Genomic DNA, 144,179 nt, shown 5'->3' on the forward strand with positions numbered 1-144,179 from the left:
CCAATAAGCCATATGGATGGTGTCGTGGCATTTTTGCTCGGCAATAAGCATCACAGGTCTGAACGTAGTCGTCGAAAAAACGGCGCATGTGGGGCCACCAAAAAGATCGCTGCACTAGCTCCAACATCTTAGTACTACCGAAATGTCCCGCCGTATGGGTGTCGTGACAATGTTGGACGATTTGAAGGCAACAGGAGCAATCGGGGACATATACGCGCTTTTTAAAGAATAACAAACCATCATGATATTCGAATTGTCGGTAGTCAATACCTGGTTGTTGAGACTGAGAACAGGATGCCCGAGAAGTATCAATGTGCGCCAGGATGTCTTGAGCAAAACTATCCGTCTTCAAGGTTGCACGTATGTCATCAGTAATCCGTGAATCCATTGGGGTGGGAAAAATCCGCGACGTGTGCAATCGTGTTGGTCCCAAGCTTACTTGCTTTTGATTATCAAATGTTGCGTCACCAGGACAAGGTGCAAGATATGAACGCCCTGATAGTGCATCTGCTTTTCCTTGCTGCTTCCCCGGTCGATATGTGATTTTGAAGTCGAAACGCGTGAGGAATTGCGCCCATCGAGCTTGCCGTCGATTTAGTACGCGAGCGTTCTGAAAATAAGCAAGATTTTTATGATCGCTAAAGACAATGACCTGATGTGGAGAGCCCTCTAAGAAATGCCGCCATTGTACAAATGAATCCACGATGGCTAATAACTCCTTGTCATGTATTTCGTAGTTGATTTCTGCGACATCGAATTTGCGCGAATGGAAAGCCACCGGATGCAACTCTTCTTTATCGCCTTGTTGAGAAAGGATGCTACCGAGGGCGAAATCTGATGCGTCGGCCTCCATGATGAATGGTTTGCTTGTATCCACATGAGCTAGAATCGATGCTGATGTAAAGGCTTTCTTAAGATGCCGAAAAGCCATATCTGCTTCTATGGACCAAAGAAATGCGTGGCCCTTCTTTGTAAGTTGTGTGAGAGGTAAAATAATCTTCGAGTAATCCTATATAAACTTACGGTAGAAGTTAGCAAAACCTAGAAAACATTGTACATCTCGTACCGACCGTGGAATTTGCCACTCTAGTATAGTTTGGATTTTAGCTGGATCCATGGCGACGCCCTTTGAGGAGATGACGTAGCCTAGAAATTCCACTTGCTTGCAGTCAAAGCTACATTTTTCTAGCTTGGCATAAAGACCATTCTCGCGGAGTCGCTTTAGTTCTAATAGTACATGAGAATTGTGCTCTTCCTGGGTCTTCGAATAAATCAATAGATCATCCAGATAAATGATCAAACAGATATCCAAGAGGTCTCTGAATATATCATTTGCCATGTGTTGGAAGACTACGGGTGCATTGGTTAGGCCAAACGGCATAACAGTATACTCGAAATGCCCATACCGCGTGCGAAAGGCGGTCTTCCACTCATCTCCCGGTCGGATCCGCACGAGGTTATATGCTCCTCGTAGGTCGATTTTAGTAAAAAACTTGGCACCATTAACTCGCTCTAAAAGACTTGATATAAGAGGAAGTGCATACCTATTCCGAATGGTGACTTTATTCAATCCGCGGTAATCAACGACAAGATAAAGTGAGCCATCTTTCTTCTTGACAAAGAAGATGGGTGCACCGGCCGGAGATTTCGAATGGCGGATGAACCCGCTTGCCAAGTTCTCCTCTATGTAGGCTCGAAGGACTTCTAACTCGGTGGGTGACAAGTTGTAAATTGGTCCCCATGGTGGCTCGGTTCCTGGTTGTAAATCGATGGGACAGTCATAGGGACGGTGATGAGGAAGGGTACCAGCTTTTACCTTGTCAAATACATCGGCATAAGGATGATATTTTGGTGGAAGTTGTACTGAGGAGTCCTTCTTAATAGTGTTGGAAGGATGTACTTATATTGCAAATAGGAACATTGCCTCCTTGGGTCCTTCTTCGCGTAGTTGATGGAGTGAAATGGTCGAAACTTGGTGAGTTGATTCTTGGGGTGGTCGATATCAGACTTCTCTTGTTCTCCAATCTATGGCTGGATTATGTAATTCAAACCAAGGTAATCCTAGACAATGGGATGCTCTGGACTACTAATTATATTAAATGATATTACACACACAAAACTACCTAGGACAACTTGAATGGGTTCTGATTCTTCTACAATATTCCCGGAAGCAATGGGACGACCATCAATGACTACTACAGATGCGGGACAAGGAAGTTTTCTTAAGGATATCCGAAAAGCTTGGGCAAAATTTCGATCCAGTAAACCGGAATTAGCTCTGGAATCTAAAAGTGCTAGGACGGGTACTGGGGGAGTACTTTTAGTACTAACAATGACTTGGGCTAGGAACACATTGCTAACTTGCTTTGAAGGAATGGAACCACTAATGGGCTGTACAGATCTAGGGCTGCTGTCCAACCAAACGGCTCCTATTTTGGCTAGACTCAATCGTTTAACTCTTCATCTAATTGACTAAGGATTTCAAATTTATTTGAGATACTTGGGCTATTAGTACTATGAATACTATCAAACACTCTATTAGTACTATTAATACTATCAGACACTCCTAAGGGAAGAATTGACTCGGGTTTAGTACAGGCTACAATTTGATTTACCTGTCTTCTTGGCCTATGGGGACAATTGATTGCAATATGCCCTGGTCCACCGCAATAAAGACATAATCGATTTGCACGTCGTCGTTGCTTTTCTTCTTCCGATAACGGGCCGCGTCGACACATGGTATCAATCTCCATCGGTGTCGAAGTATTTGCTTGAGGTATGTCTCGTGCAAACGGTCTAGCCGTGACTGCGGCGTAAGTGGGCTCCGGCCTAGTGTGTGGTATCTGTAATTGACGTTCCGAACGCCGTTCGAAGAGGCGGTTGTCACATCGGACCGCTCGACTGATTGCCTCCGTAAGAGACTTTGGTTCTTCGGGGAAGGTTAGAAGTAGATCTTTGACATCATTTCATAGGCCATAGCGAAACTGCTCCATTAGTGCTTGATCATCCCAAGGTATGTCGGAAGCGAGTAGGCGGAAATCCGCCGCGTAGGCAGAGGCTGGACGATCGCCTTGACGCAATCGCCGGATCTTGTTGATCGCCGTCCTGATGCTGTCGGTGTCTCCAAAGCAGGCTTTGAACTCACTAATAAAATCTTCAAAGTTATTAAGCAAGGGCGATTGTTTTTCTAGAAGCGGAGCGAACCATGCTAAGGTTGAGCCGCTAAGCAACGTGCCTATTAAGCCGACTCAGGATGCATCAGTGGGGTATCGGGAAGGATGCATTTGGAGTACTAATCGTACTTGATTAAGAAATCCCCTGAATTGCGATCGCGTTCCATCAAATTTCACAAGAAGTTCAATCTTCGGCTCTTTATGAAATCCTTGGGGACTTGATCCTTGTTGTTGCAATGCCGCTTCGAGTTGTTGCACCCGTAACGCTAACTCCCCATGTTGTTGCTGCATTTGTTGCTTTTCTAGAGCGATTTGTTGCAGATCCCCTATCAGCCGTTGGTTTTCTTGTTCTAGGGCAACAAACTTTTCTTTTAGGCACTGTAACTCGGAGAAAACGGATTGATATTCTTGGGCGCTAACAGTAGCCATAGTAGAGGGAAAAGGGTAGGAGGATGAGGGAGAACGACAAGTAGGCTAGAGGAAAGAGGGGGAAAATTGGTTCAAACTGTCAGGAATAATACTAAAGCAGAGATGGAATTAGTACTAAGAAGAGTAGTACTATTAGTACTAAGAGGACGTGACTGCGTAAGATTCCCGAGAGAGAGTAAGTGAGAAGAGGAGAGAGAGAGATAGGATGATGACAACAGCTCTTATATTATATGAAAGATAAGTACAAATCGGCTAAGAGGCTTAAGACTGGTGTTGAACCAATTTGGTTCAAAACAATGCCTTGTGCCTCCTTTTATAGTGTTTTTGGGAATAATCCTGAAGCTTCTAGAATGTTCCAGAGAGATCTGGAATATACATCAATTTTCTATGATAAAGCATAAATGAAAATAATATCTTACAAATTACAATTCATAGTCTAATGGTAAGAGCTCGACCCATGTAGCATAAGGTCATGGGTTCGCGTCTTGCCATATCATGACATACATCACCTTATACCCACTTATATATGATCAGTTTACACTGTCGGGGAGGGTCAACCAGGTCCCATGTGTCATTGGTATCAAGTGCCCACATTTCTTCCTCCATAGCAACACACCAATTTGCGTCTTTTGCTGCTTCTGCGTACAACTCTCCGGCTCACGCACTTCAACCACCTTAGTCATGTATGCATATTGATGCACCATGTACTCATTATACCTTTACCTCTTGACAGGGTTCTTTTGGCGGGTTGACCGGTTTGGAGAGCACGGTAGAGTCTCCATTACTCGCCGGTTCTTCATCTGATTGGTCATCCCGACTCAGCCGCTCATTCAGCCCACTTCGCCGGAATGAGATCGGACTCTCATCTAGAGTACCGAATTCTTCATCTTTTGCCTAGAACTCTTCGGGCTCACTAGCCTCATCTTTAGGAATCGGGTCGGAGTCGGAAGTTGGAGTCGGTAGAGAGTACCATTATGCCGGTTCATCAAACTTGACATCTGGGCTTACTCAGACCTGTTTAGTTTGGGGGTTATAACACTTATACCCCTTCTTCTCATGCGAGTAACCGACTAGGATGCACTTCTCTGACTTCGGATCCAGCTTCCTCTGCTTCTCATCCGGTACATGCACATATGCTATGCTACTGAAGATCCGAAGGTGCCTCAAATTCGGCTTCTGCCTGAAATACAACTCTGTGCTGACACCTTGTCACCGATCCGATTTTGGATGTAGATGGTCGTCCGGACCCCTCAGCCTAGTAGAATTTGGGCATGCTCTTCTCCTCTAGCATTTCCCGTGTCGCGTCGACAATCGACCAGTTCTTTCTCTCGGCCACACTGTTTTGTTCCGGTGTGTATCAGTAGCTGAATTCTCTCCGAATTCCGTTCTGCTGCAGATAACTGTTGAATTGGCCGGAAAAGTATTCTTTTCCGCCATCCAACTATAGGCACTTTATCTTCCTCTCTGTTTCCCTTTCGACTAAGCTTTGAAGGTTCCAGAAATAGTCGAAGACTTCGCTTTTCTTCTCGATGAAGTAGATCCATGTGTGTCATCTATAGCCGTCAATGAAGGAGACGAAATATCGACTCCCACCAAGACTAGCATTTTGTGTCGATCCTCATACATCCGAATGGATTAGGTCGAGATTGTTATGGCTCCGGTTTTGTTCAGTGGGGAATGGAAGCCGGTGTTGCTTCCCAAGTTGGCAGGCTTCACATATTTGGGCCTTGGGGCCACTAAACTTCAGCAATCCAAACACAACCTGTTTTGATTGTAGATCTTGAAGCCACCAGTAGTTGACGTGGCCGATCCGCTTATGCGAGAGATCGATGTTCGATTCAATCTTCTGTCCTTTGGCAAACACGGCAGTGTCGACGTCATTAGTGTTGAGGAAGAACATCCTTCCTTCTCTGCGCCTTTGCGCAATTATCCGGCCTTCTTCCTTCATTAAGCACATGAGGTGTGTAAACCACACTTGCATTCCCTAGTCGACTATTTGTCCGACTGATACTAGGTTCTTTGTGATAGTCGGAACGTGTAATACGTTCATTAGCTTTCCCTTTTCTCTGACATGGCTTAAAGGGACTTCTCTGACATGCACAATTGGGTGAGGGATGTCGTCTCCGGTTTCGACAATCCCCGGCTGTTCTAGTTTCTCAAAAAATGAGAACCATTCTTCATGGCCCGTCATATGGTTAGATGCTCTGGAATCAACATTGATTGTAAGTTGAAGAAGGACTGTGGCTTCTCCCGGGTCCAAATTGCCGTCCGGATTGGCGTGTACCATTGTGATAGACCACCGAGAGAGATCTGGACAATCTCGTCTTCTTCCACTATTACGTTGATGGATCCGAGTGCATTGCAGATCTCCTTAATCTTGGTGGTGTAGTCCGTAACCGACATATCTCTCTGTCGGATGTTGTTTAGCTCTTGCCAGAGCTACAACTTGCGGGCTGTGGTACTTGTGGCGAAAATCTTTTGTAGATTTTCGCAAGCCTCCTTTGGCGTTTTTGCATCCTTGATGTAGCCAAGCATCTGATCATGCACACAAGACGTGAGGCAGTACAATACTCGGCTCGCTCCTTGCTCCCATGCCGAGAAGTCTTTGTGTGCCGGCTCCGGTGCTAGCTCGTTAGTTTCTTCCACATAGCTCCAATATCCATGCCCCAACAGGTACTGGTGCATCTTGTATGACCAATATGCATAGTTGCTCTAGTTGAGCTTTTCTATGGGAAATGAACTTGCCATACCTCTGTACATCTTTGGTTCTCTTTTGTTCTTCACCAGGTATTAGGGTTTGTCTTCGGAAGCGTCTATCGACTGCAGAGGTTCTCAACCCTCGCGCTCTAATACCATGTAAAAGTTAGCGTGCAGAAGCTTTGACAAACCGGTTTAACCGGATAGAGACAGAGAATAAAAAATATGTTCAATGGAAGCTAGAGATTACTTAGCATACACGGGAGAGACAAAGAGAGCATAAACTCAATTTAAAAATAACACTTTGTAACTCTGTACGTACAACGTGCTAAACAACACTATTTATACAAGTCCTCAAAAGGACTAATAGAAGTACTATGTACTTCAATGGTCATACGAGCGGTGTTAACCAATTCTGGGGGAAAACACCTTCGATGAGCCCACAGGCTATCAGTATCAAGGGGTCGTGTTACGTGGAAGCCTCTTCTACACCGAGAAGATGTTATGGGAACGAGGAGCGTACACAGGCTACAACCCGTTAGACATAGACGTAGCTCGGTTTACGAGTACGGGGAGAATACACATATGAAGGAACAGTAAGAGCAAGACTTATATTAAATGAGAAAGCTCACAATGATTACAGTACTCGGCTCTCAGGCGGAAACAGTTTGTGCAGAGCTCAGTGCTACGATATTAATCTTGCTAAATAATCTAGATATCCCCCCTCGAGGTATGCAGATCTCGGTTTATATAGTTTTCTTCTTTAGACAGAGCTGAGCCATCGGCTGATTGTGAGGGCTAAAAACTCGACTACTCTAGTTCTACCTATTTCCGCACCTACTTTTCTACCTACCGGCGAGTTTTCATATTCTGTATTTATATTTTTGGCCTATGGACAACACCTAGCACGCCCGTGGGATAGGACTTTGTCCGTTGGACCCACGATTCACAATGTGGAGGGATAACCACGGATTTTGAAAAAACAAAAAAGTTTACAAAAGTTGCTCATTTATACAAGGGCTTATGGGTTTGTTTTAATCCTCTTCTAATATGCCGAGGATATCCTGGGGGAGTGGGGTTGGTTTGGCTGCTCGGAAGGTGGGGTTGGTGATGGGGGTTTTGCTGTCGAGTCGGGGATGGTTGTGTCTTCGTGTGCGCCGCCCTCTGTTGGTTCCAATTCAAGCAAGGTCGTGGTCATAGTTTGTGGCTCAGTTGTGATGTGGGGATTTGTAGGGGCGGGTTCCTCCTGTCTGGCTTCCATGGTGGTTGGCTCGGGTTCGTGCTCATCGGTCGTGGGAGCTCTGTTAGTCACGGTAGCTAGGCGTTCCTCCTCATAAGCTTCGGCTTCTAAACGGAACATCATTTTCTTGTCGCTGAATTCCTCTAGAAGTTGTTCGATGGTCGCGGTGTGGTATGCTGCTAAGGTATGATATTCCTCAGTCAAGTCGTCACGGAGGGTCTGGATGCTGGTGTCGTCCAACTTGTAAAACCCTCGGCCCTCCTTCCTTCGGTTCTCGGCGTCCGCACGTAATATGTGTAGTTTAGTGGCTTGGGTTGACCATTCCTGCCATACACGGTCGAGCGTTTCCTCGTTCTTCTTGGTGAATTGCTGGCGATACTTGTTGATCAGGATCTTTATTTTAGTATCATCCATGCCGATGCTATCTCGGTGAACTTGCACTTCTCCCTTGCGGCCTTGGCATCTTCTTGGCATTTGCGGACGAGGAGCACCAGAGTAGCTTGGTTATCTTTTGCTTTTGCGGTTACGAGCGCGATTGTCTGCTCGTAATGTTTGTTGTGCTGAGCTACAGTTTCGTCCATTTCTTGTCACCAAGCATCCCGTTGTCATTCCCTGGCGGCGATGTCCTCTGTTTGCAACTGGTGATAAGCATTGGAAATTTTCGCCCTTTTCTCTTCAGAGATCCTCCACTTTTGCATGTGTTCGTTTGCCAATTCTTGTAATGCCCTTTGTTGACGGCGTAATTCCTAGTTGTCTGCGAATAGCTTGCGTTCCCATTGGCTATTCCTCTCTGCTTCTTTGATGACTCGTTCTTTGGCCTCGGTGATAGAGACCTGAAGGTTCATCAGGTCCTCTCTTTCTTGTCCTTTGAGTGCGGCCGAGCTTTCAACAAGCAATTGCTTAAGGTTAGCTTCCCGGCCCGTGGCTTGTTACCGTAGTTGGCCAATAATGTTGTTGTGGTTTTGTTCTGCCAACTTGGCCAGAGCGATCTGGGCCTTAAGCTCCTCTCAGTAGTCATGGAGGGGAGGCCCTGTCTGGGTTGTAGCTTGCTGGTTCCGGGGAGTGGGTTCCCTATCCGTTTGTGTAGATCTTTCCATGACGACAGGTGGTGGTGGCGTTTGCATGGAAGCATGGCTGGTTTGGGGGTGCGGGCTTTTATCTGCCAGTGACGATGTCTCGTTTGTCTGTACTGAATCCGTCATTGTGCTTGCATCGACCGTGGCTACCCTAGGGTGAGCTGTGGCGTCGTCGTGTGCTTCGGTAACAGTAGCACTCAGGCTCGGGTTCGGCAGAGGGGCTGGTGGGACATCGTTACTCAGGACAGGGAGGCTTAAGGGCGGTTGTTCTTGATATTGTGTAGGTAGATCCTTCCTGCACAAAGAAATGTTGATCTACCTCTATATCACCAATAGTAACCTTTACATTTGGGCATGCACCAAATAAATCTTCCGTGATTGATGTGGCAGCTTTTACTCGCCAACCATGTTGAGTATCAATTGGCCATCTACCTTTCTTGTAAAAATCAGCACTCATTATATTTATTTCAGAACCATGATCAATAAGTGCCATCACGGGGTCTGGAACATTTCCAATCTTCACATGATGCTCAGTAGTGGCTCTTGCCCAACATTTGCGAGAGTAATGGCTTCTTACATCTGTTGAATTTATCATTGAGGTTGATGCATATTGAGAGTCAACAACGATATTGTTTGACTCGTTGCTCACCACTTCATATGCCACCTTCGGATTTGTCTCTTTAACTTGCTCATTTACTTGCTTCTTTCTTCGCACAATATCAATTTTTTCATCATGAAATTCCCTTTTTGCAATACCTAACACTTCTCTTAGTGTAAATTCTACTCGATTGTCTAGTATTCTTGTTTCTAAAACTTTCTTTAAATCTGTATCTTTTTCAATATCAAACATTAATTTTGAATGAAGGAACAGATTTACCTTTTTTGACCTTTGCGTCCATCTCTTTTCTTTTGCTTTCTCTTGTCTCATGCTTTTTTGTTGAGCCAATCTTATCATCTGGCCTTTTCCTTTTTTCTTCCACTATCACCTCATGCTCTTGGTGTTCTGCCATCTGAGCATAGACCGTCATAGCATCTACTGGAACATCCCATCCAGTGGTTTTCCTTACAGAATCTCCGGCAACATGAAGCTCTTCCATCTTCATCTTTTGCTTTTGTGCGGTACTTACAACCTTCTCCCAGAATGATGATCGGGATGGCATGTCATCGAGGTGCATTCCTGCCGTTGCCAAGTAGTACATTGTGGAAGCCTTCTTTGCTTCATCTTCTTCAAATTTAACCTTAACACCACCATCACTTACCATTTTTCCAATACACCAAGTCTCGATTTTCCATGTCTTTATATTCCGTACAATCATGTAATCGATGTTCGAGACTATCACACCACATGCATCGAGGTTGAAATGGTTCCCTTTTCCTCGAAGTCTGACCATTCTCAACCTTTGCCACTTTAATTGTTAGATCTTTCATACTTCGAACTAAATCATCAAGCAAAGACTCACTCTTAGTTTCGATCATTTCTCGTGGTTGATGGACCATTTCGTGTGATGGTTCTCGACCAAGTCTTTGAACTTCGATGTTTTGCTCAAGCCGATTTGTGATTCCCAAATGTGGTATTTGTAGCATTGCACCATTCCTTTGCATTCTTTTCATAAATTTATTACAAGCATTTGTCACCTCATTCCAATCTGCAGTTATACCATCCTCGGTATTTGGCACTTCAAGCATAAATTCCAATTCTTTTCTATATCTCTTGTCAACTGCCTGCAAAAATAAAGCAACCTTTTGCCAAGACAAAGAATTTATTTCTTCTGGCTTTAAGTATCCATACATCCTATCAAACTCTTTTTTTGTGTCAGCCACAGATAACCCTTTATCTTCTTTTAAGATCCATTCATGAAATGAACGCATAGTAACTCGAGAGAAATCTTCACGAGAATATTCAGACACAAGCGCTTCTTTGAATGCATTCCAATCCAAACTATGCAATGCTTGTATTTCATGAATTCTATTTCTTAATTCCATTTCCACTAATTTATAAAAGTTTGCTATCATATTGATATCATTCACACCAAACATTTCCATTTCATCATAATATATATTGACATACTTTGAGATATTTGTGCCATCAAACACACCAATCTTCTCTCGGACTTCTCGTAAGGCATGAAATAATCGATCTTGATTCAACTTTTCAATAAACAACATTACCGGATCCATTGTACTCGTACTTGCCATGTTGATGTTGATCTTTACTTTAGATGTCTCTTCTACTTCCTTGTTTCGCATCGGGTACACCAAATTGTGTCGTGGCGTGGCTTGCCTAGAAGCGTAGCGTTGCGTAAACAAAAGATATCATGAAAGTGAGGAAGGAATCACTGGGATTATGGACGGAAGAGACGAAAGAGTAGAGATAGAGTAAATAGAGATCAACAAGATATGACAAGATAGGATATTGAATGATATTTGAAGGAATAAAAGAGATTTAATTATTTGATGAAAGAGTTACAAAAGTGGTTGTAAGCGTCGTTGATCCTTCAAACTTGGTCTCACAAGATAATTGCACTTCTCTTTCTTGATAGTAGGCCACAACAATCTTCACTTCAATATTTTGATGAAGATAAGGCTCGAACCGCCTCCCTCTTGTTGAGAGTTGACCACAACGATCGCCAAGCTAGAGCTCCACCTTTATGTTGAACTTCTTCCTTTCTTTCTCTATTTTATGGTATTTCTTATGTAATATATATTTGATTGATATCTCATACTTCTCCTCCTCTGATCTTCTCTTTCACCATTTAAATAGGTGCCCCCATGCATATGATGCATTGGAGGGTACAAGTCATGCATGTAGTGCATGAAATGCATGTGATGCATGATAGGCATCTCGCTTATTTGAGCTTTCATGTATGAAAAAATATGTGGCATAAGAATAAACATGAAAATATGGTTTTAAAAACAAAGGACCTAGTCTAATGGTAGGTGTGTTGACTTTGGCATATGAGGTTTTGGGTTTGGGTCTCTCAAGTATTATTGAATACAACATGTAACGTCTTTATATCATGAAGCAAATCCTTTATCTTATATATATTATTAGTATAGAGTAAATGGTAAGATTTGAAAGTCATAGGGTGGGGTTATTTTTAAGTCCTCTCTTGTTCGTGTAATATAATATATTTATCTATATATATATATATATATATATATATATATTATTTTTCTTTACATATATATAATATTATCATATGTGTTCTTAATATTATCTTTATATATAAAACATTATCAAATTTTATTTTAGTTACGTATTTATCTTATTGTAGACTTTTAATGTGAAGCTTTCGTACTTCACGACACCGTGTTCAGATCTGGTAGCTCCATGAGGAGAGAAGCATTCTATGCTTGCTTCTTCCGCCCTATCTTCTGTAAGGCTCGATCCTCATTAGGTTCGATTTCTCCCATTAGAGCACCATCGGGGGTTCGAATCACCTCGATCCCAAGGAAATAGTGAAGGTTCCCTAGGTCCTTCATCTCAAATGCGTCTGAGAGCTGAGACTTTACTCGGCTAATTTCATCGAGTCTGGGTCCGGTGATGACTAGATAATCAACATACAACAAAATGCAAACCGGACCATCCGGATCTTGCTGGATGAACAACGAAGAGTCAGATTTGGAGGCTGCAAACCCCATCTTACGCAATCGGTGCGTGATCTTCACATTCCAAGCTCGGGGGGCTTGCTTCAGGCCATAAAGTGACTTCTTCAGCCGGCATACCACCGACTTGTTCATCTCCGTCTGGAAATCGGGAGGTTGGGTCATAAAGACCTCTTAGGTCTCCTTGAAAAAATGCATTCTTCACGTACATCTTGTGAAGATGCCACTCCCTTGCCGCAACAACCGCCAACACCACATGAACCTTCATCATCTTCCCTACTGGAGCGAAGGTCTCGTCATAGTCGATTCCGTGGGTCTGCGTGTATCCCTTCGCCACTAACCGGGCCTTGTACCGGTTAACCGAACCGTCGGCATTGTACTTTACCTTGTATACCCACTTCCATCCGATCAGTTTACAATGTCGGGGAGGATCAAATAGGTCCCATGTGTCGTTGGCATCAAGTGCCCGCATTTCTTCCTCCATAGCGGCATGCCAATTTGCGTCCCTTGCCGCTTCTACGTAGCTCTCCGGCTCACACACTTCTGCCACCTTGGTCATGTACGCATAGTGATGCGCCATGTACTCATTGTACCCGTACCGCGTAACTGGGTTCTTTAGGCGGGAAGACCGGCGTAACTTGTTATTACCCGGTTTGGGGTCCTTCTTGGCCAGGTCGGACTTCGTTCCCGAAGATCCGCCTTCATCCTTAACGGAGTCGGATTTGCTCCGATCCGACTCATCGTTGCCGGTTTCGTATTCGGACATCTTCTTCTTCCCCTTTTCTTTGCACATGAACCGTCTCCTCGATTCCTTTCGCGGGGAGTGCACGACAAAGTCTCCATTACTCGCCGGTTCGTCATCCAACTGGTCACCCTGACTCAGCCACTCATTTGGTCCACTTAACCAAAATGAGATCGGACTCTCTTCTAGAGTGCCGAGGTCTTCATCTGCCTAGACCGATTCAGGCTCACTAGCCTCATCCTCCAGTATCGGGTCAGGGTCGGAAGTCGGATCCGGTAAGGAATACCATGATGTCGTCTCATCAAACTCAACATCTCGGCTAACTCATACCTGCACCATCCGGGGGTTATAGCATTTATACCCCTTTTGCTCATGCGAGTAACGGACCAGGATGCATTTCTCCGACTTTGCATCCAACTTCCTCCGCTTCTCATCCGGCACATGCACATATGCAATGCTACCGAATATCTGAAGGTGTCGCAAATTCGGCTTGCGCCCGAAATATAGCTCATGCGCGGACACCTTGTCGCCGATCCGGTTTTGGATATAGACGGTCGTCCGGACCGCCTCCGCCTAGTAGAAATGGGGCATGCTCTTTTCCTCCAGCATCACCCTTGCTGCGTCGACAATTGACCAGTTCTTCCTTTCAGTTACACCGTTTTGCTCCGGTCTGTATCTGCAGCTGAACTCTCTCCGAATTCCTTTTTGCTGCAGATAACTATAGAATTGGCCAGAAAAATATTCTTTTCCGCCATCCGACCGCAGGCCCTTGATCTTCCTCTCCGTTTCCCGTTCAACCAGGCTCTGCAGGTTCCGGAAACACTCGAAGACTTCGCTCTTCCGCTCGATGAGGTAGATCCATGTGTGCCGGCTGTAATCGTCGATGAAGGAGACGAAATATCAACTCCCCCCAAGACTCACATTCTGTGCCGGTCCCCATACATCTGAATGGATTAGATTGAGCTTGTTACAGCTCCAGTTTCGTTCGGTGAGGAATGGAAGCCGGTGTTGCTTCCCGAGTTGGCAGGCTTCACATATTTTGGCCTTCTGGCCACTAAACTTCGACAAACCGAAAACAACTTGTTTCGTTTGCAAGTCTTGAAGCCTCTGGTAATTGACGAGGCCGATCCGCTTGTGCCAGAGATCAATATCCGACTCAATCTTCTATCCTTTGGCAAACGAAGCGGTGCCGACGTCATTGGTGTCGAGGATAAACATCCTCCTGTCTCTGCGCCCTTGCGCAATGATTTGTCCCTCTTCCTCGATGAAGCACCCTAGGTGCGTAAACTGCACTTGGATCCCCTGGTCAACAATCTGTCCAACCAACACCAAGTTCTTCGTGATGGTCGGAATGTGTAATACATTCATCAGCTTCCCCCTCTGTCTGATGTGGCTCAAAGGGACTTCTCCGACATGCACGATTGGGTGTGGAGTCTCGTCTCTGGTTTCGACAACTCCTGGTTATTCCAATTTCTCCACAAAAGAGAACCACTCTTTGTGGCTCGTCATGTGATTCGACGTGCCGGAATCAACGTACCACACATCCTCCAATTTGGAAGTTGTCTTCTTCATCGAGTTAGCCTTGTGTTTCATCACTAAGGCCGGCCCTTTACCGACTTTTCCAGTTTTGGATCCTCCTAATCCTTCTGCGTAGTGCGAGCATTGCCAGTTCTCTCTGCCAGCCTTCCCAGATCCGGATCTGTCTGAATCGGCGCGCTTCCTCCAGCACTCGCTTTCTCTATGGCCCTTTTTACCACAGTACCAGCATTCCGTGTCGGCCTTTGCTTGCCGACCTCCGGCGCCGCCTTGACTCCCCCTGCTTGTGGAGGGTCCAGAACTGTTGTTGGCACACTCTCTGTGCCTTCGGTCCTGCTCTTGCCGGCTGCTACCATTGCGAGCTGACCCGCCTCGTCCACCATGCCCACGGGGCAGATCCGCCTCTGTGTACAGCATCTGGCTATTGGTGGGTGCATTTGTTGACGCACTTGCGTGGTTCTCTACAAGAAGCATCGACTGTAAGTCGAAAAATGACGGTGTATTCTCCCTCGTACAGACCGCCATTCGGAAAGCTCCGAACTTAGACACTAACCCGCCAAGACAAACCTGCACCATCTCGTACTCCTTGACGTTCACGTTGACAGAGGCGAGTGAGTCGCAGATTTCTTTAATCTTGGTGGTGTAGTCAGCTACCGACATATCTTGTTGTCATACATTGCTCAACTCTTGCCTGAGTTGAAGCTTCCTGGCTGTAGTGCTTGCAGTGAAGACCTTTTTCAGATTTCCCCAAGCTTCTTTGGGCACCTTGGCCTCTCGGATATGGCTCAGTAGCTGGTCTCCGACACTGGATGCAAAGGAGTACATCACTCTGCTTGCCGCTTGTTCCCACACAGGGAAGTCCTTGTGTGGCGCATCAGGTGCTGTGTCGTTAGCTCCGTCGACATAGCTCCAGTAACCATGCCCAAGCAGGTACTGGTGCATCTTGTAAGACCAAGATGCGTAGTTGGTTCTGTCGAGCTTCTCCACCAGGAGCGAGCTAGCCATTCCTCTGTCCATTTTGTTTTTACCTGTTCTTGTTTGTTGGTTTCCTTTTCAAGCTATGTCGGTTGCAGAGGTTCTCCACCCACACGCTCTGATACCATGTGAAAGAATAGTGTGCGGAAGCAATAGAAAACCGAAAACCATAGAAACGCAGCTTTAATGGAGAGCTTGAATATACACAGTACGCGGGAGAGACAGAGAGAGAGTTGAACGTTAATAATCTATTACAAAACAATAATAGTTCTCTGTACATTAAACGTGCTCAACAGCACTATTTATACAAGTCCTAAGAGGAGTGACAGAAGTACTGTGAGACTAACTACCTAGTGGTCTAGGCTACTACTTGGCTTTCGGTTACTGTTTGATCCAGCTAACTGGCTCCCCAGCTCACTGGCTCACCGATCCAGCTTCATCCTTCTAGATGCTGATCCGGCTCAGGCTTATTCGGCCGATCCAGATCCGGTTGAGCTTGCCGCTCAACACATGTATGTTCGGTAACTATCTGACGAGTCTAGGATTTATCTGAACCTATATGTCGAGAACATGTTGATTGCAGGACACAATCAAGCAGAGATCGGAAAGCTGAAGCGGAACCTTCATAACAAGTTCGCGATGAAGGAACTCGGACAAGCCCGTCACATACTAGGCATGAGGATTGAGCGAAATCGGATGACCAAGACTCTCTAACTCTCCTAGTCTGACTATATCCGAAAGGTGTTGAAGCTCTTCAACATGGAGAATGTGAAACCAACTCTAACACCACTTCCGACATCGATCCGACTATTGGACAGAGACTCTCCTTCAATGGACAAGGAAAGAAAGCTTAATGGAAAGATGCCCTACGCATCGGTCGTAGGAAGTATCATGTACGCAATGCTGGTGACCCAACCCGACGTAGTCTATGTCGTAGGGGTGGTCAGATGGTACATGTTAAATCTAGGACGGAAGCATTGGGAGGCCATCAAGCACATCTTCAGGTACCTGAGAGGGACCAGACATACACAACTGACTTTCGGTTTGACAACCTCAGCCGAAGTCGAAGGCTACACTGACTTCGACTATGCCAGAAATACAGACAATCTGAAGTTAGCATCAGGCTATATTTTCACCTATGGTAGTGGTGCGATATCATGGAGGTCGAAGCTTCAATATTGCACGGCCTTGTCGACCACAAAGGCCGAGTACATAGCAACATCGGACGTAGCAAAGGAAGCAATCTGGCTGCACCGACTGTCTGCTGACTTCTCATCTACAAGCCAAATTGACCGACTAGTGCCGACCATCTATTGCGAGTCACAGAGCGCAATTCCCCTCATTAACAATCCCATGTATCACACAAAGAAGAAGCATATTGAGGTGTAGTATCATCACATTCGGAAGTTCATAACCAAGAAGAAGCTCGAAGTCCGGAAGATTAACACCGAGGTGAACATCGCCGATTGCCTGACGAAGTCACTCCCAGATCAATGCTTCGGAGCACTAAGGACAAAGATGGGACTACGACAAGCTACCGAGCAGAAGAAAGACGAACGAGGAGTAGAAGGTAAGAGTCAATCATGATAACGAGCCATGCTAGGCTCGACAAGGACCTCACCTTTACCGACTCAGCTATATGCCGACCGACTTGTAACATAAATTTAGATTAGTGTCGTAATCTAGGTTTACAGGGAGACAACCCCAAACACATGTACATTGAGGAAAGAAGTATTCCTTTTACGGGGGAGTTTGTTGGCATAAAAGGCCAACTCCTTCCACTTTGTATCCTAGTGTGAACTCGGCCATATAGTTAGGGCGTAGTATATAAGCGATAACCTAACGTTGTAAAACTGGGCTCAACCTTCTTGTACAACTGAGTCTCTGGAGTCTCTGAGAGAGAGAGAGAGAGAGAGAGAGAGAATAGAAATTAAGAGAGCTTCTATTAAAGCTTCATCTGTGTGTCTATCATTTGTCTATATCTTCCTGCCTTCCTTCTGTATTGTTTGTTGAGCATAACCGATAGGTCCTCACATACATTTCCACACATATCTGTCTCTCACTAAATCCGACGCTACTACATTTGCTCCTTCCACGTAGCTTAGTATTTTTGAAAATGTTGTACTTTAGCTAAATTGTATGTAACTTGGCCAAACGAATGGTGGGAAACTACCGTTTATTAGGTAAGAATGGTCAAATGGGATTGGATTGTAAAGTGAAAGGGACGGCACTTTAGGGTTGGGGTTTCCTACCTGTACATAAATGAACAAGGGAGCGCTTTGGTATAGCAATTGCAATTCTCCTCCCACTAAGGATCGAACTCGGGACCTTTTGTTTACAATACTAACGCTCTACAAGAATGGTCAAGTGGGATTAGATTGTAAGGTGAAAGGGACGAACCTTTAGGGTTTCCAACCTGTATAAAAATTAACAAGGGAGCAAGTTTTGTTGTAAAACTTGAATTTGAATATTGGCCCCAATGAGGATCAAACTCAAGACCTTCAGTTTACAAGACTGATGCTCTACCATTGAGCTATAAAGGCAGATGGTAATACGCATTAACAATTGTATTACTAATATCCATTTTTGCGAATCGGTTGGCTCTGATTTGTTCCAACTCTTGTTTGAATTCGTTGTCTCCAATTCGTCTTCATCCTTCAGGCCCTTCTCCACATCAGACCACGCCCAGGTCTTCGCGTTCTTCCTTCGATCAGCTCTGTCCTTCTTGACTCTGCCGTCGTTGCCACTTGCTCAGATATGTCGACTTCTTCAACCGACTCGACTCCATTTTCCTTCTTGTCTCCCCCTGTTTGGGTTGTTTCCTTTCCTGTTATCCTTGTTTTAGTATCGGTGTCACGGAAATCTGCGCGTGCGTGTCGAAAATGGCGTGAGCACGAGGGTCTTGGACTAGGAAGGGGCTAGGAGAAAGAAGAAGAGATTAACACGGAAAGAGAAGTAGATCGAGACAAGATACATCAACAAATTACATTAAGAAACCACCATATGATTTACAGCCATTCCCATATAGGCCATATGCAAACAACACTAGATCGAACCCTAACCGGATAGGTAAAAAGAAGAAGAATGAAACCCTAAAACCGAAACATTAATGGTCTACCCAAACGCACTGTTGAGAGACAAGCTCAACATTCGGTACGTAATCATGTGCGTAACCCAGTGCGTAAACTGGGTGCATAAAACCGTGTGCACGATAGGCCGTAGTGGTGCGTAAACCGCGAGGCCGTTAGAAAGATATTCCTCATAAGGGAATAATTTTGGGAGTTTATGTAGTCGGCTCATTTATGAGCGGTCAAGTACTGTCAGTACTTGTGTCAGCCCGATAGTCAGGGCTTGTATAAAAGGTGCTCACTGAGCACGGTGTATGTACAAAGCATTATTTTTGAATCTGATTTTTTGTTATCTGCTCACTCTGTCTCTCCCCCTCCATATCCATCTCTATGTTTTCTATGTTTTACTGAACTGTCTTATTCTCCCAAACTGTGCACTCTGTGTCTTACGCACACGCTTCCGCACAACGTATTCTTTTACATGGTATCAAAGTGCGAGGGTTGAGAACCTCTGCAACCGACAAGAAAAGTTTGTGACGAAACAGAGTTGAAGTTGTTCGCTTTCAGAGAAGAAAAAGACTGTACTATGGACAGAGGAATGGGAAGCTCACTTCCGACGGAAAAGCTTGACAGAAGCAACTATGCATCTTGGTCTTACAAGGTGCACTAGTACCTGCTTGGCCATGGCTACTGGAGTTATGTCGAAGGAGCAAACGATGTGGCACCCAACTCAACACACAGGGACTATCCGGCTTGGGAACAAGCGGCAAGCAGACTGTTGTACTGCTTCGCGTCTTGTGTGAGCGATCAGCTTTTGAGCTATATTTGGGATGCCAAGACGCCAAAGGACGCGTGGGCGAATCTCAAAAGGATTTTCGCCGCCAGCACAACGGCCAAGAAGCTGCAACTCAGACAGGAGCTCAACAATGTACGACAAAGAGATATGTCAGTGGTTGATTACACCACCGAGATCAAAGAAAACTGCGACTCTCTCGCCTCCGTCAACGTGAACGTCGAGGAAGATGAAATGGTGCAGGTTTGTCTTGGTGGCTTGGCATTAAAGTTCAGACCTTTCATAATGGCGGTCTACAATGTTGCTCGTAGAAGAAAACCATGCGGGTGCGTCGACGAGTGCGAACGCCGATGGCAAGATGCTTTACACGGAGGATGACAGGCCTTGTGTTCGTGGTGGACAAGGTGGATTGGCGCGCAATGGAGGCAGCCGAAAAGAGCAGAATGTACGACATAATCGAGATACCGGAAGCAATTTCGAACCCTCCGCAAGTAGGGGGAGTCATGGCGGCGCCGGAAGACGGCAAGAGAAGGCCATGCCGGATTGCTGGTACTGTGGCAAGAAAGGCCACAAGGAGAGGGAGTGCTGGAAAAAGCGAGCCGATTCGGACAAAGTCGGATCGAGCCAAAGAGACGCAGAGAGGCGTTAGAGATCGTACTATGCAGAAGGCTATGAACGAGCCGGAAATGGAGCGGGCCCTCCCTTCATAATGAAGCATCAAGCCAATTCAATGACCATGAAAACCTCGAAATCGAGCGAGCTGTGGTATGTGGATTCCGAAGCATCAAATCATATGACGAGCCACGAGGAGTGGTTCTCATACTTGGAGAAACCGGAATCACGAGGGATTGTCGAAACAGGAGATGACACACCGCATGCCATCGAACATGTCGGCGAAGTTCCCCTCAGCCACGTCAAGGAGAAAGGGAAGCTAATGAACGTGTTGCACGTCCCGACAATAACGAAGAACTTGGTGCCGGTCGGTCAGATCGTCAACCAAGGTATGCAAGTTCGATTCACGCACCTCGGCTGCTTCATAGAAGAGGAAGGCAAAGTCATCGCGCAAGGGCGCCGTGAAGGGAGGATGTTTATCCTCGAAACCAATAATGTGGGTACCGCTATGTTTGTGAAAGGACAAAAGGTCGAGTCGGATATCGACCTGTGGCACAAGCGGTTCGGCCACATAAATTTCCCACGGCTTCGTGAAATGCAAACGAAGAACAATGTTTTCGGGTTGCCGAAATGGCCAAGTCTACGAAGCCTATCAAATGGGAAAACAACACCGACTTCCATTCCCCAATGAGCGTAATCGTAGTCGAAGTCCACTAGATTTGATCCATTCAGATGTGTGGGGTCTGGCACAAAACGTGAGTCTCAGTGGAAGCCGTTACTTTGTAACCTTCATTGATGACTTCACTCGGCACACGTGGGCATGCATGATTGAGAAGAAGAGCAAATTCTTCGCATGTTTCTTGAAGGTGAAGAGCCTTGCGGAAAGGGAAACAATGGCGGGAAGGAGTACTTCTCCGACCAGTTCATGTTATCTATAGAAGGAGGGAATTCGACGCGAATTCTCGTGTAGATACACGCCGCAGCAGAACGGCATGCCCAAGCGGAAGAATCGGACAATTGAAGAAGCGGCCAAGGCAATTCTTGAAGAGAAGCATATGCCAAAATTCTATTGGGCTGAAGCCGTAAAGACGGCCGTTTACCGGTAGAATCGGACTTCTGTTAATGGAGGAGTGTCGCCACATGAGCTGTACTTTGGGAAGAAGCCGAACTTGGCACACTTGAGGATTTTCGGCAGCATCGCGTATGTGCACGTGCCGAAGGAGAAACGAAGGAAGTTGGACGCGAAAGCCGAGAAGTGTATCTTGGTCAGCTATTCGGACGAGCCGAAGGGTTATAAGTGTTATAACCCACGCACCAAACAAGCGCGCGTGAGCTGCAACGTTGTGTTTGATGAGTCTGTGTCCTGGTACTTGCCTCCAACTCTGCATTACCGGGTGTCGTACCGTTGCAAGGGACCGGCCCCTCCAGCCTTTCCCACGCGCTTATCTTCCACCAGAACCTCGTAGTTCTGGCATGCAGCTTCTACGAATCCAGACTTTTCTTCGACCGGGTCGTCCCACCCGGTGACTTCTCGGATTCGCTACTCCGCGCGGTCCGCTTCTTCCTTCTTCAACCGGACTCCGGAGAGGCCTTCCAACACTAGTGGCCAAAACCCGGAGTGGCTTGCCTTCTGTCCTTTGTTGCCCCCGACCCGAATTCCTGCCGACGCCGCATAATTCACGGCCTCAACGTGTCGCGTGGCGGCCTCTTCCATCAGCCTCTTCATTCCACCACGCCCGGTATTCACTTCCAGGGCTCTCCGAGTCTCGCTGGTATACCAGTATATTTACATCAACCGCCCTACACATAATTATGCACAAGTTATCAAATCACACGCCCACACATGGAAGGGCCGGTTCATGCACGGTTTCTCTCGTTTCCTCTTAGGAATGGTTTTCTCCGCGACACTGGCGAGGAGCTGCTCACGTACAAAGTGGTAATGCACTTCATGTTGCTCATGTTGTCATAGTAGATCGGGATCGGAGTCAGGACTACGATCCGGAGGTCGTACAGTAGCCGCTGAAGCCACATGGCTTCACAGGTGGCAATGGTAGCGCCCCGAAACTCAGCCTCAGTGCTCGATAGAGCCACTGTTGGTTGCTTTTTGTTGCTCCATACAATTGCGCTACCTAAAGAGAACATGTAACCGAAATTGCACCGACGATCCGACGCATCACCGGCCCAGTCGGCATGCATATATCCGACTAGATTTTCGGTTATACCATGTCGGTATAACAGTCCCTAGTCCATAGTGCCGCTAACATATCTCGGTATTTGGTGCACGCACAGAAGATGGCGTCTGCATGAATTTTCTTACCATCCCGATCGGATATCTGATGTCGGGTCGGGTGATTGTTAAGAATATGAGGCTTTCGACAATCTGTCAGAACCGTCTCTTGTTGCAGGCCGGTTCGGAGTCTGGATGAAGCTTGAGGTTCTGGTCCAAGGGTGTGGAGACTAGTCGTCAATCCGTCATGCCGAACTTGTACAACATATTCAACACATAGTGTCGTTGTGAGAGCAATATGTCGTCAGGGGTAAGGACCACTTCGATCCCGTGAAATTAATGAAGGTCCCCCATGTCCTTCATTTCAAATGCATCCGACAACTGGGACTTCACTCGGCCAATTTCAGCGAGGTTGAGTCCAGTGATGACTAGATCATCCATGTATAACAAGATATGTACTAGATCTTCTAGACCGTTACGAATGAATAGTGAAGAGTTTGACATCGAGGCTACAAACTACATCTCACGCAACCAGTGCGTGATCTTCAAATTGCAAGATGAGGGAGCTTGCTTCAAGCCGTAAAGCGACTTCTTGAGTCAGAACATTGCCGATTTGTTCATCTCTGACTAAAATAAAGGGGGTAGGATCATGTGCACCTATTCGTCAAGGTCACCCTGAAGAAACACCTTCTTCACAACCATTTGGTGAAGATGCCACCCCCTTGCCGCAACAACTGTCAGCACCACACGAACCGTCGTCATCTTCGCTGCCCGAATGAAGGTTTCGTCGTAGTCAATTCCGTGGGTCTGCACATACCCTTTGGCCACTAATCGGGCCTTATACCGGTTGACCAAACCGTCATCATTATACTTCACCTTGTATACCCACTTGCAACCTATCGGTTTGCAATGTCAGGGAGGGTCAACCAGGTCCCATGTGTTGTTGGCATCAAGTGCCCGCATCTCTACCTCCATAGCGGCACGCCAATGCATGTCCTTTGCCGCTTCGGTGTAGCTCTCTAGCTCACACACTTCCGCCATTTTCTTCATCTACGCATATTGTGTCACGGACAGGACAACAATCATGTAAAGATTCTAACTCTTAACCTCTTGTATATAGTCAAGTGTTATGTTCTAATCAATACATCCAAATACATAGCCACGTTATATATATCTCAATAGATTATTAGTAGATTATTTATTTCAAGTTCTAGGCGTGTTTAGACCGTTCTAGAACTAGAAGGTTCTAGAGGGTTCTAGAATATTCTCCAGAATATTCTAATGCTTGTACTTCGACTCACAGTGGTCACCCACGCCCATTGGTGTTCGTGTCTCCGGTGAGGACCGCAAATCGTCTCTCACGCCCATTGGTTTCGTAGTTCCCGGTGAGGACCACACATGGTCGCTCACGCCCATTCATGTTCGTTTCTCCAGTGAGGACCGCACAAGGTCGCTCACACCCGTTGGTGTTCTTGTCTCCGGTGAGGACCGCACATGGTCGCTCACGCTCGTTGGTGTCCCAGTTCCCGATGAGGACCACACATGGTCACTCATGCCCGTTAGTGTCCTGGTTCTCGATGAGGACCGTATATGCTCGCTCACGCCCGTTCGTGCTTCAATTCTCGAGGAGGACCACACATGGTTGCTGACATTCACTCGTGTTCCATTCTCTGGTCAGAACCGCACGTGGTCAGCCACTCCTCAACCTACTCTGGTTTTCTCTTTCAACTCACCCCTACACCACTCTTCCGAAAAGGTGACCGTAAAGGGGAGAATAATATCACGGACATGACTGCCACACTTCCGAAAAGGCGTCCATAAAGGGGAGGATAATTGTTAAGAATCAAGCTCAACATAGTGCAACGTGTGAACACACCTTTGGGAATCTATGTGCACTCAAAGGTCAAGAGCGCTCTCTACACATTAAACTATGTGTCATAGAATCATATTCTATGACACATAACTAATGAGTTCCATATTCCCCATGACTATGAGTCTTCACATTCCCCAAGAGAGAGAGTGGTTGTTGTAAGTTAATGAAGAGAGAGCGTGACTCTATATAAAGCACCCCCCTCATACTTCATACTAAGTTGGTTGTGACTCCTTGTAATGCTACAGTTTTGTATCTCTATTCTACTTGTGAAATATACACCTTGTAATGATTCTTTACATGGTATCAGAGCGATTTGGTAGCTCGATCTATCCCATTCGCCTCATCGTGATCATGTGTTGTGCTCTACACCGATGTTCAAGAAGAACCGGCTCATCGCTATCGTAGTACCACTACATTGCTCATGTTCGAGAGAGAAGGAAAAGAAGAAATGAAGCTTAATCGACAATGAATACTCAAATGGGGAGCGCTCTCCATAGCGAGAAGTTGGACCGAAACAACTTCGCATCTTGGGAGTACAAGATGCATCAATACCTTGTCGGCCAAGGCTATTAGGGTTACATCAAGGGAGCACAAGAAAACCGGTTCTCACCGGGTCTGCACCATCCAGCTCTCCGTAGCCGGGTACTCCTCATCCGGTTTCGGCCTCGGCCGAGTTTGTTCATCGGCACTGTTCTTCTCCCTTCCCATCCGGAGGGACCTGTCTCCCAACAAACTCCCCCTTCACTCCGGCATGGGGTGTCTTACCAGTCCGATTCTCTTCCGGCATGCATCCAGCTTGTCGGGTATCAACACTTTGGTCAGCATATCTGACCCGTTCTCGGCTGTGTGGATCTTCATCAGCGCGAAGTCCTGGTCATCTACTCTTTCTCGGATCCAGTGATACCTCCGCTGGATATACTTCGTCCGGGAATGGTAGGCCGCATTCTTAGCAAGGTGGATGGCACTTTGACTGTCGCAATAGAGCCGGTATTCATCTTGCCGGATACCAAGCTCTCCGATGAAGTCCTTCATCCATAATATTTCCTTGCCGGCTTCCACAGCTGCCATGTACTCCGCCTCTGTGGTTGACAATGCAACCGTCTTTTGCAGCCTCGACTGCCACGAAACAGCTCCCCCTGCATATTTCATTACATACCCGGATGTAGACCGGCTGGTATCCACATCAGTCGACATGTCCGAATCGGTGAAACCATCAAGTTGAGGTTTTCCGGAGCCGAATCGGAGACACATATTTGAAGTGCCCTTCAAATACCGGAGTATCCATTTGACCACGTTCCAGTGCTCCTTGCCGGGATTGCTCATGAACCGGCTCAGCACTCCGACTGCATATCCTATATCCGGTCGGGTACACACCATTGCGTACATCAAGCTCCCGACGGCAGAGGCATATGGAATCTTCATCATATCCGCCTTCTCTGCTTTCGTCTTCGGGCTTTGATTACCGGATAGCTTGCAGTTTGCCGGAAGTGTCGATCCGACCGGTTTCGCTTCTGACATGTTGAACCAGTGAAGCACCTTTGTCACGTACTTCTCCTGTGACAGCCATAATTGCTTCTTTGACCGGTCCCGAATGATGTGCATCCCCAGCATCTGTCTTGCCGGACCCAAGTCTTTCATTGAGAAGGTCCGGTTGAGAGCCTTCTTCAGCATCCGTATTTTGACTTGGTCACGTCCGACGATCAACATGTCATCCACGTACAGAAGGAGTATCAGGAAGTCGCCTCCTTCAAACTTCTTCACAAACACGCAGTGATCGGCCTGCGTCTTGTGGTACCCTTGATCGGTCATGAAGGAATCGAACTTCCGGTACCATTGTCGGGGAGCCTGCTTTAGTCCGTACAGGCTCTTCTTCAGCCGGCATACCAGGTGCTCCTTCCCTTTCTCCACAAATCCTTCCGGTTGCTGCATGTACATCTCCTCTTCGAGGTCGCCGTGAAGGAATATCGTCTTCACGTCCAGCTGCTCTACCTCAAGGTCCATGCTTGCCGCTATACTCAGCACCGTCTGGATGGAGGTCATCTTTACAACCAGGGCAAATATCTCGTCAAAGTCCACGCCCTTCTTCTGCTGGAACCCCTTCACCACGATCCTGGCTTTGTATCTCGGGGGGTTTCCGGCATCTCCCGGTTTCAACTTGTACACCCACTTGTTTCGGAGTGCCCGCTCTCCTTTCGGCAACTCCACCAATTCGTACGTATAGTTCTCATGCCTGGAATCCATCTCGTCTTGCATGGCACTTAACCATTTTCGGTTGTGGGTGTCTTCCTTCGCTTCTTCGAAGCTTTCCGGCTCCCCCTCATCAGTCAGCAGAACATGCTCTGCATCCGGAAATCTCCGAGGGGCCCTTCTCTCTCTGAGAGGATATCTCCGTCTCTGGGCTTCGGTGACCGGCTCATCCATCTGCTCTTCATCCGAATCCGATTCGGGGTCTTGGCCGGTTCCGGTTTCAGCTTCCTCTACTTCTTCTTCAGCCCGTTCGGTATCCTCACCGTAACCGGCTGGTCCCTCGAGTGCTAACCGGTCTCTTGCCGGTTGGGTCTCCTCATCGTAGAGTCGATCCTTACCGGTCAACTCGTAGTTCATTATCTTCTTCCCCGACTCCCAGTCGGCGAGCGTCTTGTCCTCCATGAAGATAATATCTCGACTCCGGAATACCTTCTTGTCGACTGGGTCCCACACTCGGTAGCCGAACTCATCGTCGCCGTAACCAAGGAATATGCATGGCCGGGTCTTTGGATCTAACTTTCCTCTCCGGTCCTTAGCTACATGCACGTACGCGAGACACCCGAACACCTTCAGATGCTGGTAGGACACTTCCTTACCGGTCCAAACTCTCTGTGGCGTGTCTCCGTCCAAGGGTACTGAGGGTGATCTGTTTATCACGTATGTCGACGTCGACAATGCCTCAGCCCAAAACTTCTTGGGTAGTTTTGCATGCGCTAGCATACTCCGGACCCTCTCCATTATGGTCCGGTTCATCCTCTCGGCCAGCCCGTTTAGTTCCGGCGTCTTCGGCATGGTAAATTCGAGCCGGATTCCCTTCGAGCGGCAGTACTCCTCGAACTGCCCTCGGTATTCTCCTCCGTTATCTGCTCAAACCGCCTTCAGCTTCCGGCCGGTTTCTCTTTCCACTCTCGCGTGGAGCTCTTTGAAGATGGATAGCACCTGATCCTTCGTCTTCAACGGTGTGGCCCACAGCTTCCGGTTGTGGTCATCTATGAACGTCACGAAGTACTGCGCTCCGGCATGTGACTTCGTGTCTACCTAACACATATCCGTATGCACCAACTCCAGTGGTGCATTACGTCTCATCGGTGGCCTTGGTCGAAAGGAGGTCCGGTTTTGATTACCGGCCAGACAATCAGTGCACTTCTCCAAGTGCACGTTTTTCACTGGAATGAGGTTGTCGTCTGCAAGCCTCTTCATCCCCTTCTCGCTCATATGACACAGCCTCTTGTGCCACAGCTCACCGGCAGTGTCGGATGCCACGTTCACTTCTTCCGGACATAACCGGGCATTCATCAGGTACAGTGTGTTGACCTTCCGGGCCCGAGCCACAATCAGGCTCCCTTTGCTGAACTTCATGACACCGTTCCGGATGCTACCAGTGTAGCCTTCATCATCTAGCCGATCGGCTGATATCAGGTTCAGACGAACCTCCGGAATGTGTCGAACATCCTTCAACAACAACTTGCATCCGGTTGGTGTTGACAGCCACACGTCTCCTATGCCGACAATTCGGCATGTACCTTCATCCCTATCCGGACACAGCCGTGATCACCGGTTGAGTAGGATGAGAAGCATTTTCGGTCCGGGGTAAGGTGGAACGACGCTCCGGAGTCTACCACCCAGGTCGTCTCGTCACCGGCAAGGTTTATCTCACTCTCCTCGGTGATGAGCATCAACTCTTCTTCACTTGCTGCGATTGCCGTCGTTCCCTTCCAGTCCAGCCCCCTACGGTCTTTACCGTTCTGGTCCGGCGTCCGCTTCGAATCGGTGCCATCGGTTTCCTTGTCTTTACGGAAGTGCCGACAGTTCTTCTGGAAGTGTCCCGGCTTGCCGCAATAGAAGCAAGTAGGCCTCCCCCTTGACTTTGACCATGTCCCCGACTTCTCTCGGTTCTGGGGACTACGGTTTCTATGTCTTTCGCGTTCCGATTCGGTAAGGAGCGCTTTGGAGTCGGAGCTCGTATCCTTATCTTTCCGACGCGCCTCCTCATCCAGCAAGCTCGACTTCACTCTTGCTAGGGATAACCACTTTCCTTCCGGCCTGGCGTTGCCCAAAGTGACAACCAGCGTCTCCCAGCTATCTGGGAGGGAACCGAGCAGGAGTAGCGCTAGTACCTCATCGGCGAGAGGTACTTCCAATGAAGTTGCCTAGTGTATCAGCCCTTGGAAGGCATTCATGTGCTCCGCCATGTTGGAGCCATCTTGGTACCGGAGTCTTACTAGCTTCCGGAATACCGAAACCTGATTAACAACATTTTTGTTTTGAAACATTATGCCGATCTTCTCCCAGAGCTCATGAGCCTTGCTCTCTTCATTGAAGTTGTTGTACAGGCTCATGTCGATGAAGCACCGTATGTACGCCATTGTCTTCATGTGCATCACCTCCCATATCGCGGCGTCAATTTTGTCTGGTCTCTTGTCCCCGAACTGAACCAGCAGCCAGAGGTCTTTAACCACGAGCATGTCCCTCATCTTCGACTTCCACACTAAATAGTTGGAGCCGGTGAGCTTGAACATGCCGCCAAACGATTCGTCCATTTTCTGTGTCGTTTCGCTCTGATACCACTTGTCGGGAACTCAACGCTCCTTATGCGCAACGCTCGGCCACAACCGAGCTTAGAATCATACACAGAAAACAGGAAACGGAAAACACGCGACACAAAGGAGAGAAGAGTACACAGGATGTTTAACGTGGAAAACCCCAAACTAGGGAAAAACCACGGCAACCCACAGGCTGCAAACTATCACTAGGTTAGTATGTACAGCAGTGAGTTCACGGAGGCAACGACCTCGTGCTCACGATCTTCGCCACAGGCGATGGTTACAACAGAGGCAGCGACCTCTTTCTCTCTCTCTCTCTGTACACTGTTACGTGCTCTTATCTCATGCAGACAAGAAATAATAACAACAGTCATTATAAAAAAGTTGCCCTAAGTCATATTTATACTAATATGACTTTTCGGCTATTTACAAATATAGCCTCGATGGACTCTCAGAAACATATTTACGAATATGTCTCTTCATCCGGTCCTCACCAGTCTGTACCATCCGATTCTCCGTAGCCGAGTACTCCTCATCCGGTCTTCACCGGGTCTGTGTCATCCAGCTCTCCGTAGCCGGGTACTCCTCATCTGGATCTCACCGGGTGTGTATCATCCGGCTCTCCATAGCCGGGTACTCCTCATCCGGTTCTCACCGGGTCTGCACCATCCGTCTCTCCGTAGCCGGGTACTCCTCATCCGGTTTCGGCCTCGGCCGAGTTTGTTCATCGGCACTGTTCTTCTCCCTTCCCATCCGGAGGGACCTGTCTCCCAACAAAACCGACCCGACCTGAAAGACACCGACTATGCAACTTGGGAGCAAGCGGCAAGCCGAGTGATGTATTGCTTGGCGACATGTGTTCACGACCACATGCTCGACTACATTCGAGAAGCTAAAATGCGAAAGGAAGCGTTGGAGAATCTACGAAAGATTTTCGCTGCCAACACAACTACGAGAAAGCTTCAACTTGTCATGATATGGCAAGACCCGAACCCATGACCTTATGTTATATGGGTCGAGCTCTTGACCATTATACCATCTATTGTAATATGTAGAATATTATTTTCATTTAATTTATTATAGGAAGTTAATGTATATTCCAGATTTCTCTAGAACATTCTAGAAGTTTCAGGACTCCTCCTAAAAAAACTATAAAAGGAGGCACAAGGCATTATGTTGAACCAAATTGGTTCAACGCCAGTCTTAAGCCTCATAGCCATCTTGTAATTACTCTTCATAGAATATATCATCTGTTATCATCATCTCTCTCTCTCTCTCGTCCTCATTATCTCTCTCTCTCTCTCCTTTTCTCTTTCCTCTCTCTCGGGAGTCTTACGCAGTCCCATCCTCTTAGTACTAATAGTACTTCCCTTCTCCAGTACTAATTCTCTCTCTGTTTTAGTACTATTCCTAACAGTTTGAACCAATTTTTCTCTAGTCTTCTTTTTGGTTTCCCACATCCTCCTACCCCTTTTTTCCAATACTATGGCTATTGTTAGCGCCCAAGAATATCAATCTATTTTCTCCAAGCTATAGGGTCTAAAAGAAAATTTTGTTGCCTTGGAACAAGAAAACCAACGATTGTTAGGGGATCTTCAACAAATCTCTCAAGAAAAACAACAAACGCAGCAACAACATGGGGAGTTGCAACAGCAACATGGGGAGTTAGTGTTATGTGTACAACAACTCGAAGCAACCATCGTAGCGTTGCAACAACAAGGATCAAGTCCCCAAGGATTTCATAAAGAGCCCAAGATTGGACTTCCTGTGAAATTTGATGGAATGTGATCGCAATTCAGAGGATTTCTTAATCAGGAATGCTTAGTCATTCAAATGCATCCTTCCCGATACCCCACTGATGCATCCCGAATCGTCCTAATAGGCGCATTGCTTAGCGGCTCAGTCTTGGCATGGTTCGCTCCACTGCTAGAAAAACAATCGCCCTTGCTTAATAACTTTGAAGACTTTATTAGCGAGTTTAAAGCATGCTTTGGAGATACAGACAGCATCAAGATAGAGATCAACAAAATCTGACGATTGCGTCAAGGTGATCGTCCAGCCTCTGCCTACGCAGTGGATTTCCGTCTACTTGCCTCAGATATCCCCTGGGACGATCAAGCACTAATGGAGCAATTTCGCTACGATCTGCGAAACAATGTCAAAGATTTACTCCTAACCTTCCCCGAAGAACCAAAGTCTCTTACAGAGGCAATCTGTCGAACGGTCCGATGCAACAACTGCCTTTTCGAACGGAGTTCTGAACGTCAATTAGAAATACCATGCCCTAGGCCGGAGCCCACATATGCCTCAGTCACAGCTAAACCGTTTGCACGAGACATATCTCAAGCAAATACTCTGACACTGATGGAGATCGACACCATGCGTCGATGTGGCCCGTTATCAGAAGAAGAAAAGCAACGTCGACGTGCAAATTGATTATGTCTTTATTGTGGTGGACCAAGGCATATCACAATCAATTGTCCCCATAGGCCAAGAAGACAAGTAAATCAAATCGTAGCCTGTGCTAAACCCGAATCAATTTTTCCCTTAGGAGTGTCTGATAGTATTAATGGTACTAATAGCCCAAGTATCTCAAACAAATTTGAAATCCTTAGTCAATTAGAAGAAGAGTTAAACGACTGAGTCCAGCCAAAATAGGAGCCGTTTGGTTGGACAACCCTAGATCTGTACAACCCATTAGTGGTTCCATTCCCTCAAAGCAAGTTAGCAATGTGTTCTTAGCCCAAGTCATGGTTAGTACTAAAAGTACTCCTCCAGTACACGTCCTAGCACTTTTAGATTCCGACGCCAATTCCAGTTTCATGGATCGAAATTTTGCCCAAGCTTCTCAAATATCCTTAAGAAAACTTCCTTGCCCCGCATCTGTAGTAGTCATTGATGGTCGTCCCATTGCTTCCGGGAATATTGTAGAAGAGTCAGAACCCATTCAGGTTGTCCTAGGTAGTTTTGTGTGTGTGGTATCATTTAATATAATAAGTAGTCCAGAGCATACCATTGTCTTGGGTTGAATTACATAATCCAGACATAGATTGGAGAACAAGAGAAGTCTAGTATCGACAACCCTAAGAATCTACTCATCGAGTTTCGACCATTTCACTCCATCAACTACGCGAAGAAGGACACAAGGAGTTTCGACCATTTCATCATTATGCCAATGTATTTGACAAGGTAAAAGCCGGTACTCTTCCTCATCATTGTCCCCATGATTGTCCCATCGATTTACAACCAGGAATAGAGCCACCATGGGGACCAATTTACAACTTGTCACCAACCAAGTTAGAAGTCCTTCGAGCCTACATAGAGGAGAACTTGGCAAGCGGGTTTATTCGTCATTCGAAATCTCCGGCTGGTGCACCCATCTTCTTTGTCAAGAAGAAAGATGGATCACTTCGTCTCGTCATTGATTATCGCGGCATGAATAAGGTCACCATCAGGAATAGGTATGCACTTCCTCTTATATCAAGTCTTTTAGAGCGAGTAAATGGTGCCAAGTTTTTCACAAAAATCGATCTACGAGGAGCGTAAACCTCGTGCGAATCCAACCAGGAGACGGATGGAAGACCGCCTTTCGCACGCGATATGGGCATTTCGAGTAAATACCGTTATGCCGTTCGGTCTAACCAATGCGCCCGCAGTCTTCCAGCACATGGAAAATGATATATTCAGAGACCTCTTGGATATCTGTTTGATCATCTATCTGGATGATCTATTGATTTCTTTGAAGACCCAGGAAGAGCATGATTCTCATGTACTATTAGTACTAAAACAACTCCGAGAGAATTGTCTTTATGCCAAACTAGAAAAATGTAGCTTTGATTGCAAGCAAGTGGAATTTCTAGGCTACGTCATCTCCTCAAAGGGCATCTCCATGGATCCAGCTAAAGTCAAAATTGTGCTAGAGTGGCAAACTCCACGTTCGTTACAAGATGTACAATGTTTCCTAGGTTTTGCTAACTTCTACCGCAATTTTACCTCTCACACAGCTTACGAAGAAAGGACAAACATTTCTTTGGTCCAATGAAGCAGACATGGCTTTTAGGCATCTTAAGAAAGCCTTTACATCAGCTCCTATTCTAGCTCATGTGGATACAAACAAACCATTCATCATGGAGGCTAACACATCGGATTTCGCCCTCGGTAGCATCCTTTCTCAACAAGGAGATCTTGTGGCTTTCCATTCGCGCAAATTTGATGCCGCGGAAATGAACTACGAGATACATGACAAGGAGTTATTTGCCATCATGGCTTCATTTGCGCAATGGCGGCACTTCTTAGAGGGCTCTCCACATCAGGTCATCATCTTCGGTGATCATAAAAACCTTGCTTATTTCCAGAACGCTCGTGTACTAAATCGACGGCAAGCTCGGTGGGCCCAATTCATCACGTGTTTTGACTTCAAAATCACATATCGACCGGTGAAGCAACAAGGAAAAGCAGATGCACTATCGCAGCGTTCCTATCTTGCACCTCATCTTGGTGATCCAGCGTTTGATAATCAAAAGCAGGTAATCTTGGGACCAACACGTTTGCACACAACGCGGATTTTTCACACTCCACTAGATTCCCGGATTATCGATGCCATAGGTGCTAACCTGAAGACAGACAATTTTGCTCAAGCCATTCTAGCGCACATTGATACCTCTCGGGCATCCTGTTCCCAGTCTCAACAACCAGGTATGGACTACCGACAATTCAAATATCATGATGGTTTATTGTTCTTTAGAAAGCTCGTCTATGTTCCTGATTGCTCCTGTCGCCTTCAAATCGTCCAAAATTGTCACAACACCCATACAGCGGGACATTTCGATAGTACGAAGACGTTGGATTGCATTCAACGATCCTTTTGCTGGCCCCATATGCGACATTTTGTTGACAACTACATTCGGACCTATGATGCTTGCTGCCGAGCAAAGATGCCACGACATCATCCATATGGCTTGTTGGAACCCTTACCGATTCCAAGTAAGCCATGGTATTCTATTTGTCTTGATTTTATCATAGATCTGCCGGTCTCAAAGGGTTTCGATGCTATCTTAATCGTCATTGATCGATATGCTAAGATGGCACATTTTGTGTCATGTACTAAGGCCATCACTAGTGAGGAAACCGTCGCCCTTGTCATGCGTGAGGTATTTCGGCACCATGGCCTCCCAAACAGTATCATCAGTGACCAAGGACCTCAATTCATCTCCAAATTTTGGAAGCATCTCTTCAAGATGCTCAAGGTCTCTTGTAACCTCTCCTCTGGCTACCATCCCCAAACTGATGGGCAAGAGAGAACGAACAAATCAAACGTTAGAACAATACCTCCGGTGTTTTCTGAGTTATCAGCAGGACAATTGGGTTGATATTCTCCACTTTGCGGAGTTTGCTTATAATAATTTTATTCACTCCTCAACTCGGGTCTCCCCATTTTACGCTTATATTGGTTCTCATCCTCGTTGGTCTGTGATTGACACCCCGGAGCTATTGGGAATATGTCCCTCCAGTGGGAGGAAGAACCGACTGATCGGAAAGCCGATAGTCGATGACAGGGAAGATCCGACTATTCGGAAAGCCGACAGTCGAAGAGTCGAAAACAATGAGTAGACTATTTGAAGATTCGACTATTATTATTATAGTAATAATAATGATGATGATGTGTGGAAACAAGTCCCTCCAGATGGGAAAGAGAGAGGAGCCGAGTTGATGAGTGACTCGTCGAGGCCGAAACCAAAAACGTGTATATAGCCAACTCGGGAGACTAAAATTGTAAATAGTCTAAATGTGCGCTCCATGAGGGCTAGGCATGTAAATAGACGGAAAGTTGTGTAAGTATATATGCAACTAGGGCAAACTTTATGATTATGAACAGAGTTAGAACAGCAGAAACAAAGAGAGAGAGAGAGAGAGAGAGAGAGAGAGAGAGAGAGAAGGGAGAGCCGCGCCATAGTTGTGTGTGTAATAGCAGACGCGAAGAGCCCTGTGTGGCTGATACACTCGACAGAGTGTTATAATCATTTCTGTATTGTATATCCACTATACTATAGTGAAGGATTTGTTCACCCGTGGTTTTCTTTCCCTGTTTTAGGGTTTCCACGTAAATCTCTGTGCATTGTTGTGTGTCTTGTTTTTTTTCTGGCATTTCTGTAATCACGTATTTCAGCATTGTCTGTTCATTGTGATTTATATTCCACAACGATTTCTCAACAAGAGCTACCTACCAATCCTCATGTCAGGGATCATTTGGAGAGGCTACGCAAGATCCAAATGGATCTCTCTACTCATCTTCTTCATGCTCAACACACATAGAAGATTTATGCGGATCGTCATCGGCTTCCCTCCTCTTTTGTCATCGGAGATCGAGTATGGCTCTTACGTCATCACATCAAGACTACTAGACCGTGTGACAAGTTGGATTATCGACGACGCGGTCCTTTCCGTATTACCGGTAAGGTTAATTATGTCACATTCCGCCTTGATCTTTCTCCGTGTCTTCAAATACATTTGGTCTTCCATAGTTCTCTTCTTGAACCTTATAAAGCAAACACTATTCCCGATCGTGTTACACCACTGCCGCCCCCACTTGAGTTAGACGTCGGCCCAGAGTATGAAGTTGTTGTCGTCCTCGACTCCAAATTTGTTCACAACAAACTTTATTATTTGGTCGATTGGCTTCGCTATAATCCGAGCAAATGTACTTGGGAACCCGTCGAGCATGTCCAGTCCTCAATCAGCGCCGACTCGTTACACTCATCATCTTAACGGGGGGATAGTGTCATGATATGGCAAGACTCGAACCCATGACCTTATGTTATATGGGTCGAGCTCTTGACCCATGACCATCTATTGTAATACGTAGGATATTATTTTCATTTAAGTTTTATTATAGGATATTATTTTCAGTTAAGTTTTATTATAGGAAGTTTTATTCCATGAACATTCTAGAAGCTTCAGGACTCCTCCTAAAAAAACTATAAAAGGAGGCACAAGGCATTATGTTGAACCAAATTGGTTCAACACCAGTCTTAAGCCTCATAGCCATCTTGTACTTACTCTTCATATAATATATCATCTGTTATCATCATCTCTCTCTCTCTCTCATCCTTGCTATCTCTTTGTCTCTCTCCTCTTCTCTTTCCTCTCTCTCGGGAGTCTTACGCAGTCCCGTCCTCTTAGTACTAATAGTACTTCCCTTCTCTAGTACTAATTCTCTCTCTGTTTTAGTATTATTCCTGACACAACTCCACCAAGAGTTGAACAACATCCAACAATGGGATATGTCCATCACAAGTTACACCTTGAAGATCCAGGAGCTTTGTGATACACTCGGCTCGATAAGCGTCAATGTGGAGGATGACGAAATGGTGCAAATATGCCTCGGCGGCCTTGCACCACAGTTCGGCGCGATGTGGATCGTCATACTAGCACGAGAGAATACGCCCTCCTTCGATCTTCAATCCATGTTGTTGGTCGAAGAAAATCATATTCGAACAAGGAGCAACGCCTCGGAAGGCCACATGCTCTACACGCATTCTAACGGAGGAAGAGGACGCGGTCATGCAAGAAGAGGCTAATTCGGCCAAGGATGAGGCGGAGGAGGCCCAACTTACGAAAACAACTCGCAATTTCGGCATCAAGTTGGAAGCCATCGAGGAACCTTCGGAAGAAGGGGGAGCTTCCATTCCTGCCCGAGTCGACAAAACTCGGTCGAATGTGGATATTGTGGAAAAATCGGCCATTGCGAAGAAGAGTGCTGAAAGAAGATGCGTGAGTCGGCTTCCACTAGCTGACAACTCACCAAATACGCCACCAACTCCAACTATGACGATCATGGCGGAATGTTCGTGATGAGACATAGAGCAAATTCTATGTCGGCTTGTACTTCAACTAGTACCTCCGGTCCGGAAGATGTATGGTTCGTCAATTCTGGTGCCTCGAACCATATGACGTCGCATCAAGAATGGTTCCGAGAACTTCGAGAACCGGACCGACTTGGCTATGTTGAAACTGGAGACGACACTACGCACCCGATTCGGCACATTTGCAATGTTCCGTTCAAAAAAGAAGGTAACCAAAATTTTATAAAAAATGTCTTGCATGTACCAACCATTACGAAGAATTTGGTCTCCGTCATCCAAATTGTTGAGCAAGGGATGTGTAAAAACAAATAGCGTGCGGAAGCAATAGAAAACAAAAAACAGAGAACATGTTTAATGGAGAGCTTAATAGTACACGGGAGAGACAGTGAGAGCAGAACAAGAATCACTATTCAAAATTATATCAACACTTTGTACATAGTATGTGTTCAGCGAACACTTTTATACAAGTCCATACGGACTGACAGAAGTACGGTGTACTTCAATGCTCACTCGAGCGTCTTACACTAACCACGAGAGTATTAACTCCCTAGTAGTCTAGCTGCTACTAGGCTTCCGATTACTGATGGATCCGGCTAACCGGCTCCCCAGCTCACCGACTCTTTTGTTCACCGGGTGCTCACCGGTTCACCGATCCGTCTCGCTCACTAGCTCAGGCTTATTCAGCCGATCCGGCTCCAATTGAGCTTGCCGCTCAACACTCCCCCTCAAGCTCAACTTGAGGTCCGGTCGTAGTGTCAACGTTTGTGGCAATCAGTCCTTCTGCCCGGCTCCTTCTGGCGTCACTCCGCCTTGCTCGCGCTCCTCGTCCGGTCCGGTTCTGTTTGCCGCGACCCCTCTTGTTCTGCGCACCTCGACCTCCTCGGTCGACTTGTCTACTCAACAGGCCCAATTCAACTCCCTCATTGCTGTGACTTCGGCGCGTGCCGGTTTGCCGATTCCTTCGTGACGGGGTTGACTTTCGCTACCTTCTCGTCCTCTTGGCCTTGAATTGATTCGGTCCTTCCGAATCCGTCTGTTGAACCAAATCGACTGTCTCCAATTCGTTCCAGCTCTTGTCCAAATCGGTCGCTCCCGATTCGTCTTCCGATTCGAGGCCCTTCACCACATTGGACCATGTCTGGGTCTTGGCCTTCTTCCTTCGGTTGGCTCTGTCCTTCTTGACTCTACCGCTTGTTCCGACTGGTTCGGATGTGTCGACTTCCTTTGTCGACTCGGCTCCTTTCTTCTTCTTGTCTCTCCCTTTATCGGTTCTTCCCTCACCAGCGCATTCGGCAGTCTCTTTGCCTTTGCCCATTCTGGTATTTTTGCCCATTCTCCCCCTCAAGTGTGGCACGTCAAGATGCTGAACACCAAGCATTTCGGAGAAGTGCTGCAACTTGTTCGATCCGAGTGGTTTGGTGAAGATGTCGGCAACTTGCCGATCTGTGTGAACATACCGAAGTTTGACCTCACCGCTCCGGACACGCTCACGCACGAAGTGATAGTGCACTTCTATGCGCTTTGTGCGAGCATGGAATACGGGGTTCTTGGCAAGCTGCATGCTGCTTATGTTGTTGCAGTAGATTAGAATCGGGGTCGGTACCTCAATCCATAGGTCTTGCAACAGACGCCGAAGCCAAATGGCTTCATAGGTGGCAATGGTAGCGCCCTGATACTCAGCCTCAGTGCTCGACAGAGCAACTATTGGCTGCTTTTTGCTGCTCCACGCAACAACCGCGCTACCTAGGGAAAACATATAACCGTAGGTTGATCGTCGATCTGATGCATCGTCGGCCCAGTCGGCATCTATGTAACCGACCAGCTCTTCGGTTATACCTCGCCGGTATAACAGTCCCCAATCCTTCATGCCGCCCACATACCGCAGTATTCGGTCCGCGCACTGAAGATGCTCTACGGTCAGCTTCTACACGAATTGGCTAATCACACCGACCGGATAGCTTATGTCGGGTCGGGTGATGCTCAAATATATAAGGCTTCCGACAATTTGTCGGAACCGTTTCTAATCACAGGCCGGTCCGGAGTTGGGATAGCTTCTGGTTCCGGTCCAAGGGTGTAGAGACAGGTCGGCATTCTGTCATGTCGAACTTGTATAGCATATTCAACACATAGTGCCTCTGTGAGAGCAATATGCCGTCGAGGGTTCGGATCACCTCGATCCCAAGAAAATAATGAAGGTCCCCCAGGTCCTTCATCTCAAATGCATCCGACAACTGGGACTTGACTCGGCTGATTTCATTGAGTCCAGGTCCGGTGATGACCAGATCATCAACATACAACAAGATGCAAACCAGATCGTCCGGACCTTGCCAGATGAACAACGAAGAGTCAGACTTGGAGGCCGCAAACCCCATCTTACGCAACCGGTGCGTGATCTTCGCATTCCAAGCTCGGGGAGCTTGCTTCAGGCCATAAAGTGACTTCTTCAACCGGCATACCACCGACTTGTTCATCTCCGTCTAGAAACCGGGGGGTTGTATCATAAAGATCTCTTCTTCAAGATCTCCTTGAAGAAATGCATTCTTCACATCCATCTGGTGAAGATGCCACCCCATTGCCGCAGCAACCGCCAGCACCACACGAACCGTCGTCATCTTTGCTGTTGGAGCGAAGGTCTCGTCATAGTCGATTCTGTGGGTCTGTGTGTATCCCTTCGCCACTAATCGGGCCTTGTACCAGTTAACTAAACCGTTGGTGTTGTACTTTACCTTGTACACCCACTTGCATCCGATCGGTTTACTGTGATGGGGAGGGTCAACCAGGTCCCATGTATCGTTGGCATCAAGTGCCCGCATCTCTTCTTCCATAGCGGCACGCCAATTTGCGTCCTTTGCTGCTTCTGCGTAGCTCTCCGGCGCACGCACTTCCACCACCTTGGTCATGTACGCATAGTGATGCACCATGTACTCATTGTACCCGTACCGCTTAACAGGTTCCTTCTGGCGGGTTGACCGGCGTAACCCACCGTTACCCGGTTTGAGGCCCTTCTTGGCCGGTTCAGTCTTCGGTGCCGAAGAACCGTCATTTTCCTTTCCGAAGTCGGATCCGCTTTGATCCGACGCATCATTACCGGTTTCATAATCCGACATCTTCTTCTTCCCCTTCTCTTTGCGCGGGGAGAGCACGGGGAGAGCACGGCAGAGTCTTCATTACTCGTTGGTTCCTCATCTGACTGGTCGGATTGACCCAGTCTCTCATTCGGCCCACTCAACTGAAACGATTCTGGACTCTCTTCTTGAGTCCCGGATTCATCATCTTCTATCTGGACCGGTTCAGGCTCACTAGCCTCATCCTCCGGTATCGGGTCGGGGTCAGAAGTCGGAGCTGGTAAGGCATACCATGATGCCGTCTCATCAAACTCAACATCACGACTAACTCGGACCTGCTTCGTCCGGGGGTTATAACACTTATACCCCTTTTGCTCATGTGAGTAGCCGACGAGGATGCACTTCTCCGATTTTGCATCCAGCTTCCTCCGCTTCTCATCCGGCACATGCACATATGCTATGCTGCCAAAAATCCGAAGGTGTCTCAAATTCGGCTTGCGCCCGAAATACAGCTCATGCGCGGACACCTTGTCACCGATCCGGTTTTGGATGTAGACGGTCGTCCGGACCGCCTCCGCCCAGTAGAAATGGGGCATGCTCTTCTCTTCCAGCATTGCCCTTGCCGCGTCGACAAGCGACCGGTTCTTCCTTTCGGCCACACCGTTTTGCTCCGGTGTGTATCTGTAGTTGAACTCTCTCTGAATTCTTGTTTGCTGCAAATAACTGTTGAATTGGCCGGAAAAATATTCTTTTCCGCCATCTGACCGTAGGCACTTGATCTTCCTCTCAGATTCCCGCTCCACCATGCTCTAGAAGTTCCGGAAACAGTCGAACACTTCGCTCTTCCACTCAATGAGGTAGATCCATGTGTGTCGGCTATAGTTGTCGATGAAGGAGACGAAGTATCGACTCCCGCCAAGACTCACGTTTTGTGTCGGTCCCCATACATCCGAATGAATAAGGTCGAGCTTGTTATGGCTACGGTTTTGTTCGGCGAGGAATGGAAGCCAGTGTTGCTTCCTAAGTTGGCAGGCTTCACATACTTGGGCCTTCCGACCACTAAACTTCGACAAACCGAAAACAACTTGTTTCGTCTGCAGGTCTTGAAGCCTTCGGTAATTGACGTGGCCGATCCGCTTGTGCCACAGGTCGATGTCCGATTCGACCTTCTGTCCTTTGGTGAACAAGGCGGTGCCGACGTCATTGGTGTCGAGGATGAACATCCTCCCATCTCTATGCCCTTGTGTGATAATTTGGCCCTCCTCAATGAAGCACCCGAGGTGCGTAAACCGCACCTGCATTCCTTGGTCGACGATATGTCCGACCGACACCAAGTTCTTCGTGATAGTCAGAACGTGTAATATGTTCATCAGCTTCCCCCTCTGTTCGACGTGGCTCAGGGGAACTTCTCCGACATGCACAATTGGGTGAGGAGTGTCGTCTCCGGTTTCGGCAACTCCCGGTTGTTCCGGTTTCTCCAAGAAGGAGAACCACTCTTTGTGGTTCTTCATGTGATTTGACGCACCGGAATCAACGTACCACACTTCCTCTGATTTGGAAGTGGTCTTCTTCATCGAGTTAGCCTCGTGTTTCATCACCAAGGCTGGCCCCTTACCGGTCTTCCTGGTTCCGGATCCTTTCGATCCTTGTGCGTAGTGCGAGCTTTGCCGGTTCTCCCGACAGGTTTTGTCGGATCCAGATCTGTCCGAGTCAGCGTGCTTCTTCCAGCACTTGCTTTCTCTGTGGCCCTTTTTGCCATAGTACCAGCATTCCGTGGCGGATTTGTCTTGCCAGCCTCCAGCTCCACCTTGACTCCCCCTGCTTGTGGAAGTCCCGGAACTATTGTCGGCACGGTCTTTGTGCCATCGGTCTTGCCCTTGCCGGCCACCTCCATTGCGTACCAACCCACCTCGTCCACCACGCCCACAAGGCCGATCCACCTCCGTGTACAGCATCCGGTTGTCAGTGGGTGCACTTGTTGACGCACCGGCGTGGTTCTCCTCTACAAGGAGCATCGACTGTAAGTCGAAAAATGACGGCGTATTCTCCCTCGTACATATAGCTGTCCGGAAAGCTCAGAACTTAGACGCCAGGCCCCCAAGATAGACCTGTACCATCTCGTCTTCCTCTACCGTGACATTGATAGAGGCAAGCGAGTCACAGATCTCTTTGATTCGGGCCATGTAATCAGCCACCGACATGTCCTTCTATCGAACATTGCTCAACTCCTGTCAAACTTGCAGATTTCGGGCTGTAGTGCTTGCGGCGAACACCTTCTTCAGGTTTCCCCAAGCCTCTTTCGGCGTGCGTCTTGGCATCTCGGACGTGGCTCAGCAGCTGGTCTCCGACACTGGACGCAAAGCAGTACATCACTTTGCTTGTCGATTGTTCCCACACCGGGAAGTCCTTGTGTGCCGCATCAGGTGCTATGACGTTAGCTCCGTCGACATAGCTCCAGTAACCATGCCCAAGCAGGTACTGGTGCACCTTGTATGACCAAGATGCGTAGTTAGATCTATTGAGCTTCTCCACCGGAAGCGAGCTATAGCCATTCCTCTATCCATTGTTTTTTTTTTTTTGCAAAGGTTAGGTTTTCTTCTTGCGAAAGTGAATGTTGGCTGCAGAGGTTCTCAACCCTCGCGCTCTGATACCATGTAAAAACAAATAGCATGCGGAAGCAATAGAAAACATAAAACTGAGAACAGTTTAATGGAGAGCTTAACAGTACGCGGGAGAGACAGAGAGAGCAGAACAAGAATCTGACATGAATGCACGCTCCCTTCCACAACACTCAGCCACAACCGAGTCTCAAATCGAACACAAAAAACGGATAATGAAAAACACGACACAAAAGGAGAGAAGAGTACATAGGATGTTTAACGTGGAAAACCCTAAGAGGGAAAAACCATGGGAGTCCACAGACTCCAAACTATCACTATATCACAATGATTACAACAGTGAGCTCACGGAGGCAACGACCTCGTGCTCACGATCTTCGCCACAGGCGGTAGTTACAACAGAGGTAGCGACCTCTTCCTCTCTCTCTCTCTCTCTCTCTCTATACACTGTTATGCGCACTCAAGTCTTGCACCAACAAGAATGACAACAACTATATCAATAAGTTTGCCCTAAGTCATATTTATACTAATATGAATTTTCGGCTATTTACAAATATAGCCCCAATGGACTCTCAGAAGACATATTTACGAATATGTCCCTTCATCCGGTGAGCACTCCTCACCGGGCCTGCATCATCCGGATCTTGCCAGGCACTCGTCATCCGGTTCTCATCGGGTCTTCCGTAGCTGGGTACTCTTCATCTGGTTCTCATTGGGTCTTCCGTAGCTGGGTACTCCTCATCCGGTTCTCACCGGGTCTTCCGTAGCCGGGTACTCTTCATCCGGTTCTCACCGGGTCTTCCGTAACTGGGTACTCCACATCCGGTTTTGGCCTCGGCCGAGTTTGCTCATCAGTATTGTTCTTCTCACTTCCCATCCGGAGGGAGCTGTTTCCTAACAGAATCACATTCAAAATTATATCAACACTCTGTACATAGTATGTGTTCAACGAACACTTTTATACAAGTCCATACGGACTGACAGAAGTACGGTGTACTTCAATGCTCACTCGAGCGTCTTACACTAACCACGAGAGTATTAACTCCCTAGTAGTCTAGTTGCTACTAGGCTTCCGGTTACTGATGGATCCGGCTAACCGGCTCCCCAACTCACCGGCTCTTTTGCTCATCGAGTGCTCACCAGCTCAGGCTTATTCAGCCGATCCGGCTCCAATTGAGCTTGCCGCTCAACAGAATGCAAGTACGATTTAATCAAGATGGTTGCTTCATCGAAAAAGAGGGCCGACTCATCGCGCGCGGGACAAAGAGAGGGCCGAATGTTCATTCTCGACTCACATGAGATGAAATCGGCCATGTTCGCAAAAGGCACAAAAGCCGAGTCCGCCATAGAGTTACGGCACAAGCAGATTAGCCATATCAAACTTCAAAAGCTCAAGGCGAGCAATTGAAAGGAGTCGTCATCAGACACCCGACCTTGAAAGAGAGAGAGATTAAAGGCGTATGTGCGGCTTGCCAATTTAGCAAGCAACATCAGCATCCATTTCCGAAGGAGAGGAATGTAAGCAAAGGCGTACTCGACGTAATTCATTCCGATGTATGGGGACCGGCTCAAACGGCAACATTCAGCGGATGCCGATACTACGTGACCTTTATTGACGACTTCTCTAGGCACACTTGGATCTACCCGACGCGGCAAAAGAGCGAAGTGTTCGGACACTTCCAAATATTCAAGAGTGGAGTCGAAAAAGCTATGAATCGACACGTACGGTGCCTTCGATCGGATGGAGGCAAAGAATATTTCCCGGATGAGTTTACGACGTATCTTCGAAAAGAAGGGAGTCGACGAGAATTTTCATGTCGATATACGCCACAATAGAACGGAGTGGCCAAACACAAGAATCGGCACATCCTCGAAGTGGCATGGGCTATACTTAACGAAAAGCACATGCCGAAATCGTATTGGGCGGAAGTAGTTAACACGACCATCTGTCTCATGAATCGGTGTACGACATCCGGCGTGCATGAACTCACGCCGCACAAGAAGTTTTTCGGAAAGAAGCCAGATCTATCACATGTTCGGATATTCAACCCCATTGTGTATGTGCACATCCCCCACGAAAAGCGACAAAAGCTCAACCCAAAGTCGGAGAAATGTATCCTCATAGGATACTCACTGGAGGAAAAGGGGTACAAGTGCTATAACCCCTCAACTCGAAAATCTCGAGTAAGTCGAGACGTCATTTTCGACAAGTCTGGATCTTGGTACGCACTAGAGACAACTTCGACTCCAAGTCCGCTCGACCCGGAGTCCGCCGAACAAGAGATAGAAGATGAAGATCGCCTTACATACATGTTCGAAGAAAGGCCGATTACGACAAGGCTTAGTGGACCACAAGAGCCTCTCAGCGATCAAAGCACATCTCGGCCGAGTTCAAAGCTGGACAAAGGCAAGGCGAAAATGCCGGAGTATGAAGACGATTACTTCGACGGCAACGAATCGACTCACTCCCTCGATAGTGAGTCTGAAGGCCTTGAGATCCGGACAAATGGAGCGGAGAAAGCCATAGTATCCGCAAACGAGAAGCTCCGCCGATCCACCCGTGAAAAGAACCCCATAAGCCGATTCGGCTATAATGATTATATGGTGTACCATTATGCCTTTATGATGAAGGTAGCGACAGTATGGGAGCCGGAAACGTTTTCCGAAGCCACGACGGACCCCAGATGGGTTGAAGCGATGAATGAGGAGATGCAAGCACTCTCCAAGGACGAGACATGGGATCTCGTTCACCACTCACCACATAAGAAGGCAATTGGCTGTAGATGGATCTACAAGGTGAAGTATAATGCCGACAGCTCCGTAAACCGTTACAAAGCTCGACTTTTAGCAAAAGGATATGCTCAGAAGCATGCAGTCGAATATGAAGGGACATTTGCCCCCGTGGCAAAGATGACGACAGTGCAAACCGTAATTGCACTCGCTACGGCGAAAGGGTGGCACCTCCACCAAATGGACGTCAAGAACACTTTCCTCCAAGGCGAATTAAAAGAGGAGGTGTACATGGTACAACCTCCCGACTTTGAATCACGCATTCATCCGAAAGCCGTGTGCCGACTCAAGAAGCCACTCTACGGCCTCAAGCAAGCACCGTGTGCTTGGCTTTCGAAGATTACACAATATCTTCATCAAATCGGATTTCAAATGTTGAAATCCGACAACTCCCTCTACGTACGACATGACTCTAGAAGCCTAATTGTCATCATCCTCTACGTGGATGATCTGGTTATTGGAGGTGATCATTTAGTCGACATCAACAAGGTGAAGTCCCTCCTCTCCAACAAATTCGAGATGACGGACATGAAGGAGCTTCATTGCTTCCTAGGCATCGAGGTAATTCGGACTCCGGCCGCCATTATGATCTCCCAACAACACTACATCCTCAACTTGTTATACAAGTTTAGGATGACTCAGTGTAAATCTGTGGCAACCCCTCTCGATCGAAACCTTAAATTGGATGCTGACTCTGGCACAAAAGAGTGTGAGCTGACCCAATATCGTCAACTGATCGGGAGCCTCATCTATCTCACGATCACTCGACCTGACCTTAGCTATCCAGTCGGACTCCTTAGCGAATTCATGCAAACTCCGCGAGATATCCATTTTGATTGCGCTAAGCAAGTATTACGATACGTGAGCGGCACAATGGATTACGGCGTTCTCTACGCATCGGCCACACCAATAAGACTCAAAGGATACACAGACGCGGACTAGGCAGGCTACAAAGTCGATCGACAATCGACCTTCGGATTTGTTTTCTCGCTCGGTAGCAGAGCAATATCTTGGAGTAGTAAGAAGCAGCCTATTGTCACACTTTCGAGTACGGAGGACGAATACAGGAGCGATGCAGTAGCTGCATGTCAAGCCGTATGGCTCAAGAGGATTTTGAAGGATCTGGGTGTTCCCATCAAGGATCCAACTCCCATTTACTGCGACAACATGAGTAGTATATATTTGGCTTGGAACCCGGTGTTCTACGCACGCACAAAGCATATCGAAGTGCACTATCACTTCATTCGAGACCGTGTACAGGCCGGAGATGTCGACCTTCAACACATCAACACGAATCTTCAGACGGCTGATATCTTCACCAAAGCCTTAGGGGCTGACAAGCTTTGGCAATTCATGTCAGACCTCGGATTGACGATCCCTGACTTGCCAAGCTTGAGGGGGAGTACAAGCGAGAACCAGATATTGTCTGAATCGGGTACGAGCCGAAGTGGACACCGAAGATCTTCCAAACCGGATACCAGCCGAAGCGAACATCAATCAAAAGGAATCGACCCGAGTTGAGCTTGAGGGGGCGTGTTAAGAATCAAGCTCAACATAGTGCAACGTGTGAACACACCTTTGAGAATCTATGTGCACTCAAAGGTCAAGAGTCATACCACTCTCTACACATTAAACTATGTGTCATAGAATCATATTCTATGACACATAACTAATGAGTTCCATATTCCCCATGACTATGAGTCTTCACATTCCCCAAGAGAGAGATTGGTTGTTGTATGTTAATGAAGAGAGAGCGTGACTCTATATAAAGCACCCTCCTCATACTTCATACTAAGTCGGTGGTGACTCCTTGTAATGCTACAGTTTTGTATCTTTATTCTACTTGTGAAATATACACCTTCTTCTTGAGTATTTTATTTCTCTTGCTTATCTATCTTGTGTTCTCTTCTCTCCTCTATTTTTCTCACACACACACACATAACACACAAATCTATTCTGTTGCACAAAGATCACCATCAATTCTTTACAATAATGTCATGTTCTCAATAGATTATTAGTAGATTATCTATTTCAAGTTCTAGGCATTTTTAGACCGTTCTAGAACTAGAAGGTTCTAGAGGGTTCCATAATATTTCTCCAGAATATTCTAATGCATGTACTTCGACTCACAGTATAAATACTTGTAACCTCTGTGGTCCCTTTCAAGGGATTCAATGCCAGTCATTGACACATCAATCTAGTATTCTTGTTTAGCCCCATCTTCTAACCTTGCTCTACATCTCTGTCTTTATGCTCTTGTATTAATTCTAGCATCTTAAGTTCCTCATCTCGTCGCTCCAAACTTCTCGAGTTTCTAGCCTCATCATGTTTAATTCCACGTTCGTAACCATATCGGGCATAGCCTCGTCATTCATGCTCTGTCGTAGTACGCGGTTGGTGTGTCTGTGACATAGTGATGCGCCATGTACTCATTATACCCATACCGTTTGATAGGGTTCTTCTAGCGGGTCGATCGGCATAACTTCTTGGTAGCCGATTTCAAGGCCCTCTTGGCTAACTTGAACTTCATCTCCGAAGGTCCATCTTCATTTTGTCCGGAGTCGGATTCCCTCCGATCCAACTCTTCCCTGTCGGTGTTGTATTCTTGGCATCTTCTTCTTCCCTTTCTCTCTACGGTTGAGTCTCCACTACTCGCCGGCTCTTCATCTGACTGGTCATTCCAACTCAGTCGTTCATTCAGCCCACTTAGCTTGAATGAGATCGGACTCCCGTCCAGAGTATTGAATCATTCTTCATCTTCTCCCCATATCGATTCGAGTTCAATGCCCTCATCCTCCATAATCGAGTTGGAGTCGGACATCGGAGCGGGTAGAGAGTACCATGATGCTGACTCGTCAAATTCGACATCGCGACTCACTCGGACTTGTTTTGTTTGGGGGTTATAGCACTTATAACCCTTTTGCTCATGTGAGTAGCCGACAAGGATGTTGAACACAGTGCTCGGCCACAATCGAGGAATAGGATCAACTCACAGAAAACAGGAAATACAAAATGCACGAAGACAATAGAGAGAAGAGTGCACAGGATGTTTTACGTGGAAAACCCTAAATGGGAAAAACCACGGGAGTCCTCAAACTCCAACTATCACTATAATCAGAGATGTACAATGGTGAAGCTACAAGGCAACAACCTTGAGCTCACTGTCTTCGCCACAGGCGGCGGTAATACACAGAGGCAACGACCTCTTCGTCTCTCTCTCTCTCTCTCTCTCTCTCTCTCTCTCTCTCTCTCTCGGCTGCTCTCTTCACTCTCTTGCACACATAAGAGTGGCAATACACAGAAAAATGAGCAACAACATTAAAACTGTTTGCCCTAAGTCATATTTATACACATATGACTTTCGGGCTATTTACAATTATAGCCTCAAGGGCCCTTGGCAAACATATTCACAAATATGTCCCCGCATCCGGATCTCTCTCCGGGTACATTCGTCATCTGGCTCCGTAGCCGGGGTCTTCATCATCCGGCTCCGTAGCCGGGGTCTTCATTCCCGATTCCCGGACATCCGACCATCCCATCCGGAGGGACCGTAATCCCAACAAAGGATGCACTTCTCCGACTTCGGGTCTAGGTTTCTCTACTTCTCATCCGGTACATGCACATAGGCAATGCCACCGAATACCTTGAGGTGTCTTAAATTCGGCTTCTTCCCGAGATACAATTCATGTGCTGACACCTTGTCCCTGATCTGGTTTTGACAACTCCCAGTTGCTCCGGCTTTCCAGATATGAGAACCACTCTTCGTGGCTCGTCGTGTGGTCAGATGCTCCGGAGTCAATGCACCACACTTCCTCCGATCCGGTAGAGGTCTTCTTCATTGAGTTTGCCTTGTGCTTCATCATGAAGGTTGGCCCTTTTCCGGTCTTACCGGTTCCGGATCCTTCTGATCCTTCGACGTAGTGCAAGCTTTGTCGGCTCCCTTGTCCGGTCTTGTCGGATCTGGATTTGTCTGGATCGGTGCTCTTCTTCCAACACTCGCTTTCCCAGTGGCCTTTCTTGCCACCATACCAACATTTTGTATCAGATTTCGATTGTCGGTTTCCGACGCCGCTTTGACTCCCCTTGTTTGTGGACGGTATGGAACTGTTGTCGGTACTATCTATTTGCCTCCGATTCGGCTCTTGCCGGCCGCTACTTTTGTGTGTTGGCCCACCTCGTCATCCATGCCCACAGGGCCTATCCGCCTCCGTGTACAACATCCGGTTGTCTAATTAAGTGGTCCTCAACCCACTCGCGTGGTTTTCTTCGACCACGAGCATCGATTGCAAGTCGAAGAAAGGCGGTGGCTTCTCCCGGGTGCAAATTGCCGTCCGGATTGACCCATATCGGTGTGCTAGACCACCGAGGTAGATCTTACCCATCTCATCTTCATCCACCTTCATGTTGATGGACCCGAGTGTGTCACAGTTCTCCTTGATCTTGGTGGTGTAGTTGGTGACCAACATGTCCTGTTGTCATCTACTGTTCAGCTCTTGCCGAAGCAGCAACTTCTGAGCCGTGGCACTTGTGGCGAAAATCTTCTGAAGCTTTTCCCAAGCCTCTTTCGGTGACTTTGCATCTCTGATGTAGACGAGCATATGGTCGTGCACACAAGACGCGAGGTAATATGGCACTCTGCTCGCTCCTTGCTCCCATGTTGGGAAGTCCTTGTGTGTTGAATCCGGCACTGCTACATTTGCTCCTTCCATGTAGCTCCAGTATCCGTGCCCCAACAAGTAGTGGTGCATTTTATACGACCACGACGCATACTTGCTCCGGTCAAGCTTTTCTGTAGGAAGTGAGCTCACCATGTTTCTGTCCATATCTTTCTTCTCTCTTCTGTTCTTTACCGGTGATTAGGGTTTGTCCGTTTCAAGAAATTGTCGGCAACAGAGGTTCTCAACCCTTGCGTTCTGATACCATGAAAAGAGTAGCATGTGGAAGTTTATAGACGGAACCAGCTTCACCAGATAGTAACAAAGAGTAAGCATAGGTATAATGGAAGCTTCAGAACAAAGAATACACAAGAGAGATAGAGAGAGTTGAATAGCATAGCCTCAATTCAAAATAATAACCCTCTATACATACAATGTGCTCAGTGAACACTTTTATACAAGTCCTTAAAAGGACTAACAGAAATACTGACATGTACTTCAATGCTCATACGAGTGACTAACATTGACTCCTAGAAATATGCCTACGTACTAGGCTACGATCATAGACCTCTAACAGCCTACTGGTTACAATCCGATCCGGCTCTTGGTTCCAGAAACCGATCCGGTTCTCCATTTCGGATACCGATCCGGCCCTAGCTTATTCAGCCGATCCGGATCCGGTTGAGCTTGTCTGCTCAACACCCTTAAACTCCTTTACTTCAACATTAATGACCATCCTCCCCTTTGAAATGTGAATTGTCCTAGACTTTCTACGCCTTCAAAATTGTGATGATACTATACAAGAATTCGATGGAACAACATTGTTAAGGGAAAGAACTATGATGTTTGCTACTCTCCTAAACCTTATAAGGCTTAGTATTTTCGGAAATGTTGGCCTTTAGCTAAATTGTAAATTTGTATGTAACTTGGCCAAATGAATTGTGGGGAACTACCGTTTATTAGGTAAGAATGGTCAAATGGGATTGGATTGTAAGGTGAAAGGGACGACACTTTAGGGTTGGAACCCAACCTGTATAAAAGTTAACAAGGAAGCAAACCTTGTTATAGCAATTGAATGTGAATAATGCCCCCACTGAGGATCGAACTCAAGACCTTCAGTTTACAAGACTGACGCTCTACCACTGAGCTATAGAGGCTTACGAAAAAGAGAGTTCAATTTTATTAATAATATCCTTGTTTGCCTCTCTCTCTAGCAATAAAATGTCTCTCTCTTGATATGCTCTCTCTCTCTCTCTCTCTCTGTGTCAGTTTCTGTGTTTCTGATCGGGGGGATGGGTAATGCGTGCTGCGGACCTCATCCCTCCTCCTCCTCTTCTCCTTCTTCTAATCCTCCTCCTCCTCCCCCCTCTTCCGCTGTTTCGAATGGCAGAGGAAGGTCAGAGGAGAGGAGGGCGAAAGACCAAGAAGCCAGAGCTATGGCGGCTCTCGCAGCAGAAGAAAGGTACGAATCTCTCAGATCTACTATTACTACTCATATCGATTCAAATTTTCTGTTTTATTTTCTTTCTTTGTACAGGCCCTTATTCATAATCATCATCTTCTTTATCTAGGGTTCTCTCTCTCTCTCTCTCTCTCTTTATATATATATAATAATATATATATATATATTTGTTTTGGTTTTCCTCTTTCGCTTTCTCTCGCACAAATTAGGATAAACAATTCATGCAGCAGTATGTAATTGTTTTCTTTGAACAATCGCTGTAAACCGTAAGCCGTGCTCTCTATCTAAATGTGTTCCAGAGCTCAGAAATTTGAGAAAAGCGCAGTGGGCCGGGCAGCGAAAGCCGCCGCTGCTGCAGCCGCAGCCAAGCCCTCATCTTCATCCAGAACAGGCGAACCTGCTCTCAAGGTAAACAAAAATGGTCTCCGAATTCCCTTGCTGTTTTTGCGTTTCCTTTTGCTTCCTACAGAACTTTATCCCAGAATTTTGTCTGACTATTATGCTTTTTTGGTTCTTTTTGCTTCGTTAAAAAGTGGCAAGTGGGTTAAAAAGGACACATCAACACCTTTGCTTCCTTGCTTGGCTACCTCGACATCATCGTCACCATTATCAACATTGGCACCATCATCCTCACTTGTATATTGGCATGGTTGACTTCAAAAATTTCTGCTTGAGGAATGCTTTTTGGGTCTAGCCTGTTTTCTTCCTCGCACTATACGCCCCTCAGCATCATGGTCAGCATTGAAATTCATCATTATTGAAATCGGCATCATCATTATCACTTATATATGGGCATTGTTAACTTGGATCCTTTGGCCTGAGGATTTATTTGCCTGTTTTCTCTCTTACATTCCGTCAAATCATTCAATGTATATACTATGCATGTCTTAGCAAATCACCATTCATGCTCATGTTATGAACATTAATGGCATAGCATTGCCACCATATGTAAATCATCAGGCGCAGGAATCTTTCGGGTTCAAGTTTCTGGGTTGTTTTCACTCATACAGCCTCAAATTGAATATTTATGAATTTATGGCTGGGGCCATTTTCTAATCAATGGTCATGTTATCAGCATCCGCATTGCATCATCAACATGTATATAAGCAGCTTCAGGGCTTCACACAAGAGCTACTAGGTTGTTTTCTTTCTTACACTCCATAATTGGCCAATTCACTTCGTGGATAATGAACTCTTTTAAGTATTTTCTGGTCCGAGCATCCAGACATTTTCCTGTCTTGCATTCCATGGAATCAATATTATTTACATGTGGTTTGACCAACTCGCCATTCTGTAGTGGTGATGTTGTTGTTGTTGGGATATTGTTAGCATCAATCATTGGTTCAACGGTTTTTTTCCAGGTTTGGGCTTCTGGTTTATTTCTTTTCTTGCCCTACATTACGTCAAATTATTCATATGAATGTCTTTTTGGTCATAAGATTTTCATGTTCTGGCTTTCTAGGCCACTTGCTCTTTTGCAGTCCATGGAATAATTTTTTATTTATGTCTGTATCATAAAATGCGTCTCATTCTGCCAACGTGCAATTACATTGTATAAGAGATTCCAGCACAGGGTCATGATCATTATTGTTTTTTTACACAGAATATATATATCTTGTTATCGTCATTGTTTTTGTATATGCGGTCATTTCTGTCTTTATATTTGCGATGATTGAATATCCAAGGATTTCATGCGTAACATTGACTTTGTAGAGTTGAAGCAGTCTTGGTATATTTGCATAACATAGCTGCCAGCAACAATATAGTGTAGTTTTAAAATATACATTTAGTAGATGTTAGTTTTCCAAATGACATGTTGTGTCTTAAAATGCACAATATTAGAACTAAGAACTTTAACATTTAGGGTTCCTCAGTTTTATGAGTTACCCTAGTTGTGACTCACCAATAGGAATTTTATGGGTTACACAGGAAATTGTCTAGTACTCTGACTAAGAAATGAATGACAACTCGGCACGCCTCATGATTATGATGTATTAGCATTTGCCTATGAATATTGTTAATGCATAACCACATAAACTTGCAAGTACATATTGAATCACAATCTTTTTCATTTTATCAACAGCCATCAGAATACTATTCAGCTCTATTAATGCATACCTTTCCTGAAAGCATATGAAAGCACATCATTTTGTCAACAGAGTACAACTGTGATGAAGGATAATTTATACCTCACTTGATTATACATTCATGCAGTTCTAACTCAATTATAGGTCTTAACTCAACTATAAAGAAACACCATTAGGTATTTTTATTATGTATCATTAATTAACCGTGAATGGTCACATTACAAATTAGTGATTCTCATGTCTTGGCTTGGCTACGTATAGCCTTTCTAAATCAATTATAGGTCTTAATCCCAGAAAAGAATTGAACCTACTATAAAGAAACACCATTTGGTATTTTTATTATGTATCATTAATTAACTGTGATTGGTCACATTACATATTAGTGATTCTCATATCTTGGCTTGGCTGCGTATAGCCTTAGGAGTAAATTAGAACTATATCTAAAAAAGAACAAGATGATTAACGCTGCCTCTACTTCAGGATGTTTCCATAAATCTCACATGTACACGTTTAAACTATCTCTTATATCTGTACATTGAATGAGGTTTCATTCTCTAATATGTACTAAACGACTTTTTTTACAAGAATAGTTATCATGGAAAAAGCAGAGAAGCGAAGACATGCATCCATCAATAATTTTACAGCCAATTTATGACCTACTTCTTACTTTCATATATGCATATCCCAGAGCAAAACCAGTAGCTAGACCCACAACCAGGGTCAATCCTTCTCTCCTTGGAATTAAAACTTGGTCTTGTTTCTTCTCCATTACCAATCGCATGCATTGAATGTCATATCGAATCTTAAGCATCTCTTCGTTCATTTTCTTTACATTGTCATCCATCTGAAGCATTTCAACATTCAGCTTCTCTACATGGCCTTGCACAACCCGACAAGAGATTTCTATCTCATTCATTTCCCGAAGAATAATTTGCATACACGATGCATCCATACTCTCTGTTGCAGTCGAGAACACAGATTTAAATCTACTTAAAATTCCATTTGCTACTCTGGTTTGATCTGTCTTTTGCATTGGTGACAAGACCCCATCCACTTGCACCCCAGATGATGGTGCAGAGAAACTCGTCGAAGTGTCATCAGCATCATAAAAGTAGTCTAGATTCTCATTAGAAAGGTGTCTTTCATCCTCTATCACACACAAAGCCAACTTCTCTTGACAGAAAAGTTTTGCCAATGTCATCCATTCATCGAAAGTGGACCTCGCTTTACTTTCCATAAAGTTCTCAATTGTACCTACAGCATATGATAGCATAAAAAATAAATACATGATACATTCATTAAACTGATGTTTGCAATATAATACAATATAATACAAACGAATGGTCACTAAATGCAAAACCAGAAGCAAGCTTCAACTTATTCTATACTTACCATCCAACCCCCACATACCCTTGCATTCCACAACTGTATTAACGACAATTATGCAACCCTTGCTGCTTTCATCAGGTAACAGTTCAGTTTCTACTTCTGTCCTAGTATAGCTTCCTATGGGAGATCCAATGACAGGACTACAAGTGAGTTTGTAAGAATTTCCCTTCTTACAGTACCTTTGAACCTCCGTTACCGGAAACGAATCACCTGTACGAGGCAAACATCAGAATTGCACAAACTAAAGCCTCCATCAATAGTACTTTATATAATAGCACTTATGGAGCGCATGTTTAGGAAATAAAAGTTTGTCCTCATTTTGGCAGAAATATAGTATCAGCCACAAGAACCAAGACAAAACCTAGATCTCAAAGTATGTTATCGGATGAAAAAAGAAAGTCCACTGCTAAATTATGGCTAGCTATAACTTTCTCAAAGTTATTTATCAGACGAAAAAGCCAAGTTCAAACCCTAACTAATTACAAATCATAACACTGCACACTATTTCAGCAGGTTGAACACCAATTGGAGGCACCCAAAAATATTCCAGCAGCACAAGATCATTGTTTGTGATCAGGTTTCCGGCTGCACAGGAACATCCTATTCTGCCAATTTATATGTGCAGTCTCATTGATGTTTCCACGTGCCATAATTAGAACGGGAGCTATGCATCATATTTACTTCATGATCTTATTTCTCTTTATCCTCTTTGTATGTTTCATCATTCATACAGGATGTTCATGAAGACCTCTTTAATTCTTGACCCATACACATACCAGAGAACTCTTAAAATCCTGTGCGTATACTACGCTATCCTTCATCCTGTACCTACACTATGCTATCCTCTTCCATCATTCATACAGGATGTTCATAAGACACCTCTTTAATTCGTTGTCTACACATACACTGGATAACTCTTAAAATTCTGTACATATGCTATGCTATACATATGTTCAGATATTTTAGAACCATGAACCTAAGCAGATATTTTTCCATACACTTTACTGGATCTATTTGCCTTAGATATTTCATAATTTGGATGAATTATAAAGAACAACACACATAAGGAGATTGTTCTAAACAACCAGTTCAAGTAATCTGAGCTCATAAAGTCAGTTTTATTAATCTGAGCTCATGTCAAGGCCGACAAGTACCACAATTTGAAAGGTCTGTGTCCCAATAGAAGTTTGTTTAGAACAACCACTTAGATTGACCTCCAATTGACTCGCTTCTACTAATCTGAGATAATTGTGAAGGCCTACAAATACCACAAACTGCATAGTCTGGTACCCTTCTAAACGCCTCCTGCTATATTGTGACGTAAAAGCAATCATTTCTACTGATCTGAGCTGATCATTTCTCGTTTGAGCCCATGTTAAGGCATAAAAATAGCAGAAATATCAAATTTTGGAACCCTCGAAAGCCTATCCCCAACACAATTATCTCAAATAAACAAAGTCACTTCTATTAATCTGAACTCATGCCAATGCTAACAAATACCACAATTTTCATATTTGGAAGCCGTTTTAGTTCAACTCTGAATTATTTTTCAAAGAAACCAGTTGAAGATAATGCAAGAGAAGCAATTAACCTGATCAAACAGTCAATTGTGTCTTGAGCCAACATCATAGTGGCACTTCTTTGACAACTTATCCTTGATCTTAAAAAAAACACTAAAATGAAAACTGTGCAAGTCTAGAGGAGAAGCCTACCAGCAACCTTCGCTATCATTTTTGGAGCCTGTGTAGATGCAACATACTTCACAACCCGTTCATTATATTCATTCCAATTGGAAGCTTCAGCATCTGGATCATAATTGAACTTCTTGTGGAATCTCTTTGTAAATTCATCATTTCCAAATAAAATGTTGAAAACAGTCTGAAAATGCAGGCAGACAGATGAGGAATCAACATGGAGGAAGGAAAGAAAACCTAGGATTCTTCCAGAAGTGTTTGACACGGTCGGAAAAATAGATAGATAGATAGATAGATTATGAATGTAGCATAAGAAGAAGGAAAAAAGACAAAGAAAATCCATGAATTCGCCAAACTAAAACATGAAAACGGTCTGCAACACAGATGAAAAGACGATCTACCTAATTACGGGGAAGTAAGGAAAGAAAAACGAAAATCCAGAATTGGCCAATTGTTCAAAAGAAAAGGAAAGTAAGAGAATTTAACAGAAGTTTGAAAATTGTCTGCAATGTCAAACACAAACACAATCTCTCGATATAGACAGACAGAAGGAGGAAAGAAAGAAATTTAAAACTTGACAAACAAAAATGTGGAAGAAAACACGTTGCAATAAAACAAAAAATACACAATTTCCTTAACTAGCTCCTGAAAAGAATCTGCAACACAGGAACATAGAGGATCGACGAACACGGGAGAGATAAAGAGAGGAAAAAAATTAAGCATTTTTCAGCAAGGAAGAAGACAATCCGATCTCTTGTGTGTTCACCTCGGGGGGAATGAAATCGATGTTGTCTTTCAATGTGACGTTCTTCACCATATCTCCGATCAATGAAGACTAAGACGGCGATGACGACGACAGTGGTAGTGATGAAGGAAATTTGCTACGATTTCTGCTCGTTCAAGGTTATCTCGGATCAGAGCATGAAAGGAACAGAAAAAGAAGAAAGAATCCTAATTTAGACACGACAAGAGAAGGGAGGAATTTATTTATTTTTTAAAAGCAGGGGCAGCAGAAAAGAAACCCTAGTTCTGACAGAGAAGTGAAGGAAGGAGTGTGTTATTTTCCTCTCTCATGAGTCATAATAATAAAAAAACAATTAACAATAAAAAAGGAGGAAATCAATTTTATTACCTCTCTCTTGTTTTAGATAATTCCCATAATGCCCCTCCCTCTCCTCCCCCCCCCAAAAAAGAATTGAAGGTTCTCAAGAACCTAGCAAGAGAGAGCCATAAGTTTACTTCAAGGCGGAGAAATGTGATTGAATTTGACACCCTCTCCCATCAACTATCTCATGATTGATAATGTGTTCCATTCTCCCAGTTGTGTTACTTTTCTGCTAATCACAAGCCAGTTGGTAGTTAGAAAATGACACTCATCAAAAGTTAAGATCAATAAATGATAAACTTAATAGTGATGTATTGTCCTCCAAGGTATGGTCATGCAGGTCCGGTGTTCTTGATCTTTGAATGGTGGTGTAAATCCACTCATAAGCATCGACATATGTAATAGGCAAGTCGTCACTAAACAGTCAATAATATGTGGCACTCAAAGTGCAATATATTGAGACGCGAATTGTGAACCATGAGTTTGCGCACAATCACCATATTTGGAGAGGGGGAAACGTGAATGCTAGGCATATGCGATTGAAATGGGACAATATATACATTTACATATATCATCGACATCAATACACACATAGTAGAGGGTGAAGTGCAAAATTGAAGCCAATCATTTCGTAGGTGGGCAGGCGTGGTTCGTTGAGGTTGAGAGATAGATAGGTAGATTCTATTATTGTAGTTGGAGGTCAAATATGACCTATGGGACCAAGAATATAACATTTCACGTAATATATATGTGATAGTTAGAGGATCGAGAGTTTGGTTGAAGATTGTGTAGGAAGAAGCATAGTCGAATGTGATCAAAGGGAGGGGATTATACCAAAGTGCCACACTCAAAGACTCTCGAACTTGTTTCGGGCAAAGTGTGCGTAGCCAGTCAGCCATTCTCATCACTTTGTGCCCCAAATTGCCCCTTGTCTGACATCGCGAGCAATGTGTGTGAGCTAAGTAAGTGTCATGGAAGCAATGGTTCACAGGAGACAACGAGATGGGCTGTAAAATGTGTGTGAGAAAGAAAGATATATTAACGTCTTCCAAGAGGCGAAAGTGGCGTATAAGAAGACGAAAGAAGAGATTATACATCTTAAAGTGTTGTTGTCTCGTATTTGAGAGAGAATGAGAGTGAGAGAGGACACGATCGTGTGTGAAACCGACCAAACCATGAGACAGGAAGGGTCAACACAAAGGCCGGCCTGTGCCGCCTGCTTCCTTCTTCTCTTCTCTTCTCTTCTCTCTCTCTCTCTCTCTCTTACTTACAGCTGGCACAACCTGAAGGGACCACCCCTTCCCTTTCTTCTGCAGATTTCTAGGGTTCTTTTTTTTGGGCCCTGCTGTGCAACACAAAATTGATCTTCTTCTTCTGCTTCTTCTTCTTCTTCTGGTGCTTTCTTTAGCAGAAGGGCTATACATTCCCTCCCTTTCCTTCCTTCCGTTCTTTTGTTTCAGGGGGGGGGAGCTCCCATGAGTTCTTCTTGGGAGCAGGGAAAGGTGTTTGTGGGAGGGATCTCGTGGGAAACTTCTGAAGAGCGCCTCAAAGAATATTTCAGTAGCTTTGGCGAGGTTGTGGAAGCTGTTATAGTTAAAGATCGATCGACTGGTAGAGCTCGTGGATTCGGATTTGTTGCTTTCTCTGATCCTTCCGTCACTGATAATATCTTGCTCCACAAACACACCATCGACGGACGAACGGTAAGCTTCTTTTGCTTCTCCACCTCATTTTCCTAGCAACAAAATTTAACACCATCCTCTCATCTCTATATTATGTGAAAAGGAACTGGCAATATATAAGTCTCAGTTTTGTTCAGCACGAGAACTAGGCGGTTTACTGAATAAAAAATAATGCAAGTTAGTCAGTACGTCCTTTTGTTTCCCCAACTTAACACTACCCTACACATCTCTAGCTATGCAATGAACGAGGACTTCCTTTCATCTCTGTATTTTGTGGAAAGAAACTTAAGCTTATCTTATCAGAATAATTTTTGGTTTACCTCAGTCAAACGATCCGAGATCATTTTCGTCTCAGCAGATAGGAACAACTGCGTAGCTTGTTCTGTTTATGAGAACAAATATTGTAGTACAACGGTTGTTCCTTGAGGTGAAGCTGCATAACAGGATCTCTTAATAGCAACATATCATTCTTTGTTGATATCAGTGCACTGGTATTTATGGTTTCTGGAAATATTATGATTTTTATGGATTGCCAGCAATTGGACTTCGGGTTTTGTGGAAATTGGCTAATGTTTTGGAAAGTAAAAATCCACGACTGTTTCTCTTAATGTTATAAAAACTTTTTCCTTCAGGGTTCTAGAACCTTTACAGAGTTTAGTTTAGAGCTGGATCATTGGTTATTGTGATTGTAGACTGGGTTTCTGCTAATTATAGGGCATGGGCTCTCCTTATAGTTTCTGGAAATGTGTTAGGGCAAAGTTGAGGAAAACTGCAAAGCAGGTTTTCATTATAGTAGGAAACTGAATCTTTTAAGGTTTTGGGGAAGTCGACCATTTGGTTCTTGAATCCTAAGAATTAAAATGGTTTGAAACGGTTATGCAATGTTTGAAGGGGGTAGTCTGCGTATCTGTCAATGTCTGTGCTAATGTATATATATCAACACACTGTTTTTGTGTTCTTTTGTAGCATTTTCATCAGGTTACTGGTATTTCATGTCTCATGGGCACATATTTCTGTGGAAGTTTCATTGCCCTTTTCTGTTTCTCCCAAAGTCAAGAAATCTGCTCCCTGAGTTTCAGGAATTTCAAGTTTTGGGTACTTTATGGTTTTCATATGACGTGTCTTCTATCTCACAGTGTTTGAATGTCTAAAAAATCTTTCTCAAACAAACAACGTTTTTGACAACAGTCCATTTTTGTGCTATCTTTCTCAAACAAACAACTTTTTTGACAACAGTCCATTTTTGTGCTTTCCAATTTTCTGACTCCTCACTTGAAAAGAGTGCAAATTTGGTGTATTTATAAATTGAGAAGGTTCCTATTTTTGTGGTTTCCTTATTATGGTCTTGCAGATGGCAGATGCTGTCTGTTGTGACTTTTATGTTGCAATGGAAGTTATGTAAATTAGGCGTAGGATTTGTAACTAGTTTAGCGTTGTTTAATCTATTTAGGTGGAAATCAAGAAAGCTGTCCCAAGAGAAGAGCAGCAGAATTTACCTAGGAGCAACAACAATGATTCTGTTTCAAATATAACTAGGACTAAGAAAATATTTGTTGGCGGTCTAGCTACATCTGTAACAGAAGAAGATTTTAGGAATTATTTTTCTCAGTTTGGAAATATAACAGATGTAGTTGTAATGTATGACCCAGCCACCCAAAGGCCAAGAGGCTTTGGATTCATCACCTTTGACTCCGAGGATGCTGTTGAGAAAGTTATCCAGCAGAACACATTCCACCAGATCCATGAGAAGTTGGTAGAAGTGAAGAAAGCTGTTCCGAAAGAGCTTGCAGGGGCTCGTACAGTTACAACAGGTGGGTATGGAGGTGTGATGGGTGTGGCATACAACAATGGTTATGTACAAGGAAGCAATATCACTAGTGCAAATGCTTATGTCGGACCTAGATTTGTTCCACCCCAAGGTGGACGAGGTGGATATCCTTCTTATAGTGCACCTACTTATGGACCTATAGGGTATGGAGGTGGTCCTGGATATGGTGTAGCTATGAGTGGAGGATATGGAGCTAATGCTTACGGTGGTAGAGGTGGATTTTGTCAACCAGGAGGCTATGGAAGTGGTTATGGTGCTCCCCCACCGTCCATAGGCTCATCAGGAGTTTATGTAAGTGCACCACAATTAGGTCCAAGAAGCCCATGGGGAAACTCTAATTCAGGGTATGGTCCTTCTGGTAGCCCAGCAGGTGGCTATGGAGTTGTTGGTGTTGCTGGATATGGTGGTCCAGGCTGGAATTCTGGTCCTGCAACACAGTCTAATGGTGGTGGTTCTCGTTATAATAGTGGTGGGGGATTTCCTCCCCGCAACATGGCTAATGGAGTGGATTCATATGCTACTGGTTCACAATCACACTATGGAGGCACAGTACCTTGGAAAAGTGGCGAGATTCATGGCTCTCCTGCTTTAGCTTCAGGAGGTGGGTATGGTAATGTGATGGGTGCTAGTCCCACTGATGCTACAGGGTATGGTGTTGTAGGAAGGCAAACACAACATGGCCCTGATGCTCGGTTTAGACCATACCCTTCTACTGCTGGCGAAAGGACGAGCTGATTCTATATCCCTAGGTTTTTATTTATTTATTATTTATGGAGATAAACTTGTGTCGCCAGGGTATAAGCTAAACTTCTTTGTCAGGTTATAATATGCTGCCATTTGTGTTACCAAAAACAATGAATTACTGTTTTATGTATAGGATATATTGATTTATTATCCTGTTTAATAATATGTTGTACCAGCTCATATTCTTGAAAGATGCGTTAACTAAGACATTTTCGAATGATTGTGTGACCAAAATCATAGGTGCAGGTGCAGTGATAGAACTATTAGAATTCAAAGCGAGCTTTTTCTAAGGATTGAAAAAGCTTTCCTTATCTTATGAACTTCTTCCTGGATTTTGTGGCCTCTTTAACAGGTCAATTCTGAGAAAGGATACAAGCTCAACTCTTTCATGGCCGGCTGAACTCTTCCTGGAATGTGATCTTCTATGGCTCAGAATTGAGCTATTGGTTGGGATTTCCCAGGTTGAATTTCTACCTACAAGAAAGGTCATAGACAAGTTTGTCCCAAGTATGTTCATAGATTAACATAAATGGTACTGTTCATATCATGCACAAGAAAGGTCTAACAAGTGTTTCGTTAGCGGAATCTCATCATATATATAGATGATACTGTTCATAGAACATGCAAGCACGACCCTTGTAAAGTGCAAGAACTATTAACAAATGTTCATAACTATAAATGGCAATGTTTATATCATGTACAAGAAAGGTCTAACAAGTGTTTTGTTAATGGAAGCGCATCGTATATATAGAATATGCTCGCACGGCCCTTGTAGAGTGCTAGAACTATTAACAAATGTGTCCATAACTGAAGGTGATTGATAGACTACTCTCTAGTACGTCTTTAGCTGCTGAAGGTTATGGGCAAAGGTCATGGGCAAGGCGAGCTGAAATAATTGATCATAGAGTCTAGACATAGCACAGCCATTGTAAAGACGATGATAAACCACATTTCTTGATGTTTTGTCTTGTTTGGGCTTTCTGTGTTATTAACTGCAATTATCTCTGTTTTATGACATTTACCATCACAAGTTTGTGAAGTGGAATGTTGTACAGTATGCAGAATATGTGATAATGTCTCTCTGATGTTCATGGCCACACTTCAGTTTCGTTTCAGTTCATGTATTGGGTAATCGTATAATTACTGGTCAGAACTGATTCCATGTAAATAAAGGGGTGATATATCTCTCATTATTTTGTTAATTTCTTATTCTTCATGTAAGGTTGTTGTCTAATGCTAGAACATCTTTCATTTAGAAGAGGACGATGATCTTTCTTGAATTGGAGGACGTTTTAACAATCCATAGTGTTTGATAAGCAGGAAATGATAAGAGACAACTATGAAGGCGTCTTATGCCTTTCCCTTTGTCTAAAATGTGAGTGTTGGGAAAATAGACATTGATTAGAATTTATTTTGTGTATGAGAAGGTTAATAAGGAAAGTGAATTGCATACCTCCCCTAATCATTCTCATTTTTTGTGCGACCGATGTTTTCTATGGAACAAGACTTGACTTAAAAATATTGTTAATTTGGTTTTGCATAACTTGACTTGGTTAAGAATTTATACCCAACTCAACAACCCCTTCTTGTTTGTTAACAAAAGTTATTGATATGGACACATGGAATGTCCTTGCTATGCAACTAATACAACTTGTTCACATTCTCGTGTTGGTCTTGGTTGAGGGTTGTGTTTGATGGTAATGTGATATGACAATGGTCAGATTGTCTATTTGTATGACATTGCTGATTACATTGGCATGGCAAAGTAGCTATGTTGGGCTAGGGTTTAACAATCGGCATTGGTTCGGTTTGGTTCAAACCTTTATCGGTTTAAATGGTTTGAAACCGTGGTTCAAATGGATTAAAAATTAAAATTATAAATATTGAAAATTTTAAATTTTTTTAAATTAAAATGTGATCATTTGAATTTTGACTGAACTTGAAAACCGAAACTTGAAATTGCGATTTTAATGGTTTAACGGTTTAAAGGTTTGAAAGTCTCTAAAACCATTTGGTTTGAGCTTGAATTTTTTTTGTAACGGTTCTGTTTAAACGGTTTTGTGGTGCGGTTCGGTGTAAGTTTCAATTTTTTTAAATGGTTTGAGTTTGACACTCTCGAATCGAACCACTACTGATTATTACTTGGGTTGTTGAGGTCATGAAATTGAATCTTTAGAGTTCAAACACAAACCTCAACCAATAATGTTTATATTGTCTTCTTGTATGACAATGCTAATTAAATTGGCATTGCAAAGTCATTATGTAGGACTTGCGGTGTTGAGTTCATGAAGTGGAACCTTGATAGGAGTGATAACATGGGGCACGCTGCACTAGAGCACACGTTGTCGCGAAGTTTCGCGTTCGCGTGTAGGAAGAGGCGAGACCACGGGGGTCTTGGACCAAGGAGAGAGAGAGAGAGAGAGAGAGAGAGAGAGAGAGAGAGAGAGAGAGAGAGAGAGAGAGAGAGCCTCTGTTGGAAGCACACGGGTTGTCCACGAAGCAGAGGCAGCGAACGACGATCGGAGGAGAGAGAGCTCGGCCCTCGGTTCTGTAGCAACACTTCGTCCTTACCAACGCGCGATACCTTTTTCTTCCTTCTCTCCCTCCTTAAATAGTTTATTCCCTGCCCCTCTCAACAGAGATACACACAAATCCCCTAATAAATGTGTACTACCTAGTATTTACATCAGCCAACCTAGTTATGAATCATGTACAAAATATCAATTCTCGCGTCCACCCATGTAAGAGCCGGTTCATTCGCCTTTTTCTCCGATTCCGCCTATGGCCGGTTTTCTTCACGACATCCACCCCCACCAAACCGCGCATCCACCGGCATGCGCCAGAGACGGGTAGATACCGAAGAAAACCGGCTTCACTCGTCGCTCTTCGATTCTTCGTCGGGCCCGAACTGGTCGTCGTTGTCGCTCTCGTCCACGCCCTCCGGGTTCGGCTCGTCCTCGAACTGCTTCTTGAACGCTTTGATCCGCTTCCCGGCCACCGGTACCGCTAACCGTGTCCCGTCGAGTTCCACTAGGTGGTACGTGCCGTTGTCGTTCGTGCTCGTCACCATGTAGGGCCCGAACCATCTCCTCGCGAACTTTCGCACTGCCTTGTGCTGATTGTCGAGGCTATTGTCGTACACCAAGACCCAGTCGCCTTCCTCGATCTTCTTTGGTCGCAACCGGTGCGTCCGGTTGAACCAGGTCTTATTCCGCTCCCTTGCCGCCCACAACTTTTCCTTCACCCTTTTCATGTCCTTCGGCCTTCGCTCGAGTTGCCGAATCCGCGCCGCCAACAACTCCTCCCGGCTCATCTCGTCCTTCCAATCTACCGCCGCCCACGAAGATACCATCCGTTCCACTGGCATGATCGGCTTGGCTTCTGTCCATACATCAGCTCTATTGGCATAAACCCTATCACCAAACTGTGCGTAGTTCGGTCCGCCCATAGTGCGTAAGGAAGGAGCCGCGGCCAATTCCCGACCTGCCCTCCGCATGCACACACTAACGCCTTTACGATCGGCCCGTGCCCATGTTCTACCTTCCCGTTCGCCTCCGGATTGTACGCCGTAGTGAGGGATAGTTTGACCCCTAGCCGGTCGAACAACTCCTTAGCTTCCCGTGCATCCAGCTCTCCCGGGGCACGATCCTCCCGACGCACCCGTATCGACACACTATCTCTTCGATCAGGAACCGGCATACCGCCGTGGTTGTCTTGTTCTACAGTGCACGACCTTCCACCTGGTTCGTTAAGTCTTCCCGCGCAAGCACCAGGTATCGCATCTGTCCTACTCCCATCAGCATCGTCACCAAGTCCACCATCCACTTGAAATGGACCGTAGGCGGGTAGGTCGGGTGTAGCTCGTCCCGATGTCGGACTACGGAGTGCATCTGACAACTTTCGCAAGTTGTTACGAACCGATGCACGTCCCGGTATAGCCCCGACCACCAGTACTTCTCCTTTAGCTTCTCGAATGTGGCCCACGTTCCGTGGTGCCCGGCCCAGGGACTCTCGTGAAATGCCGCTAGTAATTCCTCCTGTTCTTCTTTCTTTACCACTACTCGGAGTGGGATGCCATTTCTTTTCTTTGGGTGCCTCCATATGCACCCGTCCCGTAGGAAGAATTGGTACGCCTTCTTCTGTACCCGGCTCGCCTCTTCTCTCGTCCACACTGCGTCCGGCGTCATCGCCTGTAGGAACCTCTCGATTTGGAGCCACTCCCCGTCGTACCTGCTTTCGTCGAATTCGTTAAGCGCCGGAGTGTCCCCTTTCCTCGTTGTCACGTTAGCCGACCCGAAGAAGTCCTCGTCGACTTCCTCGTCATCCGAAACCATGCCGTCTTCGTCGTCGAACCTTGCTCTCAAAAGCATGTCGGCCATGGCGTTATCTTTTCCGGAGATGTGTTGTATCTCCGGGTTCAGGGACTTAATGTACGCTATCCACCGGAGCATTGCTAGGTCCAGCGTCATGCATCCGGAAACCATGCCGAGTATCGGCAGGCAGTCCGTCTCGATTATTACCTCTGTCCCAATCAGGTAGTCCTTGTCGGCCTTGACTGCCGAAACGATACCCCATAGTTCGCGCTTGACTTGGGCGTATCCTCGCTGTCGCTCACTCAATACCTACGCCCTGAACCGGATCGGGAATCGTACGCCGTCCTTGTCCTCCTGATTGATCACCCACCCGATCCCGGTCGGGCTCGTGTCCACCGTCACGTAGATGGGGACTCCCTTAGCGTAAACCGCTTTTCGGAGAGCCGGTGCCGCAACAAGCCCCTCCTTCATCCTCCGGACCGACTCCGTGTGCTCCGTGCTCCACTCGAACCTACGCCCTTTCTTCAATAGCCCGTAGAGCGGCTCCGCAACATGCGCGTAGTGCGGAATCTAGATGTGGTAGAACGCGCACGCCCCCAAGAATCTGCGGACCTCCGTAACCGACCCGCAGTCGTCCTTCATCGCGGAGATGGCTTCTACCTTTGCCGGAGACGGTTTCCTACCGTAAGGCCCGCACAGGTGTCCGACCACCAAGATCTCTGACGGCTCGAACGCCGATTTTTCTCCGGAGAAGGTGAGTTGTGCGCTCTCGAGCCTCTGCAGCACCTTCTCGCAATCGTTGATGTGGTTCACGACGAACCTCCGGCACCCGTCTGGCCCGACAGTCTCGTCCGCATCTTCCACTGGACACCCCTTTATCGGGATGTCGTCCAAGAATGGCATGGTGATGTCCAGGATGCAGTCCCTCAGCATCTTGTTCATTGCGTTCACCATATGCGCCACCGAATTCGTCCCGCCTTATGGTAGGCTACACATTCGTACTAGGCCGAGAGGAGTTCGCATCATCGTGATATCCCTGCTCTCCACGGCTAGCTGGAACTGGTCGTACCCCGAGTATAAGTCATCGACCGAATAGATCGACCTTCCAGCGAAGGCCTCTGCGAACTCGTCTATGGTCGGTCCCATTCCTGCATTACGGATGGTCACCCTATTGACAGGTTGCAGGTCCTGAATGAAGCGCAGCATGTCGTTCTTCTTCGATACCGTAAACCACCGATTCGAATATGGGGCACTCGACGGTTCGAGGATGCCCATCTCCACCTTTTGCTTCAGAAGCTCCATCAACTTCGGGATGTGAGCTCTCGACACTGGAATCGGTTTGAGATTCCACGGTACATGCGGTACCGTGAAGATCACCATCGGTTCGACGATCGTCGAGTCCATGCACCCAATCTCCTCCGGCAAGAAAGCAAAGGCTTTCCCATGCCTTCTGAGCATTCTCCGAAACCTGTCCTCCTCTGCTGGTAGTAGAAAGCCACCCCCACCGACCTTGAGCTCCCGTAGTGTTATGTCGATGAACCGGTGCCCTATGCCAGCCGGATTCCGTAAACTTGGGGCCGACACGACCCCTTTTATCCGCTCCTCGCTGCCCTCCGGCAAGGGTGTTGCGACTACCCTCACCTTCCGGTCCATAGTCTTGTACTTTGTATCCATGTGGGCCGTCCGATCCGACCTGATCCTTTCCCCGAAGTCTGCGATGACTTCATGCATTCCCATCGAACTAACCGGAACGGTCCGGTCTTCTCTAAGGTCTTCACCGATCACCTTTCGCAACTCGCCCAAGGTATCGTCAAAAGAGACTGCCTCCACGGTGCCGCTGATTTCTTCGTCGGGGGAGAGGACTCCGCATCCCCTGAGCCGCTCCTCTGCTCGCTTCCTCTCCCGGCTGCTAACGCCGGCTGTAGTACAACCTCCGTTTTCGGAGAACCAAAACTTCCTACCTACTGTACATGTGTGGGGTTCTTTAGGTACGTCCGAACTACTGTGGCCCCACGCCTTGATAGCCCTCTCTAAAAATCCCCTCGGATGTCGATGTCGAGGGTCTCGCGATTCCTCTCATGGTTCGGACGTACGGTCATGAACTAGACGGAATGCCTACCGTCTTGGCTCTTGACGCGCGCGTATGCCGAACCATTGTCCAACACCTTCGTCTCCATGCGTGCTGCCGTAATGTACGGTTCGCCGAGAATCACCGGCTGCGAGGATGTTTCTTGCACGAAGAAATGTTGATCTATCTCGACGTCACCGATCTTTATGCGTACATTCGGGCACGCACCATGCAGCTCCTCCGTAGCACGCGTCGCCGCGCGTATATTCCACCCATGCTTGGTGTTGATCGGCCATTTACCCTTCTTGTAGAAATCCATGGACATCAGGTTGATTTCAGATCCATGGTCTACCAAGGCCACCACTGGTTCCGGAACGTCGCCGATCCGCACAGGGGTTTCCGTAGTTGCCCTGGCCCAATGCGGCTTCGCGTAGTGGCTTTCCTTCAACTCGTCTTCTAGGGCCGTGTCTTCTAAGTGCGTAGTCCGCACCTCCATTGGCTTCTCCGGTTCCGGCTCCGTCGAGAGCCTCTTCCGTTTTACCAAGTCTACGATGGAGTTGTAGAAATCTCTCTTGGCGATTCCCAGCACCTCCCGCAACGACAACTTCACTTTACTATCGAGGATCCGCTCTTCAAGGACCTTCCGTAGGTCCGTTGCTCTCTCGATTTCGGTGCTCAACCGAAACCCCGCTTGCTTCTTCCCATCCGACACGCTTGGGTTGCCGGCACCGGTTGGTTTCGGTCCGAACCGGGTCTCGTACCACTGCGGGGGACCGACCCCTCCGGCCTTTCCTGCCTGTTTGTCTTCCACCAGAACCTCGTAGTTCTGGCAAGCGGCTTCTACGAAGCCCGTTTTCTCTTCGACCGGATCGTCCCATCCAGTGACCTCCTGGACCCGTTGTTCCGCGCGGTCCGCCTCTTCCTTCTTCAGCTGAACTCCGGAGAGGCCTTATAGCACTAGCGGCCAGAATCCGGAGTCCTTCGCCTTCCGGGTCTCATCACCCCCGACCCGAATTCCCGCCGACGTTGAGTAGTTAACGGCTTCTACATGTCGTGCCGCGGCCTCTTCCATCAACCTCTTCATTCTGCCGCGCCCCATATTTAGTTCTAGGGCTCTCCGGGTCTTGCTCGCTTGCACCCGCCCATTCCAGAGGTACACCTCGTTGGTCCTGAGTGCGTCGGCGAAATCCGCGCAATCCTTCCGAATGTGACCGATCGCGTCACACCACATGCACCGCTGCCCAACCGGTGGCCTCCGGTCGCAAGGTTGTTCACCGCTGTCTCTCCAGGCCTGTGCGATCTGCAGATCGTGCGCCATCAGTGTCAGCTCCTCCAGAGCCGCTCCTCCGGATGGGCCTTTGACCACATCGTTCGATGTCGACCCCGACTCCAGCCAAATTCGGGTCTCTTCCTTCCTACCGGCTGGCACTGATACCGGCTCCTCGAGCCTCCTCGCTGGGACCGGTCCTGACTCTGACGAGCTTTCATCGCTCCACTCGTGCCGTTTGTCGAATCGGCTGCAGACCCGTTTTACCACGGCCCAGTCTGTCGTGAGCCCTTTGTCCGTCTCCAATAGGGGACCCACCTTTTCCCTGTCGAGCGCATCCACCGACTTGACAAACAATAGTACTCGACTTGTTTCGAGCACGGTCCTGTCCAACGTCGACAACCGCGCGAATCGTTTTTCGAACTCCTGGAGGAGCGCCGACGTGTTCCTCCCTTTTCTGGGGCTTTCCATCCACGCCATAAAGTCCCACCTCGATAGCCGAAGTGAGTCATCAAATCCGTACTTCTCGAGGAGCTGTAGCTCGAACTCCTCCCAAGTCTGGCATCCGGCCAGCACCTCGAGCACCTCCGTGTGGATGCTCGGCGTCACTACCCGAGGGAATCCGGACAACCGCCTGTCCACCGAGATATCCCTCATGATCATTTCGGCCCGGTAAGCCACCAAATAACTTGTGGGATTCTTCCCACCGAATCGGCCTATGCTGCCGACGATCGATTCAATGGCTCTATCGAGGGTACCCGTCCCCTCGCGAGCGCTCACCAGCCGGTCGACAGCTACCGCCATTGCCTCTGCTAGCTCCGATCCCCTCATCTTCCGACTCCTTTGCCGCCTGTTCACGTCGGGTTCACCAATTATGTCGCGAAGTTTTGCGTTCGCATGTAGGAAGAGGCGGGACCACGGGGGTCTTGGACCAAGGAGAGAGTGTGAGAGAGAGAGAGTTGCAGATACACAGACAGAAATAAGAGCAAGAAACAGGAATCTGATTACTATAATCAGTAGCTTACAACTCGAACAGTTACAACCGGCAAACCGGTAATGGACCTGACACGGGGTCCTACTCACGCACACAAACGATAACCACACGACTCGAAGAAACAAAAGGGGGGGGGGGGGGGAAGAGAGAGAGAGAGAGAGAGAGAGAGAGAGAGAGAGCCTCTGTTGGAAGCACACGGGTTGTCCACGAAGCAGAGGCAGCGAACGACGATCGGAGGAGAGAGAGCTCGGCCCTCGGTTCTGCAGCAGCACTTCGTCCTTACCAACGCGTGATACCTTTTTCTTCCTTCTCTCCCTCCTTAAATAGTTTATTCCCTGCCCCTCACGACAGAGATACGCACAAATCCCCTAATAAATGTGTACTACCTAGTATTTACATCAGCCGACCTAGTTATGAATCATGTACAAAATATCAATTCTCGCGTCCACCCATGTAAGAGCCGGTTCATGCGCCTTTTTCTCTGATTCCGCCTATGGCCTGTTTTCTTCACGACAACGTGTGACTGGTAATGATGATGAAGCCAACAAAATGGTTATCCCTATTAAGGTCAATGGTGTGCATTGGGGAGAAAGCATGCCACATATTGCCAAGTACCTGGAGGGGTAGTGATGCTTGATTGGTAAGGTTAATGGGTTTTTCAAGCACGCCCAATGTGTCACATACACAACAACCACGGACTTGGACGAAGCACGACTGAAATTACGAAGCTAGGAACGACACAAGATCATGAAGAAGGAGACAAGATAGAATGGAACAAGAAGACGAGATTGATATGTTAGTGACTGGCTTTGAATTCCTTGAAAGGGATCAAGGAAGTTACAAGTATTTATACATGTTTGTGGCATCGATATGTAGTTCCATGCATCAACCCATTTTCACGCAGAAGCTTCTAGAGCTTTCTGGAAGCTTCTAAAAACTCCTAGAACTTGGAATAGATAATCTACTAAGATATACATAATGTGACCATGTATTTGGATGTGTGGGTTAGAATATAACACTTGACTATATACAAGAGGTGTAGAGTTCGAATCTTGATATGACTTTTGTCATGTCCGTGACATTATCCTCCCCTTTATGGCCGCCTTTTCAAAAGGGTGGCAGTCATGTCCGTGACATTATCATCCCCTTTACGACCACTTTTTCGGAAGTGTGGTGTAGGGGTGAGCTGAAAGAGAAAATCGGAGTAGGTTGAGGAGTGGCTGACCATGTGCGGTCCTCACCGGAGAATGGAACACGAGTGAACGTGAGCGACCATGTGTGGTCCTCATCGGGAATTGAAGCACCATCGGGCCTGAGCGACCATGTACGGTCCTCACTAGAGACACGAACACCAACGGACGTGAGCGACCTTGTGCAGTCCTCACCGGAGACACGAACACCAACGAGCATGAGTGACCATGTGTGGTCCTCATCGGGAATTGAAGCACCATCGGGCCTGAGCGACCATGTACGGTCCTCACTAGAGACACGAACACCAACGGACGTGAGCGACCTTGTGCAGTCCTCACCGGAGACACGAACACCAACGGGCATGAGTGACCATGTGCGGTCCTCACCGGGGACATGAACACCAACGGGCGTGAGCAACCATGTGCGGTCCTCACCGGGGACCGGGACACGACCGGGCGTGAGCGACCTTGTGCGGTTCTCACCGGGGACACGAACACAAATGGGCGTGGGCGACCATGTGCGGTCCTCACCGGGAACTGGGACACTTGATGCCGATGAAGGCTAGGCAAACTAGTGTTGATGACGACACCAAGAGGTGTTGAAGATGATGATGTCAAAGATGAAGCAATGAAGATAATGATGTTGATGAAGTGTCTCTGGAACCAATGATTGTGACTATGGTAATGATGGAAACAAAGAAATAGATGAAGAGGATAAAAAACACAGAGATCGAGACGTTGAGGATAAAAAGAAACACAAAGACAGATATAGAGGATGATTGAAAACATCGTGATAGGGGTGAAGATGATAAGAAACACATATATAGGGATGATGATGATAAGAAACACATAGATAGAGATGAAAACGGCAGGAAACATAGGGAGAAGGATGACAATGACAAAAAATGCAGAGATAGGGATGTGGAAGATGATAAGAAGCGTAAAGATAGGGATGGCGATGATAAGAAACACGGAGATAGATATGTGGAGGATGAGAAGAAACTAAAAAACAAAGACGATGATGAGGGAAAACTAAAAGACAGAGACAACGATGAGAAGAAACTAGGAGATAGAGATGGCGAGGAAAATAGGAAACGAAGGGATGTTGATGATTGGAAGTAAGGACGATGACGATGGTAACTCTAGCAACAAGGGCAATGACGAAGACGAGTGATGCTTCTAGTTGGAAGGGATTCAAACTGTCACAGACACACCAACCATGGACTTGAACGAAGCACGATTGAACTTAAGAAGCTAGGAACGATACAAGATCATAAAGACAAAGATCATGAAGAAGTAGACAAGATGGAATGGAACAAGAAGACTAGATTGATATGTTAGTGACTAGCGTTGAATCCCTTGAAAGGGATCAAGGAAGTTACAAGTATTTATACATGTTTGTGGCCTCTACATGTAATTCCATCCATCGACCCATTTTCATGCAGAAGCTTCTGGAGCTTTTTCTGGAAGCTTCTAAAAACTCCTAGAACTTGGAATAGATAATCTACTAAAATATAGATAATATGACCATGCATTTGGATGTGTTGGTTAGAATATAACAATTGACTATATACAAGAGGTGAAGAGTTCGAATCTTGACATGACTGTATTCATGTCCGTGACACTATGAGTCTATGGTAAATGTACTAGATGAATTACATGTGTGGCATGTGCTCTTAATACATTGCCATGAATGTATGAGACTATGGTCCACATATGGATAAGACAAGGTCCACCATGTGATAAACGTTGGCTATAGGTTGTCTAATACTATCTATCAAGGTAGAAGATATTACCTATGGTGTTCCATGTATGAAATGGCCATTGGACACATGTTATACCAACTTGTATAGTTACAAGAAGTAGTGGCCTTGTCGGCTACACATTGTCATTTGAGACCACCATTGGGGAACTCATGTATTAGGGTTTCTCATCCTCCTCCCCTTGGTTCTCGCCCTCTCCCATGTGTGTGTGACCCTAGAAGTGTGAAGGGTTTGGACCACCGAAACTCGTCATTGGTATTAGAGTTGAGCAAGAAAAGGGAGTATATGTGTAACTACGAACTACTCCATAAGAGGACCACTTCTTGATAGGTAACCCATTTGAGTTTTATTCTCATAAGTAATTGTCTAACTTGTAAGACATTAATAGTTGAGACATAGTACAATTGTTTAAAAAAGCGTATTTTTATGTTTAAAATACATTTTAGAATACTTCGAAGTATTTAACATGCATTCTACGTTTTAGAATTGCCATTTAAAAAATGTTTCACGTATTTGATGCATTCTATGTATTCTTAATATTCTACTTATTTAACAAGTATTTAATGTTCTCCCAAATAAATTTAACTTTGGCCAGAACATATTTTTAGATGCATTACAACTATGAGAAGCATTTAACGTATTCTATGTATTCTACGTATTGTCTACATATTTAATGTATTTTATCTTTAGAATATGCATTCTAAGTATTTCCAAAAAGGTTAAGAGAATTTTTAGAATACATAACATACATATTGTATGCTAAGCTTTCTAAAACATTAGACATATGTATTCACTTGTTGATTGTTTGGGAAGTACTAATCATAATTTCATGCAACCTATTGTTACGCATAATAATAAGCAATTTCTTCACAAGATTTGAGTTGTGGTGGAATATCCCATTGCATTTGCAAGCATATTTCTATAGTTTGATAAGGTTGTAATAATTTTATTTTCCAAAAAAATAAGGTTGTTTTTTTCAATCCTTGAAATGGAAGATGTCGACAACATGCCATTTCTTTTTTGAACACTTATAAGTCACTTCATATTATGATTTTTGGCATATACAGATAATGGTGTGTGTATAGTTTGGTTGAAATTTGATACATTGAGGTACTATTTCTTGGAGATATCGTCTTCAAGAATATATCTATGTTTCCACTACAAAACCGGAGTATGTCATTGCTAGTGAGGCAATTAAGGAATCAATGTGACTTTCTAGACTAGCATCTTTTATGGGCGTTACTCAACATGTATCTTGGTTGTTTTGTGACAACCATAGATTGACACATGCGTGATATTCGCCATATTCTCCATGCGTGATATTCTCAATATTCGAGAATACAAAATGGCCCTAAGAATATTTAAAAACCATTCGTTTTGTAAAATAAATATACAAACAATTAATTAATTAATTAATTTAAAAATAAATCAATTTAATTCACTAAAAAAAAGAACAATTATTCATTAATAATTTATAAAAATATGATTAGTATAAACTCTCCTTTCTAGTGTCAAATAAAAAAAGAGGAGAGTTTATGAACCTTTATTTTATTTAAATAATTGATTTTTTTATTTTAAAAAAACGAATATTTTTTTATTTACTATGAAAACATGATTAATGTGAAGTCTCAATTTTAATGTCATGTAAAAATATCCATAAATTTTGGGAAAAGAAAAGGTGAAGAATTAATGAACCTTTCTTTTATTTTATTTATTTATTTGGTAAAGAATCAAGATCTCCAATGAAAATTTATTACTGTCAAGTCTCTCTCAACTCTCTATTTTATTATCCCCTTTTTATTGTCAAGTCCCCCTTTTTTTCCTAAGAAACTAAAAGGAGGGAGTTCACCTCCTTTTTTTTCCTTTTTTTTTAAAACGAATACTTGACCACACGAATGTATGCGTATTCGTTTGCATTCGAATGGAAAATCCCACGAATGCGAATATGTCAATCTATGGTGACAACCATTGCCTTGGGCAAGAATCCACTCTATCATGCAAAGACTAGGGATATCGAGGTTTGTATCACTCACTTCATTTGAGATGAATAGCCATTAAGAGCATTTTTCTTGAGAAGGTCGTTTCTCTAGAAAATGTTCCTTGCCTAAGACCTTACCACACGATGCATTTGGACATTATTGTTGCTTGATGGGGATATTGCGTTGTGTTTTTCTACCTTTTTTCCCAAAAATGAATCCTACATTAGTATTAAGCAAATGCCCTAAGGCTATGCATACAAGATGTCTAACTGAAGTCTAAGTGATGGCTTAAATAAATACTTTAGTGTAGAGTAGAACCACTCCATCTTATTAGAAATCCGTCTATAAAATATGCCTCTGTCCCAGATGACATGAAACTCCAATCGCTTGAGCTCTGCTTGTTGCGTATTACCTTTTACATTATCCAAAGAACCTTTGAGATTATGCACAATGTCTATCTAAATCCCATAAATTATTTGGGTAGGTCTTTCCGTCACATTTTGAAATACCTTCAAACACCGAGTCTTCCAAATATACCAAATCGTGGTACTGCTTACCAATTGCTATATTGAGGTTTGTTAGTCTCTATTTGTGGATTCAAAGGTATGAATGTTTTTTGCATCAAATGATGTCTCATAGTAATAACATCTAAAACCTCATCTTGTTCATATACCATTGGTTTACCTTGTACCACCACCCATAATACCGCTTCCCATGTATACATTGCTCAAGAATATATTGGTATTAACAGTCTCCATTTTTCTACCTTTTTCGCTCACGTTGGCCTTTAATGGGAGATTGTATATATGATATCTGCGAATGAAAAGACTGAATGGCCATTGGACACGTGTTGTATAATTTTTATGGTTAATATGAATAGTCGCTTGGTCAATCACATTAGGGTTGAGCTTGGCATTGTGAAAACCTCCACATTAGGTTTTCTCCTCTTCCTTCCTATGGTCCTCTCCCTCTCTGCAAAAAGGTTACCAACACCAAAACTCTTCAAAGGGTGTAATAAGCATCAAAGTACCATGGCATGATAGATTTATGCCTGACAACATGATTTTGAATTTTCACAAGTTGGTCTAATGCTCCATTGTGACATGTCATGACACCACGATTCACAAGTTGTTCTTTAGTGCATCATGACACCACAATCTTGGAATTTCACAAGTTCTTCTAATGCTCCTTTGGGATGTGCCAACTTGAGCTAATGAAGATCTCTACGAGATGAGATCAACGAGAGCAACAACTGTGCATACATTTAAATTGTAATCATTCAAGTTTTAAATTGGCGATCCTCAAATAAAGATGAATTGATTCTCAAGTGAGTTCTATGACAAAAACAATATTCGATGACCTCTGGAAGTTTGAACTTCCATATACAGTAACCATTCGGTTAAGTGTGTGCCCACTTAAGTGCACCATTGTATTAAGTGCGCTTTTTATAGGGGTAAAAATCCAGATCAAGAAAATTACATTGTTTCAAGACAAAATTACATCAAACAAAATTGGAACTATGTTCCAAACTTTCAAAAACAAGAAAATCATCAATAAAAATAGAAATTATGTTCCATACATTATTTCTACCTCTCCAATCATTAGGAATACCAAAGCACTAGGAAAACTCCCTCACAAAATAAGTGTTATCATGTTAGATGCACAAGCAAAATTCCCTATTAGAAGGTTTATTTCATATGTTGATGATCCAACTAATGCACAACCAGCAAAATGTTCTATTAGAAGGTTGTTTTCTTATGTTCGAGAAGCTAATTTCATGTAAAAAGCTTGATCATCATGAAAAAAAACATGATTTCTTATGTTAGAGGAGCTAATTTCATGTAAAAAGCTCGATCATCATATTAGATGCATAAGCAAAATTCCCTATTAGAAGGTTGATTTCGTATGTTGAGGATCCAACTAATGCACAACCAGCAAAATGTTCTATTAGAAGGTTGATTTCTTATGTTTGAGGAGCTAATTTCATGTAAAAAGCCCGATCATCATGAAAAAAATCACGATTTCTTATGTTAGAAGAGCTAATTTCATGTAAAAAGCTTGATCATCATAAAAAAAAATCATGATTTCTTATGTTAGAGCAATCAATTTTCAAATAAAACTGATGATTAAAATAACATTGACAAAGATTTACAAATCAATCTTTGAAGAGAACCAACAATTTACTCAATTATTGCAATGTTTATTTTGAAATTTATGTTACAAATCAATGCTTTCATAGAAACCTTCACAAATGTTTATAAAAAGCTTCACAAATTTCTATTAAATTTTTTAATAGAAACCTCCATAAATGTTTGTAAAACCAATCAACATATTGCATGTCTCATGCTTGACTTCGAGAAGGCGTAGATAAAGTGATGGAGAGGTTGGGACTACCCTCAAAATGGAGATCGGTTGCGTTAGCCCTTTACGAAGGAAGTTTAAGTAGGGTGATGATGTCAGGACATTGGGCCCACCAATTCCATTATGCAAGTCTGTCAAGCAAGGGTGCCCGTTGGCCCGCTACCTTTATTTATTTATTGCAGAGGCATTCTCTTTCTTTTTAAACAGACCAGATGCAGGAATAAGGGGATTAGTTGTCCCACATGCGAGCAAGGAGATGTGGGACTCATCATACGCAAATGACACTATGCTCTATCTACAAGGCAATGATGATAATTTACAGCATGTTGAAAGACGGATTGAGCTGTTTTGTAAAGTGTCAGGAGGGAAAATCAATTGGAACAAAAGCAAAGGATTTTGGGTAAGTTCAAACCCATGGCCTCTTTGGTGCCCTAATGTTGATTTTCTATGGGTCCCCAATGGAATGGTTGTTAAATATTTGGGTGTTTTGGTGGGAGTTGAGACACCTTAAAACCAGCAACTTGAGCAAGTGAGAAAGACAAAATTAGAAAAAAGCTTCGGTTATGGGCATCGGTAAAGCTTTCTCTTGCAGGTAGGGTGGTCGTGGTAAACCACATGTTGTTAGCCACCATGTGGCACTCGATGTCATGTTGGGTGTTAGACAAAACTTGCATAAAAAACATTAAGGCAATGGTGAGAGGGTTCCTATGGTCGAGTAGAGATCACGAGACGACATCAGCTAAAGTGGCGTGGAGTTGTTTGATCAAGGTGAAAAACCATGGTGGACTTGGGTTGGTGGACCCAGTTCACCAAAGTAATGTCATGAAGACATACATCTTGGCTTATCATGACATTCATCTTGGCGAACCAGGAATCGAACCCATAACCTCTTGGTTTACATATTGTACTTTAACCATTGTAATAACATATGTGAGATGTAATCATAATAATTATATGTTTAGTTATTACGAGATATTTAGAACATTCTAGATTATTCTAGAATGTTCTTGAATATTTCATGATTATATTTATTATTATTATTATTCATAAATATCTAAAATATTCTAGAACATTCTAGAATACTCCATAAGGGCCTATAAATAAGAGTCCATACACTCATCACAACTCATTCGGTTCAACACCAGTCTTTAGCCCTTAGCCTACTCCTTGTAATCTTCTTTCTCATAATACAATCGCATTCCCATTTCTTATCTCTCACTTATACTTTTCTCTCTCTCGCACTCTCTCCCTCTTTCACTCTCTTTCTATCACTATCGCTATCTCTACCGCTCTCGCCATCTCTATCGTTATCGTTATCTCTATCGCCATCGCTCTCTCTCTCTGCTTCCTACTCAAGAGTCACGACAGTTTGAACCGAATATTTCTTTTCCCTTTCTCCAATAACTCTAGCAAGCTTTCTTCTTTATCCTTCTTTCTTTTTCCCCCGCGGTTATGGAGTCGGTCAGCAAGCAAGAGTATATGCGTGTCCTTTCAGAGCTCGATATGCTCACCACTAAGTTTGTGGCATTAGAGCAAGAAAATCAAAGGCTACTCGGGGATCTTCAACAAGTCAGTACTGAGAAAGCTCATCAATATGAGGAGTTATCACAACGGGTTCATCAACTTGAGGCTACTATATTAACATTACGAGAACAAGCGGCGGGGGTTCAAAACTCCCCAAGGGAACCAAAGATTAGCCTCCCTGCCAAGTTTGATGGTACCAGATCTCTCTTTCGAGGTTTCCTGAATCAAGTTCGTTTGGTGATTCAGTTACATCCCAATCGGTATCCAACTGATGCTGCCCGTGTGGGATTAATAGGAACCTTGCTAAGCGGTACAGCGTTAGCATGGTTTGCACCACTTCTTGAGAAGAAATCACCATTACTGGAGGATTTCGAGGCATTCGTTAAGGAGTTTCAAGCTAGTTTTGGAGATACGGATAGCACTAGGACTGCAATAAACAAGATTCGAAGACTCCGACAAGGAGATCGTCCCGCTTCAGCTTATGCCGCAGATTTCCGTCTCTTGGCATGCGACATCCCTTGGGATGAGGCAGCCTTAATGGATCAATTCCGTCAGGGTTTGCGTAACGATGTCAAAGATCTTCTTCTTACTTTCCATGAAGATCCAAAGTCTCTTACTGAAGCTATTAGCCGAGCTGTGCGATGTGATAATCGCCTATTTGAGCGACGTTCTGAACGTCAACAAATGTTACGCCGCCAACCGAAACAGACATACGCTTCTATAGTCGCCACACCGCCACAAGGTTCTAGACCCGTTACGAGGGATGGTCCCACTCCGATGGAAATAGAGTCGACACAACGTCGAGGGCCCTTATCAGATGCTGAGAAACAACGACGTCGGGCGCATCGCCTATGCCTCTACTGTGGTGGTCCAGGACATATAGCTGTGAATTGTCCACATAAACCCAGGCGTCAAGTTTACCAAGTAAGTGCACATGACAACCCTACATCAAGTTCTACTATCACTTCTAATAACTTAAGTACTAAGCCTACTAGCCCATGCCATGAGAATAGATTTGATGTCTTGAGCCAATTAGAGGATGTGTTAAACGAATAAGTCCGGCCAAAATAGGAGCCATTTGGTTGGACCATCCTAGTTATGTAGAGTCAGTACCTAGTTGTGGTTCCATTTCATCAAATCAAGTTAGTAGAGTTTTTTCTGCACAAGTCGAGCTTAGCACATCTACAGGTCATCGCGCTCTAGCCTCTGCCCTCCTAGATTCCGGAGCCAATTCTTGTTTCATGGATCGCGAGTTTGCATTGACTCAAAACATCATCTTGAAAAAACTCCCAAACCCAGTAGCTGTAGGAGTCATCGATGGTCGCCCTATAGCATCAGGAGATATAGTCGAAGAGTCTGAACCAATTCGTGTAGTCCTAGGTAATTTGGCTAGTGTCATCTCATTTAACATCATTAGTAGTCCGGAGCACTCTCTAGTTCTTGGTCTTCCTTGGTTTGAGTTACATAACCCAACCATTGATTGGAGAAAAAGAACTATTGAAGAGGTCACCGTACAATCCAAGTCTCTTGAAGCTCCAACTAAGGATCTAGGATCCCCCACAATTTCAACAATCTCTATACATCAATTACGAGAGGATGGAAGAAAGGAAGACATGATGGTATTTGCGGTTTTAGCAACTCCCTCATCTAGCTCACAAGAATTGGGGGTCCAACTACCAAAGAAGTACATAGAATTCTCCGATGTGTTCGATAAGGTGAAGGCTAATAGACTACCAGAGCATCGACCATATGATTGCCCAATTGATTTGCAGCCAGGAAAAGAGCCTCCATGGGGACCAATTTATAATCTTTCGCCCACGGAGTTAGAGGTTCTTCGAGAATATATCAATGAGAACTTGGCAAATGGTTTTATCCAACATTCAAAATCTCCTGCTGGTGCACCCATCTTTTTCGTTAAGAAGAAAGATGGTACGCTTCGTATGGTCGTGGATTATCGAGGCTTGAATAAAGTGACCGTTAGAAACCGATATGCTCTCCCATTGATCTCAAGCCTTCTAGAACGCCTCAGTGAAGCAAAGTATTTCACGAAGTTAGATCTTCGAGGTGCCTACAACCTTGTTCGAATTCGTCCTGGGGATGAATGGAAGACGGCGTTCCGCACTCGCTATGGTCATTTTGAGTACACAGTGATGCCTTTTGGCCTCACGAATGCACCAGCAGTCTTCCAACATATGGCGAATGATATTTTTCGAGACTTCCTCGATATCTTCATCATTGTTTACCTGGATGATATCTTGATCTACTCAAAAACTCAAGAAGAACATGATATACATGTTCGCCAAGTTTTGCAACGGCTACGAGAGTATGGTCTCTATGCAAAATTGGAGAAGTGTAGTTTCGACCAACGTCAAGTGGAGTTTTTGGGGTACATAGTCTCTTCAAATGGCATCTCTATGGATCCATCAAAGGTTCAAACAATTTTGGATTGGCAAACACCACAGTCCGTGCGAGATGTGCAATGTTTTTTGGGGTTCGCAAACTTTTATCGCAAGTTCATCAAAGACTATTCAAAAATTGTGTTGCCCATCACTCAACTGACGCACAAGAATCGATCATTTGTATGGAGTATAGATGCGAACTCTGCATTTGAGGGTTTAAAGCAAGCATTTACATCCGCACCAATCTTAATCCATGTCGATCCAATGAGGCGCTTTATACTTGAAGCTGATGCATCGGATTTCGCACTCGGAAGTGTACTATCCCAAATTGGTGATGATGGTGAACTGCACCCAGTGGCTTTTCACTCACGAAAATTTGAAGCCGCAGAAATCAACTATGAGATTCACGACAAAGAGCTTCTTGCCATTGTGGATTCTTTTCAACAATGGCGTCATTTTCTGGAGGGTTCTTCTCAGCAGATTATTGTCTACAATGATCATAAAAATCTAACATACTTTCAAAGTGCTCGAGTCTTGAATCGACGACAAGCTCGTTGGGCGCAGTTCTTAACTCGTTTCGATTTTGTAATTCTATATCGCCCTGGGATGCAACAAGGAAAAGCAGATGCTTTATCTAGACGTTCGTATATGGAACTTCAACCTGGAGAGGCCGCATTTGAAAGCCAAAAGCAAATCCTCTTAGGTCCTGATCGTCTACGAATAATGGCAATGCATACCATCAACACACCGGGAGATTCAAGGCTTCTTGATTCCATTCGTGAGCAGATTGCGACTGATGCGTTCGCCCAAGAGGTTTTGAGCCATATTATCCCAAATCGTGCATCTAGCTCCCAAACTCAAAATCCTCGTCTAGACTACACCCAGTTTAGTTGGCATGATGGGTTACTTTTTCGACAAACTCTCTTGTATGTGCCTGACGGTCCTTCTCGACTCAAAGTCATGCAACAATGTCATGACACACCAATGGCGGGACACTTCGGCATCCACAAGACTTTTGAGTTGATTTCTCGCCGATATTGGTGGCCACGGCTTCGCCATTTTGTTACGGATTATGTTCGTAGCTGTGATACATGTTGCCGATCAAAAAAGCCTCGACATCATCCATATGGCTTATTACAGCCAATGCCTATTCCGGAGAGCCCATGGAAATCTATTTCCTTGGACTTTATTACGGATCTTCCACCTTCCAAGGGATTTGATTCGATTCTCACTGTTGTCGATCGTTTTACGAAGATGGCACATTTCCTTCCATGCACAAAGACCATTACTAGTCAAGAGACAGCTGATTTACTCATGCGGGAGGTGTTTCGCCATCATGGTCTTCCGGATGATATTATCAGTGATCGGGGTCCCCAATTCATCTCGAAATTTTGGCGGCACATGTTCAGACTCTTACATACTTCTTGTAAACTCTCTTCCGGCTACCATCCAGAGACTAATGGGCAGAGTGAGCGCACCAACCAAACAGTCGAGCAATATCTACGTTGTTTTGTCAACTATCAACAAGATGATTGGGTGGATTTACTACCTTTGGCAGAATTTGCTTATAACAACTCCGAGCATTCTTCTACTGGATATTCCCCATTTTTTGCAAACATTGGGTACCATCCTCGTTGGACGATGCTTGAACATCCCGAACTCCCAAAAAACCCAGCTGCTGAAGATCGGCTCACTCGACTCCAAGAAGTTCAGGATATGCTTTTGCATCATTTATGTGAAGCCCAAAACACTCAAAAGAAGATTGCTGACCGTCATCGGCGTGATTCATCGACTACATTTCAAGTAGGCGATCGTGTATGGCTCTTACAAGGTAGCATTAAAACGACCCGACCTTGCTACAAATTGGATTATCAACGTTTTGGCCCATATGTCATAAGTGGTAAGATCAATGATGTGACATTTCGTCTTGATCTTCCTCCTCATATGCGTCTTCACCCGGTCTTCCATGTTTCACTTTTGGAGCCTTACACAACGAGCTCTATTCCGGGTCGTGTTACACCTCCCCCACCTCCAATTGACGTTTCCAATGGCTCTGAATATGAGGTTGCCGCTATCCTCGACTCCAAGATCATTCGCAACAAACTATACTACTTGGTTGATTGGTTAGGCTATACACCTAATGATCGAACATGGGAGCCTGCCGAACATCTTGCCAATGCCTCCGACATGGTTGTTGCATTTCACAACCAATATCCTCATAAACCAAGTCTGAACTCTTTTCTTCCGACTCGTGCAACTCGTCATCGAAAAGGGGGGATAATGTCATGAAGACATACATCTTGGCTTATCATGACATTCATCTTGGCGAACCAGGAATCGAACCCATAACCTCTTGGTTTACATATTGTACTTTAACCATTGTAATAACATATGTGAGATGTAATCATAATAATTATATGTTTAGTTATTACGAGATATTTAGAACATTCTAGATTATTCTAGAATGTTCTTGAATATTTCATGATTATATTTATTATTATTATTACTCATAAATATCTAAAATATTCTAGAACATTCTAGAATACTCCATAAGGGCCTATAAATAAGAGTCCATACACTCATCACAACTCATTCGGTTCAACACCAGTCTTTAGCCCTTAGCCTACTCCTTGTAATCTTCTTTCTCATAATACAATCGCATTCCCATTTCTTATCTCTCACTTATACTTTTCTCTCTCTCGCACTCTCTCCCTCTTTCACTCTCTTTCTATCACTATCGCTATCTCTACCGCTCTCGCCATCTCTATCGTTATCGTTATCTCTATCGCCATCGCTCTCTCTCTCTGCTTCCTACTCAAGAGTCACGACAAGTAAGGCTTTACTCGGTAAGCTACTTGTGTGAAGTTTACAACCTGGACCTGAATTGTGGAAGCTGCTTCTTAGGGACAGAGTTGACCTTTGGTGTCCAAGGAATGGCGGCCCTTGGAAGGCAAAGATGTGGTGGTTGTTCAGTCCAGATCTAAAGATGAAAGTACCAACTAGCGTGGAGGACAGGGTGGCAAGTGCCATAATGATGGCCTGGTCAAGTGTAAGAGAAGGGTTGGCCTTAATGCAACCGAAAACATTGGAGGGACAACTCCGACAACCGCTATTCTGGAACCCTAGGATTAGAAGCGAAGACGACATGATGCTTGGACAGAAAAAATATTTGCCATGGGGGCGCATGTTAGGGTACAATGTTAGTTCAGTAAGAGATTGGGATGTTTTTAGAATGAAGAGGAGCGAGGGTAAGTTTGGTAGCATTTCTGGTAGGCTTGAGAAGGTGACCCAACTGATAAACAAGGTTGTTGATGGTCTAGAAAGGTTGAATAAGGACGAGGGGGTTTGGTCTGGGTGGTTTTTAGGTGAGAGTGATGGACAAATTATCCGTGGCAAGTGCCCATCTAATGAGTATCGTTTGTGGGGAAACCTAAGTGCTTTGTCCAACAATGGCTGGTGGTTGGCAGTGCGGGTGGCAGTGTTGGAAGGTAAGAAGTGGCAAGTAAAGCCGGACCCAGGGAAGCTAGATAATGGTTGTAAACTATGGCTATTTGACAACAAGCCCCTACATGATTTGGAGTGGGATCCACTAGAGGTATGGTGGCAAAAACCGGGAACGAACAAACTGGAGGGGTATTTTTATTATAATACTAAGCTCGGAAGGCAAATCATTGGCTCCAAATCAGTGGACACTGCTCAGACTCGCAATAGTTGGAGGGATAAAGGCATATCAGATGACTTGTTGAAGTCATTTTGGAGGAGACTTTGGGCATTGGATATGCCAGAAAAAATAAAGGTTTGGTTTTGGCTTCTTAGTCATAAGGCGATACCCATAGGGGAGTGGATGAGGTGTCGTGGTGGGGAGGCTGGTTGTAAGTTATGTGGTCACTCTTTGGAATCGATACCTCACTGTTTTTGGAACTGTGCAGAGGCAATCAACATTTGGGGTAGAAGTCTCGGGATAGTGGCAACATGCGGTGTGAATGGGAGAGTTGTGTGGGGGTCCTTAAAGGGTTTGAAGCTAACTAGGGAAGGCTGGGCGGAACAACTAAATCCACATGGTCATGGATTTATAGTGCAGGGTGGTAGTGTATTCAAATGTGTTGGAGTGAAACCTGGTACAAACTCTGGGTTTTTTGAGGAGATATGGATGTTGGTGGCATGCTTCTCGGTCTGGCACATTTGGACCAGACAATGTTTGTTTGTTTTTCGGCAACGAAAACTCCCAAGCGGTGAAGTGTTGCTAAACATTTGGTTCGAGCCGATATCTTGGTTGCGTAGACAATACAACTCAATTGAAGGGAACTCAGATGAAGCAAAAAGGGCTCGGTCAAAGTTTTTGCTAAAATGGGGTCATTCTCCTATGATTGTAAATTCAGCGTCAGGGCCTAAATGGAACTACCAAGCACCGATATGGTTGTTTCCGTCATTGGCTTCCATTAGTGGACAGAAGATGTAATTATGTGGTTACCATGTAAAAAGAGTTAGCGGGATACTTTTGTTGTAAATAGTAGGGTGGGGATTATGCTTAGTTTTGTGTGGAGTAGTGTGAGTTTTGTTGATTATGGCTGAACTTTGATGTACTTCGTTTGCTAACTAATGGAAGTAGTGTTTTTTTGGAAAAAAAAAACCATTCATAAAATTTTGTTACAAATCATTTTTTAGAAGAAACCTTCACAATGTTTTCCAAATATTGACTAATTTCTATTATAATTATACATATTTTCAGAAAACATGCATGATACAAATTTCTACTATAATTTTGCATATTTTCAAAAAACATGATTTATAAATAGTCGCAACAAATTTTGGCAGCGATGTATGCATCAATGGTGAACAACAGGGTGGGGAGCAACAACATGGGAGTGATTACAGTATCAACGTGGGTATGATCATAATCATGGAGGGATTAGAGTGGATGTGGGGGCGGTGTTTTCTGAAAATGTGCAGAGAAAAACATTTTGGGGGAAATTTTTTTTCATGTAAAAAGCCCTAAGTGCGCACTGTTTCCTTGAGATCAAAGTGCGCACTTAACCGAATGGTTACTGTACTCTTTCTTTACTTAGAAGCAATATACGATGATATATAACGACGAAAATCAAGCTGCATATACATTATACAAATACTCTCTTTCTTTACAAACAAGAAAGCAATATACGATGATATATAACGACGAAAATCAAGTTGCATATACGTTATAACTTCTAAGAGTAGCGTTATAATTTCTCCCAAAAATCAAAGACACGTGACAAGGGCACAACTTACAAGACCATAATTCGTGTTGACATGATAAGATAATCTTAACAGCAAACATTAAAGTGACTAACACCAATGAATAGACGTAGTTTACACGGGATTATATAGCCATGATGATAATAAAATAACCGTATCAAGACAACATGCTCCTCAATTCCACACAAAAATATTGACTTGTGCAAACAACTCATGATGACAAAAAAAGCACAAAAACTTAAACATGCCATATTAGAGTTATTTCAACCCATGTCTTCAAAACTTCATATAGGGTATGTGAACTTCAATTGAACACTAAATAAACACAATTTTAATTTATCCGAATGCCACGCCAATAATTGCGAGAGATAAGCTTCTTGCATATATGGAGCGAAATCCTTTATGTGTGCAAAACACTCATGCTAGAAATTCAAAAACGCAAGGGGAAATCATCAATGTAATTCGGTAAAATTTCAATGAGCCAGATATGGTTTGATCGCCTTATATATGATCTAGAAATCAATGCATAATGTTGGAGTAAGATTATACATGTATGTGTTAAAAATATTGATGAGCACCCACTTTCAATGCAAAATTTGATGCTTAACACGTTTACTATCGCATAACATGAAGAAAGTTTGAACGAACACTTAAAGGCCTATTTCCACCTTAACATGACTTAAAAGTAATGGTGTTGCAATTGAATATACCTAATCAAGCCTCAACGTACTTTTGATTGGTGGCATTTTTACCCATGCCACTTTAAGCATTGATAATGGTGATTAAAAAGGGCACACTTCAAACTTTATGGTAAAGGGTCAATAATAATAATCAACACATGTCCAATTTTGCTTAATAATGTGGAATTTTAAAGGCCTCAACATGGTGTGACAAAGAATTTGGAGTTCCAAAAACGAAAAGCCTTCACAATACCATGTTGTTGGTAAAGAGAAAATAAAATGATTGCATGTTTGCCAATTTGCCACGAGCTTTGATGAGGAAACAAATAATATGTATATAGAGTGGAAATGTTGCGTCTTCAATGGCCCAAGCCGATAAACAACCCACAACATGGGAGAAAGCATGGCATCTGTCAAATGAAAAAGTACATTGAACGAGGATATATTATTTCTTTAAGATACATATCAGACAATAGGCGTACATTAAGCTATCAATCTTTCTACAAAAGTTTGTGGGTTCAAATAATATTTTGCTTCTCATAAACCACATCGAACTATCAAATGAATGATTTTACGATATGATCATAATTGAGGTAACCTTCTCAACTATGGCAAATACCTTATTACCTTTATAGCTTGAGAACATATATGCACACCACACCACATCGATTAATTCCCCCCCTTTTACTATCGAAAAGCAAACTAGTGGCATGCCATGATTCACACGTCTCGTAATTTAATAGACCCCATTTCTCAAGCTCGAATTATATCACACCCTCCAATACCTAAGATAACTCCAACACAACCAAATATGATGGTGTGGGTGGAGCTATAACATCCTCAATGAAAACCTATCAAGAAAGGCCCTCAATGAAAACCCATTAAAAAAAGGCTACAAAGCATCAACCTAACATTTCATTGTATCCAAATGTTACTCAATCCTCCTTCACTTAGTCGACAAGTGGATACTAGGAACAAAAGTGTGAGAGATCAGTGGAGGTAAAATATGATCAATGGGACCGAAGTTGAACCATATTTTGTAGTAGGGTGTGGAATTGGGTAGCGAATGTAGATGATCAAGAATTTTATTGCTAAACATTGCAATCAAAAGTGCACATTGTGTTTGCAAATGTGTGTAGGGAGTGGATTGGATCAACATTGCGTGGAAAGCAAACTAGATATGGTCAAACGCAATGCATTGTGTCAAAGTGTGATACTATGATTCCTTGCACTTGTAAGTTGTTCAACACAAAAGATGTAGAGTTGATGAGTGTCCTCACATGTGCCCCCAAACTCCTTGTCTCACATTGAAGAGAATATGAGCTAATGCTTATTGAGGCTTTGGTAATGTAGATGATTGATAGAGGGATGGGCTCTAGCATGTATTGACTAGTGCGACTTCCTACTTTCGAGAAGAAGATGGTGTTACAGCCAGGTGCAAAGTATGTATGTAATTATAATGTGTGGAACGTGAGGCTCCACCACATATTTCCCAAGTTCGAGATACATGAGCATTGCAAAAAGAGCCTCATTCATGGAGGAATGTATGGATGCAACATGAAGAAGCAAATGCTTCATATCTTCCATCCATACGTGACTTAAACATGTTTTGCGTTTACGTGCCATTCGAATATTCATACTTGCTTCCAAATTCGGTCCTAATCCTCGGAAAGGAAGTGTGGGTCATGAAGGGAGGACTAAGGATCATGGGGGGGGGGGGGGGGGGGGTTAGGGGTTTCCAGCCTTTTCTAAAGCACATACATGTGTGTGTATGTATGTATGTATGTATGTATGTATGTATGTGCTCAAATCACAAGACCACACCACACCTCCTTGCTTTTCCATGGTGATTGGTTATATACATAAATATGAATAATGAATAATAATAGGAATAAATCCTAAAAGTAATATATATACATATGTATATATATATAGCCTAGGTATTGCATAAATACAATAATAATAGTAATAATAATAATGAGAGTAAATAAATAGAGAAGAGAAGAGAAGAGAAGGAGGCAGCATGTGGTTGGGTCGTGCGTGCGTGCGTGCGTCTTTCTTTCTTTCTGCGCTTTTCTTCTTCTTCTTCTTTTTCTTCATAACATTTTACATACATACATACATACATACATACATACTGATACATACATACATTCATACATATACATATACATATACATATACATATACATATACATATATACATGATATGTAAATAAATAAATATGTTCGTCGTCTTCTTCTCGTCGCCCCCCCCCCCCCCCCCCCCCCTGTCTCTGTCTCTGTCTCTGTCTCTGTCTCTGTCTCTCTTTGTCTTGACTGTCTGTGCATTTCCATTCCATTCTGATTCCACAAGCAACCTCCTCCTCACTCTCTTCTTCTTCGCTGGTAAGCTTCCTGAAAACAATAGACGAGAGAGAGAGAGAGAGAGAGAGAGAGAGAGAGAGAGAGAGAGAGAGAGAGAGAGAGAGAGAGAGAGAGAGAGAGAGAGAGAGCAGAGAGAGAAGATAATTAATTGGGAGCCCTTCCTTAGTCAAAATGATTTTCATATTATGCTTTGATAAGTTACAAAATCACCATATGCCTCGTACTACTACGTCCTATGTAACTTCTTCTCGTTTCTTTGGCAAAATTTCTTCTCTGTATGTATGAAGGTGAAGGAAGGGGGGGGGGGGGGGGGGGTTCTTTTTGTGGAGGCCAGGCATTTGTCCTCCTCACCGTCGTCAGTATGCACTTATAAACAACTCTTTTGAAGGGCATACATACCACACTCTATTCTCCTTTTCTTTTAATATCTAAGATGTAGTAGGAGCATTCTGGAGCATTGATTTATTATTATAAATTTTCTCTATTTCCATTCCTGAGCTTGCAGAGTTTTGCATCACACGTGCATAAAATACAATTGCTCCAATTCCCCACCTTCATTGAGGTTGTGGCTCAGGGAGTATGGGGCTCTAAACTTCATAGTTAGTATTGGGGCGCTCATCTCTCTGGCTAAACCTTTGTTCTGGGTGTGTTGACTGGGTATGTCTAACTCCCAGGTATTTGGACCTGTCAAAAATCTTGTATGAAGTTGTGCATTAGTGAGATTTGAACTAGGTAGGGCATAACCCAATGAATAGCACAAGAAAAGAATCAATTGAAATGGCCCAAGTGACCTATAAGACCAAATAATTGGTGGTCATGTATGTATGGGTTTGAAGAGATGTGCATTATCTGAGGTGATTGAGAATGATCAAACCAGATGACTCGAGCAAACCAGAATGAATGCTATCAGGGTGCCCACCAACTGACAGTGATGATGTCAAAGGGAACATCCAGCGCACTTGGTTGCATATGATGATGCCATGGAGGTAATACCAATGATGAATTCAAAGGAACCAGGCATGAAACATCTCTATGCAGTTGCCATTTATAGTTCGGAGTCATCATTGGGTAGTACTTCTACAAGCATCCCTCTTCTGGTTGGCACTACTCCAGAGGGGGATCCTGTGTAAGTACCAAGCAATGATTGCTTCAAAGGGATCAACCATGAAGTCTCAATGTGCAATTGTTACTATTATCTTCAGCATTAGGGCTTTAATAGCAATAATTATTTTATCTCCATTCTTGTGGTTATTTGCAAATCTGAATGCATTTGCAATATATACTCTTTACTGCGAAACAGGAGAGTAATGGAGAGAGCGAGAGAGATAATAAATACTCTTATCAAATTAAAATTGGTGGCATGATGATGACCTTCAATGCTAAAGCCCAAGTGAAACGTGCTTGAAAGTCATAATTTATAAATGGATCAAAAAGGTTGTTGCTATATTTTGTGGAGCAATGTCATTCGAGAGAAGGATTTTCTTGCCATATCTGTCTTCTAATCTAGTATTAAATTAGATGAATGTGATGTGTTCATTGATAGTAACAATTGGTTTGTCACTGAGCAAATGCCATAGACCTTAAGTGCTTTGAGTAACCTATCAGATGTTGATTACTCATTCCTCTTGTATTACGTGACAGCGGTAGCTATTTTAGAGCTTTACTGAAGAGGGCAGCCACAAATGATTTCCAGGTTGGACAATTTTCTTTTTGGTGTATAATATATTCATACTTTCGCATGTTATGGCCATTCTTTCTCACAATCCTTATCCTTAGTAATATAGTTTCCTTTGCAATTTTTGCTTCTGTTTATTCAGGAGTATGCTCCTATGGCCTTCCACCTCTGCTGCAGATGCCTCTGATGGGAGCATTCAAAGTCCGTCAAGAAGAACCAAACCTAACAGGTCATTGGTCTCTCCTCTATCATGTAATTAGAAAAGAAGATTGTCTAGAGGAAAAATTTAAAAAATCAAACAAATGCCCCATGATTCCTTTATTTAAACAGGGAAACATTGACCATGTAATAATTATTCAAACAGCTGACATTCAGTAATCAGGAAGCTATTACTAGTCCAGTCACTAGATTGCATGGAAGAAATTCTTCACGCACTGTGATCTGGGAGGATGTGCATTGTTTTGAAAGCTCGCCATCTACTGGGGTTGTGAATAAGCATAAGAATGATAGATCTCAAAGGAGTACTACAGTTAAAATAATTTTGTTTATCCTTTTGCTACATGGACACTTCTCCAAGCTGATCAACCACACACATGCTTGTGACATGTGTACACGTGGAGCTGTCTCTAAACACGTTTTTGGAAGCTTCTCTTTTGTTGAGAACTTCAAAATATGTCTTGTGTTGGTTCAAGTATGAGTATTAAGAACTATGAAGTAGTGCCACCAATGGTTTGACTAAGAGGAATACTATACTCACTGCATTATGGATTCTCACACAGTCCTGTATTGACATGTATGGATGGAACATAGAGTGTTTCTTTAGTATGGTAGTTGGATGCGTGTTGACGTACTGGTAGAGCTTTACACTGGGTGGGTTACCTTGATGCCACATTCTCTTTAGAATGCATCTGGTGTTGCATTTCAAAGTAATTACAGCCTTCCCTCAGATCATTAAGACTAACATACATTTGAGTTAACTGGAGTTAACTCATCAATTTCTATCGGATACACTGGTTTGTTAGCCTTACAACGACCTTACCTGGTTTCATTATCTTCTTTTCGTCAACATGGTCATCTTGATGAATATTGATTTCTTGAACTTTCTCAAACCATTGTTGCTTACCATGCATGGTTCCAGGGGGTTTTGATCATTTACCTTCTTAGTACTGGAGAATGCTTGATTCAATTCTTCATCATTTGACACCTCATTTTTGGTTTCCTAGATCAACTGTTTGTGAACAGAATATCTGGAAACTGGTCAAATAACTTTGGAAACATTCTTCCTGTTTTCTACTCGATTGTGAGAAGCTGTCATCAGCTAATATATGAATTCTTGTTGGATTTCTCTGCAGGAGTTTTACTGCAGCTCATTTTCTCTTATCTGATGATCTGGAGGAGGGCACGGAACCGATCAAGGGAAAGTTCCTCGTGAAGTGGAAAAATCAGGGACTGATTTCAGGATTGTCATACTGTCTTTGTTCTTGTAGCATGATATTGCTGAACAAAGTTGTATTATCTGGCTACAATTTCAATGCTGGAATATCTTTGATGTGTTATCAGGTCTGTATCATAAGGTTATTACTTTCAAGGACGTTTGAATGTTATGATTGAATATTTACTTGGCTTCCCTCTCTCTGTCTCTTTCTTAGAACTTGGTTGCTGTTATAGTTGTGTATGCTTTAAGTGCACTTAGGATTATTGCAACTGAGCCAATTACCTGGAGGCTTGCCACTCTTTGGTTTCCGGTAAACATGCTCTTTGTGGGCATGCTGGTGTCTAGTATTTTCAGGTAATTTCTCCTAGATCAACAAGACGTGTGTTGCTTAAATACCAATTAGTGTGTCATATTTAGTTTGAGGGTTGGTTTTGGTTGTAGAAAAAAAGGAAATAGAAAGGTTCTTATTCTCATCAGTTCTTGATATTTTTTAGTCTCAAGTACATGAACGTGGCCATGGTTACAATATTGAAGAACGTTACAAATATTATTACAGCTATAGGAGAGGTCTATCTGTTCAGTAAACACCATAACAATAAAGTATGGAGCTCCCTTCTGCTCATGGTATACTCCTCTTTTTTTGATGACTTTTATAGTTGCTAACTGTAATCATGATTCCAGGAGAGTGACTGATTAGCTCCTTTGTCTGTGGAATCCTATTGAAAAAACAGTATCATACAAAAAACTACAGTAATTATAGGTATTCTTAACCAGTGTGTTTGTGATTGTAATAAATGCTAAAATGTGTAAAATCCATGTAGTCATTCTAAAGACTTTCATGACACAATAATACTGAACTGCACAGCTCATATGTAAGAAAAAAAGATATGCGAATAATTTATGGATCTCAGGTGATGGGTAGATATGCCTAATATTCAAACATTTAAAATACTTCTAGTTGTAGATAAATAACTTTCTCTAAGTTGGGTTACCTTAGAACATTTTTTGATATTTAAAAATGTTTGCCACGGTCATGTTCCACTCCATACTTTGCTGTGTGGAAATATGTGAGGGATGTTATTTGTAAAGCATATCAGAACGATGACACTATTTAAAGCATGCAAAATACTCTCACATGAAACACCGTTTCCATTCTGAGGTTTAGATAATGATTCTAAACGATTTTCTTCAGATTGTTTCTGCATGCTGTGGAGGATTTACAGACCTTTCATATAATGCGATTGGCTATGCATGGCAAGTCATGAATTGCTTTTTGACAGCGGCATACTCGGTGGGTGCCAAAAAGCAGTGAAGTTCTAGAGACACACTACTTATATCTCTAAATTTGTTTAAATGTTAACACTGAATTTCCTATACTATATTGACAAGGATACCATGAATGTATTCTAGACTAGGGCTTAACCCCCCTCGTTCTGGATTGCTTTTAGTACAACTTCATTGATGCATACAAGACCACTCCTTCAAGTGTGGCCCTGGAATTATTAATAATTGTCTTTTGCTGCTTTGATGTTGAAATCTAACCTCTTCTTCCTTTATTTTTGGCAGTTGACGCTACGCAAAGTTATGGATCTTGCCAAGAAGGAGACAAAATCTGGAAACTTGGGTGAATTTTCAATGGTTTTACTGAACAACTTACTCTCCTTACCGCTTGGCATTGGCTTGGTTTTCATCTTCAGGGAGGACGACTATCTGCAAAATCAGTAAGTTAGTAAATTCACTGATTTAACACTACCAAAAAATTCCAAATGTTTTTTATACTTTCGGCATTGTATTCGATTTTGTAACATAGAACTACTTGTGGTTGGAAACTGTAAAGATCCTGAAATGAGATACAAATTTATGATTGGTGACATTGATATATATGCTCATTGTCATCATATTCCCTATGGTTGTAATGATGTTGCAAAAAAATAAATAATGCTTTTCCTATGAGATGATTCCGCATGCAGAAATTTGATTATTATTGTAACACTTTCACAGACCCATCATGAAGTCCCCAATGTTTTGGCTTGTTGCAACATTGAGTGGATTGTTTGGGCTTGCCATCAGTTTCACATCGATGTGGTTTCTTCATCAAACAGGTCCAACTACACATAGGTATGATGGATTTCTTAATGAATTCTACATTGGGGAGGTGTCTTCTAATCTATTTAAAGTAGGATCTTGCAAGAACTCAACAATTTCTTTAAGAGTTCTCCATAGAGGCCCATCTAGTACCATGTCCAAAATAAAAAAACATGCTATTTCTCAGGAGTTTCAATTTCAAAAAAGGAAGCGTGTAAGTCAGTTAAGAATATAAATACAATGTTAAATAGTTTCTAATGGAAGGAAAGTAATTGTCATTGTGTGGTGTTTTTCTCATTTGTTATGGTTGAATCGCTGCTAAATCTTATTTTCTATTTTGAATTGATTTGACTGTAGTTTGGTGGGGTCATTGAATAAGATCCCTCTATCTCTGGCTGGCATTCTTTTATTCAAAGTTCCTACCAGTGTTTCAAACCTCTCAAGTATACTTTTTGGTGAGCTCCCACTCTTTTGATGTGTCAACACATACATGGTTTCTTCATTATGAATGTGGACAATGACACATACACGGTTTCTTCATTATCAATGTGGATGGCATCTCTTTTATTCTCTCTGCCTTTTCTTCTAGGACTAGTTGCAGGGGTTATGTTTGCCCAAGCGAAAATGCGGTGATGGTGACTTTTTCTGAATATGTTTTTCTCGGTCCAAATAGAGGAGACTGTTCAGAAATGCTGCAAAACATATCAGAAGTAATGCAAATCTATTCCCCCCCCCCTTTCCAAAATCCCTTTGCCCCAACCAATTGTTTTCTCATATTCTATGGTGTATGGATGCATTACACAATGGTCTACACTGTTTTCCTCGATTCTGTATATTTAGAGATGCAATCAAACTTGTTGCCCTTGTGTGAAAACGCCGGAGTTGATCTTATGATTGATTCGGATACAAGAAATTATTGCATCTAGAGTCGTTTGATATTCTTTTGTTGCTCTATTAGAGCCATTACTTACATTCATTCATCGTTGTATTAAATACAGTTAACATTCAGTTTTCACAACATCGTTGCTTGCATTAAAGCTGTTATTATGTTGTCTTCAAAGCAAATTCCACCTTTATAACCTTGGGAGTTTTGATTAAGATCTCAATAAATCCTTGTAATTATACTGTAACATCATTACCTACAACTACTGCGCTAAATGCAAAAGAGATGCTCTTCTCGCAATGAAAATCACATTTTCTAGATCACTACAATTATTGCATGGGACTATTATGCTCCTAAAATATCACGTAAATATTAAAAGAAAGAGAAATAATGCGAGTTTCAATTGTAAAAAAGCTGCTTGCCCTGATCTAGGAGCTCTTGGAATCTCCATTCTTGGTGTTCAATTGTGTTGGTGTATGATTTCTTCTTGCTTTTGAGATTTGATTTTACCTGTCTTCACTTTGACAATTTATCCTTGTTCCATTCACCGTGGATATATCACTTCCTTTTTGTTTCTTCAATATTTCAGTGCACACCATTCTGTAATGCCAAATTTGGACTTTGCTCCCTTAGTTTCTTAGTTTTGACTTGTCTTGCTTTTGGGCAGGAAGCTCAATGTAGATTCACTTCCTTTTTTGTCTCTTATGCCATTGTACTTGTACTTTATCATTGTGTACAGAATAAGAGAGATAGATAGATAGATAGAGAGAGAGAGAGAGAGAGAGAGAGAGAGAGAGAGAGAGAGATTAAAATCTTCTAAGACCAAAAGTGGCCCATGAGACAAATGATACAATAAGGGGATGTGTAACCAATCATCAAAAATAAAAAAAAGGTCGCTTAAAGGCTGAATAATGGGATTTAAATGGAAAAAAAGAATAGAAATAAAAGAGTTACATTGGGTACAAAAAATGTGATGGAGTGTAGTATGTTTTATAAAGGAGTGGACAATCTGTTCGTTGATTAAAGTCTTGAGACTCAATGGATCGTTTTGATAGAATTGATGTATGAGACTAGTTTCATTTCTATCCAACTCTCTTGAAAAGGAGTGAGGGGTTGAAGGGTTTTGATGTGGGTTTGGCTCGTGGTGTAGATGAGATAGATAGATTATATTATCATCTTTAGAGGTCAAATATGACCTATGAGACCAAAAAAAAATACATTTCACGTGCAATTGAGAGTGCACGTTGTGGTTGTGAGAGAAATTCATGCAAGGATTGGGCTTGGTCGAAGATGTGTGGAAAGCATAGTCAAATATGATCAAAGGCAGAGCATTGTATCAAAGTGTGATACTTAGACTCTCGAACTTGTTTAGAGCAAAATGTGCATAGTCGACCACTCTCATCACTTGTGCCGCAACGTCTCACATCACAATGCATGTGAGCTAAGTCACATGGAAGCAATGGTTCGAATAGAAGCCAAGGGAATGGGTTCTAACATGTATCGATGTGTACGGTTTCCCTGTTTCGCGAAGAATATGGTTTTGTAGTTAGGTGCAACATGTGTAGTATAATGTATGAAGCGTGAACCTCCACATTTTTCCCATGACATGACACATTGGTGTTGCAAAAAGGCCTCATTTACAGAGGAATCTAGTGATGCATCATGAAGCAAATGTGTTGCATCCCATCTACTAAACCACTTTTTCATATCTTGCATCTAAGCGTAACACAAAATTTTGCTTTTATGTGTCTTTTGGATCTTTTTGCTTGCTTCCCATGCGATTCTTGGAAGTCGATGCAAGGGACTTTTTTGAACCTTAAGCACGTATTCAACAACCCTTTCCATGGCCAAGATATTAATGGGAAGTGATCCGTGTCAAGGAGGAGGAGGATGTATGGTGTTTGTTTCTTAACTTGTAGAAACTTTGTAAGAGAATGTTTTTGGACATTTTCAAACTCTTTCAAAGTAGATTTAGGGATGCTACCACCCCATAGAGAAGCATCGGTGTCACAAAAGTGTTGAAAAGGTATTACTTGAGGACCCAACACTTATCTCCAAGATTGCATGTGTTCTCAAATGCATAATATGCTCGCTTACCTGCCTCTAAGCGGTGTGTAGCACATTCATTCCATTTATGATTTGAAGGAACTTCAAGGCCAAGTTATTTGAAGCTTTCCACACATTCAAGTGGCGCATTGTTGTACATAATGCATGGTTTATCTTTTTTTTGACTCTTCACAAGCATAATCTTTGTTTTAGAGCTATTGACACTTAATCTAGTATGTATGCAATTTTTTTCCAATGCCTTCATAAGTTTTTGTGCATCTCTTGAAGTATTTGCAAAAAGCACTACATCATCCGCATATAACAAAAGCATAATCACAACATTCCCAATGACAACTTCTTCAACACATTCTTCCTTTGCAAACTTGGTAACCATTTCTTCTAATTCATCAATGCATAGACCAAATAATGTTGGTGAGAATGGGCATCCTTGCTTAACACCAATAGTGTTATTGAAAAAATCTGAAAGTCTATCTCTTATACGCACACAACATATAACCTTATCATATATTCGGGAAATTGCAAGTATATATTCACTTGGAACCTCAAGTTCTTTCATCCGCCTCCAAAGATGCTCACGAGGTACCATATCAAAAGCTTTCTTGAAGTCTACAAAGCAACAATATAAACCTTTACCTCTAAGGCAACTTTCCTCCATTAATACTCAAAGAGTGACAAGATGATCAATGGTGCTATGGTGTTTTTGAAAACTAGCTTGTCCATAAGCTCTCTTACCATTTTTTTCTGCCCATACACTTATCTTTGATTCTATTATACACACACATAGTTTTGCCATTAATGAGCCAACCATGATGGTTCGATAGTTGTTTACATTATTTACATCTCCGCCTTTATGTAAAGGTTTGATCCAATTTGTAGTCCAATCACATGGCATACCATGTTGCAATGCATCATTAAACATATCACATATCCATATATGTGCTTCCTTTCCCGTCCATTTGAGCGTTTAAGCTTTTATACATTGAAGATTGCTTGCTTGTCGAGAGGCCAATTTCTTAAGTCCTATGCATATCTTCAATTGTAAAGAAGGGAGACATATGTGAAAGAGAACCATAACACATCATCTTTCTGGCAAGAGATAACTCATATAAATTCTTACAATGCATAGACAAGTCATGAAGAGTTAAGTCTCAATGCATTTCCCCTTTAGATTTCCCCAAAATTTAGCATATGCATGTGCTTTCTCTTACGTTTGGAGAAGTTGTTGAGTAACTTCCCATATTCGTCTCTTTCTTTGAATAAGCTTTTTACATTCATGCAAATGCTTTTGGTAATTTTCTTTATCCTTAACTACATCCAAAACCATAAGGCACTTTCAAGCTTCATGACATTCTTTATCAAACCATTTTTTCTTACATTTCTTGGTGCATTTCCATGATGTGCGGTTGGTCGAAAAACATTTGTTTGTGCAAGAGAGAATGACATTCTTAAAAGCTTTCCATTTGCATTCTAGTGTGGCACCATGTTGTGTCTTTGTCATTTGTAACATATCCTCAACCATCTTGGAATACATGGGCGCTCGCTTAAGATTCATGCTCAAATGTGTTTGTTTACTATCTTCAATGACCTTCTATCGATCAAACCTATGCATACATTTGAGATCAATACATAAATTCCTATGATCGGATTTCGAGATCCATTCCCCTAGTGAGAATTTATGTATACGATCCACAATACCTTCGGAAAGTAGCACATAGTCAATCACACTATTTCCATTGTGTTTTCTACATGTAAAGCCGTTAGTATTGGGCCATAAGGAAACACCATTTGCAATAAGCAATCCGGTACTATTGCACATTTGTAGGAGTAGTTTCCCAAATTGGTTCAGATCTTTTTCATCGCTAGAAGTTCGACTATACATTTGCATATCCTCTTGCATCCTTGAGATATGTGGCATGAAAGATTCTTGTGAATCAAGTTGGAAACTTCTTGTACGAGCATTCATGTTACCAAAGACAATAACTTCCCCGTTGGATTTGAAATAAGCAATATCATCTTCTAGATTTGCAAAAGGTTGAGCAAGTTATCCAAACAAGCATTAAAGTTAGAATCTTGATGAGGAATGTAACATCCAATGACAAAAGTGGGCAAATCATTAGGTGTTTCTATTTTGAGCCATATGTAGCACTTATGCTCATCATTTTTTACGATTGACATATATTTCTGTATTTCTGTCTTAATCAAACATGCCACCCCTCCATGTCCCCTACTTTATCTTGGATTTTTCTCCCATATTAAAGAGTGTACATTATAGTTTCCTAAACCTTGAATCCTTTGAGTATGATATCCGAGTCATCGGTGAACTCCTCTATGCCAAATCCCGCATTCCATGGGTATCCATTGCAATTCCAAAAGCATAGTCATAAAAGACGTGGTTAGTCTCATAAGTCATGTGTCTCTACTTGCCTACATTTCCATCTTTAGGCACATCGTTAACCTTATTTTTCAATCTTTCTTTATATGCTTTGCGACGGGCATTTTGTTTTGAGATAGTATGATTTTCACTTAGAAAGCATTGTGTACCTTTGAGGTATAGCTAACAATTTTCAAGTATGATCCGCCACTTTGTATCATCCGTCATTGTGCATATCATTAGGTGTTTCTATCATTAGGTATCCATTGCAATTCCAAAAGCATAGTCATAAAAGACGTGGTTAGTCTCATAAGTCATGTGTCTCTACTTGCCTACATTTCCATCTTTAGGCACATCGTTAACCTTATTTTTCAATCTTTCTTTATATGCTTTGCGACGGGCATTTTGTTTTGAGATAGTATGATTTTCACTTAGAAAGCATTGTGTACCTTTGAGGTATAGCTAACAATTTTCAAGTATGATCCGCCACTTTGTATCATCCGTCATTGTGCATACAATGGGCCTTTCTCTAGAGCGAGTAATACCATGTTTCCCAACTCGGTGTGCCCCATATACATTCACATTCGACATCCCATAATGCATGCTAAAAAATTCACCAATGGTCTTTCCAAGGGAAGCGGGTGTTTCTGTACTCTCCTCTTTAATCCCATAGATAACAATGTTCTTTGATCTTTGTTCACGCTCTTTCAATTCTCGGGCATCTATGCTTTCTATATTCTTCTCTTGATGCATCACATGCATATTAGATGAGTTTGATACCCCATCCCCACCACATACATCGGCCCATGATTTCGTTGTACATACATTTTTTGTTACCAGCCGGCAAAGGAGTCCAGAGTGTGAAATGGGGAGTTATTTAATTAGTAGGAATGGTTGTAAGTAAGCTATGAGTGTGGACGGACGGACCGGAATCGGTATGCCGTTCCGGATCCGGACCGATCCCAAACAGGTGCGGATGGCACCGTTTTGTAATACATACCGGAAACCTATTTAAAGGCCCGGATACAATGTAATGAATAACGGTTAATTAATAAAGCTTAGTGTTGTTATCTCTCTGTGATAATTGCCGTTCTGCATTCATTGTTATATCTTACGCGTGTGATTATAAAAGACGATCATGCTAAGTAACCTAATTAAGTCGGATTAATCGTTGAGTCTAATCCTGTTGCCGTAACACCCCTTTGGTGAAGTGTCTTCCGTAGACACCCTGTGTTAGGCCATTGTCCGGCCCTAAGAGTTAACACAGTTTTTGGCGACCACTATGGGATCCGTCACCAAAAGAAGAGGAAAGACCACCGACGCCGGAAACAAATCGGGAAAGACCACCGACGTCGGAGAAAATCCCGGAACGAGCACCAACACTGCCAGCCCGCGCACCGATACCGGACGACGACATGCCGTTCCAGTACTCCAAGTATAGAGATGATCCGGACGCGGAAGCTCATGTGCACGCCTTTGAACAGACATGGGAAGCCAACCATGTGTCCCAGCGATTGACCCCAGATGAAGAGGAACGCTCTAAGATAGCGGAATTTGGCGTCACATTGGAGGGACCGGCAGCAAGATGGCGCCGGACGCAGGACCCGTCTACCATCAACACCTTTGCAAATTTAAAAGCTAAATTCTTGCATTTTTTCCAAAAGGAGGTGGACCAGACCGTAATGGTAGGCTTATTTTATACCATCCGACAGGAGGCAGGGGAGAGCATTCCCCAGTTTGTCATCCGGTTTCAACGGATGCATAGTCAGCTTGCCCGCGCACCCCCGGAGGAGGAATTACGGACTATATTCCTAAACGCGCTCCGGGAACCCCTACGCACGGTTTGCACGATAATTGACTTCCGCACAAGTACCATCGACCAGGTCATTGACCGGGTGATAGAGATGGAAAAGACAAGCTCCTGACTCACACTGGGAGCACTCCAACGGGCGTTACCGTCCGATGAAGACCTCCGATTTCGGCAAGCAATACAGTGCACAACCTGCTTGAATTCCAGACACTCGGCTCCAGAATACACTATGAGGACGCAATGTGTAATCTGTCAATCCAAGGGCCATACGACGGATAGGTGCGAGTATAATCTATTGAACCGGCAAGCACCGCCCATCCGACAAATAGAGCCACGCAACAGCTAGGATGAAGAAGAGGAACGCTGGCAACGAATGGAACGCGACCGACCGACACAGGATGTTCGGTATGGCGATCGACGGGAGAATGATGTCCGGTACAGTGATCGGCGGGATAACTATGACCGGCATTATCGGTACCGGGATTACAATAGACGATACGAACATTACAACCGGGAGCACTCCCCCGGGTATTGTCAGCAACAGGAGGAATACGGCAGATATAACGGGCAACCTCGTCAAGAGTACCGCAATAAGAAGAGCTATAACAAAAAACGGCATTTCAAAAAAGGCGGCTACCCACGGGATCCGGAACAAGGAGCTTCAAGCAGCCAACCGGCCCAAAACCCCGCGCGTACCACAAGACCTGCCTCGGGTACAACAGACAAGGCCGAATCCAGCAATACCCGGAAAGCCTACTGCTACTACTGCCGACAGGAAGGCCATTATAGTAATCAATGCCCGGTGAAGAGCTATGAAAAACGACCGGCAGTAAATATGGTAGTCCCTGAGGTGGCAGATCTGCAGCAGGTGACCACACAGTCGAAGGGCATGGCCAAGGAATGGGATACGCAGGAGACCATCCGGAAGCAAGCGACGGAATGGGTGAAGAAAGCAAATGAGCAGAATGTCACAGACTTACAGCGGCAAAAGGAGAACACCGTAGGGCTTGCCGGCGGCAGTCACTCCGAGAACGAGACATGGCAGGCGTTGCAAGAATGCCAGATTACGCTGCCACTAGGAAGACTCCTACAACTCGTGCCAAGATTCACGGAAAGACTGAAGACGGCCATGACGACAGGAGAATCGTCACCGGCATCGGTACTCTTCTCGAATCCGGAGGAGGGACCAACGGTGGTGGACACCAATAGTCCGGTAATCACTGCCATTGTAAAAGGGAAAGAACTCCCCGACACAGTTATAGAAGGAGGCTTCGGGGTGAATGTAATAAGCCTCTGGATGTGTGAGGCCCTAGGAATCCACGAGTGGGAGCCGTGTCTATTCTGGTTACGGATGGCCGATACAAGCTCAGTTCGTCCGACAGGATTAATACGGAAATTAGAAGTCACCGTGGGCGGTCATACATTTCACATCTCGGCCGTAGTGCTACAATTACAAGCACAAGGCGCATACCCGCTATTGTTGGGGCGGCCGTGGTTGAAAACGGCACATATCAAACAGAATTGGAGGAAAAATATAATTACCTTCCGACGAGGAAAAGCCAAGGTACGGGTACCAACACAGCCAAGGACGAGCACTGGCAAGGAATGTACACCATTGTACACAGAGTGCGTCAACATGCTAGAAGGGTTAGCTGACGAAGAAGAAGCTCAGTACTTGCAAGAAAACCTGAAGATCATACCCCTCTTCGAAATTGACATTGCCGAAGCAGTAGCACCATACTTACCGCAACCGGGAGAGGCTGAAGCAGAACCGAATAAAGACGCAATCTGGGAGTTACGGCAAGCGCAGGAAGCGTTGGAACGGGAAATGGCCGTTTCACAGCGCGTAAAAGCGTCGCAACTTGAAGAGGTGAACCTAGGGACCACGGACGAAGCAAAATCGGTGCACATCGCCAAGGAGATGAAGTCCGAAGACAAAACGGCGATGATCACACTTCTCACGGAATTTCGCGACGTGTTCGCCTGGTCATACGAAGACATGCGAGGACTCGATCCTCAGTTATACCAGCATCAGGTTCACTTGAGCAAGGACGCAAAACCAGTGGCACAAAGACGGTACCGGATGAATCCCAATTATGATGCCAAAGTCAAGGAGGAAATTGACAAACTGCTAAGAGTTGGCTTTATCCATCCGGTAAAGAAAGCGACATGGCTGAGCCCGATCGTAGTCGTACTGAAGAAGAACGGAAAAATTCGAGTTTGTGTGGACTACCGGAAACTCAATGCAGCTACGGTAACGGATGCGTTTCCACTTCTGTTCACAGATGGAGTGTTGGATGCCGTCGCCAGCCATGAGTGTCGAATACAAGTGTATAATGGACGTATTCACACTATCCCTTTGTATAGCTCAAGTTTGGGCCATTTGTGTAATTAGCATAAAGGGTAGTTGCCCTAAGTCGGTCACTATATAAAGTGACCTAGTAACCTTTTTGTAAGGTTGGTTGTATTATTGTTTCTATTGAATAGAAAGTCTTTTGTGCCTCTCTCTCTCTCTCTCTCTCTGTCTCTGTGCACGATCTTGCATTCTGTCATACGCAGGTACTCAAACCCTAATCGAATGCTACCTGATCTTCCGCATTGACGGCCCCTGTCTCCAACATCTGGTATCAGAGCCTGCACAGTATTCGGTCCTTCATCCCGCTGTCGGCCGTCGTCTCAGCCTGCACAGCATTCGGTTTCTTGCGTCATTCGAAGAAGAGAGAAGAAGAAGAAAAACGAGGCTTGCATCTCATCGCGTTAGATCATCTTCGCTTGGAGTAAGCCAGCAGGTTGTACTCTGTTCCTTGTGATCGTAACCGCTCGAGGTCAAATCCCCTTGTGCAACATTGACACGATCGTGCTCCATTCGGTTAAACGGCATCCGAAGAGGTCATCAAACGCTGCTCGCCGCTCATTGTAACCACTCGGTGCAGATCGGTCTCAAGAAAACAACCCAAATTCGTGCTTCATCCGGCTGATCGACATTCGGGAGGATCAGTTGGATCCGTCTCTCTCGTCGCTGCAGTCAACTGAAGCAGAATCGGTCCAGATAATCGGTTTCAATAATCGATACTCGGCATATATATTCGGAAGCGAACCGGGCTCACTCCGACTCGGCAACATTCGGGAAGACCAGTCGGTTCTGTCCCTCAAGTTACCGGAGTCAATTCGAGCAAGTTCAACAATACATATATCCGAAGCCGAACCGACTCGGGTTCAAATCCGACTAGAACGATATCGGGTGAGCCAACCGGCTGCACTCCAACAAGGTTCGTAGTCAACTCCGAACCGAGCTTCGTCAACCGAAACCAAATTTGATGGCATCAACATCCGGCTCGTCAGAAATGAGTCTACGAAAGTTCGATGGATCGAACTTTAACTTCTGGAAGGAGCAAATGCAGGACTATCTCATAGTCAAGGGGCAAATCGATCCCATCGAAAATGAAGAACCTCCAGAAGGATACAAACCAATTGAGTGGCAGAAACTGGACAGAATCGTCCGCGCCACGATTCGGATGCACCTATCGGAATCGGTATACTTTACGGTGCAATCGTGTACGACAACATTCGAACTGTGGAAAACACTGTCGGACACCTACGAAAAGAAGGTCGCTGCAACGAAGATGTTTCTTATTCGGCGCCTCTACAACTTGCGGATGAAAGAATCCGATTCGGTTCAAGCACATCTAAATGAGTACGAAAGCATAAGCTCCCAAATCTCATCTCAGGGGACGGCAATCGAGGATGAACTCAGAGCAATGATACTCATGAGCAGCCTTCCCTCATCATGGGAAACTTTCGTCACAACTGTGTGCAACGCGTCAACCACGGCTGTTAAATACTCCGAAGTCACGAGCGCAATCCTGACCGAAGCAGCTCGGAGAAAGTCTTTCGCTAAAGACTCAACAGACGACGCTTATGTAGTACAAGGTTCGACAGACCGATCGAACATACGAGGAAGAGATTCCTCACGGCAGCCGAACAATCAGCGAAGACGGAGCCAGTCACGGGATAATCGAATCTGCAACTATTGCAAGAAACCCGGACACATCAAAGCCGACTGCCGCGCACTCAAGAACAAGAACGACAAGTCTCAGAAATCAGACAAGAAGAGTGGCCGGCATGAGGAGATCAATTATGTCAGCTTCTCAGCTGATGTGCTACCAAACGACCCGAATATACTATCAATCGAAAATCCAGTCGGATCAGAAGTTCTGCTCACGACTGAAGAATCGAGCACATGGCTCTTAGATTCGGGCGCGTCATTTCACGTGACTCCTCATCGATCCCAATTTCGGCAATATACGATCCGTCACTCCGACTCAGTTCGAGTTGGCAACTCGCAACACTGTGACATCATTGGAATCGGCACAGTAGAGCTCAACCTTGCAGGTGGCTCTACACTTGTACTTCACAATGTCCGACATGTACCCGAGCTCTCAAGGCCATTGATCTTAGTCGGACAACTAGATGAAGACGGCATTCGTGCCGGTTTCTCTTCGGGAGGGTGGACACTCCACAGGGGGAACCTCCTGCTTGCTAGAGGACCCAAGATACACTCACTGTATCCGTTACATGTTACGCTCAGGGAGGGTAACCTGTTTTTGGTGGATATTCCTGTGTCATCACTATGGCACAGAAGATTAGGACACCTCAGCAAGGCCGGCATTACGCACCTATCTAGAGCCGGATACATCCCTAAACTCTCCTTCTCCGACCATCAATTCTGCGAACATTGCCAGTATGGCAAACAAGCAGCCGCATGACACCCGACATTAGCACCAAGAGAAACGAGACCTCTCGATCTAGTCCACTCGGACGTCTGTGGCCCAATGCCGCATCAGTCTCTTGGCGGTGCCTCTTACTTCGTCAGTTTTATTGACGATTCGACTCGAAAGGTGTGGGCTTATCCAATTCGCACCAAAGATCGTGTCTTCTCGATCTTCTCTGATTGGCTCGCTATGGTAGAAAATCAAACTGACCAAAAACTGAAATGCTTTCGGACTGACAATGGGGGAGAGTTCAAATCAGAAGAATTCGTCAAATTCTGCCGACAACGCGGCATCCGACGTGAATTTACGGCACCACATAGTCCGGAGCAAAACGGGATTGCAGAACGCATGAATCGGACAATCCAAGAACGGATAGTTTCCATGCTCCAACACTCCAGACTGTCGGATGGCTTCTGGGCAGAGGCTCTACTCACGGCAGTACACATAATCAATATGTCGCCAAGGAGACCTCTAGGACTTCAAATTCCTCAGGAACTATGGATCGGCAGTAAGCCGAATTACGACAAGCTGAGGATCTTCGGATGCGAGGCGTACGCCCTTATTCCGAAAGATGATCGCCGAAAACTTGCACCTCGGTCCAGGAAATGCATTTTCCTTGGATATGGATCAGACGGCGAAATGGGATACCGACTCTGGGACCCCGAACGCAGACAAATCGTTCGAAGTTCGGACGTTGTGTTCAACGAGTCGGCTATGAATCCATCAGTCGAAAAACCGACCGAAGTCCGAAGGGTAACATTTTCCGATGTGCCGACCCTTCAAGAAGGCCCCGCTCTTAACACACGGTCAGCTTCACGGGTAGCTGAACCTTACACTACCGACTCGGACAACTCTGACTCGGCACAACCGAATGACTCGCTTTCGGACCATCCGACCTCGATACCCGATGCGACCAGTCCAATCATACCTCGACGATCCGAGAGACTGTCGCAACCTCCGGAGAGGTATTCTCCTGGAATTTTCTTCACCGACGCCGGCGAACCGACGTCTTACGAAGAAGCATCGACTTCTGTCGATTCAGCCACCTGGCATCTGGCGATGGAGTCGGAAATGCACTCCATTCGGGCAAACAAGACTTGGGATCTGGTCGAATTACCTAAGAATCGACGTGCTCTTCCTTGCAAGTGGGTTTATCGACTAAAAGAGACGTCTGATTCGACCACCCCAAAGTACAAGGCCAGATTAGTTGCGAAGGGCTTCCAACAAGAATATGGCGTCGACTTCGACGAGATTTTTTCACCAGTGGTGAAAATGACAACCCTTCGTTTCCTACTCGGCGTAGTGGCAGCCGACAACTTGGAGCTGATTCAGCTAGATGTCAAAACAGCCTTCCTCCATGGTGATCTTGAAGAGGAAATTTATATGGAACAGCCAAAAGGCTTCGTGGCAATTGGCCAAGAACATCTAGTCTGCCGACTCAGGAAGAGTCTATACGGCCTCAAACAGGCACCGCGACAATGGTACAAGAAGTTCGACGACTTCATCCAATCGATCGGCTTCTCAAAAAGCGATGAGGATCATTGTCTTTTTACCAACACAGCTCAAGATGGATCACCCATCTTCCTCATCATCTACGTGGACGACATGCTAATTTCTGGACGCCACGCGGGCGAACTTGCCGATCTCATTCGGCAACTGCGGTTGAAGTTTGCCATGAAGGACCTCGGTCCGGCACGACACATCCTTGGCATGAAGATTAGTCGGCATCGCGATAAACGACATCTTTTTTTGTCTCAGACCGACTATATCGGACGTGTCTTGGAACGCTTCAACATGCAATCAGCCAAATCTGCTTCAACCCCGCTCCCCATGAATCTTCGGCTCTCTCAGCGAGACTGCCCGACATCCGGTCCGGAGGGGGAAGATATGAAGTCGGTACCGTATGCACCGGCAGTCGGCTCCCTTATGTACCTGATGGTCGCGACACGGCCTGATATTTCTCATGCCGTAGGAGTCGTTAGCAGATTTATGCACAATCCTGGCCGATCGCATTGGAACGCAGTCAAGCATGTGTTCAAATATCTGGCTGGCACAAAAGATCACGTCATTCTTTTCGGTCCGAACTCAACCTCAGGCGTAGTCGGTTACACCGACTCGGACTTCGCCGGCTGTATAGACAGTCGGAAATCAACAACCGGATACTGCTTCAAATTCGGCAATGGAGCAATTTCGTGGAAGTCGAAACTTCAGGAGTGCACAGCGACCTCAACGACCGAAGCAGAATATGTAGCTGCGTCCGATGCTGCAAAAGAAGCTCTGTGGCTCGGCCGGCTGGCGCACACGTTTCGGCAAGTCGACCACGACTCAACTCCAGTTGTCTATAGCGACAGTCAAGGTGCTGTTGCCTTGTCGAGAAATCCGGTTCACCACAACGCCTCCAAACATATCGACGTTCGATATCACCTCGTTCGGGACTGCGTCATTTCAGGGAAAATCGGTCTAGAGAAAATATCCACAATCGACAATGTCGCAGATGGAATGACCAAGTGTCTTTCGGCAGACCGCTTCCGGTCCCTTCGGCATCAGATGGGCGTAACGACAAACCAGTCCGGTTAGAGCCGGACACAGCGTAGGATGGTTTCGGACAACCGACATCAGTTCCTTAATGATCGGCTTCAACTCTTCCGACCCGACCAGTCCGGTCTTCTGCCTTCGGACCCTGCCGACTCGAACAAAACTGATATGCCCGAGAACCTAGGCTTATACCTGTAATCTTAGACAACCCATGTATACGCCCATTACGGGGGAGTGTCGAATACAAGTGTATAATGGACGTATTCACACTATCCCTTTGTATAGCTCAAGTTTGGGCCATTTGTGTAATTAGCATAAAGGGTAGTTGCCCTAAGTCGGTCACTATATAAAGTGACCTAGTAACCTTTTTGTAAGGTTGGTTGTATTATTGTTTCTATTGAATAGAAAGTCTTTTGTGCCTCTCTCTCTCTCTCTCTCTCTCTGTCTCTGTGCACGATCTTGCATTCTGTCATACGCAGGTACTCAAACCCTAATCGAATGCTACCTGATCTTCCGCATTGACGGCCCCTGTCTCCAACAATGAGGTCTATAGCTTCCTAGATGGATTCGGCAAGTATAATCAGATCCTGATGCACCCCGACGACCAAGAGAAAACGGCTTTCGTCCCCGAATGGGGGGTGTTTGTGGCCGTGGTGATGATGTTCGGACTCAAAACGGCACCGGCAACATTTCAAGGAATCATCATGGAAATCTTTGGTGAATATATTCCGGCTTTTATGCAGGTTTTCCTTGACGATTTCGCCGTCTATATCCGGGAGGAGGACCATTTTCAGCACCTCTGTCTTTGTCTAGAAAAGTGTAGAGCGTACTGGCTAAGCTTGAATCTGGCAAAGTGTGTATTTGGTGTGTCCATTGGAACTTTATTAGGACATATGTTAGCCAGGAAGGTATTGCAGTTGACCCGGACAAAGTGAAAGCCATATTAGAAGCACCGGCGCCGACAACGGCAAAGGCATTAAGCTGGTTCTTAGGCCAGATCCGGTGGCATAGCCGGATGCTCCGATACTTGGCCGACCTGGCTACACCGTTGCATGCCGCCGTACATCGGACACCCTTCCAGTGGACCGACACCGAGGATAGGGCATATAGGGCCCTCAAGGTACTATTGTCGCAAGCACCGGTAGTGCAGCCTCCGAATTGGAGTAAAGAATTTCATGTGTTCGTGGACGCCTTCGACATCGCGATCGGAAGCGTACTTATGCAACTTACGGAGCCAAAGTGGTACCGGCCAGTGTACTATGCCAGCCGAAAGCTATCCCAAGCAGAACGGAACTACTCTACCACGGAACGGGAAGCTCTAGGGATGATCTACAGTGTGACAAAGTTTTGGCATTATTTATTGGGAAGGAAGTTTTCCTTCCATGTAGATCATGTTGGGAGACAGGTCCCTCCGGATGGGAAGGGAGAAGAACAGTGCCGACAAACAAACTCGGCCGAGGCCGACAGGCCGAGGCCGAAACGGTATGAACCGGATGGGGAGTACCCGACTGCGGAGAGCCGGATGGTGTAGGCCCGGTATGAACCGGATGGGGAGTACCCGACTGCGGAGAGCCGGATAGTGTAGGCCCGGTATGAACCGGATGGGGAGTACCCGATTGCGGAGAGCCGGATGGTGTAGGCCCGGTATGAACCGGATGGGGAGTACCCGGCTACGGAGAGACGGATGGTGCAGGCCCGGTATGAACCAGAGGAAGAGACATATTTGTAAATATGTTTCTGAGAGCCCATCGAGGCTACATTTGTAAATAGCCGAAAAGTCATATTAGTATAAATATGACTTAGGGCAAACTTTTATGTGGGTCGTTTTTATTGTTGTTATTCTTCCTTGTTGGTGCAAGAAGATAGAGAAGAGCGCGTAACTGTACAGAGAGAGAGAGAGAGAGAGACGAGGTCGTTGCCTCTGTTGTAACCGCCGCCTGTGGCGAAGATCTGAGAGCACGAGGTCGTTGCCTCAGTGATCTCACTGTTGTATATTCCTACATAGTGACAGTTTGCAGCCTGTGGGCTGCCGTGGTTTTTCCCTTATTTTTGGGGTTTTCCACGTAAACCTCCTGTGTACCATTTCTCCCCTTTGTGTCGCGTTTCATTACCTGTTTTTCTGTGTATGAAAAGAACCTCGGTTGTGGTTGAGCGTCGGACATAAGGAACGTCGAGTTCTCATCAGATCATTTGGCACTCCTTTACCTGGTGTCCAAAGCGTCACTCACCGGTAAATTGGCCCGGTGGACCTTACTGTTACAGGAATTCGAGTTTGAAATATTCCACCGACCCGGTATACATCATGCCGTGGCGGATTACTTAAGCCGATTAGAGTCCGGAGAGACGGGTGACGGAGTAACCGATGAGTTTCCGGATGCCGAGCTGTTTCGAGTCACTACGGAAACGGTAGCAGATGAGACGGTGGCACAGGAAGACAAGTGGCTCACAAACATGCACCAGTTTCTGAGCACAGGACTGCCTCTGGAAGAGATGAATCGGGATGAAGGGAAACGCCTGGCGGTGCAAAGCCGACATTTCTACTTACTGCAAGACACACTTTACCACAAGGGCGCGGACGGCATATGGAGACGGGCTGTGCGCAGCGATGAAAAGGACCTGATACTGAGGGAAGCCCACTGCGGAGTTGCCGGAGGTCACTATGCCGGAGATGTGATGGCCAGGAAAATATGGCAAAGTGGCCTATGGTGGCCAACGACATTAAGAGATGCGGTACGGTACGCAAAAGAATGTGACCTATGCCAACGAATGGGCCAGCCAACGGAGCAGGATCGTATGCCACACTAGTCGGTACTACCACTCGAGCCATTCCAGAAGTGGGGCCTGGACTTTGTTGGACCGTTCAAACCACCGGCAATGAGAACGGGTAATCGGTACGTCATCGTCGCGACGGATTACTGCACGAAATGGGTGGAGGCCAAAGCCTTAAGAGACAACACCGCTGCGTCAACGACGAAATTTCTATACGAGTACATCTGGTGCCGTTATGGATGGCCAATCGAATTAATAAGCGACCAAGGGGGGCACTTTCTCGGCCAAGTAGTTGAAAGCCTGACGACATTCTATGCCGTTGTCCATAAATGGAGCACACCATACTATCCGCAAGCGAACGGGTTAGCGGAATCGACGAACAAAACGCTCCAGAATATCCTCCGGAAGATCGTCAATGAAAACCGAACGGATTGGGATACCAAGCTACATAGCGCGCTTTGGGCATACCGGATGGCATATCAAACGAGCATCCGAACAACACCGTTCCGGTTAGCGTTCGGACTAGAGGCGGTAATGCCGGTGGAATTCCAAGTACCCAGCTTATGGATCCAGCTACGGGAATGGCTGAACGAGAAGGAGTCGGAGGCAATACGGTTAACAACGTTGTGTGAACTTAAGGAACAACGACTGGCAAGCATCTTGCACTTAGAATTGGAACAACGGCGACGGAAAGCATTTGTCGACTGGCACAGGAAAGGAAACGAAAAAATGTTCGCAATCGGCAAACCGGTGTTAGTATTTCAGACCCGGATGGGCAAGATGTCGGGTAAACTACGGTTTAGATGGACCGGACCGTATTGGTTGACATGTGAGTATAATGGGTCCTACCAGTTAGGGACACTTGCTGGCGAAGTGCTAGGCAAATGGTTCAACGGATTCCGATTGAAGCCATATAGAGGACCGATGCCTAAGAACCCATTTGAGCAAAGGACCAACACCGTTGAGGGAAACGACAACCACCAAGACAGCAGAGACGGTGAGCCGGGAACTGGGGAGAATGAGGCCAGTAAGGGTCTGATAGGACCAACGGACAAGTAACGTCACACTAACAGAAAAAAAAAAAAAAAAAAAAGAAGTAATCATGCAAAAGCGAGGAATGAATGGACGAAAGAGCGAGGAGCGAAAAGGTACGTAGTGGGCATTTAAAGCGCCATCACAGGACATAATGCTATTTTAGTACACGACGTGCACACACTCGAAAAAGGCGCCAGAATGCACAGAGAAAAACCACTGCGCGTGGAAACCCTCTACTTTCGAGAACCCAGGAGCACAGAAGCACCAAGGCGTCGCAAGATCATCAGACGAGAACCTTTCACTCAGAGAACCCCCGCCTTCTGAACTCTCTCTCTCTCACTCTCACTCTCATCACCAGCCAACCTCGCCGCCACAAGCCGACCTCGACACAAACATGGACCCGCAAACGATGTCGGAAGCCGCCAAGACATGGCTAAAGCAACACGGGCTCGAGGGCTTCTTGATGATTATGGAGGTACCGCGACACAAAGAAGCCGACAAGGTGATCAAAGAAATCGACACAGAGGTCATAACGGCAGAGGCGATTCGAGCGTTAACAGGCCTTCCGGAGGGAGGCATACTCACGATTGACAATCCGACCTCGGAGCAACTCATCAGGTATTTTGGTGAGTACTCCCTAGCTAGCAAGGGCTACCGGACACAGGGCGGTGGAGATATGCTGTTCCGCGAGATTGCTCGTGTGCTCCACGAATACGGCCATGTGTACCCTAGACCCCCTGTCATGCCGCAGAACCGGGCAGGGATGATCATCACCACCTATGAAGGGATCAAGGTGGATTGGCCGGTATTGATCGCAGATGGGTTGTGTGCGGCGATCGAGATCGTCAGAGGCAAAGACGACAAAGAAGGCCGAGACGGACGGAGGATATGGCACGCCGTAACGTAGTGGCTCACCTTGCTTGTGCCACCCGTCCAGCCCGTCCAACCCAAGAAGCGAGGAAGAGTGGCGGACGGCACCCCAAAGACGGCTTCCAAAAGACAACAACTGTTGGCCTCTAAGGCCACTAAGGGGAAGGCGGCGGACGCAGAACAGGCGGGAAAGGAGAGCGGCAGCCGGAAGTAGCCAACGGATGCGTAGGAGGAACCACCGACACGGCCCGTAAAGGTTACATTCCGCCAACCGGTGAATAGAGAAGCGGATCCCTTGGCGGCAAAACTCAATGCCGGGACTCAGGAAGAGGAAATAGAGGAGGAGCCTACGGAGCACCTCTAGCAACGGTCGTCGGCAAGGACCGTTGAGACAGCCGGGAAACGTTCGGACCCTCAGACGGAGGGAACACCGGCTCCCCATACTGAGACTCCCACGCAAAGGGAGGAACCGGAACCGGTGCGCATGACACCGGAATCAGAAGCCCCAGCACCACCGGCAACACTGGCAAGTCCCATCCCGCTAGAGCCAGAAAGGTCAATGCAGCCTCCCTCGACCAACCAAGAAGAAGCGCAAGGGGAACCAAGACAGCAGGGTGGTCTTCGGGCTGAAACAGAATTGCAACTCGGTGCAATCAGGCGGGACCACCCATCTGCAAGCGAGCCCATCTGTCAAACCTCCTTGCAAGCACAACAATGCAACGGCAGCCTGTGGCTCCGGTGGATAAGCGAACAGATTGCCGGAGCAGTGGGGTATATTGAGGTGGAAGAAAGAGCGCAAAGCGAACGGTTGCTCGTCACAACCGAACAACTAGAGACGGCCCGGTCCAGAATCCGGTGCCTTGAAAAAGACTTGGATCAGGTCACGGTAGAGATGGCCAAAATGGCCTTAACGGCAACACAGATCCAATCACCGGTGACTCCGGTAAGTGTACAGAATAAAGAAACAGATCGACCTGTACATACCAATAAGACCCCGGCAACGGAAACCGTTCCGACGAGAGATGCGGCACAAGCCCAGGAGCTTGCGGAATTGAGAGATGAACTTGCCGCACAAGAAGCGCTAAGGAGCCGTGAACGGGAATTGAAGACAGTGGCCGGAGCCGAATTAAAGAAGACTGCTGAGAACCTCCGTCGGGCAGAGGAGAGCCTCTGGAAAGGCCATCAAGCGTACGACCGGCTAAGGGAGGAAAAAGATAAAGTGCTGCAGGAAAAGGACAAGCTGCGGAAGACGGCGGAAACGGAAATTGAACGGCTAAAGGAAGAGCTCCGCCAACAGAAGGACCGCGAGAACCGGGCCTGTCGACAGATCAACGCACGACTCAAGCAAAAGACAGATGATTTTGAGCACTTGCACCGGGTCTACAAACGGCTGGAAACGGAGCATAAGGAACGGATGGCCGAGCTCCAGCAGGAAGTTGATCGGGCCCGATGGCGATCGTCGACGAACGTGCGGAAAATACAAGACGGTTGGACGAGGCGGAGAAGGTCCGGATAGAGCTCCAGAGGCAGTAGCAGGAAGAAAAGGAGAGAGCGTCAATGGTATTGTAGAAAGTACAAAGCACATATCAAAGGCAATTGAGGCATTACAAGGAGCAGGCGGAAGACAATGTCAAAATCATCAAGCAACTGAAGGAGGAACGACAAGCGGCGGAAATCAAATCGCAATTGGGAACGAGCCGGATTCAGTGCATCCTCCGGGCATGGCTGAATCAGACAAAACGCTTGATTGACGAAAGCTCCGTAAGATGGTGGACAAAGTGGGCACAAAACGCGGCGGAACTCCAATTGCTACGGGCAGACGTGGCAAACCGGCGAAAGGAAGGAGATGAGATTGTTATACGTTGACTTCCGAGGACTTCATCGCCATACGGGATGAGCTGGCCGACGACTTCCAAGTCTTGGCGGATGAACAGCTGGCGCAGGTCCGACAACTCGTAGCTCAGCTAGACGATGATAGGCTGGACGCTGAAATCCAGTTTGAAAGCTACGAGCGGTCCCGGGTTCGGGAAGAAAATGCACGGGAAGCGGCAACGGTTAACCTTAGTGATGAGGAATTGTCGCCGGCCGAGGGCCAGCCCGGAAGCAGTCAACCGGAGACCACTACGACGGAGGGAGCAACGACGGAGACGCCGGTGTCAGAGCAACAAACGGAGGAGCAGCCGCAATAGCCACCAACGGACCCGTCGCAGCAGACATCAACAGAGCAGCAACAGTAGCAGCAACAACAACAACAACCACCAATTCCAGATGAACCATTGGAGACTCTCGAACAAAGCATTCTGGATATTTTGGACGAAGAATAACAAGGGTCGGTTGTGGATTCGACGTACAAGGTACTGTCCCATGGGCAAAGATGGATGCAAACGAAAATGCTCATAATTTCTCGCCATGGTAACGGAATTCAGTAAATGAACATTCCTTAGAAAGCTTTCTAATGAGCTATAGAATGTAAACAATGATGGATGGAGTGAAACAAGAGAGAGAGAAAGAAAGAAAGAAAGAAAGATATATTAACGTCTTCTAAGGCCAAAATTGGCCCATGAGACAAATGGTGTACAACAAAAATGGGATATTTACTCATTCATCGAAAGTAAAAATAAAAATAAGATAAAATAGAGTTTAAGCTAAATAGTTCTAAGAAAACAACAAACATGTTCTATATAAAAAACATGTTCTACAATGAGAATGATTCTATACTAGGCCTAATTTCATTTCCATCCAAGTCTCTCGAAGAGAAGCGGGGGGTCAAAGGGTTGCCATGTGGATGTGGCCCGTGGTCCCCATGTAAGAGGTACCCCAACCATAGCTTCGAGTCGACGTAGCTCACGTTCCCTTATCTTCTTAATCTTTTCTACTCCACGTTGACTTGTGTTGAAGCCCAACATCCGAGGACGTTTGGTTGCTCTTTGTATTTCTGCTTCCTCAAGGGAGAGGCCGAGCGGCATAAGTGTATCCACATTCATCGTCTCCCCATGTTCCTGAAAAATTACACTAGGTACATGTTGATGAGTAGTAAAAGGGTTATGATTAACACTTTGTAATTTATCCTCCCTATGTTGTTTTAGCTCTAAGATATACCTACCTAGTCTCTTTACACTCGGGGTATCTAATAGTTTGGAGAGGGTGGGAGAGGGTCCTAGTATGTCTTGGTATTCCGCCCGTATCTCGGCATAAGTTGGGCACTTGCATGTGAAGTGATACTCATCCTCTATCTCTATGTGGCATAACCTACATAGCCTTTCCTCTCTAGGGACTCTATTAGCTCGACCATTCTCAATCTCAAGTTGGTGAGATGATATCCTAAGTTGTCCAATGGCCACCCTTAGTGCATTTGATAAGAAAGTATCTAGGTATCTTGGTCGTGTAATAAACCCTAACTTAGAGAAGTGCAAGAAGTGTTCCTTATAGTACACCATTTTAGATGGGAGTGGCTCTCGTGGGGTGATCCATTTGTATCGAGTGTAGATTTGCCATATTTCTTGGCGTATCACTTTATTACGATCTTCACGAGAGATTAAAGTTTGATCAGTCCCATGGTTGTACTTAAGGGGAGGTAGGTTATTAATGTCTATGCCATTTGCAAATAACCAACTCACCACAATGCTATACCAAGAGTTAGTGTCTCCAGACACATGTAAGGATCGGGATGCCTCAAAGGCTCGACGGGATATCCTATCTTATGGTTGACTATGTATCCGATGAATAAAAGCTACCACTTGAAAGAGTGCTTCTACTAACATCGGGGGTAGGCTAAACTCCGCTCTAATAATGTCATGTGGTACTGTCGATTTGCTTCGGAGTTGACGTGATAACATCACCACTAAAGGTCTCTCCAATTGCGTCCACATGAAAGATGGTAGACCTGGAGCCCATACTACTGATGCATACATGAGGGACGGGGTCACTAATGAGTCGAAAAGCCATCCCTTAGTCCGTGGCTCTTGAAAGTATGCTTGGTGGCATTGTCTCTCTAAGAGTGAGAGGGATGCATATCCTCTCGTTAGCCTATCTTTGGCTGCCTGGGTCATCGAGAATTTACCTGAGCGAGCACTAAAAGTGACTCCCAAGTATACATAAGATCCCACCACCTCAACTAGTTTATGAGAGAGGATGAGGTGACATTTACTCCTAACTCTGGACGATGTATGAAAGATAAGGACTTTAGTTTTCGCTAGATTCACTACCAGTCCTCGTTGTGTACAAAAGTCATCTAGGGCATTAAGATGCTTTTGTAGGTCGTGTTCCGACTCCGAGAGCAAGACAATGTCGTCTGCGTAGAGTAAGAGACTAACTTGCGTATCCCCAATAGCCACTCCTTTGCCTCCCTTACGAGCAATAAAATCAGTGATCTCATCAATGTAGATCCCAAAAAGAGTCGGTGATAGGGGGCAACCCTGTTTTACACCAATGGTGCTAGTGAAACAATCGGATAGGCCACCTGGGCATCTTACGCGCCCACAGACTTGCTCATATAGGGCATAAATGGCCCAAATCATGTCATTTGGTATCTCCAAGCTCTTAAGTCTATCAAACAACCTCTCCCTAGGAACTGTATCAAAGGCTTTGCGAAAGTCCACAAAGCAACAATATAGTTTCTTCTTACGAGCCTTTGTTTGGTCAATTAAGCACCTAAGTGTGAAGATGTGGTCAATAGTGGAGAAGGCTCGTCTAAAGCCAGCCTGCTCAGGTGCTCGAAGACTTAATGTTTCCATATAATCACTGAGCTCCGCTTCCATTACTGCACCATATAGTTTAGCAAGCGTATGACCTATCATAATGGTCCTATATGTATTTGGGTCCATTGGGTCCCCTCCTTTATGTATAGGGGCCACAGTGTTCATGGCCCATTGTGGTGGAAAACCCTTGGCGAGGGCGCGGTTGAAGATTAGAGTGAGAAAGGGAGCTAGGCACTCTCGAGCATATATGATGTGCTCGGCTCGCAATCCTGTGTGGTCCATGGATTTCCTATGTTGTAATTTTTTTATGACCTTCGTGACCCTAGAGGTCGTGAAAAGTGTCCCCATGGGAGGTCGAGGTGTGGAGGGCATTGGAATGGGTGGTTGGTTCGGGACATGGTAGAGTCTCTCGGTATATGTGTGCCAAATATTGGGATCCTCGATGGGTGTTTGTGGTCTCGGTTCCCGTAGTCTCTTCCATGCAAGGGCACAATCCCTACTCATGAGCATATGGTAGAGTTCCCAATATTGAGATGCTTCCCAAGCTCGTCTTTTACGACGTGTCATCTTGCGCATCTCTTTGCGAGCCTGTACTAAGGAGATAGTACCACTGAGTCGCGATACTTTAAGTTGTCTATACAACTCTCTACAATCCTCGTCTTACCACTTGTTTTGTGGCATAGACCCTATTCTACTATGATTGGAGTCTTTCGTGTATGGGAAGCTACTAGTGGCGGCTGAGTGAAGGATGTGTGTGAGTTCTGTAGTGAGGTTCTCTAAAGGCAAGGAAGAATCAAACGAGGAAAGATGGGCTTGAACATGTCGAGAGTAGATGTCCGCGAGCTCATGCGTGAAATGTATTATAGTGTGATGGGTTGGTTTACTAGAATTGGTGGTGTGGGAGGTGTCACATTTTAGCTCAAAGTATAGGAAGGTATGGTCTGCCCCAATGGGGCATGGGGCCACCCGGAAGGAGCTAACCATGTGGGTAGCTTCAGGGCGTCCTATTAGATAATCAACGGTGCTTTCCCCTCCTCCATGTGGGAAACATGTGAGCTCTTCCGAGCCCGGCCACTTGGCTAAGCCATTATATATGATCAGCTTGAGAGAGAGAGAGAGAGAGAGAGAGAGAGAGAGGATGAGAATGAAGCCAAAGAATGTATCAATGAGGATGTACATAATGTGGAAGTTGATGCTAAGGCAATTTTGTGCTCTTTCAACATATTTTGTACTAGAAAACTTTGATTCATAAATTGGACTAAACAATAGGTGAATACACAATATTGGCTAATCATATTGGCCTCTTATTGATTCATACAATTCGTAAGAGGAACATGTTCCCCATTCACTTCACCCTTGGTCATGTCAATTAGTCCCTTGTTGTAGACCTAATACATATAATGAATTGGTTTATGCAAATGATGGCTTTGTGGTTTTTGTTATTGCAAGACGCATGCTTGCAAAGTCGTGGATATCTATTGTCTGATATTTCATAACACATGAGAGGACAACGATATTACACGAGTTGACCATTACTTAATGCAATATTACACTCAAAATTCCTCATTCTTTATGTGCTCAATAGTTGGTTATCTCATGACATAAAAACACTTTCTTTAATTGAATTGACACTATTATCGAATAGAGATCATCATCATAATTCTCATGTCTTCTTTATTTTTACGTTTCCATGAAAAGGAGAGTTTGTGCTCTTTGTTTAATTATTTACTTCATTTGGGGGTCAAACAAGCGGGAGATATAGACGAGGCTTGATTTGAGAGATATTTGAACTTTGTTGAATGTTACGATTATTATCTATCCTAGTTATCGAGTTAACATTAGTGAATGATCCTTTACTCATATAAACCAAAGTGCATCAATGGGTTGATTTACATTTATGGGTGTTAAAAATCAAGCCCAACTACCCTAGTGTGAACACTCCACCTTGTAAACATTAACTATTTGTCATAGAAGTAACTGCCTATGACACACTAGTTATGGGATAGTTAAAACATCTCAAGAATCTAGTGAGAGAGTGAGGTGTTAGGTGAGAGAATGTAGAGAGCGAGGGTAACTATATAAGCATCACTCTCTCCTCTTTTGTAATTGGCCAGTTTTGTTTTCTTCTTCTTGTGAATATACAATTTTCTGATTTTCTTTTGCATACACACACACACACACACACATGTTGTCCAAGGAGGAGAGTATGTTTCCGGAAGTGTGAACCGAAAGCCGGATATTAGATATTAGATAACTAGAATATTAATAATGACGGATCCGGATGGATGTACCGATCCTGATCGACACCGTTTTGTATCTAGACCGGAGGCCTATATAAAGGATTCGGATTGTATATTTAAGAGAGCAAGTAATATAAGTGTTGCCGTCTGTGCTTGCAATTTCTAATCTTACGCAGGTAACCTATAATTGGATACAATGTGTGTTCTGGAAAGTAACCGGATAAGTTTATAAGTGTAATGAAGCATTATTCCATCTCTCTAACCACATCTTTGGAGAAGTATTCTAGAAAGGGATACCTTGTGTTTGTGGTAGAAGTCCGGCCCAGGATAAACACAATTTTGGTGACCACAATTTCTGCATAGAGCAGTGAACACCGGAGATGGATGTCGTCTAGACTGATGAACGACCCGGGAGCCGAACGAGTGAGAAGACTAGCTGAGAGACTACGGAGACGAGAAGCGTACCAGCAGGTGGTTGAGGAGATCTGGCAGGATCGGTCTTTTCCAAGAGCGCTTCAGAGGGTCACAGAAGAAACGGTTTGAATACAAAATCAACATCGACCGGACGAGGAGAGCAACCTAATGAACCTCGACGATGCCGAAGCCATATTGCAAACCCTCGCAACAGGGTCAGGGGATTCAGAAGCATTTTCGATATTTGAATCACGGTCAGACAACGACATGAACGATGAGTGGAGTGTTCAGTCCCATTACCGATCCAGCCACGACACTTCGGAGGAGCCAGAGGAGGAAGTTCTAGAGTAGATACCAACGTCGGGGTCCGAAACCAAGACACCGACACCACCGGTAGAAGAAGCGATTCCGGTGCAAACACCACTAGCAGAAGAAGCTATACCGGTGCAAACACCACCGACGCCGATAGAATGTGCCGACAAGGATGATACGATGCCACACCCTTATCCAAACAGACAGTTGACGTGGGCACCCCTGGAAGAAGAGGTAAAAGAGATATTTTTGACGGCTCTACGGGAGCCACTCCGGACTACATTGGCAGTTTTGGATTTCAGAACAAGTATGTTAGATCAAGTAATCGATCGAGTGCTCGGCATGGATTGAGCCCAGAACTGCAACACCATGTTGATGGGAGAACTACAAAGAGATTTGCCCAAGGAGGAGGACTTGCGTTTCCGCCAAGCAATACAATGCACAACTTGCTTGAACTTGGGCCATTCTAGCTTGGAATGCACCATGCAGACACACTGTGCATTGTGCAACTCACGGGCACATACAATTAAGCGGTACGAATATAACCTGCTTAATCGCCAAGCAGCATCGGTACGACAGATAGAGCCCCGTGAGGATCGGTTCTGGTACGGACCAAAGGGAAGATTCCAGTATGACGATGTCCGAAGGAGGGAAGAGTATCCACGAGACCTGTACGATCGAGATTACTCGTTAGAATATGATTGAAGGAGAGGAGCGGAACGGAGGTACCCGGACCAATAGGGTTACCACAATTAGTGCTGAAATCATAACCACCGACGAGGTAACTGTTGGGAAATTGGTCCCTCCGGACGGGACCCGGTGATGAATGAAGAGGACCCGGTGAGAACCAGAAGAGACTCTGTGAGAACCGAAAGAGACCCGGTGAGAACCGAAAGAGAAGACATATCTGTAAATATGTTTTGAGTAAGCCTATTGAGGCTATATTTGTAAATAGCCCTAAGTTCATATAAGTATAAATATGACTTAGGGCAATCAGGTTAGTAAGGTTGTTGTCATATTGTTGTAACTGTTGTATAGAGAGAGAGAGAGAGAGAGAGAGAGAGAGAGAGAGAGAGAGAGAGTAGTTACGAGCACTCACGGTTGTAACCGTCGTCTGACGAAGATCGCGAGCACGAGATCGTTGCCTCTGTGCCTCCACTTTGTATTTCCTCTCATATAGTGATAGTTGGAGTCCGTGGGCTCCCGTGGTTTTTCCCTATTAGGGTTTTCCACGTAAACATCTTGTGTCATTTTTGTGTACTCTCTCGTTCATCCCCATTTTTGTGTTTCAATACTCGGTTGTGGCTGAGCGATATTCCGTGCTATTCTCGACAAACTGGTATCAGAGCGACAACACAGAAAATGGAAGATTCATTCGGCGGCATGTTCAAGCTCACCGGCTCCAACTACTCAGTGTGGAAGTTGAAGATGAGGGACATGCTCATGGTTAAACATCTATGGTTGCCGGTACAGTTTGGGGATGCAAGACCGGACAAGATCGATGCCACAATGTGGGAGGTGATGCACATGAAGACAACAACGTACATCTGATGCTTCATCGACATGAACCTGTACAACAACTTCAATGAAGAGAGCAAGGCTCATGAGCTTTGGGAGAAGATCGACATTATGTTTCAGAACAAAAATGTTGTTAATCAGGTTTCGGTATTCTAGAAGCTAATAAGACTCCGGTACCAAGATGGCTCCAGCATGGCGGAGCACATGAATGCCTTCCAGGGGCTGATAAACCAAGCAACTTCGTTGGAAGTACCTCTTGCTAATGAGGTCCTAGCATTGCTCCTACTCGGTTCCCTCCCGGATAGCTGGGAGACGTTAATTGTCATGTTGGGCAACACCGGGCCGGAAGGAAAACAACTATCCCTAGCAAGAGTCAAGTCGAGCTTGCTAGATGAGGAGGTGCGTCGGAAAGACAAGGAGGTGATCTCCGACACCAAAGCCCTCCTTACCGAATCAGAATGCGGAAGACAAAGGAATCGGAGTCCCCAGAACCGGGAAAAGTTAGGGACACGGTCAAAGTCAAGGGGGAGGCCCACTTGCTTCTATTGAGACAAGCTAGGGCACTTCCAGAAGAACTGTTGGCATTTCCGGAAAGACAAGGGAACCGATAGTACCGATTCGAAGAAATCACCGGATCGAAACGGTTCGGATCGGCGAGGCCTGGACCGGAAGGGAACGACGACGATCGTGGCAAGTGAAGAAGAACTAAGCCTCATCACCGAGGAGAGTGAGTTGAACCTTGCCAGCGACGAGACAACATGGGTTGTCGATTCCAGAGCGTCGTTGCACCTTACCTCGGACAGGAAATGCTTCTCATCCTACACAACCAGTGAGCATGATTGTGTCCGGATGGGGAATGAAGGTACATGCCGAATTATCGACATAGGAGATGTGTTGTTGACAACATCAACCGGATGCAAATTGCTGCTGAAGGATGTCCGGCACGTTCCGGAGGTTCGATTGAACTTGATATCAACCGGTCGGCTAGATGATGAAGGCTACATGGGTAGCATCCGCAACGGTGTTATGAAGTTCTGCAAGGGAAGCTTGATAGTGGCTCGAGACTGGAAGGTCAACACATTGTACCTGATGCATGCCCGGATATGCCACGAAGATGTGAACGTAGCATTCGACACTACCGGTGAGATGTGGCACAAAAGACTGTGTCACATGAGTGAGAAGGGGATGAAGAGGCTTGCCGAAGACAACCTCATTCCGGTGAAGGACATGCAACTTGAGAAGTGCACTGATTGCTTGGCCAACAAGCAAAACCGAACCTCCTTCTGATCAAGACCACCGATGAGACGGAATGCACCACTGGAGCTGGTGCATACCGATGTGTGTCAAGTGGACACGAAGTCACATGCCGGATCTTAGTACTTCATGACGTTCATAGATGACCACAACCGAAAGTTGTGGGTCTCACCATTGAAGACGAAGGATCAGGTGCTATTCGTCTTCAAGGAGCTCCACGTGAGAGTGGAAAGAGAAACCAGTCGGAAATTGAAGGCGGTTCGAGCAAATAACAGAGGAGAATACCGAGGGTAGTTCGAGGAGTATTGCCAGTCGAAGAGAATTTGACTTGAGTTTACTGTACCCAAGATGCCGGAATTGAACAGGCCGGGTGAAAGGATGAACCGGACCATAATGGAGAGAGTCCGGAGCATGCTAGCATATGCCAAGTTACCCAAGACGGAAATACGGATAATCGAAAGTTGACATCAGGTTATCTTTTCACCTATGGCGGCAATGCCATATCATGAAGGTTGAAACTTCAAGAGTGCACAACCCTATTGTTGAGAGACAAGCTCAACATCGGCCGAATCAGCTGAGCAAGCCGAGGATCGGATCGGTTGGGACCGATCGGTTAGGCCAGACCGGTGTGTAAAACGGATACGCAAACCGGTGCGTAAGAAGAGGTCGTATCGGTGCGTACACCGAAAGGCCGTTAGAAAGATATTCCTCGTAAGGAATAGTTTTGGGAGTAAGAGTCGAGGCTCATTTATGAGCAGTCAAGTACTCTCAGTACTTGTGTCAGTATAGACCAGTAAAGATGTATCTTACCGGCATTTGAAGGTGTTCGGGTGTCTCGCTTATGTGCATGTGGTGAAGGACAAGAGATCAAAGCTAGATCCGAAGTCCCGGCCATGCATATTCCTTGGATACGACGATGATGAGTTTGGTTATCGGGTGTGGGCTTTGGTCGACAAGAAGGTGTTCCGGAGTCGGGACATAGTCTTCATGGAAGACAGGACCATTGTCGATTGGGAGTCGGAGAAGAAGGTGATGAACTCCGGATCATCCAATGAAAATTGGCCTGAGGACACAAGGACCTACCCGGTTGAAAACCAAATGTTGGCCGATAACCGGATGACACTTGACGAACCGGTCGGATATGGAAAGGAAACCGAACCGATCGAAGAAGAAGAAGAAGAAGAAGAAGACACCGGAACCAGACAAGATCCCGAATCGGATTCGGATTCGGAACAAACGGAGGAACCGGTAGTCAGAAGCCAAGGACGGAGATATCCTCTCCGAGAGAGAAGAGCCCCCCAGAGATTTCCGGATGCAGAGCATGTGTTGCTAACCGATGAGGGGGAGCTGGAAAACTTCGAAGAAGCAAAGAGAGATACCCACAACCCCAAGTGGTTGAGTGCCATGCAGGACGAGATGGATTCTGCATGAGAACCACACATATGAACTGATGGAGTTGCCGAAAGCGAAGAGAGCACTCCGGAACAAGTGGGTGTACAAGCTGAAACCAGGAGATGCTGGAAATCCAGCAAGGTATAAGGCCCGAATCGTGGTGAAGGGCTTCCAACAGAAGTAAGGAGTGAACTTCGATGAGATCTTTGCCTCGGTAGTAAAAATGACATCCATCCAGACGGTATTGGGTATAGCGGCAAGCATGGACCTCGAGGTAGTGCAATTGGATGTGAAGAAGACATTCGTCCATGGTGACCTCGAAGAAGAGATTTACATGCATCAACCGGAAGGATTTGAGAAGAAAGGGAAGGAGCACCTGGTGTGCCGACTAAAGAAGAGCTTATATGGACTGAAACAAGCTCCCCGACAATGGTACCGGAAGTTCGACTCTTTCATGACGGATCAAGGGTACCACAAAACGCAAGCCGATCACTGCGTGTTTGTGAAGAAATTTGACGGAGGAGACATCCTCATACTTCTCATATATGTGGATGATATGTTGATCGTCGGAAGAGACCAAGGTAAGATACAAATGCTGAAGAATGCTCTGAACCGGACCTTCTCAATGAAAGACTTGGGGTCAGCAAGACAGATATTGGGGATGCACATCATCCGGGACCGGTCGAAGAAGCTATTGTGGCTATCACAGGAAAAGTACGTGACGAAGGTGCTTCAGCGGTTCAACATGTCAGAGGCGAAACCGGTCGGTATCGACACTTTCGGCAAACTGCAAGCTATCCGAAAAACAAAGCCCAAGGACAAAGGTGGAGAAGACGGATATGATGAAGATACCATATGCATCTTCCATCAGGAGCTTCATGTATGCGATGGTCTGTACCCGGTCGGATATCAGATATGCAGTCGGAGTGGTGAGCCGGTTGATGAGAAATCTTGGAAGAGAGGACTGGAATGCAATCAAGTGGATACTCCGGTATTTGAAAGGCACCACTAGTATGTGCCTCCGGTTTGGCTTCAGAAAACCCCAACTCGATGGTTTCACGGATTCAGATATGTTGGTTGATGCAGATACCAACTGATCTACATCCGGATATGTCATGACTTATGCGGGGGGAGTTGTATCATGGCAGTCGAGGCTACAAAAGACGGTTGCATTGTCAAGCACAAAGGTAGAGTACATGGCAGTTGTAGTAGCCGACAAGGAGATAATCTAGATGAAGGACTTCATCGAAGAGCTAGGGATCCAACAGGAGGAATACTGGCTCTACTGCGATAGTGAAAGCGCAATCCACCTTGCAAAGAACGTGGCCTACCATTCTCCGACGAAACATATCCAGCAGAGGTACCACTGGATCTGGGAGAGAGTACAAGATCAAGAGTTCGTGCTGACGAAGATCCACACGGATTAAAACGGGTCGGACATGCTGACCAAGGTCTTGACAACCGACAAGCTGAACGCGTGCTGAAAGCAGACCGGGCTGACAAGACATCCCATGCCGGAGTGAAGGGGGACATTTTTGGGAAATCGGTCCCTCCATATGGGACCCGGTGAAAACCGGAAGAGATTCGGGAACTGGAAGAGACCCAGTGAGAACCGGAAGAGAAGCCATATCTGTAAATATGTTTTGAGTAAGCCTATTGAGGCTATATTTGTAAATAGCCCTAAGTTCATATAAGTATAAATATGACTTAGGGCAATCAGGTTAGTAAGGTTGTTGTCATATTGTTGTAACTGTTGTGTAGAGAGAGAGAGAGAGAGAAAGAGTAGCTACGAGCACTCACTGTTGTAACTACTGTCGCGATGTGGCGTGCTCGAGAGTGGGGAAAACCGGCGAAAGGCAGGGTCAAAATGTGCATGTGCAATGTGTGTGCACACAAAAGTGATTAATTGTGCATATGCAAAATAAAAGGGAAAAGAAAGGGTGGAAAGGATGTATAGAAGATCGTGTAAAAATTAATAGAGTGGAGAGATAAAAGGCAGAGGGGAGACATGCTATGAATTTGTAGAGATAGAAAAGCATTTGTCGACCGGCACAGGAAAGGAAACGAAAAACTGTTCGCAATCGGCAAACCGGTGTTAGTATTTCAGACCCGAATGGGCAAGATGCCGAGTAAACTACGGTTTAGATGGACCGGACCGTATTGGCTGACACGTGAGTATAATGGGGGTCCTACCAGTTAGGGACACTTTCCGGCGAAGTGCTAGGAAAATGGGTCTACGGATTCCGATTGAAGCCATATAGAGGACCAATGCCCAAAAACCCATTTGAGTAAAGGACCGACACCGGTGCGGAAACGGCAACCTATGAGGGAAACGACAACCACCAAGACGGCAGAGATGGCAGAGAGAGAGAGAGAGAGTAGCTACGAGCACTCACTGTTGTAACTACTGTCGCGATGTGGCGTGCTCGAGAGTGGGGAAAACCGGCGAAAGGCTGGGTCAAAATGTGCATGTGCAATGTGTGTGCACACAAAAGTGATTAATTGTGCATATGCAAAATAAAAGGGAAAAGAAAGGGTGGAAAGGATGTATAGAAGCTCGTGTAAAAATTAATAGAGAGGAGAGATAAAAGGTAGACAGGAGACATGCTATGAATTTGTAGAGATAGAATTATATATTATATAAAACAGAGTTAATGGGCTAGTGGATAGTCACATTGACCTCTAGCTAGAGGTGCACAGTTCAAATTTGTTCTTTAAATGCAACAGGATTTAAGGAATTTTATTCCTTTTGCATTGAAGACAAAATTGGTGACCCCCCCTCTTTTTTCCTATAAAAGGAGGTCGAGTAGGGCCTCATTTGGGAGGGACATTTTGGGAGGAGGAGACTATCGTCATTTTTCCTTCGGAGCCCTTATCTTCTTCTTCACCACTTCTCTTCATCTCATACCCCTTCATCCCCTCATCGCCACGTGCTCGCCTTCTTCGCGTTAGCACTCGAAGTGCTCGTGAGCCCAAGCTTCGTTGGTTCGACGTTGCTTCGCCCCGTTCGTCGTTGCGAGCCAGTGTGCTCGTCGTTCCGGTGGTCGTGGTTCGTTGGGGTTGGCATTTTGGTGGTGCTCGTGTGTTCATCTTCGTCGTGTTCGGATTTGCTCTTGTCTCTAAGGGCATTTAGTATTTATGTTTTGATTGAGCTGGTGGTTAACTAGAAGTTGCCATTGTAATCAAACCCTATTTTATAAAGGGGCCTCTTGCGTTGGAATCGAACATGTATTTATTTCTTTGGCTGATATCATTCGTGTTTCTTTCTTCTTTCTTTGTCTATGTCTTCCTTGTACGTTCGGTCGTCTTGTGATGAGGGAGCGTTTTGGGCGTGCCCATGCATCTCGCCTCCTCATAAAGACGTACAGGCATTCGTGTTTGTGTTATCGTCCCCTTGTGCGTTCATCTTGCATGCTCATCTTGCGTGCTCATCTTGCTTGTACCCGTTTGATCATTTGGCTCGTGCGGTGATCTCGAAAGGTCGACGAGTCGTGATCAACGAAAGCCACCGACCTCACAAAACAAAGGGGAACGAGCCCTTACTCGGAGAGGGTTCGTAGAGAGAGTTCGTAGAGTGGGTTCGTAGAGTGGGTTTGTTGAGAGGATTCATAGAGAGGATTCGTAGAGTTGGTTCGTAGAGTGGAGAGGATTTGTAGAGTGAGTTCGTAGAGAGGATTCATAGGGAGGGTTCGAAGAGTGCTTTATATTTATAAGATTTAAAATAAATAAATAAATAAATAAATAAATGTTTATCCCTTGAGTACTCCCTAGTCCAAGACCCCCGTGGTCCCACCCAAGTAACACGCGCATGAAACCTCGTGACATAAATTGGTGAAGCCAACGTGAGAGGGCGGCAAGGGAAAACCAAGATGCGAGGAGGAGAACTCGTTGAAGCTATAGCGGCGGCGGTGAACCACTTTGTTACCGGCCCGACCGACAAAGGAATCGGTATGCCGTTGTCGTCTCACGCAACGATCCGGAGCCAAAAGGCACCAGACCGTTCCGGATCCGGACCGATCCCGAACAGGTGCGGATGACACCGTTTTGTGATACAGACCAGAAACTTATTTAAAGGCCCGGATACAATGTAATGAACAACGGTTAAGTAATAAAGCTTAGTGTTGTTATCTCTCTATGTTAATTGTCGTTCTGCATTCATTGTTATATCTTACGCGTGTGAATATTGAGGACGATTTTGCTAAGTAACTTAATTAAGTCGGATTAATCGTTGAGTCTAATCTTGTTGCTGTAACACCTCTTTGGTGAAGTGTCTTCCGTAGACACCCTGTGTTAGGCCATTGTCCGGCCCTAAGAGTTAACACAGATTTTGGCGACCATGATTCCTGTTTTTGCAGCGAACGACGGCACAGATGGATGACTAGATCAACGCACGACCTGGTTACAGATCGAACTGGACGCCTTATCGAAAGGCAAAGGAGACGTGAGGCTTTCCAGCAAGCGGCGCAGGAAATTAGAGTGGATCACTCGTTTTCCAATGTAATCCGGAGAGTAGCGAAGGACTCCCTCTGGTTACAGCAAACATCGCACTCGGACGACGACAGCAGCCTAAGCAGCCTCCGGGAAACCGAATCCCTTCTCTAGGCGTTGGCAAACGGAGAAAGCAAAGCAGAAGCCTTTTCAGCGTATGAATCGGATTCCGAAGGGGAATACAGCGTGCACACGAACTACCGTAGCAGCAACGAAACCCCGGGCGGACCGGAGGACGAAGGATCAGACACCTTACCGACACCGGAACCGGAAGTGCTAAGGCTGGAACCTCCGGAACCAGTAGAGGAAGAGCGACCTCCGACACCGGAAGTCGAAGAGGAGAGGCCTCCGTCACCAAAAGGAGAGGAAAGACCGACGCCGGAAACAAATCAGGAAAGACCACCGACATCGGAGAAAATCCCGGAACGACCACCAACACTGCCAGCCCGCGCACCGATACCAGACGACGAAATTTCGTTCCAGTACTCCAAGTATAGAGATGATCTGGATGCGGAAGCTCATGTTCACGCCTTTGAACAGACATGGGAAGCAAACCAAGTGTCCCAGCGATTGACCCCGGAAGAAGAGGAACGCTCTAAGATAGCAGAATTTGGCGTCACATTGGAGGGACCGGCAGCAAGATGGCGCCAGACGCAGGACCCGTCTACCATCACCACCTTCGCAGATTTAAAAGCTAAATTCTTGCATTTTTTCCAAAAGGAGGTGGACCAGACAGTAATGGTGGGCTTATTTTATACCCCAGTTTGTCATCCAGTTTCAACGGATGCATAGTCAGCTTGCCCGCGCACCCCCGGAGGAGGAATTATGGACTATATTCCTAAATGCACTCCAGGAACCCTACGCACGGTTTGCACGGTAATTAACTTCCGCACAAGTACCATCGACCAGGTCATTGACCGGGTGAGAGAGATGGAAAAGACAAGCTCCTAGCTCACACTGGGAGCACTCCAACGGTCGTTACCGTCCGATGAAGACCTCCGGTTTCGGCAAGCAATACAGTGCACAACCTGCTTGAATTCCAGACACTCGGCACTAGAATGCACTATGAGGACACAATGTGTAATCTGTCAATCCAAGGGCCATACAACGGATAGGTGTGAGTATAATCTATTGAACCGACAAGCACTGCCCGTCCAACAAATAGAGCCATGCAGCAGCCAGGATGAAGAAGAGGAACGCTGGTGGCGAATGGACCGCGACCGACCGGCACAGGATGTCCGATATGGCGATCGACGGGAGAATGATGTCTGGTACGGTGATCGGCGAGATAACTATGACCGGCATGATAGATATGATCGGTACCGGGATTACAATAGATGATACGAACATTACGACCGGGAGCACTCCCCCGGGTATCGTCAACAACGGGAGGAATACGGCAGATATAACGAGCAACCTCGTCAAGAGTACCGCAATAAGAAGAACTATAACAAAAAACGGCATTTCAAAAAAAGCGGCTACCCACGGGATCCAGAACAAGGAGCTTCAAGCAGCCAACCGGCCCAAAACCCCGCGCTTACCACAAGACCGGCCTCGGGTACAACAGACAATGTCGAATCCAACAATACTCGGAAAGCCTACTGCTACTATTGTCGACAGGAAGGCCATTATAGTAATCAATGCCCAGTGAAGAGCTATGAAAAACGACCGACAGTAAATATGGTAGTCCCTGAGGTTGCAGATCTGCAGCAGGTGACCACGAGGTCGAAGGGCATGGCCAAGGAATGGGAGACGCAGGAGACCATTCGGAAGCAAGTGACAGAATGGGTAAAGAAAGCAAACAAGCAGAATGTCACAGACTTACAGCGGCAAAAGGAGAACACCGTAGGGCTTGCCGGCGGCAGTTACTCCGAGAACGAGATATAGCAGTTACTATGCCAGCCGGAAGCTATCCCAAGCAGAACAGAACTACTCTACCACGGAACAGGAAGCTCTAGGGATGATCTACAGTGTGACAAAGTTTCGGCATTATTTATTGGGAATGAAGTTTTCCTTCCATGTAGATCATTCGGCACTCCTTTACCTGGTGTCCAAAGCGTCACTCACCGGTAAGTTGGCCCGATGGACCTTACTGTTACAGGAATTCGAGTTTGAAATATTCCACCGACCTGGTATACAGCATGCCGTGGCGGATTACTTAAGCCGATTAGAGTCCGGAGAGACGGGTGACGGAGTAGCCGATGAGTTTCCGGATGCCGAGCTGTTTCGAGTCACTACGGAAACGGCAGCAGATGAGACGGTGGCACTGGAAGACAAGTGGTTCACAAACATGCACCAGTTTCTGAGCACAGGACTGCCTCCGGAAGAGATGAACCGGGACGAACGGAAACGCCTGACGATGCAAAGCCGACATTTCTACTTACTACAAGACACACTTTACCACAAGGGCGCGGACGGCATATGGAGACGGGTTGTGCGCAACGATGAAAAGGACCTGATACTGAGGGAAGCCCACTGCGGAGTTGCCGGAGGTCACTATGCCGGAGATGCGACGGCCAGGAAAATATGGCAAAGTGGCCTATGGTGGCCAACGACATTAAGAGATGCGGTACGGTACGCAAAAGAATGTGACCTATGCCAGCGAATGGGCCAACCAACGTAGCAGGCTCGTATGCCACACAAACCGGTACTACCACTCTAGCCATTCCAGAAGTGGGGGCTGGACTTTGTTGGACCGTTCAAACCACCGACAATGAGAACGGGTAATCGGTACGTCATCGTCGTGACGGATTACTGCACGAAATGGGTGGAGGCCAAAGCCTTAAGAGACAACACCGCTGCGTCAACGACGAAATTTCTATACGAGTACATGTGGTGCCGTTACAGATGCCCAATCGAATTAATAAGCGACCAAGCGGGGCACTTTCTCGGCCAAGTAGTTGAAAGCCTGACGACATTCTATGCCGTTGTCCATAAACTGAGCACACCATACTATCCGCAAGCAAACGAGTTAGCGGAATCGACGAACAAAACGCTCGAGAATATCCTCCGGAAGATCGTCAACGAAAATCGAACGGATTGGGATACCAAGCTTCATAGCACGCTTTGGGCATACTGGACGACATATAAAACGAGCATCCGAACAACACTGTTCCGGTTAGCGTTCGGACTAGAGGCGCTAATGCTGGTGGAATTCCAAGTACCCAGCTTACGGATCCAGCTACGGGAACGGCTGAACGAGAAGGAATCGGAGGCAATACGGTTAACAGCGTTGTGTGAACTCGAGGAACAACAACTAGCAAGCATCCTGCACTTAGAATTGGAACAACGGCGACGAAAAGCATTTGTCGACCGGCACAGGAAAGGAAACGAAAAACTGTTCGCAATCGGCAAACCGGTGTTAGTATTTCAGACCCGAATGGGCAAGATGCCGAGTAAACTACGGTTTAGATGGACCGGACCGTATTGGCTGACACGTGAGTATAATGGGGGTCCTACCAGTTAGGGACACTTTCCGGCGAAGTGCTAGGAAAATGGGTCTACGGATTCCGATTGAAGCCATATAGAGGACCAATGCCCAAAAACCCATTTGAGTAAAGGACCGACACCGGTGCGGAAACGGCAACCTATGAGGGAAACGACAACCACCAAGACGGCAGAGATGGCAGAGAGAGAGAGAGAGAGTAGCTACGAGCACTCACTGTTGTAACTACTGTCGCGATGTGGCGTGCTCGAGAGTGGGGAAAACCGGCGAAAGGCTGGGTCAAAATGTGCATGTGCAATGTGTGTGCACACAAAAGTGATTAATTGTGCATATGCAAAATAAAAGGGAAAAGAAAGGGTGGAAAGGATGTATAGAAGCTCGTGTAAAAATTAATAGAGAGGAGAGATAAAAGGTAGACAGGAGACATGCTATGAATTTGTAGAGATAGAATTATATATTATATAAAACAGAGTTAATGGGCTAGTGGATAGTCACATTGACCTCTAGCTAGAGGTGCACAGTTCAAATTTGTTCTTTAAATGCAACAGGATTTAAGGAATTTTATTCCTTTTGCATTGAAGACAAAATTGGTGACCCCCCCTCTTTTTTCCTATAAAAGGAGGTCGAGTAGGGCCTCATTTGGGAGGGACATTTTGGGAGGAGGAGACTATCGTCATTTTTCCTTCGGAGCCCTTATCTTCTTCTTCACCACTTCTCTTCATCTCATACCCCTTCATCCCCTCATCGCCACGTGCTCGCCTTCTTCGCGTTAGCACTCGAAGTGCTCGTGAGCCCAAGCTTCGTTGGTTCGACGTTGCTTCGCCCCGTTCGTCGTTGCGAGCCAGTGTGCTCGTCGTTCCGGTGGTCGTGGTTCGTTGGGGTTGGCATTTTGGTGGTGCTCGTGTGTTCATCTTCGTCGTGTTCGGATTTGCTCTTGTCTCTAAGGGCATTTAGTATTTATGTTTTGATTGAGCTGGTGGTTAACTAGAAGTTGCCATTGTAATCAAACCCTATTTTATAAAGGGGCCTCTTGCGTTGGAATCGAACATGTATTTATTTCTTTGGCTGATATCATTCGTGTTTCTTTCTTCTTTCTTTGTCTATGTCTTCCTTGTACGTTCGGTCGTCTTGTGATGAGGGAGCGTTTTGGGCGTGCCCATGCATCTCGCCTCCTCATAAAGACGTACAGGCATTCGTGTTTGTGTTATCGTCCCCTTGTGCGTTCATCTTGCATGCTCATCTTGCGTGCTCATCTTGCTTGTACCCGTTTGATCATTTGGCTCGTGCGGTGATCTCGAAAGGTCGACGAGTCGTGATCAACGAAAGCCACCGACCTCACAAAACAAAGGGGAACGAGCCCTTACTCGGAGAGGGTTCGTAGAGAGAGTTCGTAGAGAGGGTTCGTAGAGTGGGTTTGTTGAGAGGATTCATAGAGAGGATTCGTAGAGTTGGTTCGTAGAGTGGAGAGGATTTGTAGAGTGAGTTCGTAGAGAGGATTCATAGGGAGGGTTCGAAGAGTGCTTTATATTTATAAGATTTAAAATAAATAAATAAATAAATAAATAAATGTTTATCCCTTGAGTACTCCCTAGTCCAAGACCCCCGTGGTCCCGCCCAAGTAACACGCGCGTGAAACCTCGTGACATAAATTGGTGAACCCAACGTGAGAGGGCGGCAAGGGAAAACCAAGATGCGAGGAGGAGAACTCGCTGAAGTTATAGCGGCGGCGGTGGACCGCTTGGTAAATGCCCGAGAAGGCATCACCGGCCTAGATCGGGCCATAGAGACGGTGGTCAGCACAACAGGTCGATTCAATGGAAGAGATATTACGAGCCACTTGGATGCCTATAAGGCTGAAATGTTTATGCAAAACGTGCCCGAAGATAGGTGGCTAACCGGATTCGCTAGAGTGGTAACATCGAGTATCCAGGCAGAGGTACTCGAGATCCAAGCGGACTGTTGCAATTGGGTGGAGTTCGAAGAAAGACTCCTTGAGAAGTGTGGCCTTGAAGACTCGCTCAGAATTTCAAAAAGGGATCTAATGGAGTGGGTTGAGCTTCCCGATACGGGGATAAATACTATGGTAGTTCTACAAGAATTTGAGAAGCGCTTCGTGCGACTCTCGGTTCTCGATAGGATGGTGCTTGACACAAGCAAGGTCCTACTATTCATAAAGGCTATTGATGCACGAGACTGAGAGAAGGTGGGGTCCCTCCTCGAAACTGATGATGGGCTCACGACAGATTGGGCTATGGTAAAACGGGTTTGTAGTCGCTTCGATAAGAGAAGGGAATGGAATGACAAATCTCCGTTGAGCGGCCAAACATCCACAGGCTCCATTAGTGAGACACGAACCTAGGGGTGGTAGAATACCTCAAGAAAGAGAGCAAGCAAATGCAAGGTTCGTCCCCGAGAGAAACATGGTTGAAGAACCATCATGAGGGTCGGCAATAGACGAGCTCACAAAGATGGTGAGAGATCTCCAAATAGCGCAAGCTAGGAGAGAGAGTGGCGGCCCTCAAGATCGACATCCCCCATTCGCGCAAAGATGTATGTGGTGCGACAACCCCGACCACCTACGAAGGGAGTGTGGAGAGTTTCAAGAGGCCCTAAGAAGGGATATTGTCTATCTTTGGAACAATTGGGTCTATTTGACGGAGACAAGGCGCCCCTTGGGATTGAATCAAGGCCGAGGGGGCATGAGAAGGCTAATGGAGGAGGCCGAAGCACGACATGTTGAAGCCGTCCACTACTCGGCGTCGGCTGGGATCCGAGTGGGGAAAGAGGTGAGGAGGCAATGAGAGAAAGAGTTTGACTTTTGGTTGTCAATCCTTGGAAGCCTCTCTAAGGGAAAGTTCAAAAGAGAAGAAGTGGATGAAGCGGAAAGAAGGGTCCAAGAAGCAACCGGGTGGAAGGATCCGGTGGAAGAAAAGTCAGGCTTAGTGGAAGCTGCTTGCCAAAACTAGGAAGTAATGGTAGGAGAGAAGAAGGTAGGAAATGACGAGGGAGCCGGTCCATCAAGGAATTACGACGCTCGAGGTGCACGAAGAAGGGAAGAGCCGAACCAGTCTCAAGCATGCGCTGAAAGATGGAAAGAGAAGGGGAACCCCCCCAACTTCAAGCTTTGCTCGGAGATCGAACAAGCAGTGGACTTGAAGAAGGTAGTGGAGGAAAGGATCCTCGATAATCGCGTAGAGTTTACTCCGCGAGAGGTCCTTGGAATTGCCAAGAAAGAATTCCACGAGGTCATCATCAACCTAATGAAGAGGAAGCGACTCTCGACGGAGCAAGAAGTAGCAAAGCCCACAATTGTAAATGTATTGTCAATTGAGGTCCCTGAGGAAGACGAAGACTATTTAGACAGTCACTACATGAGGCCGCATTGGGCGAGAGCGACAATGGAGACACCGATACGGGTCGGTGATGTAAAAGAGTCGGTTGTAGCATTGATCAACCATGGCTTTGAGATCAACCTTATGTCCATGGAATTTTATAAAAAGGGAAAGTGGCCGATCAACACGAAGCATGGGTGGAAGATTAGAGCAGCGACCCGAGCAACCGAGGAGCTATACGGGGCTTGCCTGAATGTACGTGTGAAGGCGGGGGACGTAGAAATAGATCAACATTTCTTTGTTCAAGAGACGTCCTCGCACCTGGTCATCTTGGGTGAACCATACATCACGGCGGCTCGCATGGAGACGAAGGTGCTAGACCACGGGTCGGCATATGCGAGGGTCAAGAGCCAAGATGGGAAGCATTCGGTCCAATTCCTTACGGTGAGGCCCAACCATGAGCGCAATCGGGCCTCCCTCAAAGGGGAGAGCCGAGAGGATTTTTGATGCGGGTTATTAAAGAGTGGGGCCGCAATAGCCCGTTGCAAACTAGGACCCTAAACCCTTGTTAATATTAAATGTAATAGGAAACAGTTTTGGTTCTCTGAAAATGGAGCTTGTAAAATTACTAGTTTAAGTGATAGAGATAAGTCTAGGGACAAGAGATACAAAAGGTATCTCAAACAATGTAATTTATTGGGGGAAGATGACACCATAAGCGGCCTTAGGGAAATCTCAAGCAATTCATGTCAGACCTTGGCCTAACAATAGCCGCCTTGCAGAGCTTGAGGGGGAGTACAATATAGTATAGCCGATCAGTTGATCAAATCCAACTAAGGGGATTCGAAGCACGAAACTAGATAAGCCACATTAATTGAACAAGGAGCACGAAGTAGTCGGACAAAGGAGAACATATATAAGTCGACTAGTCGAAGCTGATTCGACCAACCATCCGGACATAATCGAGGAATTTAGAAAGCCAAAACGAGCCAAACAGCAAGACGACTTTCTGGCGACCAGAAGTTGTGTTTGAAGGGGCGTGTTGAGAATCAAACCCAACTTCCCCAAAGTAATGGCTTTCACACTAAAATTGGACACACTAGGTGTAGGCTACTTTTGTAAATAGTAGAAAGGGTAGTTGCCCCAAATTAGTTGGTATTTAAACCAACCCTTTTGTAATTATGTTACTATTGGATGTATTTCTCATTAAAACCAATTTGGCAAACAACATTTCCACCCATTTCCGAAAGAGAGGAATGTGAGCAAAGGACTCTTAGATGTAGTCCATTCTTATGTGTGGGGATTAGCCTAGACGGCCACATTCGGAGGATGTCGATACTATGTCACATTCATCAACAACTACTCCAACCACACCGGCATATTCCCCATGCGATAGAAGAATGAAGTGTGAGCAGAAGTTTAAGAGCAGGGCTAAAAAAGAAATGGGCCAACATGTTGGGTGCCTTTGATCGGATAAAGGAAAATAATACTTTTCCGATGATTTCATAGCCTATCTCTAGTAAGAAGGCATTCAAAGAGAATTCATGTGTCGACATACACAGCAACAGAACGGTGTAGCCAAACGGAAGAATCGGCACATCCTCGAGCTAGCAAGGACCATGCTAAACGAGAAGCATATGCTGAAATCATACTAGGTTGACACAACAAATATTATCGTCTACCTCTTGAATGGGTGCACAACATCCAGTGTGCATGACATTACCTCCCATGAAAAATACTTTGGGAAGAAGCCAAACTTATCTCACCTCAAGATAATCGGCTCAATTGCATTCGTACATATTCTCGATGAGAAGCAACAAAAGCTCAATCCGAAATCGGAGAACTGTATCCTTGTGGGGTACTCACTTGGGCAAAAAGGGTACAAATGCTTCAACCCCTCCACTCGGAAGGCTGTTATAGGTCGTGGTTGCCAAAGTTGTGTTTATCCCGGGCTGGACTAAGCCATAAACACAGAGTATCTGTTACGGAACACTTCCCCAAAGGGGTGGTTAAGGTATGGGTGCTATCCGGTGTTTATCTGATTCCGATCCGACTATTCCCAGATGCCTTCCGGAATACTTAATGTGCAACCGATTACTTATAACACGTGTAAGATTAATAGTTTAAGCAAAGAATGGCAAGTACACAAGAGTCATCACACTTGACTCTCCGTACATCTCGTACAATAACAAAGGACACAAAAGGGGGGCAATAACTTATGCACTGAAGAGAAGATTATATTAATTAACTAAAAATCATCAATTGAACACAATCAACATGGGTTTTATATATAAGTTCTCAAGGGACTACCACATTAAATGTGGTTTGTGGAGTCTAGTTATAGGCATCTACTTGAATACGATTTAGACATAAGAATATCTAATATTCTTTGACCACATTTACACTTGTCAACTAACTAGATATCACAATCTAATTCTTCATGTAAATAGATAGTTGCCACAAAATTACAATAAAGTGTACTCACACACTTTTTCATGGTCGTGCTTCTCTCAACACGCCCCCTCAAAATCAATTGTGTGTTTCTTAAGCTTGGTTGTCTTAATGTAGTTGAATACACGATCAAAGTTGCTCAAATGGTTGGACCGTGGTTTTCACATTGCTCCAATCACTCGATCTCGATCAGGAAGGGTTGATCTTGCTAATCTTGTCAAGTTTTTTTCACACACAGTGGAGCTTGTTTCTCAACACGCCCCTCAAAATCAATTATGTGTCCTCTTAAGTTGAAGATGCGATCAAAGTTGTTCAAACTGCTAGACCGTGGTTTTGACATTGCTCCAATGTACTCTCTATCAAGCAAGGTCGATCTTGACGATCTTGTCGAGGTTTTTCACGAGGCTTATCTGACCATTGTTTTTCTCCATGAGCCAATGCACACTAGAGATTATTTCTAATGTAAGCATGAAATAAGGAAATAAATGATAGATAGTAAAGAAAAAGAGAGAGAAAGAGAAGTGTTGATCCACCTAAACACCTTTGAGCAAAGGGATTGAGACAAACTCAAACCTTGATTGGCATCTTATACCATGATCATGGCATTGAGTTGTACTTGGTATTGGTGCGCTTGCTACAAGAATATGTTCACCACAAGATCACAATTTAACAGAGTTGTATGATGTGTCTAATGAGGGTAGCTAGGTCTCATATTTATAGCCAGACCTAAAGCTCCTAGGCAAGTTCACACTTGGCCCTTATGGGTTGTCTCAATCCCTAGGATTAAAAGTAATCCTCCCTTATTTACAGTCTTGGTTAACCCTCACACTTGTCGATTCAAAGTCAAGACTATCTTCGGCTTCAAAATTCTAGGCTTTGAAAAGGCTTCCTCAAACTTGCTGGGTTAGGTTTAATTAGATATGCTAGGCTTACTTTGTTGATGCCAACCTCGCCCTTCCTCTTTTGGATACCTTAGGTGTTGATTCTCCATGTGTTCCTTGGCTCGGTTTCGTCTCTCATCTTTGTACTTCTAGTCCATCCCAAACTCAACATGTCGAGTGGTCTAAGGCCTAGATCCATTGACAATTGTTGTAACTTGTAGAGAACTAGTGCCTTTGTGAAAAAATTGACCACTCACTCATTGGTGCCGATGTATTTGAGGTCAATGTTCGTTCCCTAATATAATGATAGTGCATGTCGATGTGCTTAGTCTTGGGGTGAAGCACCAAATCATTTGAGAACTAGTCACCATGCATTGGTATCAACTCATTGACCAACGACTGTAGAGTTTACGGGATATCAAGAGGTATTAATTTCTACAATGCATGATCTTACAATGTGTAACATCGAAATAGGTTGTGTAACATCTTTATGACTTTTTTCACTTCATTGCCAATGGCTTCCCCTCAAAGACAACATAAAACATAGTCCTCAACGATGATGATGAACCAGACACCCAAGAATACACCCCTAAACCCTAAACACCCAGTTTAGGCAAATGGGTCCTAACATCTATTTTGGAAACAAACACACAGGCTCCTTGTGTTATGCACATATATAGGTATACATTTAGGATTAACTTAGTTTAGAGATCCACCAGCTATTAGTCAGCCATTGAGAGGCTTTAATATGTGTGGATATGCATTCAGAATGTCAACTGAATCAAATCAGACCAATTATTTATTACAGAAACTTACAGCACGATCAAACTCTAGCATAAAACAACGCTTCACGTCTTCCTCGGTAGGTTTGCAGCCACACCGATCCCTTCTTGATGACAAATCAGAAAACCTTGTATTAGTATAATGAAGAACTGCAGCCTCTTCAAACTTTATGTCCCTGGTCCAAGTCCAATGTAGGTTGCATAAGCAAACAATATACAATAACAGCATAATCTACGTAGCTAGTAAATGTATTTCAAAAACTTTGATATGTTCCTGTCTGGACACATCAAAATCTTAAATCTGAAACTTGAAAATGAAGAATCTTCTCACTTGCCAGGTGTTTTCATATAGTTGTGCCGCCTATGGGCACCATTTGGACGGAGATGATCTTGTATGCGAGCAGCAGACTTTCCATTTCCATAGGTCAAGAAGTAATTTGGATTCCCTTGTGTAGCTTCTTTGTACAAACCGAAATATGTCTCTTTGGTAACATGACCATAATTCTTCTTGAACATGATCACCTAAAAAGCACGTACAATATTAATATCTAAAATGTCAACAAGAAGCATTTTTGTCACCCATATGAAAGATCACAAGATAGTTACTGGTTAACATTTATCTTCTTAAGCGGCACGTAAACCAAATATTTTTTTGGATGCAGCTCACAAGTAATGTTTAAACTATACTAATCTCAAATAGTGTATCCCATTCCATCAACATTTCATAATTAGTCTTTCATATCTTTCATCTAGTGTTGTTGACATCTTGCTTGAAATTATATATATATATCTTTCAACTCTCTAGGCTGCAGTTAATCATTCACCTCATTGGAATTTTGTGGACTATCTTTACATCTTTTTAAATGACATAGAAATTCACGCACCTCTTTCTACAAGCAAGAAATAATATTAAACATCTCTAAAAATTTGAGACTCGCGAATTACAAGGGAAATGATCTCTATACAGGAAGATGACAAATTTCACACCATGTTTTTATTCCACTTCTCAAACATCCAGCTATGTTTCATAAGATTTACAATCATAAGATGATAAAAAAGGGTGCTTTTGAAATTTCTGGCAATTCCTCAGAATTACCACAAGAAAAAGAAACATTGCACCCAATGGATTGGTAATCATGACCTAGCTTAATAAGAAAGACATCTGTATTGCTTTAGGGCATGGCATATAGTGGAAACATAGATAGATCCAATATCCTTGAACAAAACAGGTATGTAATTATAGTACAAACGTTCATGTAGAAGGGCTCATGACTAGCCATGGGATTGATATAGCTCAAAGAACCATCATAATAAACTGTTCAATGGAAACTACGACAATTAAAGATATAAAAAATCCCAGAAAAGATCATGCTAGTAGTTGTCTTACCTCAGTGAAAGGGGGTGCTTGCTTGCTTGCGGGAGAATCGAAATTTGATTAAATTCATCCATTACGATAGTTGATCAAAAGAAGACTAAGTGAATGAGAACTAACCTGACAAACTTGCTTCCAGCTGGAGTTATTCTGAATAATTTCAAGCAATATTCTGCCACAAAAATGCCGTGCTTTCACTACTTGCTCACTACCTGAGCAAATGCACAAATTACAGTTGGGTACAATGGTAGCATCATGCTCCACATACAAGGTGAACAAAGCATAATACCCTGAGAGTCTCAATTCAGATCACAAGTTACAAAATTTGACAGAAGTTAAAAAAAACAGAAAATCATCATTATCGAGTTCTAGATGGTAAAGAGAATTTACATATACTTAAAGGAACATAACTCAACAACCCCGAAATCTTCTTTTGAGGATTGATAACGAAAACGTGTACAGTTTGTATAAGTATGGAACAACGAGAAGATTACAGGTTTACAACAAGAATCTAACACAGATTCTCCACTACTCTATACATCTAGTCCAAGTTCATCCCTAAGATTTGAACCTTCTTATTCTCAATAGCTATGGTTAAGAGAGCTCCAAATGGTTTTAAACAATAGTACCAGCTGTCCAATATTGATTTATGGACATCTCGCAACTTGTCCTCTATGTCTGTCAACAACTTTGCTTAAAAGTATCTTCTGCTCGTGTTTTTTGGCTACACTTTCATCTCTATCATAAAATTGCCAATCAAATACATGAACGGCATTGAGGTTCCGTCCCTCCCAGAGTCGTTTGAACTCTTTGAAGGTCTTCTCAAAGTCGAATCCAAGACGATTATCAGGATCATGGTTATCCATCAAAAATTGATTCTCGATCTCTTTGAGGATGGTATTTATTGTTGTAATAAACTAATTAGTGTAAATAAGTAAATAAGAAAGTAAATACAAAACGTAACCTTATGATATGAAAAGGTGCACCCCAAAAATAGGGTGCACCTATAACCACCACATTCTCTCTTTGTGGTCGGTTGGTTGGTTGTAGAGAGAGAGACAAACACACATTATCATAAAAACATTCTTTCTCCCTCTCTTTCTCTCTCTCCCTTTCTCCCTCTCTTTCTATTTCTCGTTTACCATATGGTATCAGAGCGGTGAAGGAGTCCAACCCCACCAAGATTTGTGTCGCGGTGTTAATAACGAACGTGCGAATTAAAGAAACGACTTTCGACCATGTCAAATGGTGGAGTGATAGCAAATGTGGCGGCAAATGCCGCCCAGGTATCGTCTCGCACTTATCATATTGAAAAATTGAATGATAAAAATTATCAACC

The 144,179-nt window shown here is 44.9% G+C and overlaps 4 protein-coding genes, 1 long non-coding RNA gene and 2 other non-coding genes across 10 annotated transcripts; 3 read left to right on the forward strand and 4 right to left on the reverse strand.

Moving 5' to 3' along the window:
• Window positions 1–17,945: 17,945 nt before the first annotated feature.
• Window positions 17,946–18,017, reverse strand: TRNAT-UGU (transfer RNA threonine (anticodon UGU)). The gene has a single exon. It is a non-coding gene; the product is annotated as a tRNA-Thr (tRNA).
• Window positions 18,018–50,912: 32,895 nt separating this feature from the next.
• Window positions 50,913–50,984, reverse strand: TRNAT-UGU (transfer RNA threonine (anticodon UGU)). Its single transcript has one exon. It is a non-coding gene; the product is annotated as a tRNA-Thr (tRNA).
• Window positions 50,985–51,098: 114 nt separating this feature from the next.
• On the forward strand, window positions 51,099–52,349 carry LOC147869208 (uncharacterized). Its single transcript, XM_087327351.1, has 3 exons — window positions 51,099–51,289; window positions 51,589–51,697; window positions 51,823–52,349. The coding sequence occupies exons 1-3, from the start codon at window positions 51,120–51,122 to the stop codon at window positions 51,835–51,837; spliced, it is 294 nt and encodes a 97-aa protein (XP_087183477.1). The 5' UTR covers window positions 51,099–51,119; the 3' UTR covers window positions 51,838–52,349.
• LOC147869209 (uncharacterized) lies at window positions 52,298–52,549 on the reverse strand. Its single transcript, XR_015530484.1, has 2 exons — window positions 52,483–52,549; window positions 52,298–52,439 (listed from the first exon to the last, which is right to left on the reverse strand). It is a non-coding gene; the product is annotated as an uncharacterized LOC147869209 (long non-coding RNA).
• A 1,140-nt stretch (window positions 52,550–53,689) lies between these two features.
• On the reverse strand, window positions 53,690–57,449 carry LOC147869210 (uncharacterized). 2 transcript variants are annotated; one of them, XM_087327378.1, is made up of 4 exons: window positions 57,226–57,449; window positions 56,478–56,570; window positions 54,769–54,975; window positions 53,690–54,630 (listed from the first exon to the last, which is right to left on the reverse strand). In XM_087327378.1, the coding sequence occupies exons 2-4, from the start codon at window positions 56,494–56,496 to the stop codon at window positions 54,026–54,028; spliced, it is 831 nt and encodes a 276-aa protein (XP_087183504.1). In that variant the 5' UTR covers window positions 56,497–56,570; window positions 57,226–57,449; the 3' UTR covers window positions 53,690–54,025. The 2 variants fall into 2 exon arrangements, with proteins under 2 accessions (XP_087183504.1, XP_087183495.1); XM_087327369.1 differs by having other exon boundaries at window positions 56,478–56,643.
• A 1,523-nt stretch (window positions 57,450–58,972) lies between these two features.
• On the forward strand, window positions 58,973–62,009 carry LOC147869211 (heterogeneous nuclear ribonucleoprotein 1-like). Its single transcript, XM_087327389.1, has 2 exons — window positions 58,973–59,267; window positions 60,697–62,009. Exons 1-2 carry the CDS (start codon window positions 59,040–59,042, stop codon window positions 61,807–61,809), a joined length of 1,341 nt encoding a protein of 446 aa, XP_087183515.1. The 5' UTR covers window positions 58,973–59,039; the 3' UTR covers window positions 61,810–62,009.
• A 29,562-nt stretch (window positions 62,010–91,571) lies between these two features.
• Window positions 91,572–96,349, forward strand: LOC147869212 (GDP-mannose transporter GONST1-like). Of its 3 annotated transcripts, none has more exons than XM_087327400.1 (10): window positions 91,572–91,648; window positions 91,773–91,859; window positions 92,983–93,190; window positions 93,280–93,419; window positions 93,560–93,689; window positions 94,258–94,356; window positions 94,632–94,786; window positions 95,067–95,183; window positions 95,508–95,605; window positions 95,740–96,349. In XM_087327400.1, the coding sequence occupies exons 1-10, from the start codon at window positions 91,638–91,640 to the stop codon at window positions 95,781–95,783; spliced, it is 1,089 nt and encodes a 362-aa protein (XP_087183526.1). In that variant the 5' UTR covers window positions 91,572–91,637; the 3' UTR covers window positions 95,784–96,349. The 3 variants fall into 3 exon arrangements, with proteins under 3 accessions (XP_087183526.1, XP_087183534.1, XP_087183541.1); XM_087327408.1 differs by having other exon boundaries at window positions 95,752–96,349; XM_087327415.1 differs by having other exon boundaries at window positions 93,560–93,665.
• Window positions 96,350–144,179: the final 47,830 nt, after the last annotated feature.

This window comes from Azolla caroliniana, unplaced genomic scaffold (assembly GCF_043228905.1).
Source record: "Azolla caroliniana isolate FFs.n. ecotype wild unplaced genomic scaffold, voAzoCaro1.0.p SCAF_1, whole genome shotgun sequence".
Taxonomy (NCBI): domain Eukaryota; kingdom Viridiplantae; phylum Streptophyta; class Polypodiopsida; order Salviniales; family Salviniaceae; genus Azolla; species Azolla caroliniana.

What these genes read in the sequence shown, in the direction of transcription:
- LOC147869208 (XM_087327351.1), top strand. Translation starts at nt 51,120, where the DNA reads ATGGGTAATGCGTGCTGCGGACCTCATCCCTCCTCCTCCTCTTCTCCT. An exon ending in GCTCTCGCAGCAGAAGAAAG is followed by an intron (nt 51,290 to 51,588) that starts GTACGAATCTCT and finishes AATGTGTTCCAG; the next exon opens with AGCTCAGAAATTTGAGAAAA.
- LOC147869210 (XM_087327369.1), bottom strand. Translation starts at nt 57,276, where the DNA reads ATGGTGAAGAACGTCACATTGAAAGACAACATCGATTTCATTCCCCCC. An exon ending in TCGATTTCATTCCCCCCGAG is followed by an intron (nt 56,644 to 57,225) that starts GTGAACACACAA and finishes CTGCATTTTCAG; the next exon opens with ACTGTTTTCAACATTTTATT. An exon ending in GGGTATGTGGGGGTTGGATG is followed by an intron (nt 54,631 to 54,768) that starts GTAAGTATAGAA and finishes CATATGCTGTAG; the next exon opens with GTACAATTGAGAACTTTATG.
- LOC147869211 (XM_087327389.1), top strand. Translation starts at nt 59,040, where the DNA reads ATGAGTTCTTCTTGGGAGCAGGGAAAGGTGTTTGTGGGAGGGATCTCG. An exon ending in ACACCATCGACGGACGAACG is followed by an intron (nt 59,268 to 60,696) that starts GTAAGCTTCTTT and finishes TAATCTATTTAG; the next exon opens with GTGGAAATCAAGAAAGCTGT.
- LOC147869212 (XM_087327400.1), top strand. An exon ending in TATCTTTGATGTGTTATCAG is followed by an intron (nt 93,191 to 93,279) that starts GTCTGTATCATA and finishes TCTCTTTCTTAG; the next exon opens with AACTTGGTTGCTGTTATAGT. An exon ending in GACGACTATCTGCAAAATCA is followed by an intron (nt 94,787 to 95,066) that starts GTAAGTTAGTAA and finishes ACACTTTCACAG; the next exon opens with ACCCATCATGAAGTCCCCAA.